General features: G+C 44.3%; 4 protein-coding genes, 1 long non-coding RNA gene and 1 pseudogene across 9 annotated transcripts in view; 3 read left to right on the top strand and 3 right to left on the bottom strand.

Annotated features, from left to right (window-relative positions):
- The window catches only part of PRDX4 (peroxiredoxin 4), a 19,962-nt gene extending 2,782 nt beyond the window's left edge, over nt 1-17,180 (top strand). The window contains exons 2-7 of one of the 2 annotated variants that reach the window (XM_007991293.3): nt 1,266-1,383; nt 4,994-5,110; nt 9,157-9,279; nt 12,067-12,197; nt 13,345-13,379; nt 17,068-17,180. In XM_007991293.3, the coding sequence (XP_007989484.1) occupies nt 1,266-1,383; nt 4,994-5,110; nt 9,157-9,279; nt 12,067-12,197; nt 13,345-13,379; nt 17,068-17,118 (575 nt within the window). In that variant the 3' untranslated portion in view covers nt 17,119-17,180. Of the gene's footprint in view, nt 1-1,265; nt 1,384-4,993; nt 5,111-9,156; nt 9,280-12,066; nt 12,198-13,344; nt 13,380-16,779; nt 16,846-17,067 lie in introns of those variants that run through there. The other variant, XM_073013839.1, reaches the window with a different exon arrangement.
- A 15,907-nt stretch (nt 17,181-33,087) lies between these two features.
- ACOT9 (acyl-CoA thioesterase 9) lies at nt 33,088-71,950 on the bottom strand. Of its 2 annotated transcripts, XM_007991298.3 has the most exons (16): nt 71,780-71,950; nt 65,430-65,527; nt 63,789-63,815; nt 62,615-62,660; nt 59,944-60,114; nt 59,655-59,692; nt 51,494-51,577; nt 50,706-50,809; nt 43,019-43,092; nt 37,314-37,381; nt 36,048-36,159; nt 35,220-35,310; nt 34,961-35,046; nt 34,447-34,534; nt 34,148-34,298; nt 33,088-33,770 (listed from the first exon to the last, which is right to left on the bottom strand). In XM_007991298.3, exons 1-16 carry the CDS (start codon nt 71,797-71,799, stop codon nt 33,658-33,660), a joined length of 1,371 nt encoding a protein of 456 aa, XP_007989489.1. In that variant the 5' UTR covers nt 71,800-71,950; the 3' UTR covers nt 33,088-33,657. The 2 variants fall into 2 exon arrangements, with proteins under 2 accessions (XP_007989489.1, XP_007989490.1); XM_007991299.3 differs by lacking the exon at nt 63,789-63,815 and having other exon boundaries at nt 71,780-71,939.
- Nucleotides 71,951-84,967: 13,017 nt separating this feature from the next.
- On the bottom strand, nt 84,968-111,093 carry LOC119619969 (uncharacterized). Of its 3 annotated transcripts, XR_012092060.1 has the most exons (6): nt 110,577-111,093; nt 107,168-107,265; nt 104,890-105,023; nt 97,215-97,410; nt 89,886-90,031; nt 84,968-86,061 (listed from the first exon to the last, which is right to left on the bottom strand). It is a non-coding gene; the product is annotated as an uncharacterized lncRNA (long non-coding RNA). The 3 variants fall into 3 exon arrangements; XR_012092059.1 differs by lacking the exons at nt 84,968-86,061; nt 89,886-90,031 and adding an exon at nt 92,844-94,193; XR_012092061.1 differs by lacking the exons at nt 84,968-86,061; nt 89,886-90,031; nt 107,168-107,265 and adding an exon at nt 92,844-94,193.
- Nucleotides 111,094-111,301: 208 nt separating this feature from the next.
- On the top strand, nt 111,302-111,718 carry LOC140710904 (uncharacterized). The gene is made up of 2 exons (XM_073013838.1): nt 111,302-111,441; nt 111,682-111,718. Exon 1 carries the CDS (start codon nt 111,302-111,304, stop codon nt 111,389-111,391), a length of 90 nt encoding a protein of 29 aa, XP_072869939.1. The 3' UTR covers nt 111,392-111,441; nt 111,682-111,718.
- On the top strand, nt 111,339-114,256 carry SAT1 (spermidine/spermine N1-acetyltransferase 1). Its single transcript, XM_007991301.3, has 6 exons — nt 111,339-111,441; nt 111,682-111,733; nt 111,824-111,907; nt 113,366-113,467; nt 113,560-113,600; nt 113,726-114,256. Exons 1-6 carry the CDS (start codon nt 111,376-111,378, stop codon nt 113,894-113,896), a joined length of 516 nt encoding a protein of 171 aa, XP_007989492.1. The 5' UTR covers nt 111,339-111,375; the 3' UTR covers nt 113,897-114,256.
- A 17,358-nt stretch (nt 114,257-131,614) lies between these two features.
- Nucleotides 131,615-132,627, bottom strand: LOC103231717 (small ribosomal subunit protein uS5 pseudogene; annotated as a pseudogene).
- Between the last annotated feature and the right edge of the window lie 10,714 nt (nt 132,628-143,341).

Raw genomic sequence — 143,341 nt, 5'->3', positions numbered from 1 at the left:
AGATCATGAAAATTATTATAACCTTTCACTTAAGTAGCATTTTAAGTAATTTATTTAAAGTATATATAATTGAATACCCTTCTGTCTATTTCTCCCTCCTGGCCTTTACCTAATCAGATCAGGATTATACATATGAGGTAGGATGCTGGCTCAAGATAAGTAATCATATGTTATATATTAATTTTTAAGAGAAATTCATGTTGTTTCTCTCTATTTCAGAGTGACATAAATGGTGGCTGTTACAGAAAAGTATAAGCCTTACTTTCTAGGAACCTTAGCCAACTTGGAAGCAAGTATTGCCCTCAGTGTTTGTAAGGGGTCTGAAAGTATAAGTGCTATCTGAATGTGTTAACAGAGCATGAAGTGCATTATTATCTAAGTGTGTTGGCTAAAATTACTGTATGTCCTTACAAGACAGCGGCATGAACTGTTCAGTTTCCATTGGGTCACTTGAAACCTGTTCAAGGGAGTCTTCTTTCAAAGCCCTCTAGGAAAATGATCCCATGGTTTGGGATTTTACACTTCTGGCCTGACATATTTGTACATTCCCTCCTCATTTTGTGTAGCCTCATCTGCAGCAGGTCCTCCATGTGTAGGTTAGAAGCTGGACGAACTAAATTAGCACATCTGGAAGCCTGCCATTAGAGAAAGGAGAATCTAATTATTTGAAATGTAGGAAGTTGACAACTTGAAGCGGGGCTATATTGAAGTATCCAGGAGGGTTTAGTGCAGGGTGGAATTTAAGGGGTCTGTGAGCATGAATAGGGGAAAAAAGTATTTATTTTCACTAACCCCCATCTGAAAGTTAGTGTTTCCTTCTATTATGAATGTCAGCAACAAACTACACTAGCTTCAGCAGTACTTGTACCTTTCACCAATAGAACCACAGTTATTTTCTTGCTACATTATGGTTATTGCAGGTATCCTGAAACACCATCTTCACTCATCGTTATCTTAGGTAGTTAAGTTGTCAGATCATGACTAGATCTTGCAGTTTTGAAGTGTTACAGAGCACGTGTTTTATGATATCACCATTTTAAAAAATATTTTGATAATTGCATTTAAATACAATTGGTTTCTTTTGTAATTCTATGTATTTTCCTTTTTGCATTCAATAACACTCTTTTAAGAAGTCTGTAAGCTTCACCAGACTGCCAAAGAGATCTAAAGGTAGCCCTGATTTTTAGTGATTTTCTAAAGATGTCCTTCTACCATTCCACCAACTTTCTAAGTGTTACAGAACATCATGTATTTTTCTTTCTTAGTTTCCAAGCCAGCGCCCTACTGGGAAGGAACAGCTGTGATCGATGGAGAATTTAAGGAGCTGAAGTTAACTGATTATCGTGGGAAATACTTGGTTTTTTTCTTCTACCCACTTGATTTGTAAGTAATACACGTAAATAGCAGCTAGTAAAATCTCAGTCTTTATCAATTGTTTTTTAGGAATATCAAACAGAAATTTTGTTCAGCTCTTGGTTTTTAAAAAGGCAAGCTGAAGTAAAGAAATGTATTTAAAAAGGTAACATCTACCATATATTTCAGAGTCATAACACATCGACCTCAATACTTATGTCTACATGATTATGTTATAATGGAATAATTAGAGGAAAGCTACAATATATTCATTAAGCTATACCTACTAAGGCAAGAAAATGGATTGATAATATTTTAGAAAGCTTTAATAGCAAGACTTATGCCATAATTCTTTTTAATGTATCCCTCTTAATTAGAAAAATAATTCTGTAATCCCAGCACTTTGGGAGGCCAAGGCCGGCGGATCACAAGGTCAAGAGATCAAGACCATCCTGGCCAACATGGTGAAACCCCATCTCTACTGAAAACACAAAAATTAGCTGGGTGTGGTGGTACACACCTGTAGTCCCAGCTACCCGGGAGGCTGAGGCAGGAGAATCACTTGAACCCTGGAGGCAGAGGTTGCAGTAAGCCAAGATTGCACCACTGCACTCCAGCCTGGCGACAGAGTGAGACTCTGTCTCAAAAAAAAAAAGAAAAAGAAAATTAAGCCATTTTCTCTGGTGATACCATGTAACTGTGGTTTTTCCATTTTTATTCTTTGCTGCATCTGTTGCTTTTCTGAGATTTGAACATTTTGCTGAAAATACTATATACTGCTTAAGGAATAAGGAATAACACCTGTGTATATGTTATGCTTATTGTGGGGTTTCTCGTCTTTCTTTAACTCTGTGACAGTGAGCATTTTTGTATATGGTCAGAAAGTTGACTAAAAGTAAATACTCCCACAGCTTTATTCACAATGAGGATTTAATTTTATTTTGCAAAACACTATTTTGAGTGTTTTTCAAAACTCATGAAAGTGAAAAGAGACCAAAAAGAGTTATGTCAATTTTTATCTTTTATTCTCTTGGAACTTACTTTTTGGTTAAAAAAAGTATCTTTGCCACTGTGCCTTTTTCCATTAGGACTAATCTAGAACCACATAGATCATATTTAAACTTGCAGGGAGGGTATACTTAAGCTCACTTCTATAGGTTGTTTCTAGGCCAGGGATTAACAAATTTTTTCTACTGGATTTGGCCTGTTGACCCGTTTGCCAGCCCCCGCTCTAAGCCAAATAGGAAGAATTCTCATGAAAATTATTACATTGAGACTAAAGTTATGAGTCTGCATAATAATCTTTTAAATTAGTAAGAACTTGCTTCTTTCTAATCAACTCATACTGTGACTTGATTTTTTTAAGTATAGCTTAATTTCTAATAGAAACCAGAAATAGAAATTTCAGTAAACATAAAAAATGACAGGCCTTCTAAATTCATGTTTATAAAACCAGAAAGTTAACATGTATGTTAAATATATACAACACCCTGAATTTGGAAATTAGTCTAATGTAGCAGAAAAATATGTTGTGTTTCTCCATTGTTATTCATAACTCCATAATGGGTAAGAGATAGTTAATTGGAGCATGTTGTTAGCAATGGTCTTCTGGGACAAGGAGCTAAGATAGCTTCTTCCTGTTTTCATGTAATGCTGGACTGTGCCTGGTTAGAGAAGGAAGAATTCTGGGGCATTTGCCAGTCTACAAGGAGGAAAGTTACAAACGTAACCCTTCAGTTTCCTGCCAAAACTTTTTCTGTCTTCACTAAGAAGTTGGTCAAATGTATCTCTAGGTAGCATTCCTTGAAATAAGAAGAAAGGCAGAGGCTGGGCGCAGTGGTTCACGCCTGTAATCCCAGCACTTTGGGAGGCCGAGATGGGCAGATCACCTGAGGTCAGTAGTTCTAGACCAGTCTGGCCAACATGGTGAAACCCCGTCTCTACTGAAAATACAAAAAAAAATTACCCGGGCGTGGTGGTGGGTGCTTGTAGTCCCAGTTACTCAGCAGGCTGAGGCAGGAGAATTGCTTGAACCCGGGAGGCAGAGGTTGCAGTGAGCTGAGATCACACCACTGCACTCCAGCCTGGGCGACAGAGTGAGACCCTACCACAAAAAAAAAAAAAAAAAAAAAAAAAAGGGAAAGCTGAGGCTGACCATTCCTACCCCTTAGAAAATATTTAAAATACATTTTATAGCCCAGGTTTCCAGGGACATCATCCTAGATTAGAACTGTCTACTTGGACATGACAGTGCTGTACCTGAACAGCTGAAACATGTTAAAATCCTGTATTGGTCTCTGATAGGAACTTGTGCCCGAAGTCTATGTTTTTCAAACTTTCTTGACCATGTCTCACAGTAGGAAATACATTTTTCATTGCCAGCCAGTACACAGGCACATATATATACAGCAACATTCCGTCTGGATGCACCAGCACAGCCATGCTCCTTAAAATGCTGAAAAACCCTCATATCATGTGGTAAATAGCCACTTCCCTTCCCTCCCCAAGTAGTTAGTCCTCCTGCCTGGTCCCTTTCAGAAACCTCCAGAACAAAAGCCAGCTTTGAGTTAAGATTGTTAAATATTTTGAATATCACTGTTGAAGACAAACATATATATGTATTTGTATATACAAACATATGTTTCATAATTTACCCTTACTATGTATGATATAGTCTCCTATTTTTTATTTGATTTCACTTTTTAAAAATGTTTAGAACTCAGTTGATTTAAGGAGTCCCTACCATGGTTTGAAAAAATGCCACCCTAGTAATATTCTCTAAACATGGCCTTCTGACAACATGAGGGTATTAAGGTATAAAACCCCTGGCTGCACAGGACTGGTAGACAAGGTGGAAGAGGACATTATCAAGAAAGGAGGGGTGGGGGTACTGGAAAACATTGCCTCCTCTCCAAAATACAGATAGATGCATCTAGTTCATAGGGTTGGTATAGGAATATAAAAAAAAATAGTGTCCAGGCGCGGTGGCTCACGTCTGTAATCCCAGCACTTTGGGAGGCCGAGGTGGGCGGATCACGAGGTCAGGAGATAGAGACCACCCTGGCTAACACGGTGAAACCTCGTCTCTACTAAAAATACAAAAAATTAGCTGGGTGTGGTGGCGGGCGCCTGTAGTCCCAGCTACTTGGGAGGCTGAGGCAGGAGAATGGCGTGAACCCGGGAGGCGGAGCTTGCAGTGAGCCGAGATCGCGCCACTGCACTCCAGCCTGGGCGATTGAGCTAGACTCCATCTCAAAAAAAAAAAAAAAAAATAGTGAAATGATGTAAAATGTTTATAGATCCTTTGAAAGCTGTAAAGTACTATATAAATAAAAGGTATTATTAAATAAAAGTAATAAAATGGGGGGTGGCTATTGCTATAAGGGAGAAGGGAACACTGGTTGACTACTGAACTATTAAGTTGTAATAAGAAAGTTTATTGAGATGTAGTTGAGAACTCTGTAATATGTTTCTTTATTAAATATTTGATCAAATGACAGTTTTGAAAAGGTTCAAATATAAAATTATTCTTAGTGTGCATTTTTATTATTAAAGGTATTTGTAAAAATTGTCATTTGAAAGTTTAGGTATATGCTTATTTGGAGAATACTGATTTTTGTTTGTTTGTTTTACCTTTCAGCACATTTGTGTGTCCAACTGAAATTATCGCTTTTGGTGATAGACTTGAAGAATTCAGATCTATAAATACTGAAGTGGTAGCATGCTCTGTTGATTCACAGTTTACCCATTTGGCCTGGTCAGTATCTTACACTTAACATTTGTAGAAAAAAAGAATGGATTTACTCTTAAAGCATGGGCAGATAAATCTTGATATGATACAATAAGAATATAGTCATTTATCAGGCAATTCAGGAATAGATTTATCTAAGAGTAATACATGCCTCTACACATTTTCCGGGTTAAAAAAAGAGAGAAGAGTAATATAATCAGCTGCAATAGTAAAAATGCTTAAGGATTTTATAGGACATTTCAAAATTAGGGGAAAAGTTAAATGCAGTAGATGTGATTTCTATAACGAAAACCACTGAATTATATGATTACTTTATTATGATAAAGTGGGTTACCATAATCTGAAGGAAAAAAAATCTTTAAAATATGCCATTTCTCTGTTACACAGTTATATAGTCAAACTCAGCTTTTACAATTTTCAATAAACAATAATTTTTTTAATTAATTAAAAACATTTTTTTTTAATTCATTAATCATAAAAAGATGTTCTACCTAAATTCGTTGTAAAGAATTGCAAAATAAAATGACAAGAGATGCCAATTTTCCCTGTCTGTTTGGCCAACATTTAAAAAGATTGAAAAAATTTATCCACTGTGGACAAAAATTGAAGAAATGGCACTCACACACAGCTACTTAGCATTTCTGGAGAGCCGTTGGGCAACATGTCTCAAAATTGGAAATTTACATGTTAATACGAGTTTTTAATAGTGTCCACAGTCTTGTGCAGAAAACTTTGTGCACAATAAAGACCATTCAGAATTAGGCCAGGCACAGTGGCTCACGCCTATAATCCCAGCACTTTGGGAGGCCAAGGCAGGCGGATCACCTGAGGTGGGGAGTTCGAGACCAGCCTGACCAACATGGAGAAACCCCATGTCTACTAAAAATACAAAATTAGCCAGGCATGGTAGCAGGTGCCTGTAATCCCAGATACCCAGGAGGCTGAGGCAGGAGAATCACTTGAACCCAGGAGGTGGAGGTTGCAGTGAGCTGAGGTTGCACCATTGCACTCCAGCCTGGGAAACAAGAGTGAAACACCATCTCAAAAACAAAACAAACAAAAGATTCAGAATTATTTTGGTTTTAAAACATAATATTCAATTTATTAAAGTTACAGATTTAAAACACGAGCTTTTTTTCATTTATAATCTGTGTGTGTGTATAACAAATTTTCATTGCTTGGGGAGCTACAATTTAATTAATTATATTTCCCTAAGAAATTAATTCCCATAAGTATTTTTAAATGCAGTTATATGTTTAATATATTTGAATTCCTTAAGTATCTCAATTTTTAGACAAACCTTCCCAAATACTTACGTAGTTCTAATGTGCCAAATTATCTTAAACATTATAAATAACTTAATATATAAATATGTACTGATTATTTCTTAATATAAAAATATTAAAATAGCCTGGCATGGTGGCTCACACCTATAATCCCAGCACTTTGGGAGGTCAAAGCAGGAGAATCACTTCAACCCAGGAGTTCAAGACCAGCCTGGGCAACATAGTGAGACCCTATCTATACAAAAAATTTAAAAAATTAGCCAGGTCTGGTGGCGTGTGCCTGTGGTCCCAGCTACTCGGGAGCCTGAGATGGAAGGATCACTTGAGCCTAGGTGGTCAAGGCTGTAGTGAGTCAAGATCATACCATTGCACTCCAGCCTGGACAACAGAGTGAGATCCTGTCTCAAAAAAAAAAAATAAAATATAGGCTTAATTTGCTTTATCATTTCCTTTTAAAAAAAAAGAAAGACAGGGTCTTACTGTGTTGCCCAGGCTGGAGTGCAGTGGCACAATCAGTCATAGCTCCCTGCAGCCTTGAACTCATGGGCTCCAACAGTCCTTCTACCTCCCCAGATAGTTGGGACTGCAAGCTTGCACCACCATGCCTATTTTAATTTTTATTTTTGTAGAGATGGAGTCTTGCCATGTTGCCTGGGCTGTGCTTCATCACTTCTGTAGTAATTCTAAATCTTCCGAGGATTAAAATGCATATCCACTAAGGAAAAAGTTATGTCATCCCAAATAATTTGGGATTGCTTTCCCAAGGAAATTTGGGGATACATTCTCAGCTGGATAGGTTTCACATCAACCAGAGATTTCTACTTGGGTGTCAGAACTGGGCTCCAGATACCTGGAGCAATGTCGTTTTGTTTTCTGTCTGCTGTGTCAGTACCCTCCTGTTACAGCATCAGCCCATGTCTCCTGGTTTCAAGTTACGGAATACTCATTGAGCATCCCTAATCTGAAATCCACAGTGTTCCAAAATTCAGAATTTTTTGAGTGCTGACATGATGCTCAAAGGAAATGCTCAGTGAAGCATTTCAGAGTTCAGATTAGGGATGTTCAACCAGTAAGTATGCAGATATATCAAAATCAGAAAAAAATCTCAATCCAAAACACTTCTTGTCCCAAGCACTTCTGATAAGGGATACACAACCTGTACTGAAGACTGATGCATCTGATATTATAACTAACTTCCTTCACTGTTTCAAGTGGACTTTGCATTTCTTTGTCTCTCAGAATGTTAAAATGTCATCATTTGTATCCTGTCTATCTCTTCAAGGCTTTGTCTTATGATCACACTACTGAGATCATGCTTATGATACTACATGTCTTTTGATCTATCAGTTTCACTTTCAGAAATCAATTAGACAAGTGTATAAAAGTAAGAATACAAGGATGTTTTCAGCAGTGTTTATAAAGCAAAAAAAGGTAAATGGTTTAAATCTCCATCATGGAGATTAGTAAAATATAGTAAAGATGGTCCTGACTTATGATGGTTCGACATATAATTTTTCAACTTTACAGTGGGTTTATGGGATAGTAAATACATTTTTAGCTAATGATATTTTTAACTTATGATGTGTTTATCAAGACATAACCCCAGCTGGGCACAGTGGCCTGTAATCCCAGCACTTTGGGAGGCTGAGGCAGGCAGATCACCTGAGGTCAAGAGTTCAAGACCAGCCTGGCCAACATGGTGAAACCCTGTCTCTATTAAAAATACAAAAATTTGTTGGGCGTGGTGGCGGGTGCCTGTAATCCCAGCTACTCGCAAGGCTGAGGCAGGAGAATCGCTTGAACCTGGGAGACGGAGGTTGCAGTAAGCCAAGATCGTGCCTTTGCACTCCAGCCTGGGCAACAGAGCAAGACTCCGTCTCAAAAAAAAAGACACAACCCCATCATAAGTCAAGGAATATCTGTGTATCCATACATTAAAAATGTGTTATAGGCCGGGCACAGTGGCTCATGTCTGTAATCCCAGCACTTTGGGAGGACAAGCCGGGTGGATCATCTGAGGTCAGGAGTTCAAGACCGGCCTGGTCAATATGGTGAAACCCCATCTCCACTAAAAATACAAAAATCAGCCAGTGTGGTGGCACACGCCTGTAATCCCAGCTACTTGGGAGGCTGAGGCAGAAGAATCACTTGAAGTTGGGAGGCAGAGGTTGCAGTGAGCCGAGATGACGCCACTGCACTCCAGCCTGGGCGACAGAGCAAGACTCTGTCTCAGAAAAAACAAAAATGTGTTGTAGGCTGAGCACAGTGGCTCATGGCTATAATCCCAGCACTTTGGGAGGCTGAAGCAGGAGGATTGCTTGAAGCCAGGAATTTGAGACCAGCCTGGGTAACAAAGCTACACCCCATCTCTACAAAAAAGTGTTTAAAACATTAGCCCAGTGAGATGGTGCACACCTGTAGTCCCAGCTTCTCAGGAGGCTGAGGCAGGAGGATCGCTTGAGCCTGGAAGTTCTAGGCTACACTGAGCTATGAGCACATCACTGCCCTGCAGCCTGGGAGACAGAGCAAGACCCCGTCTCAAAAACATAAGATAAATATGTGTTGTGTACATATTTTTTTAATGTTTAAAGGATATGAATATATTAAATGGGAAAAGCAAAATAGAAAGTATATTAGCCTGTTTTGTTAGTGAAAGAATGTGTGTATTTTGTTAATGTGTGTGCATGTGCATGTATAGAGAAAGAGTGCTGTTTTAATATATGCTGTTTACTTAGCTCTGAGAGGTAAGCATTCTGTTTGTTACAGGATTAATACCCCTCGAAGACAAGGAGGACTTGGGCCAATAAGGATTCCACTTCTTTCAGATTTGACCCATCAGATCTCAAAGGACTATGGTGTATACCTAGAGGACTCAGGCCACACTCTTAGGTACCTTTCAGTGGTTTTACATTATGACAAATCCAAGCATGTTTATAATCCTCCTTGAAATAGATGTTATTTATGAAATGGAAGAACAAATTTCGATCAAGAAATATTATTTTGAGATCAGGCACGGTAGCTCAGGCCTGTAATCCTGGCATTTTGGGAGGCCATGGTGGGCAGATTACTTGAGGTCAGGAGTTTGAGACCAGCCTGGCCAACATGGTGAAACCTTGTCTCTACCAAAAAATACAAAAATTACCCGGGCATGGTGGCGTGTGCCTATAGTCCCAGCTACTCGGCAGGTTGAGGTGGGAGAATTGCTTGAACCTGGGAGGCGGAGGTTTCAGTAAGCCCAGATCATGCCACTGCACTCCAGCCTGGGCGACAGAGTGACAAAAATAATAATAATAAAAAATAATTGGCCGGGCATGGTGGCTCACGCCTGTAATCCCAGCACTTTGGGAGACCAAGGCGGGCAGATCATGAGGTCAAGATATCGAGACCATCCTGGCCAACCAACATGGTAAAACCCCATCTCTACTAAAAAATACAAAAATTAGCTGGGTGTAGTGGCACGTGCCTGTAGTCCCAGCTACTCGGGAGGCTGAGGCAGGAGAACCGCTTGAACCCAGGAGGCAGAGGTTGCGGTGAGCCGAGATCGCACCACTGCACTCCAGCCCAGGTGACAGAGCAAGACTCTGTCTCAAAAAAAAAAAAAAAAAAAGAAAGAAATATTACTTTGTTCTATTAGTCTTTAAAATAAACTACTAAACTTAAACTATGTTACTTTATATTAGCCCTGATTAAACTATGTTAGCATCATAGACTGTTAGAGCTGGAAGATTATTTAGAGATCTTTCACCAACTCTGTCATCTTACAGATAAAAGAGACAGATTCATAGAGTTCCATGATCTTAGCCAAAGTTACATAATTATTTAATTGCAGAGCCCAGACTTAAATCCAGGTCCCCCAACTCCTTGTCCATTTCTTTTTCCTTTTTTCCAAACTGACTCCAGTAGTGTTTTTTTCTAAATACAAGTGTCATACTACTTAGCAAACCTGTGTCTTTGGAATAGGCAAAATTAAGGAAATATTTTACCCAGATGCTCTCACTGGGTTACTTGAGCTAACAAACATTAATAGAATTTATTGAAAAGGGGGCAGTTTTAGCGTGAAACAGTTGTAATTTGGTTGTATTGCTGATTTGCTTTGTTTTGCCAATAGTTTTTCTTAAATGTTTTATCTGAAAGTGTCAGTATTTTATAATCCTGTGTTTTTTATAACAACTTTATTGGAATATAGTTCACATATAATACAATACCCATTTAAAGAATACAATTCAGCTGGGCATGGTGGTACATGCCTGTAACCCCAGCACTTTGGGAGACCTAGGTGGGAGGATCCCTTGAGCCCAGGAGTTTGAGACTAGCCTGGGCAACATAACCAGACCCTTGTCTTCTACAAAAAAAAAAATAAATTTTTTTTGTTAAATTAGCCTGTTGTGGTGTCACATTCCTGCAGTCCCCCTACTCAAGAGGCTGAGATAAGAGGATCGCTAGAGCCTGGGAGTTCAAGGTTGCAATGATCTATGATCACACCACTGCACTCTAGCCTGGGTAACAAGAGTGAGACCCTGTCTCTAAAAAAATTAAAAATAAAGAATACATTTCAGTGGTTTTTGTGTATTCACAGAGTTGTGCAACCATCACCACAATTTTAGAATGTTTTCATACTCCAAAAAACCCCATACCCATTAGCAATCACTCCCTGTTTCCCCTAACCCACTTCCCCTGGCTTTAGGCAACCACAAATCTACTTTATGTCACTATAGTTGCCTATTCTGGACATTTCATATAAATGGGATCCTACAATATGTGCTTTTATGACTAGCCTCTTTTCATGCATAGTGTTCTCAAGGTTCATTGTATTGTATCATGTATTGCTACCAGCAATTTCCCCTCTTTTGTACTTGCTAAGTCTTTAATGTTTTCTGCTTTCATAAAGTCTGTTACTACTAAGTTAATTTCCAAGAGTAAATATGCCCCAAAAAAGACTGAGGCAGTTTTAAAATGTAGAATCATTTGAACATTAACCAAGTAAAATTATCTAATGTTAGCTATATTATTTGATTTGAGCCATTAGTTTCTTTTTAAAATTTTTTTTAAGGCCAGGCACGGTGGCTCACGCCTGTAATCCCAGCACTTTGGGAAGCCAAGGCAGGTAGATTGCTTGAGTCCAGCAGTTTGAGACTAGCCTGGGCAATATGACGAAACCCTGTTTCTACAAAAAATACAAAAATTAGCCGGGTGTGGTGGCACACACCTGTAGTCCCAGCTACTCAGGAGGCTGTGGCAAGAGGATCACTTGAGCCCAAGAGGTTGAGGCTGCAATGAGCCGAGGTCATGCCACTGCACTTCAGCCTGGGCAACAGAGTGAGATCCCGTTTGAAAACAATTTAAAAATTATTCTTTATTTTCAAAATAATATATGCACATATGTGTATAGTTTTTAAAAGCCAGATTATCTTCAACAACTGTAAATACTATGGTACATTTCTTAGCCAAAAACAAATTTTTAAAGCTGCAGTTTTACAGTGATAATTCCAAATTATACATTAGATTGAGGGAGGGATATGCGCGCGCGCGTGTGTGTGTGTGTGTGTGTGTGTGTGTACCATTGGAGTAGGTAGGTAGTGTGGTGTTTGTTCTGTATCGCATCCTTCTGTGTGGATGGTATAGGAATTCACAATACATAGAAGAAATGGCCTCACCTCTACCATTCTTCTCTTACAGAGGTCTCTTCATTATTGATGACAAAGGAATCCTAAGACAAATTACTCTGAATGATCTTCCTGTGGGTAGATCAGTGGATGAGACACTACGTTTGGTTCAAGCATTCCAGTACACTGACAAACATGGAGAAGGTACCTTTCCTTTCTAACCTTTTGATTTTTTTAGTTTGAAAGATAGCATAATTCGTTTGGTTTCTTATCATAAAAGTAATTTGGATATTTCCACAGTTTTCTGATTATTTACAAATTATTAGCAGATCTTTTTAACAGACCAAATTATAATTTAAAGTGCTTTAACAAAATATCAGGCCAGGCATGGTGGCTTATGCCTGAAATCCCAGCATTTTGGGAGGCCAAGGTGGGAAGATTGCTTGAGCTCAGGAATTCGAGACCAGCCTGGGCAACCCAGTGAAACCTCACCTCTACTAAAAATCAAATATATATGTGTATATATGTGTGTGTGTGTATGTATATAAAACTAGTGTATTCTGCTTACTAAATACGATGCAAAAATATTCACTATTTGCATAGTCCTTTTTGATAAAACTCAAAGAGAAAAGTTTCTGCTACTGCAATTTTTAAAATTATGTTTCTGCAAGCTTAGAATGTGTCAATCTGGCAATATTTAGTGATGTAGTTTTCATTTGCCTGTTTGTATTATTGAATTTAGCCTTTAAATAATCCTTGATCACTTTTCTGCCTTTCAGCTAAGATGAAGTATAATAATGTAATCTCTGGGCTTATTCAGTATCACATTTGTAATCTACAAGTTCATCATTTTGCTAAAATAGAACACATATATTCCTTTTAAAAATGTCACTGAGTCACTGAGTCAGGATGCATTCTAAAGTCTCTTTTGACAAATAGTGAATCATGTCATCAGTACAAAGTACTGCAGGAAACATGGCAAACAAGCTAACTGGAAGTTTATGTAAATTGGGAGGAATTTTTTGCCATGCCTAGGCCTTTCAGCTCCCCAGATTCCCAAACTTTCCAACTGTATTAGAGGGGCAATCAACTTGATTTCTTATATTTTTAATGTAACTAAACACAATTGCTAAAAATGAAAATAGATTAGCTGCCTGCTGATAAGCTCCATGACTAAAATTCCTTGGTGTGAACAGGAGGCTAATAGAAGTCATGTGCTCGGTGGTCTGGAAATGTTCTTATTAGTATATTCTGTTAACTTCAGTCTCATATAGAAACAGAAAAAGTCAGTTGCTGGAGGTAACTGAATTCTGTTTTTAAAATGTCTTCTGCCTCTTTTTGTTTCTTTTAGTCTGCCCTGCTGGCTGGAAACCTGGTAGTGAAACCGTAAGTATATATATATTTTTTATGTTGAGTTGATGGTTAGAGTCAAAAAAAAAAAATTGCTAACCTTAGAATAATCTTTCCTTGTTACTAGAACTGTCTTGATTTTGTAAATGAAGTAAACATTGCTAAGCAGAAATCAGAGTACAGACATTCTTTGGCCTGTAGGAATAGTAGCTGAAACTGGAGAAAGCAGAATATGGGGCGTGATGCTGTGAACTTCAAAGCCAAGTATACAGATAAATACACCATTCCAAACAAAAAAAGGGCAGAGGGGAGACTTGGTAGAATAATTCAGAAGTCTTATAGGTCATGTATCAAATTTCTTCCTGTATTCTGGACAAAGAAAACAGTCACAAACAAAACCTTTCTATGCATAGTAAGAAGTTTTGAGAAAATCTAGCTCAATTAATACTGAAGATAATGATTCTCTCCTTGTCATGAAGAAAGAAGAGATTGAAACAAATATATTATTTCATTTAGGAGGCTGTATAATTTTTTTTTTTTTTTTTTTTTTGAGACAGAGTGTTGCTCTGTCGCCCAGATTGGAGGGCAGTGGCATGATCTGGACTCAATGCAACCTCCGCCTCCAGGGTTCATACAATTCTCATGCCTCAGCCCCCCAAGTAGCTGGGACTACAAGCCTGCACCACCACACCCAGCTAATTTTTGTATTTTTTGGTAAAGACAGGGTTTCTCCATGTTGTCCAGGATGGCCTCAAACTCCTGGCCTCAAGTGATCCACCCTCCTCGGCCTCCCAAAGTGCTGGGATTACAGGCATGAGCCACTGCTACCAGCCAGGAGGCTGTATAATTTATAGACAGTCCCTGAAGTACTCTCCTGCCAAAATACAATTTAGAAACTTGCTTGAACCTTTTTAGGAAGAATATGTTTATCTTCTAAAAATTAAGAGTTTTACACAAGCTGCAGTTAGGAAATTGGGAGATACTAGAGCATTAGAAGAAGAAATCATTATCTTCGGGTAATAGAAAAATATAGACTCCTAAGACTTCCTTCCTTAGCAAACCAAAGAGAAGTACCATTAGCCATAGATAACCACTGGTAGAAATTTGCGCTCTAAACTCAGGTGTGCCCCTTTCTGGTCCTTGAACGTGCTAAGCTGATTCTTGCCTCAGGGCCTTTGCCCTTGCAGTTCTTTCTGTACTCCATCTGCATGACTAGTTCCCTCTCTTTGCTCACAGTTTTGCTCAAATATCATCTTAGAAGTCTTTCCTCACCACTTTATCCCCACCCTACACATCCTCCAACCAACTTTTTTTTTTTTTTTTGAGACGGAGTCTCAACTCTGTCACCCAGGCTGGAGTGCAGTGGCCTGATCTTGGCTCACTGCAACCTCCGCCTCCCAGGTTCAAGCGACTCTCCAGCCTCAGCCTCCCAAAGAACTGGGATTACAGGCGTGCACTACCACACCTGGCTAATTTTTGTATTTTTAGTAGAGACAGGGTTTCGCCATGTTGGCCAGGCTGGTCGCAAACTCCTGACCTCAAGTGATCCACCCACCTCAGCCTCCCAAAGTGCTGGGATTACAGGCATGAGGCACCACACCTGGCCCAACCAACCTATTTGTGAAAGCATTTATTACCGCAACCTAAAATTAGAATTAGGATGTAACTCCAAGGGCAGGGACTTCTGCTGTGTTGTTCACTAATAAATACTGCCTATCATAATACTTTGAATAGTTTCCATATAGCAAGTCTGTTGAAAGAATATCCAAACACATAAATATATACAACTATTATTTGTCGATCAAAAATAAAATTAAAAAGAATGACCACCACAGTATGTGATAACACGTATGCATTCTTCTGGAGGGAGAATCCATAGTTTTCATCAGATTCTCAGAGATTTGTGGCCCCCAAAAGTTAATCATGTAAATAGTCAACATGTTTTCTGAAATGTCTGGTACTCATCCTGTAATACCTTTCAGAGTTAAATTGTACTTCTTGGGAGCTCTCACCGATCTCTGGGAACTTGGACACCTAGCACATGCCTTTGATTGGAGATGTTATTCATCAGTCACAGATGGTTTTGCTGCACCTCCAGGGGGAAGTGCCCCCTACCTTGAAGATGTGTCTGAAATGCTTTTTAAGGCTTCTTAAGCTGCTGCTTAAGCCAGCAGCTTCTGATTCATATTTCTTTTTTTTTTTTTTTTTTTTTTGAGACGGAGTCTTGCTCTGTCGCCCGGGCTGGAGTGCAGTGGCCGGATCTCAGCTCACTGCAAGCTCCGCCTCCCGGGTTTACGCCATTCTCCTGCCTCAGCCTCCCGAGTAGCGGGGACTACAGGCGCCTGCCACCTCGCCCGGCTAGTTTTTTGTGTTTTTAGTAGAGACGGGGTTTCACTGTGTTAGCCAGGATGGTCTCGATCTCCTGACCTTGTGATCCGCCCGTCTCGGCCTCCCAAAGTGCTGGGATTACAGGCTTGAGCCACCGCGCCCGGCCATATTTCTTTCTATAAGCCTCATAATCAACAAATGTAAACTAACCTGACTGATTTATACTTTAAGGTACCTAGTGCTCAAAGTACCTTTAATGTATAATTTCAAATCCCCTTTGAGATCCATCAGATCAACATAGAGATGAGTAAGTTTGCTGTTGTAACATTAACTTTGACCTCAAAGGCAAACCTGTTGTGCAAACCCATCAGAAATTGATTCAGAGTCAGTCAATTACAAAAGTTACAATAAGTTGTTTATATATATATAAAGATAGATGTACTTTACCTATAACTAGCAAGTAACATAGTTAATGTGAGGTCAAAATGTATTGGAATTTTTTTTTTTTTTTTTTTTTTTTTTTTTTTTGAGGCAGAGCCTTGCTCTGTCGCCCAGGCCGGAGTGCAGTGGCAGGATCTCGGCTCACTGCAAACTCTGCCACCTCCCAGGTTCATGCCATTCTCCTGCCTCAGCCTCTCGAGTAGCTGGGACTACAGGCGCCCACCACCACACCCGGCTACTTTTTTGTATTTTTAGTAGAGACGGGCTTTCACCGTGTTAGCCAGGATGGTCTCGATCTCCTGACCTCGTGATCCACCCGCCTCGGCCTCCCAAAGTGCTGGGATTACAGGCGTGAGCCACCACACCCGGCCTGGAAATTTTTTTAAGTCTAACAGGTTTCTAAGGCTGTGATGCTCTTGGAGGGAACACAACAGTATTCATTAACTATTGACAGTAGTGCTTGATGTATTTGAGTTTGGGTTTTTTTTTTTTTTTTTTACTTTGCAGCTTGAGATTTAAAAGTTGTATTCTGGACTTTAGTAAGCCCATAGTGAACACCTGCCTCCTTTTCAGATAATTGTGGCATACCATCATTTTAGCAGCAGATGATTTTTAAAGTACATTAACATCTGTAGCCATGCTCTCTAAATGTGTTTGACTTAATTAGATCAAACCTGAAGATGCCATGAAAGCCTGGTGGCCAAGAGAAGAGCTGTAAGTAAGTTTTGGGGTGCTTGAGTACAGATGTTAATTTATTCACAAAAAATACATAAAAATATTTGTCTTTTGGAATAGCCGAAATTAGTAGGTAGGACAAATCTCATTTTTTTCTAAATATACAATCTGATATACAAAAATAATTTTTACTCAAGGCATGGGCAACTAATGTCAGACTACTCATTATGTACTTTGGCTTTAAAATGAATAATTTCCTTTTTTTGTTTTGTTTTAACAGATAATCCCAGATCCAGCTGGAAAGCTGAAGTATTTCGATAAACTGAATTGAGAAATACTTCTTCAAGTTATGATGCTTGAAAGTTCTCAATAAAGTTCACGGTTTCGTTACCACATTGTGTTGCAGTAGTAATTTCTTGGAGAATATAAAGATCCACGTCAGAGTCCAAAGATATTTAGCGTTAGCGTTAGACACTGATGTCAAAAGACAAGCAGTTATTTTCTGTCTTTCCAAAGGAAGAAATGGGAGATTGAATCAAACTGAGTAACAGCAATGATGACATTTATGGAGTATATGCCATGTGCCAGGCATTGTGTTAAGCAGGTTAGGGGCATTATTTAATCCTCACAGCAACTCATTGAGTTCTTTATTTTAGAGATGAGGAAACTGAAGTGGAGGTAAATTACTTACCCACAGTCACATAGCTAGCTAGCAAAGGCAAAAATCCGACCTTGCACCCAGACAGGCTAATTCTAGTTTCTGAGCTCTTAACACTCTACTGTGGCTCACCTCTCCATACCTTTGAGGGTAGCGGTAAAGAACACGTTGTGAGCACACTCACCTTCCACAGTAATAGGAATAGCTGGCCCCATGGCCCACTGCTCTGTAATAACATAAAGCCTTTTGCCCCCGCCCCCATCTCTAAATTTACATCTTCAGCTTGTACCAAATTTATAAATAACAAGTTAGATATTTATATTTAATTTAACAAAATTTGAATCCTTAAATACATATAACTAACTCTTAACAAATGACCATATACAAACCTGAACTCCAGTGCTACTTCATCACCCCATTTGCCACCCCAATATGGCAATTACTTTATTGTCATTATCTGTAAACATGCCACATAGTTAAGAGACCAGGTACCCAGGAAAATTAACTTCTTGCTATCTGTCTTCCATGCTAATCTGCTAATCTCTTTGTTTTGTTTTGTTTCTGAGACAGTGTGTCACTCTGTCACCCAGGCTGGAGTACATTGATATGGTCACAGCTTACTGCAGCCTCAACCTCCTGGGCTCAGGCAATCCTCCCACCTCAGCCCCCCAAGCAGCTGGGACTATAGGCATGCACCACCATGCCCGGCTAATTTTTATGTTTTTTGTAGAGACGGGGTTTCACCATGTGGCCCAGGCTGGTCTTGAACTCCTGAGCCTAAGCAATCCACCTGCCTCGGCCTCCCAAAGCGTGGGAAGATGCATGAGCCCCTGTGCCCAGCCATCCCCTCTCTTAATACAAAAAGCCCTTCTCCTGGGGAAAGGCCATCACTAGAAGTGGTGGGGGAATTACTGGGCTTCTGGCTGAAATAGAGTTCTGTCACAAATGGCGGGTGATTTGTAGATACATGGGAATCCAGCTGCCATTTATAACCTTTTTCTATAGCAGAGTATGTTCTAATGCTAATTTACAGTTTACATTTTATAAACCAATCTATTAGTAAAGTTGAAGACTGCTAGTACTTTGATATCTAAACAGGTTTGTGATAACCTTGTCAATAGGCCCAATACAATTGGAATTCTATATGCAGATTTCCTCCTTCCAATCTAAAAAGTACAAATGTTTTACTCATGAAATAAGCTGGTATCCCTTTTTTTAAGAGGGTCTCACTCTGACATCAATGTATTTATGTGTCTGTATATATTCATACACATACACTCCAGGCTGGAATGCAGTGGCATAATCATGGCTCACTGCAGCGTCAAATTCCTGGCCTCAAGCGATCCTCCTGCCTCAGCCTCCCAAGTCGCTGGGACTACAAGCATGCACCAGCATCTTCTTGATTAATAGTTTCCATTTTTTGGAGGTTTTCTAGCCTCCTGTTCATTTTAGTATGGTTTACAAGGAGAGCTATTTGTAGGTCCACTCAAAAAAAACAGTCATTAATGTTTTGTTTGTTTGTTGGTTTGAGACAGAGTCTCACTCTGTCACCCAAGCTGGAGTGCAGTGGCAGGATTTCAGCTCACTGCAACCTCTACCTCCCAGGTTCCAGCGATTCTCCTGCCTCAGCCTCCCAAGTATCTGGGATTACACACATGTGCCTCCACGCCTGGCCAATTTTTGTATTTTTAGTAGAGATGGGGTTTCACCATGTTGCTCAGGCTGGTGTCGAACTCCTGACCTCAAGTGATCTGCCCACCTCGGCATCCCAAAGTGCTGGGATTACAGGTGCGGGCCACAGCGCCTGGCCTCTCACCACTTTTCATATTAACTGGGTGATATAAATAGCCTCTGAATAAAATAGCACTAAATACACCCCTTTTGTCAGTGCCTTTTATAAACTATCCCTTCAAAGAGCTGACTTCTGAAAGTCCGTAAGTCCAAGCTTACATCTTAAAGATGGTCTCATGTGGCCATTTACAAGACTGGAAAAAGAGTTGAGAAAGGATAGTCCCCTGCCCTCCTGGAGAGGATGGACCCTGGGCCTAACCAGGATGCAGCTACTAGAGACCTAGTTCCAGAAGATACTGACCTACCAAATCTAAAGCAGTGCCTCTCAACGGGGAGGGATGGAGATTTTGCCACCAGGGTACATGGCAATATGTGGGATGTTCTTATTATCAAAACTGAAAACACCACTGGCATCTGGTGGGTAGAGGCCAGGGGTGCTGCTAAACATCCTACAATGCACAGGACAGTCCCACAACAAAGAATTATCTGCTCCAAGATGTTAATTGTGGCAATGCTGAGAAAACCCATTCTAGAGACTAAGGAAAGGAGGAGACCCATATCATTTAGTAGCTGCCTGTACAGCAGGAGGTCAGAACAATGCCACAACAGTAGGAGCTTACCCAAAATAATAGATCAAGAGATGACCTGCCCACAAACATTTAAAAAATAGTAAATAAGGCCGGATGCGGTAGCTCACGCCTATAATCCCAGCACTTTGGGAGGCTGAGCGGGCAGATCACCTGAGGTCAAGAGTTTGAGACCAGCCTGGCTAACATGGTGAAACCCTGTCTCTACTAAAAACACAAAAATTAGCTGGGCATAGTGGTGGATGCCTATAATCCCAACTACCGGGGAGGCTGAAGCAGGAGAATTGCTTGAACCCAGGAGGTGGAGGTTGCAGTGAGCCGAGATCACGCCACTGGACTCCAGTCTTGGCAACAGAGTGAGACTCTGTCTCAAAAAAAAATAATAATAATAGTAAATAAATAGGAGGCCATGTGCAGTGGCTCACGCCTATAATCCCAGCACTTTGGGAGGCCAAAGCGGGCAGATGACCTGAGGTCGGGAGTTTGAGACCAGTCTGACCAACATGGAGAAATCCTGTCTCTACTAAAAATACAAAAATTAGCTGGGTGTGGTGGCAGACACCTGTAATCGCAGCTACTCAGGAGACTGAGGCAGGAGAATCCATTGAACCTGGGAGGCAGAGGTTGCAGTGAGCCAAGATCATGCCATTGCACTCCAGCCTGGGTAACAAGACTGAAACTCCATCTCAAAAAAAAAAAAAATGTAAATAAATAGGTGACCGACTGGCCGCGGTGGCACACACCTGTAATCTCAGCACTATGGGAGGCCTAGGCAGGTGGATCACCTCAGATCAGGAGTTCAAGATCAGCCTGACTAACATGGTGAAACCCTGTATCTAGTAAGTACAAAAAATTAGCTTGGCTTGGTGGCAGGTGCCTGTAATCCCAGCTACTTGGGAGGCTGAGGCAGGAGAATCGCTTGAACCTGGGAGGCAGAGGTTGCAGTGAGCCAAGATCGTGCCATTGCACTCCATCCTGGGCAACAAGAGCAAGACTCTGTCTCAAAAAAAACAGAAGTGACCTGAAGTTTCTATGAAACACACCAGGCAATACCTTTCCAGTGCACTAATATATGAATGACATATATTATTCCCTGCTTCTCCCCATAATTTCTAGTCTTCTGTGAAATATTTCGCAGTTAAGCCTGGCCAGTGTTCTGAGGTTTCCAGTGATCATGGTGGACAGCTCTTTCAGGGATTTCTTAGTCCCTAGCATCTCACACAAGAGATCATTCCTCACGCCCTCGCCACCACAACCCCACTGTCTCTTCTCTGTCCAAGAGCTCATCTAACCCTACACCCTAAACTTCCCATCTGTCACTAGGTTTCCAGGTTGTATATTTTGTTCTCAAACACATTAACTACTATTTAATTATTTAATGATATTTTGGTATCCTAACCCCCCTATGAACTTTGTGACAACACTATGTCACTGAGAAATCTTTGAATACAAGGTTATTAATATATAAGATGTAACAAAATGTGTGTTTCAGGTAAATCATTTCATAGGCTGGGTGTGGTGGTTCACACCTGTAATCCCAGCACTTTGGGAGGCCGAGGTGGGTGAATCTTTTGAGGTCAGGAGCTCGAGATCAGCCTGGCCAACATGGTGAAACCACGTCTCTACTACAAATACAAAAATTAGCCACACGTGCTCGCTTAAACCCAGGAGGCGGAGGTTGCAGTGAGCCGAGATCGTGTCACTGCACTCCAACTTTGGTGACAGAATGAGACTCTCTCTCAAAAAAAAAGTTTCATAAAGGTCTCTGTGGTGGGGGTGAATATATATACACATATCTATGTATTTGTGTGTCTACATATACTCATACATATATAGAGGGTCAGAAAACTTTCACAGCTGGGTACAGTGGCTCATGCCTATAATCCCAGCACTTTGGGAGGCCGAGGCAGGAAGGTCACTTGAGCCCAGGAATTTGAGACCCGCCTGGACGATATGGTGAGACCTCACCTCTACAAAAAGTACAAAAATTAGCCATACGTGGTGTCCTGTACTTGTAGTCACAGCTGTTCCTGAATCTAAGGCAGGAGGATCACTTAAGCCCGAAAGGTCAAGCCCTCAGTGAGCTATGATTGCACCACTGCACTCCAGCCTGGGCGAGAGAGCAAGACCCTGTCTCAAGAAAAAAAAAAAAAAGAAAGAAAGAAAAACTGTTTTTCCTCTGTTCTCACACAACAGCAATCAATACAGAAGACTTCTGTGACCAAATGTGTAGGGATTTTCCCCACCAACAGGCAAGCAATCAGTTGTGCAGTGGATACCAGCCAGGAATCTTCTGATCCAATTCAAATCTGATGCTGTCCACCTGGATATAGCATCAGAGCCCACAGGTTGAGGGCTCCGTCCCACAAGACTGCCCCACTTCAGACACCAGCTCCCAAGTACAGGCCTCTGGAACTTCTGACCGACTGACTTCAAGTTGGGGTTCCCATGACCCCCTCTTTAGGCTCAATTCACTTGTTAGAGCAGCTCACAAAACTCAGGGAAATGCCTACTTACACTTACCAGTTTCTTATGAAGGATATTTTGAAGGATACGAATAAACAGCCAGATGAAGAGGCACATAGGGTGAGGTCTGGAAGGGTCCTGAGCACAGGAGCTTCCGTTCCCATGGAGTTGGCGTACACCATCACACCATCCCACAGGTGAATTCTTGTTCACCTTCCTGCAAGCCTTCACCAGTTCAGCTGTCCAGAAGCTCTGCGTACCTGGTCCTCTTGGGCCTTTTATGGAGACTTCATTGGATAGGGATGATTGAAGCATGGACAACCCTGTCAAAATGGGATTGGATCGCTTCTTGGCACTTTGGCTAAGATCAAGTGCAAAACATGATTGGACAAAAAGGGCATGGTCTAATGCTAATAGACTGAGTGAGGAATCCTAGTAAGGCCTGTCCAGATTCCTCTTGGCCTCTCTGTACAGCACTCCTTCCTCCTGGGTAGAGGGCAGAACCCTTTCTAAAATGAGGGTCTTATGACCTTCAGTCAGACAAGGTAGGTCAGAGAATTTCTTTATGTCCAGCTCCAAGATATAAAGGTGGGGGCAGATTATATTTTCAGTTTCTATGGCCTGCCTTGGAAAGACAAAGGAGCAGGTGAAAAAGGAGGGTATGAGAAGGTCAGAGGGAGAGACTGTTTTCCGAGCCCTGCTTCTGAGGCCTACAGCACCCGCACATTAAAACCAAAGACGGTCTTTTCCTTTGATCGCTCTGAAGCACTTCCAAAGTTGCTTCAGGAACCAAGGACTAAACGACAAACGCTTTAACAAAAGATATGCTTATTGTTTAATCACTTAGGAAATAACAAGGGCTATGGGAGTTATGAGCCAGGAACCATGGACAAAAAGCTATATATATATATAATGATATCATATATATATACACACACACACACACACACACACACAGAGCCACTTCTATAAATTCATTATATTTTTTACCTAGCTTTTAAAAAGAAAAGAAAATGTTTATCATAGTTACTATGTATTTAGTTTCAGATAGCAAAGCAATTTTTACCAATCCTATTACTAACATAACAATTTTAGCATAATATTGTACATTTATGTAAAATGCTAAAAATATATTTTATTTATTTATTTTGAGACCGGCTGGAATGCAGCGGCACGATCTCTGCTCACTGCAGCCTCTGCCTCCCAGGTTCAAGCAATTCTCCTGCCTCAGCCTCTCGAGTAGCTGGGATTACAGGCGGGCACCACCCCGTCTGGCTAATTTTTGTATTTTTAGTAGAGGCAGCGTTTCACCATGTTAGCCAGGCTGACCTCAAGTGAATGGCCTGCCTCAGTCACCCAAAGTGCTGGGATTACAGGTGTGAGCCACCGTTTCCAGCCCAAAAATATATTTTAAAAGAGCCTCCTTCCTGAGTCTTAAGCTTACAATTTTTTAAATTAACAAATTCAAAAACCAACTCAAACACACAAATTCACCTAAATTGTACATTTGTTTACACGAAATACATTTATTACCTAAATATATGCAAGGGACTTTGCTAGACAATAGGAATAAAAAGATCTGATACAATTCCTTCCCTCAAGAAGCCCACAGTCTCATGAATGAAATAAGCATGTAAGAAAAGGAATTATAGCCAGGCACAGAGGCTTACACCTGTAATACCAGCACTTTGGAAGGCTGAGGCGGGCGGATCACTTGAGCCCAGGAGTTCAAGATCAGCCTGGGCAACATAGCGAAACTCTGTCTCCACAAAAAATTTAAAAATTAGCCAGGTGTGGTGGTGCACGCCTGTAGTCCCAGCTACTCAGGAGGCTGAGGCAGGAGGCTCTCTGGAGCCCCGGGGTAGTTGAGGCTGCAGTGAGCCATGATCACACCACTGCACTCCAGCCTGGGTAACAGAGTAAGACCCTGTCTCAAATAAATAAATAAAAATTTAAAAAAGGAATTGCAATACAGTGGAATAAGTGCTAAAAACGCCAACTCCTGTGGGGGTTCCATGGTGAGCACAAACAACCACAAGAAAAATCAGGGACGGAATGAGGGAATGTTTCACAGGGAAGAGGAGGTCTACACCCATTTCCCATTTCTCCACTGAAGGCCATACCACCTGCAAGTCGCCCTTACAGAAGAAGACAGTACTTATCACCCAACATCAAGAGACCAAGCACTGACTGGTCTTCCTCTTTCATGATTATCTACCAGGAAATGGCACATACTTTAGAGTTGATTGGCTAGGGTTAGGGGTCTAATGTGGGGCTAAGGCCAGATGGAAATTTTAAGAATTGAATCAAGGCTGAGTGCAGGGGTTCATGTCTGTAATCCCAGCACTTTGGGAGACCAGGGCAGAAGAATCACTGGAGCCCAGGAGTCTGAGACCAGCCTGGGCAACAGAGTGAGACCCCAACTCTACAAAAAGTTGTTAAAAATAGCCAGGCCTGGTGGTGTGAGCCTGTGGTCCCAGCTATTTGGGAGGCTGAGGTGGGAAGATCACTTGAGCCCAGGAGGTCCAGGCTGCAGTGAGCCGTGATCGAGCCACTGCACTCCAGCCTGGGTGACAGAGCGAGACCCTGTCTCAAATAAAAAAAAAAAAAAAAAAAAAAGAATGGAATCTGTAGTCTTGATTTAATTCACTTCAAGCTCTGGTAATTTGGACAGTTCACTCTGGACATCAGAAACAGGATTTCCAAGTTGCGTTAAAGGGAATACACTACACTGTAACACAAAGGCCACAAGATGGCACCCAGCCCACAGAAATCAAACAGCCACTTGCAAAGCCAGCGCGGGGGCGGGGGGGCGTGGAAGGTGCCTTTCAGACTAAACTAAAAGAGCAACAACTGTCGAACGAATTTTTTTACAAATTTAATTTATTAAAAAACAGGAAAATAACTTAGAAATTCAGAACAATTTAAAACTAAGCACAACTTAAGTAGGTATGTTAACTTATACCAAGTATACTCCTTCCATCCATGATGGAAAGTCAAACTTTTTAACCATAACCCACATAGAAGTACATTTTACATTGTGACATAGTACTCACATAGATGTGTGTACCATGAGCATACATAACGTGTCACACAACACTTAACGTTACTATGCATGACGCATTCTGATGTTTTTTTATTTTTTTAAATATTCAAGCCCACTCATTTTTATGTCCCACTAATTTCAAGCCCATAGTTAGTCAAGTCCCACTAATTTCAAGCCCATATATATAGAAATATATATATATATAATACATATATTTTATATTTTTTTTTATGAGACAAAGTCTCTCTCTGTCACCCAGGCTGGAGTGCAGTGGTGCGATCTCGGTTCACTGCAACCTCCACCTCCCGAGTTCAAGCAATTCTCCTGCCTCAGCCTCCTGAGTAGCTGGGATTACAGGCAGGCGCCACCACACCCGGCTAATATGTATTTTTAGTAGAGACGAGGTTTCACCATGTTGGTCAGGCTGGTCTAGAACTCCTGGCCTCGTGATCCACCCACCTCGGCCTCCCAAAGTGCTGGGATTACAGGCGTGAGCCACCGTGCCCGGACAATATATATATATATTATTTTTTTGAGACACAGTCTCGCTCTGTCGCCCAGGCTGGAGTGCAGTGGCGCGATCTTGGCTCACTGCAGCCTTCGCCTCCCAGGTTAAAGCAATTATCCTGCCTCAGCCTTCCAAGTAGCTGGGACCACATGTGCATGTCACCATGCCTGGCTAGTTTTTTCATTTTTTGTGGAGATGGGGTTTTGCCATGTTGGCCAGGAGGTCTTGAACTCCTGGGCTCCAGAGATCTGCCCACCTCAGCCTCCCAAAGTGCTAGGATTACAGGCATGAGCCACCACGTCTGGCCCTAATCTCTTCGTTTAACTCCTCTTTTCTGTTTCCTATTTTATAGTAAATTCATAATTTGGTGCCAACAGAAGGGAAAGAAAACACAAGTCAGCTGGGCACGGTGGCTCACACCTGTAATCTCAGCACTTTGGGAGGCGAGGCAGAGGTCAGATTACCTGAGGTCAGGAGTTTGAGACTAGCCTGGCCAACATGGTGAAACCCCAGTCTCTACGAAAACTATAAAAATTAGTTGGGCGTGGTTGCGGGTGCCCACACTCCCAGCTACTCGGGAGGCTGAGGTAGAATTATTTGAACTCAGGAGGCGGAGGTTGCAGTGAGCTGAGATCATACCACTGCACTCCAGCCTGGGCAACAGAGTAAGACTCCATCTCAAAAAAAAAAAGGAAAACACAAGTACATTTAGAGAGTCGATCACAATTGTAGCAAAAGTTTTATTCTAAGAGGAAATAAACCAAATGCCCAGAATATTTCAGCCATCATTCATTCTTATGGTTGAGACTTGACTGCATTCTGATCCATATATATATATGGCATTAGTTAACCCTTTACTATAACAGCTGAGAAAATATGTCAGAAATGTGGCAAAGGACCAAAATTCTAGACCTAGTCTCGCCTCTCCCAGTTATATAGTTACAAGTTAGGCTTTAGGAAGTTACCTTCCCTAAGCCTGTTTCCTCATCTGTGAAATGTGGGTAATAATAGTATTGATCTCAAAGAATAACTGTAAAGATTAAATGAGAGTATACATTTTAATGTCACTAGTACAGTGCCTGACACATATGTGTTAGCCACATATAAAAATTATATGATTACATTTTTTTTTTTTTTAAGACGGGGTCTCCCTCTGTTGCCCAGGCTGGAGTGCAGTGGCACGATCTTGGCTCACTACAGCCTCTGCCTCTGGGTTCAAGCAATTCTCTCACCTCAGCCTCCCAAGTAGCTGAGACTACAGATGCACACCACCAGGCCCAGATAATTTTTCTATTTTTTTGTAGAGACAGGGTTTCACTGTGTTGCCCAGGCTGGTTTCAAACTCCTGGACTCAAGCAGTCCACCAACCTCAGCCTCTCCAAGGCTTCACCATGAGATTTCACCATGCTGGCCAGGCTGGTCTCGAACTCCTGACCTAAAGTTATCCACCCACCTTGGCCTCCCAAAGTGCTGGGATTACAGGCGTGAGCCACTGCGCCCGGCACTTACTATTTTTTTAGAGATAGGGTCTCACTCTGTTGTCTCACTCTGGAGTGCAGTGGTACTATCACAGCTCATTGCAGCCTCGAACTCCTGGGCTCAAACAATCATTCTGCCTCAGTCTTCCAAGTAGCTGGGACTACAGGCACGTGCCACCACAACCGGCTAATATTTTATTTTCTGTAGAGATAGGGTCTCACTATGTTGCCAGGCTGGTCTTGAACTCCTGGCCTCAAGCAATCCTCCTGCCTCAGCCTCCCTAAATGCTGGGATTACAGGTATGAGCTACTGTGCCTGGCTGAAACTGTTTCTTTTTAATAGGGACGTCTTAATCATCCAATCAGTGGCCTTTTCCCAGTACTCATCCTTACCACCTTCAGTGACGCCACTGATCCTGCCATGAAAATGGCTTTGAGAGGAAGGAGGGTGGTGTGGTTAAGACCTGGAAATCTGGCTGCTCTTAGAGTCCTGAAGTCACCATTTAAGAAATCCAAGGCTGAGTGGGCACAGTGGCTCATGCCTGTAATCCCAGCTACTTGGGAGGCTAAGGCAGGAGAATCACTTGAACCCGGCAGTTGGAGGCTACAGTGAGCTGAGATCGTGCCAATGCACTCCAGCCTGGGTGACAGAACAAGACTCTGTCTCAAAAAAGAAAAGAAAAGAAAAGAAATCCAACCAGCCTGGTAGCTAGCCACCTCAGCCACCCCAGCTGAGGCACCAGATGGCCCAGCCCCAGATGAACAGAGCTAAGTGACCTCAGCTAATGCCACATGGAAAAGAAGAACCTCCCAGTTGAGCCCAGCCATCCCACAGAATCAAGTACGTCTTTAGAAAGATAAACTGCACAAACTAAGTGAAAAGAAAAAGAAAAATGTTGAAATCCCAGGGGAGTTGGGTGAACGTTCAGTTCTCCAGGAGTCAAGTGCTTGGCTCTATTCAAAGAGGTGAAAGAAAGCAGATCGGATCAGAGCAAACACAGGCATCAAACGGAACATGTTGACAGAAGATTTGGGTTGCCACAGAATCACATGGACATACCCAACACAGTGCAAAGCATACTAGAATGAAGTAAACTCTTCTAAAGAAACCAGTGGTAAAGATACCATCCTCAAAGACTACACATTGAAGAAGTATGGAGGCGAAAACTAAGAACTTGGTAATAAATAAAGTAAAACTGGGATCTCAGCACAGACTATTTAATATAAAACAATGTCCAACTCACATGAGGAAGATGTATGGTAGAACTTAGCAGTGCTGGTACTGGTTAAAAATTCTCCTTTAACTTTTCAGACGCAGTCTCGCTCTGTCGCCCAGGCTGGAGTGCAATGGCGCAATGTCGGCTCACTGCAATCTCCGCCTCCCAGGTTCAAGCGATTCTCCTGCCTCAACCCCCTGAGTAGCTGGGATTACAGGCACCTGCCATCATGCCCAGCTAATTTTTGTATTTTTGTTAAAGACGGGGTTTCACCATGTTGGCCAGGCTGATCTTGAACTCCTGACTGCAGGTGATCCACCCACCTCGGCCTCCCAAAGTATTGGGATTACAGACGAAGCCACCGTCCTCGGCCAAAAATTCTCCTTTATTCTTTGAGAGGGACATAACACTAATAATCCAGAACCTAGTGTATATCCTTTAGTTTGCTTCATCTCATCTTCTTAAAGTCCTGTATTAAAAATAAAAACCTCTAGCTTTTATATCTGTATTGGTAGATGCCAGATTTGGGGTGAAGATTCTGGTATCCAAAATTACGTGAACAATTTAACAAAAAGACAAAAAAGACAATAAGCAATTTAATTTCAATCTCAGTAGAATTCAAAGAAAGGCAATTAACAAATGTCAGGGGGTTTTGTTTTTGCTTTGTTTGTTTGTTTTGAGACAGGGTTTCACTTGTTGCCCAGGCTGGAGTGCAGTGGCGTGATCTTGGCTTACTACAACCTCAAATTCCTGGACTCAAGCGATGCTCCCAGTTCAGCCTCCTGAGTAGCTGGGACTACAGGTGTGCACCATCACGCTGAGAGGAGTTAGTTAGCTTTCCTTAGGTAGACAGCAAGGGGAGGGTCCCCAAAGAGCCCCCAACCCACGGGTCAGTGCCTTATCCCCACATAACATAAAAAGCAGCCTGGGGATAAAAATCAAGCTGCAGGCACCGATAAGGGAACTAGCACAGGGTGGTGGTGTGCCTGGAGACAAGCCCGCGGCTGCACAGATCGGAGAACCTCCAGCCCACTCAGATAAAAACTTGCACAAACCTCCGGCTCACTCAGATAAGGGAACAAGACCTGACATAGAAATGTCTTTGTCTTTTGTATAATCATCTGGTTCCCAGGAAAAAGTTTCTTCTCCTTTTGTAGGCATGAACACTGTGGGCTCCGACGACTCCGGTGGGCCCTTTCGTTTTTCCAGTGTTGAGCCTGGCCTCTAAGAATTACTTCAGCACGATTGGTCCCGGGCCAAGCTTTCACTTCAGCTCCTGATAGGTCCCGGGCCAAGCTGAGTAGCCCCAATGAATCATCAATTTAGCTCCTGATTGGTCCCGGGCCAAGCTGAATTTCACTTTCTCCAAGACAGCTCGCAGACTAAGCAAATTCCTTCCCCTTCCCAGTCCGCAAAAACCCCCGACCCCAGCCTCATAGTGGGCAACCCATTCAGGCCCCCACTCTCCGCTGCGGAGAGCTTTCTTTCTTTTTATCTTTTTCTTTTTTTCTTTTTTTGAGATGGAGTTTTGCTCTTGTTGCCCAGGCTGGAGTGCATTGGCGCGATCTTGGCTCACCACAACCTCCGCCTCCCGGGTTCGAGCGATTCTCCTCAGCCTCCCGAGTAGGTGGGACTACAGGCGTGTGCCACCACGCCCAGTTAATTCTGTGTTTTTAATAAAGACACGATTTCTCCATGTTGGTCAGGCTGGTCTCGAACTCCGGACCTCAGGTGATCCACCAACCTCGACCTCCCAAAGTGCTGGGATTACAGGTGTGAGCCACCGCACCCAGCGGAGAGCTTTCTTATTTTGCTTCTTAAACTTTCACTCCAACCTCACCCTTGTGTTTGTGCTCCATGAGACAAAGAACTCTGGATACTATCTCAGACAACCAGAGATGGCTACATTTTGGTGCATTGGCGAGACTACAACACCTTGCTAATTTTTGTATATTTGTAGAAAGAGGTTTTCACCCTGTTGCCCAGGCTGGTCTTGAACTCCTGACCTCAAGCAATCTGCCTGCCTTGGCCTCCCAAAGTGCCACCACAAAATTATGAGCCACCACATCCAGCAGAATGTCATTTTTCACCTATCAAAATGGCAAAGATATTTTTAAAAGAAAAGATAAAAATTGGCAAAGTTCAGGGAAATTGCCAATGTGTCAGTGATTGTGTGAAACTGTTCTGAAGGGTCACATGAAATACATATTCAAAGCCTTCAACGTGTGCCTACTATTTGACCTAAATATCTCATTTAATATTTTTCCAAAGAAAACAATTTAAGGGTCAAATGTTTTAGAGTATTTAGGATATTTACTGCAACATTGTTTATAATAGCAAAAAGGAAATACTAGAAAAAGCTTCAGTGTACAGCAGCAAATGGTTAAATATATAATATATAATATATACAATAGCATGCAGTAGGTCTCTTAACTCCACTTAACACATTCACAAAACTCCTCAGGGTGCATCCCTCCCCATTAGCCACCCCCCCATCAAGTCATACGTAGATACGCAAAATGCTGTATTGAAGGGCCAGGTAAATCTCAGTCAGGATGGCATTCCAGCATGGAGAGACAAGTTATTACAGTACAGCATATACTTGATTCCATGAGTCAAACTGCATGCTTCCAAGAGATAGTTGTGTTTGCTCCTGTGACTATTTCATGCTGGAGGTGCTTGTTGACACTGTGATTTCAATAAACATTACATAAACTAATATAAAAAATTGTTTGAGACAGGGTCTTGCTCTGTCACTCAGGCTGGAGTGCAGTGGTATGATCATAGCTCACTGCAGATTCAAACTCCTGGACTCAAGCAATCCACTCACCTCAGCCTCCTAACTGGGACTACAGGTGCACACCACCATGCTCGGATAATTTTTTAACTTTTTGTAGAGACAGGGTCTCACTATGTTTCCCAGGCTGGTCTCAAGCAATCCTCCCACCTCAGTCTCCCAAAGTGCTGACATTACAGGCATGAGCCACCACTGTGCCTGGCCTAAAAATTTTTTGTTAAAAATGTTTTCCACTGGCCGGGTGCAGTGGCTCACGCCTGTAATCCCAGCACTTTGGGAGGCCAAGGTAGGTGGATCACCTGAGGTCAGGAATTCGAGACCAGCCTGGCCAACATGGTGAAACCTCGTCTCTACTAAAAATACAAAAATTAGCCAGGCGTGGGGGCGGACACCTGTAATCCCAGCTACTCAGGAGGCTGAGGCAGGAGAATTGCTTGAACCCAGGAGGCAGAGGTTGCATTGAGCTGAGATCGTGCCACTGCACTCCAGCCGGGGTGACAGAGTAAAACTCTGTCTCAAAAAAAAAAAAAAAAAGCTTTCCACCTAATTCTGAGGCAGAGCCAAGTTTGTGAACACTAATGTAGAACCCACAGTAAATATTGCTTCCTTCTTGGGAGCACTTTTCCCAGAGATTATTTTTTTTTCTAAGTTACCTTCCTGTTGAAAAAGAAGCGGTCTTGGCTGATTTTTTGGGGGTTTTGTTTTTTTTTGAGATGGAGTCTCGCTCTGTCACCCAGGCTGGAGTGCAGTGGTACAATCTTGGCTCACTGCAACCTCCGCCTCCCGGGTTCAAGCAATTCTCTGCCTCAGCCTCCCGAGTAGCTGGGATTAAAGGCACCCACCACCACGCTTGGTTAATTTTTGTATTTTTAGTAGAAACGGGGTTTCACCATCTTGGCCAGGCTGGTCTTGAACTCCTGACCTCATGATCCATCCACCTCGGCCTCCAAAGTGCTGGGATTACAGGTATGAGCTACCACGCCCTGCCACCTAGGAGGCAGATTAACGGGAATGCCTCCCTTGGGCTTCCTAGGTGACACTGTGATATTAGGTATGACCTCTCTTGCTCTATTCCTTGAAAGCAGTACAGGTACTGGTCAGAGTGCCCTGGACCCACATTGCCCGGTTTTGAATCCCAGCACCTCCACATGTTACACATCAGACCTCGAGCAAGTTACTTAAGCTCTCTTGTGCTTCAGTTTCCTGAATGGCCTAACCCTAAGAGGGGGTTACAGAACGTGCCTCATAGTGTTGATTGGAAGAAATAAAGGAGCTCAGACCTGCCAAGTGCTGAGGATGGTGCCTACCTAGCACATGGCAATGCTCCATAAACGTAAGCAGCTATTATTATTGTGGTTCCTATTTTTTAAATCAGATATATCCTGCCTAGCCACCAGCAGAATGTGCTAAATAGCTGTCTGGTGAATGAAAGAATGACCAAATGGTCCTGTGTTTTTCCTTATCTAGATCATCTCTACACACCTCCTCATGGTATGGTTTCAGACCCAAATCTTCCCACAAATCTTTACAGATGCAGTATCTTTTGTTAAATCCCTTCACCCCAACGTTTCATCTACCCTCTGACAACAAAAGTTGGGAAATAGAGGGAAGCAAAGGAATCATGTATGGCTGATGGGATTTAGACAGCACAGAGGAACTGGTTAGGTTTAAAGAATGTCATCCAAACACCCTGGCAGGAAACCTTGTATACTGACAGTTGCAACATGTGTAAGAAAAGAATGAATCCAATGGTATTCTCAATTAATTTATTTATTTTTGAGACAGAGTCTCATTCTGTCACCCAGGCTGGAGTGCAGTGGTGCGATCTCAGCTCAATGCAACCTCCACCTCCTGGGTTCAAGCAATTCTCCTGCCTCATCCTCCCAAGTAGCTGGGGCTACAGGCACACGCCACCACACCCGGCTAATTTTTTTGTATTTTTAGTAGAGATGGGGTTTCACCATGTTGGCCAGGATGGTCTTGATCTCCTGACCCTCATGATCCACCTGCCTCAGCCTCCCAAAGTGCTGGGATTATAGGAATGAGCCACCGCACCCAGTCTTTCAATTTTTTGTTTGTTTGTTTTTTTAGAAGATAGGAGGCAACATGGTAGGTTCATAATTAAAAAATTGTTTTGAAAGTATTTATTGTTTAATAATTCTTTCTCCCCTCAGCCCCATCTGGCCACTCTCTCTTTCTGCTTTTCTGATCATCCTAAAGGCTGAATACATCCTCCTCCTGTAATGGAGGATAAGATGCAACACTAAAACCAAAACACTCGATCAGGTCTTCATCAGATACCACGTCACTGTGGGTGGAGTGCTAGTTTTCAACAAATGTGGTGTTCCTAGGGTTCCAAAGGTAGTCCTTTCTTACGGTCGCTGGGCCACTCATGGAGTTGAAATGCCGCTGCCCATCTAAGTACAACATGGACTCTGAAACACAAGAGAGAACCCTGGAGAAACTTGTAACACCTTAGAAAACCACCATATAAACACAAGACTACTTGGGAACACTGGGACAGAACAAGATGCATTGTTGGGCCAGGGGTGTGCCACATTCCCAAAGGAGCAGGCCATGACTCCTGTCCCCTTCCTTTGGCTGGATCAGTTTTTGACTACCAGTGGCTGCTTGCCTGCCTGGGGGCCACAGGCATCTTTGGTCTTCAGGGCTGCCAAATCTCAAAACCAAAATCTCCTAAAGACATGCTCTTGTGCTGACAGGCATCAATACACTTCCTACAATTCAAAAGGAGAAAAATGTCCTTAGAAGTTCTTCCCTTTGTTAGGGACAAGCAATAATCACTACTTACCTCCATATGTTTTGGGGAAAACCAATGGCACTTCTTTTTCTGACATGAACGTGAAATGAAAGACATTGGTGGTTGTATGCTCCTTCTCCTGCAGGGACGCCACTTCACTGTGTACTCTGACTTGAATGTAATTATTCTGAGTAAAGCATACCTAACAGATTATAGACACTATAGTCAGTCAACTGCATTAGGAAGGGGAAAAAGACAGTCATAAGAGAAAACAGTGGCTTTTGGATATAGAAACTTCCAGGCTCAAATGAAAAAAAAAAGTTGTATGTCAACTCTCATCACACACCTACCTGCGAAGAAAGAAAGAGCAATGAGCCAACCTCAACAGGTTTCTGAAACATGATGTCATCTACTGCTACCACAAACGGCCGAGAACCACTATTGGGGGAAAAGACAGAATTTGGGGTATACTACAAAATTCAGATGATCTCAATTTTTTTCCCTAACAACTAGCTGAAGCAAAATAACAATGAATGAAGAATAAACTTAGACAAGGGGGAAAAGATCCTACCAGTGAGGAATGGTAAGAGATGCCATTGTGAGCAGATTAGGGCCAAAATAACTGTATCTTTTCCCTCCTACATATCATCACTGTATTTTCTCAGTGGTTTTTCAAATGTATGAACTTACAAAGTCAGAAACAACCTTCTAAAATGAAGATCAAACTCAGCTGGTATCAGTGTGGTATTCATTTAAAAACATAACATATTCCCACACACACCCAGACTGGTCTGAAATGTTTCATTTCAGTGGGGTGATATAAATTGCTTCTCAGAAGTTAAGACTGCCTTACATATAACTCACCCGAAGCTACAGGCAGTAGCCCACCCAAGTTCATATGCTTTCCTCATAAGGAAACCACCAAAGATCCGATTGAAAATGTTCCGCTCCTACAGGACATAAATAAATATCAATGAATACAAACTTACGGCCACCTTTGTATACAGAACAGAGGAATTAACAATGCCACAGGACAAAGGCCAGTTTAAAGGTGTGTCAAAATCTTGGACAAATATCATGAATGGAAGCTATCCTATTCAGATTTCTCACTAAATTATAATACCTGAGGGTGGCAAATTTCCAAACTCTTCAGTTTTGAATTCTCCATCCACACCGCATTAGGGGGCAAAACGCGACTCCGAAAACTTATAGTCCTATACAAATGAATATTTATTAAACCCTGTTAATGCCATGGTTCTCTTGTTGAAAAGTAAAAACATTTGCAAGTCACTCCCAATACACTCAGACAACTGTGGCTCTAAAGAAGGCCAAGGTTTAGGCCAGGCACGGTGGCTCATGCCTGTAATCCCAGCACTTTGGGAGGCCGAGGCTGGCAGATCACCTGAGGTCAGGAGCTTGAGACCAGCCCGGCCAACATGGTGAAACCCCCATCTCTACTAAAAATACAAAAAAAAAATTAGCTGGGCGTGGTGACAGGCACCCGTAATCCCACCTACTTGGGAGGCTGAGATGGGAGAATTACTTGAACCCGGGAGGCAGAGGTTGTAGTGAGCCAAGATCATGCCACTGCATTCCAGCCTGGGTGGCAGGGTAAGACTCCATCTCAAAAAAAAAAAGATCGGGTGTGGTGGCTCATGCCTGTAATCCCAGCAGTTTGGGAGGCCGAGGCAGGCAGCCTGACCAATGTGGAAAAACCCCATCTCTACTAAAAATACAAAATTAGCCAGGCGTGGAGGTCCATGCCTGTAATCCAAGCCACTCAGAGGCTGAGGCAGGAGAATTGCTTGAACCCAGGAGGCAGAGGTTGTGGTGAGCTGAGATCATGCCATTGCACTCTGGCCTGGGTAGCAAGAAAGAAACTGTGTCTCAAAAAAAAAAAAAAAGGCCAAGGTTTAAATGTTTTTCCAACATGGAATCTCACCATCCTTACTTTGGATCCAGTGTGCTGAGAAACATCTCATGTATGGTGGTCCTCTCCTCAGCACTGGGGGCCATTTTCAGTAACGACGTGGAACTGAAGGCAATTCTTCTCCCCTTGTTCACTGAAACATGGGAGAATAAGGAGCAATGATCAGGAGGGTCACACTACAGCACAGGGCGTTCTGACCTGGGGTGCCATTCAAAATCTCACTGAAAATTATACACATATCCAAGAGAAAACTGCAGAGGCCACATAAAACTCCCAGTGAGTCTTTGGTTCCACGTGGAAATTATATTGGTTCAGTGTGAGATCACTTGATATCATCCTGATCCAGAGCTCTGACCTGCAGTTATCCCATCAAGATGCATTTCTCACTTCATTAAAACGGAGAAAACAGGCCAGGTGCAGTGGCTCATGCCTGTAATCCCAACACTTTGGGAGGCTGAGGCAGGAGGATCGCTTGAGCCCAGGAGTTCAAGACCAGCCTGGGCAACATAGTGAGACCCCTGTCTCTAAAAAAAAAAAAAAATTTAATTAGCCAGGCACGGTGGCATGTGCCTATAGTCCTAGCTACTCGGGAGGCTGAGGTGGTGGATAGCTTGGGCCCAGGAGGTCGAGGCTACAATATAGTTCATTGCAGCCTCAAACTCCTGGACCCAAGCCCAACTCCAGCCTGGGCAATAGAGCAAAAACCCGTCTTTAAAAAAAAAAAACAAAAAACAACAACAACAACAAAAAAACCTGAGATAACAAATTACTTCACTTAATAAATATTGTCTGATCAATAAAATCATTCAAAGGACTCCAAAGAACAAAGAATAGCATATTTTTAATTTCAATAAATTATTGGTATGAATAAGACATTTGGGTCAGGCACAGTGACTCACGCTTGTAATCCCAACACTTTGGGAGGCCAAGGCAGGCAGATCACAAGGTCAGGAGATCGAGACCATCCTGGCCAACATGGGGAAACCCCATCTCTACTAAAAATACAAAAATTAGCTGGGTGTGGTGGCACACACCTGTAGTCCCAGCTACTCGGGAGGCTGAGGCAGAAGAATCGCTTGAACCCAGGAGGCAGAGGTTGCAGTGAGTTGAGATGGTACCACTGCACTCCAGCCTAGCGACACAGAGAGACTCCATCTCAAAAAAAAAAAAAACAAACAAAAGACATTTGACTGGTTCGAAGAACCCATATAAAATCTTAAATAATCTCTTCTTCAGTGTAATTAATGTGCTTTTCAAATTTATTTTATTATAAACAAATTAATGTACATTCTCCTTGTCTAAAGAGCTCCTCTTCCTCTGGGCTTTCAAGGATGAGTGGATTTACAAATGCCGGCCTAAAAAGAAGAAAAAAATATATATAATTTAAGATACGCCATTATCTAATAAAACTTGAAGATGAACTTACTAGTTCATCTAATCACCTACTAGTTTTACTAATCACCTACTAGTTTTAAAGAATCTGCTTTTCATTTTGGGTAGTGCTTACTGCTTGCCTTACACGTGAACGCTGGAACAATTAGGGAAGCCTTACGGTTACAGCCTTAATTGCACACTAGAAACTTCACATTATAAAAAGGATAATGGCAATTGCGAAATGTTTAACCTGATTCTAATCATGAGGAAATAGTCAAATATAGGTTGTAGAACATTCCACAAGAAAACTGGCTTTAGGCCAGGCATGGTGGCTGACGTCTGTAATCCCAGCACTTTGTGAGGCCAAGCTGGGCGGATCACCTGAGGTTGGGAGTTCCAGACCAGCCTGATCAACATGGAGAAACCTGGTTTCTACTAAAAACACAAAATTAAGCCGGGCGTGGTGGCACATGCCTATAATCCCAGTTACTCGGGAGGCTGAAGCAGGAGAATTGCTTGAACCTGGGAGGCGGAGGTTGTGGTGAGCCGAGATCGTGCTACTGCACTCCAGCCTGGGCAACAAGAGCGAAACTCTGTCTCAAAAAAAGAAAGAAAAAAAGGGAAAGGAAAACTGGCTTGGACTCTTTAAAAATATCAATTTTTGAAAGACAGCAAATGGCATAGAGACTATTCAAAAGAAACAGGATAACCAAATGCAATATACAATCCTTGATGGATTGGGTCCTGAATTAGGGAGATAGCTATAAAGGACATTTTAGGGACAACTGGTGAAATCTGAATACGGATCACATATTAAATAATTGTATCACTGTTAAATTTCTCAGATATAATAAAGGCATTGAGGTTATGTAGAAATACCTGGTTCTTAGGAAATAGATGCTGAACTCCTGAATGGGTGAAGCAGTCTCAAACTTACTTTCCAATGATTCATGGGAAAAAATACGTAAATATGTGTATTTATAGAGAGAGGTTAAGAGAATAATGCAAATGTAATACAATTTAGGTGAAAGGCATTTGTTTGTTGCATTATTCTTTCTACTTTTCTGTAAGCATCAAATTTCTTGAAATAAAAAATAAGGGAAAAGGGATAATACTTCACCGTGGTAGAATCCAAAGATTTGATGAAACAACAATGGAAACAAAATAATTGAAACAGGCCGGGGGCAGTGGCTCACACTTGTAATCCCAGCACTTCGGGAGGCCAAGGCAGGTGGATCACCTAAGGTCAGGAGTTCGAGACCAGCCTGGTCAACGCAGTGAAACCCCATGTCTACTAAAAATACAAAAATTAGCTGGGTGTGGTGGTGGGTGCCTGTAATCCCAGCTACTAGGGACGCTGAGGCAGGAGAATCACTTGAACCCAGGAGGCAGAGGTTGCGGTGAGCCAAGATTGCACCATTGCACTCCAGCCTGGGCAACAAGAGCCAACCTCTGTCTTGAAAACAAAAAAACAAAAGAATTGAAACAACAGCTTGGAAAAGTGACATGCATCAGCTGGGAGTGAAACTTGCAGCAATGGCGTCAGTGCTTGAATAGAAGCCCCAGGCCAGTCACTGGCCACAGAAGGTCAGCTGGGGCTGGCAGGAAGGGCCAGAGTAGACGGGTGTTATTCTTCCTTCAGATCACTAAGTGACCAACATATTTTTCTTTTTTTTTTTTTTTTTGAGACGGAGTCTCACTCTGTCGCCCAGGCTGGAGTGCAGTGGCCGGATCTCTGCTCACTGCAAGCTCCGCCTCCCAGGTTCACGCCATTCTCCTGCCTCAGCCTCCCGAGTAGCTGGGACTACAGGCGCCCGCCACCTCGCCCGGCTAGTTTTTTGTATTTTTTTAGTAGAGACGGGGTTTCACCGGGTTAGCCAGGATGGTCTCGATCTCCTGACCTCGTGATCCGCCCGTCTCGGCCTCCCAAAGTGCTGGGATTACAGGCTTGAGCCACCGCGCCCGGCCATGACCAACATATTTTTCTATCTTAATTTGACTTTCCAAGTCAGCTTTCCATGCAGCAGCAAAGATTTTTCACTGCAGACTCCTAAATCAAGTTTCTAATACAAACGAGATTTCCCATAGGCCACTGATCTCTGTCCCGTGCAAACAGCAATTCCTCCCACCCCAGCTCTACCCACACAATTAGTTTTTCTCAGTTTGGGTGTAACTGTTGTTAGAAACCAATAATTCAATTTAAGAGAAAAAAAGATGACGTAAAGTAAGTTGAAGTCTATATGGTTAAATCTGACTTGAAAATGACCATGAGGCTTTTTTTTGAGGCAGGGTCTTGCTCTGTCGCCCACGCTGGAGTGCAGTGGTACAGCCTTGGCTTACTACAACCTCTGCTTCCCGGGTTAAAGTGATCCTCCCACCTCAGCCTCCCACATCGTCTGGGACTACAGACACATGCTACCACACCTGGCTAATTTTTTGTACTTTTAGTACAGATGGGGATTCGCCATGTTGCCCAGGCTGGTCTCAAACTCCTGGGCTCAAGTGATCTGCCCACCTTGGCCTCCCAAAGTGCTGGGATTACAGGCATGAGCCACCACATCCAGCCTTCATGAGGCTTTTTGTTTGTTTAAAATATATCCTAGCTCTGTCCACTGAAAAGGCCTAGAAACAATAACAAACTAGTAACAATGTACTGTTCTAGTGCCCAGATTTTGAGGTCTAAATACCAGTTCCCACTAAAAGAAACCCCAGAACGACTTGGAGAAATGGATGACACCAGGCCTGAGGCAGGAAATATGTAAGATGAGCCCCAGCCATCTTGTGTCAGAGAGCAGGAAGGTATCAGGTGGAAAGAGACAGGTGGAAAGGAGCAAGCTTAGAGGACTCCCACTGCCCAAAGATGGTACACTTGGAGCATCAAGAGAAACGATGGCTGCAATTTATTGAAATACATAAAACATATTAAAACCATGAATTCATAATGATACTTTTCTGGCAGGACAGTGTCTCACGCCTGTAATCCCAGCACTTTGGGAGGCCGAGGCGAGAAGATCACTTGAGCTCAGGATTTTGAGATCAGTCTGGCCAACATGGCAAAACCCCATCTCTACAAAAAGTTTAAAAATTAGCTTGGCAGCTACTCAGGAGGCTGAAGCCAAAGAATCGCTTGGACCGGGAGGTGGAGGTTGCAGTGAGCCAAGATTGTGCCACTGCACTCCAGCCTGGGTAACAAGAATGAAACTCCATCTCAAAAAGAAAGAAAGAAAAAAAATTAGCTGCGCATAGTGGTATGCGCCTGTGGTCCCAGCTACTCAGGAGGCTGAGGCGGAAGGATTGCTTGAGCACAGGAGGCCCAGGCTGCAGTGAGCAGTGCTCATGACACTGTACTCCAGCCTGGACAGAAGAGCAAAACCTCATCTCAAAAAAAAAAAACTGGGGCTGGGCGTGATGGCTCACGCCTGTTATCTCAGCACTTTGGAATGCCTAGGTGGGCAGATCACTTGAGGTCAGGAGTTCGAGGCCAGCCCGGCCAACATGGTGAAACCCCATCTCTACTATAAATACAAAGCAAATCAGCCAAGCATAGTGGTGCATGCCTGCAGTGCCAGCTACTCGGGAGGCAGAGGCAGGCGAATCTCTTCAACCCAGGAGACAGGGGCTACAGTGAGCCGAGATCGCGCCACTGCACTCCAGCATGGGTGACCAAGCGAGACTCCATCTCAAAAACACATACACACAGAAAAACAAAACAAAAAAAAAAAAAAAAAAAAAGAAATTTAAAAACATGATACTTTTCTAAAAAACCAAAAAACTGGGAAAGGCATGTCATCACCAGCTAGTGAACCAACTCCTTATTCTGAAAACATGTAAATAAAAGAATGAAGCATTGATCCTAACTCTCCATTTCAAACCCAATTGCCCTAGTTGTTAAGGGAAAGCTCTTCTTTACAGAATTCCAGCTAATAAATGTAGAAGGAATGACAAAATTTGAGAATTACTCTAAACTGCCTCATGATAGTAATTAAAGCAATGATCAGCAGTGGACGTCGAAAGCACTGGAAAAAGACTGATGGGAAACTCAGCTATTTGCAGGATGACAAAGGAAACCCCTGTAGATTGTTGCTGATCAGAAGAGGAAAAACTGAACTTCACAAAGAAGAGATTAGGCTGTAACTGCTTGAACCCCCACACCAATCTTAGCATCACTGTGAGTGGGACAACTTGTACCTCCTGATATGATGCAACATGAGATATGAGATATACAACATCACCTATGTAGTACTCTCACCAAATATGCTCAACCGAAATCTAATACAAGGCTTTAGATCTAACTTCAGTTTAGAGAAATTACTAGGGATAGTAAAAAACAAACCAACCACCATGAGAAAGCAATAAGACAAATCCAGAAAGTGGGACACTATTTAGAACAAATGATCCAGCCTCTCAACGAGTGAATAAGAAACAATAGGGGAAGACACACCTGTTCTGGATTAAAAAAGATTTAAGAGATTGCACAACTCAGCTGGGCGCGGTGGCTCACGCCTGTAATCTCAACACTTTGGGAGGCTGAGGTGGGTGGATCACTTGAGGTCAGGAGTTCAAGACCAGCCTGGGCAACATGGTGAAACCCACATCTCTACTAAAAATTAGCCAGGCATAGTGGCACATGCCTGTAATCCCAGCTACTCAGGAGGCTGAGGCAGGAGAATCGCTCAAACCCGGGAGGCGGAGGTTGCAGTGAATCGAGATCCCCCCATTGCACTCCAGCCTGGGCAACAAGAGCAAAATTCCATCTAAAAAAAAAGGATAATATTCTCTTAAGTAACTACATTATTACTGTCATGCCTAACAAAAATAGTAAGCCCTTGATATATTCTAATATTAATTGATATCCAGTTTTCTCCAAATATATTTTGAATGATTTGTTCAAATCAGGATCCAAATATGGTCCACATATTACATTTGATTTTTATGCCTGTAAGTCTGTTTTTCATTTTCTTTTTTTTTGGTAACAGCTTTATTGAGGTATAATTTGCATACCACACAATTCACCCATTGAAAGTGTACAATTTAATGGTTTTTAGTGTATTCACAGAATTGTGCAACATCTCTTTTTGTTGTTGTTGTTTTGAGGTAGAGTCTCGTCTGTTGCCCAGGCTGGAGTGCAATGGTGCAATCTCGGCTCACTGCAACTTCCACCTCCCAGATTCAAATGATTCTCGTGCCTCAGCCTCCCCAGTAGCTGGGATCATAGGCGCGTGCCACCACGCCCAGCTGATTTTTGTGTTTTTAGTAGAGGTGGAGTTTCACCATGTTGGCCAGGCTGATCTCAAACTCCTGACCTCAAGTGATCCACCAGCCTTGGCCTCCCAAAGTGCTGGGATTACAGGCATGAGCTACCTCGCCTGGTCTGAGAATATTCTTATTTTTTAAAAGATGCCTAAAGTATTTAAGAGTGAAATGTCATTATGTCTGGGACTTGCCTTAAAATATAAATATTCTTTAAACAACAGATGAAACAAGAATGGCCAAAATATTGCAATTAAAACTGTAAAGTCCAAATGACAGGTATATGGACATTCATTATAGTCTTCTCTCTAGGCTTATGTATCTTTGAAATTCTTCAAAATAAAGAATTATGAAAAAATAGCAATTACCCTTTATTTTCAGAATCACGAGCCACCATTACAAATGTTGCATCCAAAACAGGACAAAATTCATCACCATGTAACTAAAGAACAAAGGAAAGAAAATGTACATATGAGAAATAGATTGATCGGGAAGACCTGTCACGACTCTAACAGACAATATGTATGTGGGCCGGACGCAGTCGCTCATGCCTATAATCCCAGCACTTTGGGAGGCCAAGGTGGGAGATCCCTTGAGGCCAGGAGTTTGAGACCAGCCTGGTCAATATGGCAAAACCCCATCTCTACTAAATAATACAGAAATTAGCAGGGTGTGGTGGCACATGCCTCTAATCCCAGCTACTCAGGAGACTGAGGCATGAGAACGGCTTGAACCCAGGAGACCAAGGTTGCAGTGAGCCAAGATTGCAGGCCTCCGTCTCAAAAAAAAAAAAAAAGAAAAAAAAAAAAAAAAAAAAAGAGAGAGGGAGAGAGAAAGCCTGAAACTGGAAAAAGAGGAGAAGCATGCTCATTAACCATCATCTGCTAAGGGCCTACCCTGAGCCAGGCACAGCACTAGGCTCTGGGAATGGCAGGATGACATAGGAGCCTGTGGCCTAGCAGAGGAGAAAAAAACCTCAAAGCCCAAACAGGGGGCTGGGCATGGTACCTCACGCCTATAATCCCAGCATTTTGAGAGGCCTAGATGGGAAGATCGCCTGAGACCAGGAGTGCAAGACCAACCTAGGCAACATAGCAAGACCTGGTCTCTAACTAAAAATAAAAATTAAAAATTAGCCAGGCATGGTGGTGCATGCCTGTAGTACCAGCTAGTTGGGAAGCTGAGGCAGGAGGATCCCTTGAGCCCAGGAGTTCGAGGATGCACTGAGCTATGATCACGCCCCTGCATTGTAGCCCGGGTGGCAGAAAACATCCCATCTCCAAAACAAAACAAACAAAATGCAAACAGTATACTGCGTGAGATGGGCTGCTGGCATGGAGTTTGGAACTGTGCAAGACTGGGACCCAAAGGCAAGGGTCACAGAGGGTATCATAAGCGTTTAATTTGCCTGCTTCCCTCAGAATCTGAGCTTCTTGCAGGGCGTACCTGTCTTCCTGATGGCACACCTACCCAAGTGGACCTCCCATCATGCTCACAAACACTAGTATGTTCCAGGGAACTGCGGTGTGCCAACCACTAGCACATGTTTATGCCTCCGTAGCTGGGCACAGGAGCTCCCAAAAAGAGGTAAAATCAAAGATGATTATGTGGGTTAAGTTAAATGCAGGTAGAGTATCTCTAATCCAAAAATAAAAAATACTCCAAAATCCAAAACTTTTCAAGCACTGACATGACACTCAAAGGAAATGCTCATTGGAGCATTTCAAGATTTTGAACTCTGGGATTAGGAATGCTCGACCAGTAAATACAAATATTCTGAAATCAGAAACACTTCTGGTCCCAGGCATTTCAGATAAGGAATACTCAACCTGTATTTACAATGCTACTCAACCTGTATTTACAATGCTACTCAACCGGTATTTACAATGCTACTCAACCTGTATTTACAATGCCCAGGCCTCTGAGGTTTTAAGATGTTTCTTCCCACCCCCCCCCCACCCCACCCCCAGGAAGAGGGTCTCACTCTGTTGCCCAGGTTGGAGTACAGCGGCATGATCGTGTCTCACTGCAGTCTTGACTTCATGGGCTCAAGTAATCCTCCCACCTCAGCCTCCTGAGTAGCTGACACTATAGGCGTGCACCACCACACCCAGCTAATTTTTGTAGAGATGGGGTTTTGCCATGTTACCCAGGTTGGTCTTGACCTCCTGAACTCAAGCAATCTGCCAGCCTCAGCCTCCCAAAATGCTGGGATTACAGGCATGAGCCACCATGCCTGGGCCTTAAGATGTTTCTTTATCCCCTAGAAGTCTGTACGCCCAGGAAAGTCATACCATAAAGTAATGACAGAAGCTATTTATAACCTCAGAGTATATTTGGTTCCCTCCTCAACAAATGATACAAGTCTCATCACTACTACCTACTCAGGCCCTTATCGCCTTCCCCCTCAATTGTAGGAACAGTCTCACCAATCTCATTATGCCTTTGCCCTATTCAAACCTTTCAATAGTTCCTCTTTTCTTCCACCAGCACCTGGGCTAATCCTGTTAACGTGGCATATAAAGCCCTCCACAACAGAGCCCAGGATTCTTCTCCAGTTGTTCACCAAATACTGTGCTCATACCTGCACCTTTTTCTCTAGCCATAGCTAACTAACAACTGAGAGGTCCTGGGATAGAGCAGGCTGTTGACTGCCTCCTGTCTATATCTTTACCTGATGCCTTCCTTAGCAGCCTCATTCTTCACGACACTCCTCCCCTCCCCCATCCCTATTCCCCAGATTTTCTTTCCCTCCTTCATTCAGCCCCCTTAATAGAAAGAGTCCCCTCTTGACAGTGGTTCTCAATGTAAGAGAAGTAGATATGACTCTAATAGGGGGGCATTTGAAGAATACAGAGTGGTTTTGGTTATCACATAACTTGGTGGGCATTACTGTGGAGAAGGGTAACCAGGGAGCTAAATCCTTCATAACGCAGGGGACAGGCCTACAGAACAATGAATGCTTCCACCAGAAATGCCAACAGTGTCCCTGTTGAAAAATAATGCATAACAATATACTGTATAATAATCATTTGTTTATGTGGCTGTCTCCCTACTGCACCGTGAGCTCCTGGAGGACAAAGACCATTTTCCTCCAGTTATACCCCTAGTATTTAGCACAAAGACTGGCAGATAGCAGATACCTGATCAGCATTTGCCAATGAATGAAGGAGGCAGGTTCTAGGCACTACTAGAATATCAACTCCAAGAGAATGGAACTTTATCTGTTTTGCTCACTGTCGTATGTCTAGCACAGGACAGGCACTCAATAAATGATTGCTAAATGAATGTGAAATGAATGGATGTCAGGAAGTGAGCTAGGTGACTCAAACCCAGGTCCTATCGTTGAGGAGTAGAGTCCACAGTGGAAGAGAAAAGACATGTTCATGCACAGCTCTGTAGGAGACTAGCAGGTGCCAGGAGAGTGAGTCAGAGAGATGGTATTGAGGAAGGAGGCCTGGGGAAGGAACAGGTGTTACATGATGGGAGAATAAGGAAAGGGATTGAGCATGAAGTTATCCTGGAGCACAGGGAGAATGTGGATACAAAGCCAGAGCACGAGAATTTCAGGCAAAGGAAAAAGCACCAGCAATGATACTCATTCACTCACTCCCAGCTGAGTATCCCTTATCCAAAATGCTTGGGACCAGAAGTGTTCTGTATTTCAGACTATTTTGGAGTTTTGGATTTGGAATGTTTGCATTCAATACTCACAGGTTGAACATTCCAAACCCAACGAGCATTTCCTTTGGGCATCATGTCAGTGCTCAAAAAGTCAGATTTTGGAGCATTTCAGATTTCAGAGCTGCAATGTTCAACCTATATGTAAATTATGGTTTACTATCATGAACACCCACTAGTGCCAACCAGTAGAATGCAAAGATGAATAACTCCCTATTCTTACGATGCTTGAAGGCCAGTGGTGAGCATTAAGAAGGCATATAAATGATAAGTCAAAGGGAATATAGTTGGAAACGTAGGCTGGGACTAGTTTATGAAGCCCCTTGGGTCCTAATTAATCAAAGGAGTTTTGTTTTTTGTTTGAGATGGGGTCTCACTCTGTCACCCAGGTTGGAGTACAGTGGCGCAATCTCAGCTCACTGCAACCTCCACCTCCCAGCCTCAAGTGATCCTCCCACCTTAGCCTCCCAAGTGGCTGGGATCACAGGCGCACACCACCACACTGGCTGATTTTTTGTACTTTTTTTTTTTTTTTTTTTGAGATGGAGTCTCACTCTGTTGCTGAGGCTGGAAGGCAGTGGCACGATCTCGGCTCACTGAAACCTCCGCCTCCCAGATTCAAGCGATTCTTCTGCCTCAGCCTCCCCAGTAGCTGGGACTACAGGCATGTGCCACCACCCCCAGCTGATTTTTGTATTTTTAATAGAGATGGGGTTTCACCATATTGGCCAGGCTGGTCTCAAACTCTTGACCTCATGATTCGCCTGTCTTGGTCTCCCAAAGTGTTGGAATTACAGGCATGAGCCACCATGCCCAGCCAATTTTTTGTACTTTTTGTAGAGACAGGATTTCACCATGTTGCTCAGGCTGGTCTTGAACTCCTGAGCTCAAGAGATCCACCTGCCTCGGCCTCCCAAAGTCCTGGGATTGGAGCCGTAAGCCACTGCACCTGGGCCAGTCAAAGGGGTTTAGACTTTAATCCACAGATAATGAACGGTCACTGAAGGTTTCTGAGAAGGGAAGTGACCTGATTCAAGATCAGCTTTGGAAGACTTATGCGGTAAAAATGCATGAAATTAACAGAGAGCGGTCAGGCTAGAGAAAGTCAGGTTAATTAAAAGACCGTTAAGGCACTCACACAAGAGGCAGTGAGGACTTGAATAAAACACAGGGCCAAAAGGATGTGGGGAGAAAGAATTCTGGTGAGTTGCTGTGGGTGATGAATTTGCAAGACCTGGCAAAAGGCTGCATGGGAAAGGGAAAAATTAAAGCTGTCACAAAGGTCTGGAGCTGGAGGAAATAGGAGGCTGGCAAAGGGGAGACTGGAGGAGGATGAGAATTGGAGCCATTCAGTTTGGAACGTACTGTTTATTGGAACTTGAGGTAGCAACAGCATGTCTAGGTGAAGAAATTAAGGAGCACTCAGAAAAGTGGGTATGAAGGTCAAGCCCAAAATAGAAATTTGAGGCCACCTCAACAGTATTTATAATAAATTAATATTATTGCCAGGCTGGGGGCGGTGGCCCACGCCTGTAATCCCAGCACTTTGGGAGGCCGAGGTGGGCAGATCACTCGAGGTCAGGAGTTCGAGACCAGCCTGGCCAACATGGTGAAACCCCGTCTCTATAAAAAATACAAAAACTAGCCAGGCATGGTGGTGTGCACTTGTAATCCCAGCTACTAGGGAGGCTGAGACAGAAGAATCGCTTGAACCCGGGAGGCAGAGGCTGCAGTGAGCCGAGATCATGCCACTGCACTCCAGCCTGGGTGACAGAACGAGACCCTGTCTCAAAAAAAAAAAAAAAAAAAAAAAATTTCCAACAGTGGTTACTGTGTAATCGGCACTATAGCAAGTACTTCACATGAATGGGTTTTTTGCAATTTCCCTTTCCACAACCATGTAATGTGGTGCTCTGTTACTAGTTTCATGTTACATTGGAGAACACAGAGGCTCAGAGAGGTGGTTTCCCCACAGCCACATGACTAGGAAGCAGCAGGAAGCAGCAGCGCTGGGATTAGAACTTAAATCTATGCAAACCAGAGGTAGAGTGCTTATCCCCACATCACTTCTCTGGAATAAAAAAGATCACTCGAGTCATAAGTGATTAGTCAAACAGCCAGTGAAGAATGCAAATTTAAAACAAAAGTGTTTACTTGTCTGACACTGATTTCCACTGGTTCTCTCTCAATAATTCCTATATCACTTTTTCAAACTATTTGTCCAAGATTCAAATTGTCAAGATTCCCTAAAAGGCAAGTCCTGTGCCAGGAATCTGCTGTGCATGGCACAGCACTGAGCAGACTAGGAATTAACCAAGAATTTTTTTTTTTTTTTTTTTTTTTTGAGACAGAGTCTTGCTCTGTCGCCCAGGCTGGAGTGCAGTGGCGTGATCTCAGCTCACTGCAAGCTCTGCCTCCCAGGTTCACGCCATCCTCCTGCCTCAGCCTCCCGAGTAGCAGGGACTACAGGCGCCCGCCACCACACCCAGCTAACTTTTTTGTATTTTTAATAGAGACAGGGTTTCACCATGTTAGCCAGGATGGTCTCGATCTCCTGACCTCGTGATCCGCCCACCTCGGCCTCCCAAAGTACTGGGAATACAGGCATGAGCCACCCTGCCTGGCCAGTCATTCTTAAATAAGTTTTCCACAACGAAATCTTGGACATACACTAAATCATTTTATTTCTGTGTTGTTATCCTCTTTAAGGTACTTTTTCTTGCCAAATTTCTTCATTTGTTTGTAATAGCTATTCTGAGTTTTACTCATCAGATGAGCTGTTCCTAACTACTGTAATAGCTCAAATGACTGTTAAGGGTCCAATTGTGTCCCCCAAAAAGACACGTGGAAATCCTAACCCCCGTAACTGTGAATGTGACTGTATTTGGAAATAGGGTCATTGTAGACATAATTAGGTAAAATGAGGTCATGCTGGAGTAGGGTGGGCCCTTAACCCAGTATGATTAATGGCATCCTGACAAGAGACACCAGAGAGACAGACACACGAGAGAACACCATGTGATGGCGGAGGCAGAGACTGAATGAAGTGCTACAGCTGGAAGTCAAGGAACACCAGGGATTGCCAGCAAACCACCAGAAGCAAGAAACAGACAAGGAAGGTTTCTCTCTTACAGGTTTTAGAGGGAGCATGACTCTGCTGACATCCTGATTTTGGATTAGTAGCCTCCAAACTGTGAGTCAATAAATTTTCTGGTTTTATGCCACCAGTTTATGGTACTTTGTGGTACCGCTGCCCCTTGGAATCCACACAGGATTGGTTCCAGAACTCCCCACCACCACCCGCCAATACCAAAATCCACAGATGCTCAACTCCCCTATATAAGATGGTGTCGTATTTACATAAGACCTATGCACCTCCTCCTGTATACTTTAAATCATCTCTGGATTACTTACAATACCTAATACAATATAAATGCCATATAGATAGCTGTTTGAAGGCCAGCCATGGTGGCTCATGCCTGTAATCCCAGCACTTTGGGAGGCTAAGGTGGGAGGATCACATGAGGCTGGAAGTTCAAGACCAGCCTGGGCAACATGGTGAAACTCCATCTCTATTTCTCTATTTTTAATTTTTTTTCTTTTTTTGAGATGAGTCTCACTCTGTCACCCAGGCTGGAGTGCAGTGGCGTAATCTCAGCTCACTACAACCTCCACCTCCTGGGTTCAAGCGGTTCTCGTCCCTCAGCCTCCTAAGTAGCTGGGATTACAGGCGTGCACCAACATGCCTGGCTGATTTTTGTATTTTTTAAAATAGAGACAGGGTTTCACCATGTTGGCCAGGCTGGTCTCAAACTCCTGGCCTCAAATGATCTGCCCACCTCAGCCTCCCAAAGTAGTGGGATTACAGGCATGAGCCACTGCACCCAGCCCCATCTCTATTTTTTTAAAAAAACGGTTGTTATACTGTATTGTGTTTTATTTATATTATTTTTCATTGTTTTTTTCCAAACATTTTCAATCCATGGTTGGTTGAATCTGTGGACGTGAAACCTACAGACACAGAGGGCCAACTGTACAGCAATCCTGGGAAATGAATACAGTAATCAATTCCATTCACTCCTACCATAACACAGACTTCTGTGAAACTCTCCTGGGCCGAACCAGAAATAAACACCTTAACGTGGAGCTGTATATGATTAGAAAGTAATAAATATTAAACATAAACACCAAATAGTACTTCAGGCTTTGTCCACAAGGAGGATATTAATAACCCACCATCCATATGACATGAGTTTTCAACTGTTTTTCTAGAAGCAGTAAGCGACATACCTGTACATAGGTTAATAAGCTTTTCCTGCATGGAGACTAGCTGGTTTTATGTAAACAGTGGACAATCTTCAGGCGCATATTTACCTGGAACATTTGCATCTTCACTTCCATGGATGTCTTCCCGACCCAGCTAACATGGCCACTGAACTTAATGTCCTGTTCTGGGCTCAAGCTCTTCTTACACATATCTGCAAAAGAGAAGTTAATCGGGGTCCAAATCATACCAAAAATGTTCTGTTCTGTAAATATGCACAATTAGAAATTATGGCTAATTCCACTACATTTCTTTTTTGTCTTCAAAACTAAAATAACTTTTTTGACACGCAGAAGAAATCTACATGTGTTTTTGAAAAACGTAGAAAAAGCAAAGAATATAAAAAACTGGAATCATGCAAAATCCACCTAATTATAACAAATATCTTGGTATATAGCATTCTAGACATTTTCATATGCATATGTACATTAAAATTCCCCATAAAGGGCCAGGTGCGGTGGCTCATGCCTGTAACCCCAGCACTTTGGGAAGCCAAGGCAGGTGGATCACCTGAGGTCAGGAGTTTGAGACCAGCCTGGCCGACATGGTGTAATCCCATCTCTACTAAAAATACAAAAATCAGCTGGGCGAGGTGGCACACGCCTGTAATCCCAGCTACTCGGGAGGCTGAGGCAGGAGAATTGCTTGAACCTGGGAGGCGAAGGTTGCAGTGAGCCAAGATCGTGCCCTTGCACTCCAGCCTGGGTGACAAGAACAAAACTCCATCTCAAAAAGAAAAAAAAAAAATTCCCATAAAAGGAGAGGACTTCCTGTAATCTCAATAATATCTTGCAATTACTAAGAATTCTAAGTATGCATAGAAAATGATATCACTTACCAATCTTATCCACCAGGGCTGTAACTATCGATAAAGGAGACATCTTGGCTGAATGGATTTTGTTGTGCATGTAACAAGTAAGAACTGCAGGAAAACAGGAGTGTACCAAATTTTTAAAAGGCAGAATTATTTCCCAACATTTCAAATTTACTCCCTGAAATCCATTAAAAGTCTTGTCTCCTTTTGAAGACCCAGCCCCCAATATTCCATTGATCATCTTATCCTAGGACCAAACACTTTTATAAATTGAAGGATTTGGGAGATCCTCCAATCTGACTGCCCCCTCAATTTTAAGATTTGGTGAAGAAATCAAAGCCCGAAGCAAGCCCAGACCCACCAGGCAGCTTGTTACTACTCCACAGAGACTCAGTGCCAAAATCAGAATAAGAACTCAGCACATGAGTCTGACAGTATCAAACATCTTCAGGAAAGAGAAACAAATCACAAGGACTTGGCTACCTGTTTTCTCCCTGGCTCTGTTCTAATTAATCATGAAACAATTATTTCACTCAGTTATCCCTCCTTCCCCATAACACCCTTGGCTCCTATGCCACCCTGTGGTTATCTCTATACTTCCCATATTTTAACAAGCATTTATATGTGCCAAGCATGGTTCATGCACCTTACAGATATCAACTCATTTAAAGTTGTATAATTATATGTTGGGCCGGGCGCGGTGGCTCAGCCTGTAATTCCAGCACTTTGGGAGGCGGAGGCAGGTGGATCACGAGGTCAAGAGATCGAGACCATCCTGGCCAACATGGTGAAACCCCGTCTCTACTAAAAATACAAAAATTAGCCGGGCGTGGTGGCGTCCCAGTTACTCAGGAGGCTGAGGCAGGAGAATCACTTGAACCCAGGAGGCAGAGGTTGCAGTGAGCCGAGATTGCACCACTGCACTCCAGCCTGGCAACAGAGTGAGACTGTCTCAAAATTTAAAAAAAAAAAAAAATTGTATAATTATATGTTGATTGGCTCCCTGCTTCCCCTATAATCCATTCAAATTTGTATCACAAACTCTCAGGACAAGATATGTGGCCCAATAAGTATTTGTTGAGAAACTGTAAATCCTTCCATCTATGCACCTACTAAAGGACGCACTGGGGGAATGACAGGCTAAAGGCAATAAACTCCATTTACAAGTCTTTGTCCAGCAAAGAAATCAGATGGCTCCAACCTATGGCAACAGGAGTAGAAATGAAAAGACTATGAGTTAAGAAGAAGGTAAACCTGACAAGACTTGAATCAATTCAGTTTCCTAGCTTGGATAGGTAAGCATGGTGTACTAGTCACTGAAAAAGAGAACACAGACTGGGTACAGTGGCTCATGCCTGTAATCCCAACACTTTGAGAGGCCAAGGCAGGAGGATCACTTGAGCCTAGGAGTTCAAGACCAGCCCAGGCAACACAGCAGAGACTCCATCTCTGCCAAGAACACAAAAGTTAGACAGGTGTGGTGGCACATGCCTGTAGTCCCAACTACTCAGGAGACAGGTGGGAGGATTGCCTGAGCCCAGAAGGTCAAGGCTGTAGTTAGCCATGATCATGCTGCTACACTCCAGCCTGAACAACAGAGTAAGGCTCTGTCTCAAAATAAAAAGAGAATATAGGAAGGAAAGAATGGGCCATTTTCAATGTGTTGAATTTGAAGAGCCTATGGCACATCCAAATGAAGGTATTGGGCAGGGCACAGTTGTTCACACCTGTAATCCTAGGGCTTTGGAAGGCCATAGCAGAAGGATCACGTGAGCCCAGAGTTTGAGACCAGCCTGGGCAACAGAGTGAGACCCCTGTCTCTACAAAAAACTTTACAAATTAAGCCAGGCATGGTGGCTCAAGCCTGTAATCCCAGCACTTTGGACGACAGAGGTAGATGGACCACCTGAGCCCAGAAGTTCCAGACCAGCCCAGGCAACATGGTGAGATCCCGTCTCTACAGTAAAATACAAAAATTAGCCAGGCATGGTGGCATGTGCCTGTGGTCCCAGCTACTTGAGAGGCTGAGATGGGAGGATGCTTGAGCCTGAGATGTGGAGGATACAGTGAGCTGTGATCGCACCACTGGACTCCACCCTGGGTGACAGAGTGAGACCCTATTCCAAAAAAAACCAAAATAAACTAGCCAGGCATGGTGCAGTGTACCTATAGTCCCAGTTACTCAGGAGGCTGAGGCAGAAGGAACACTTGAGCCTACAAGTTCAAGGTTGCAGTAGGCTATGATTTTACCACTGTACTACAGTCTGGGCAACAGAGCGAGACTGTCTCTAAAAAAGAAAAATAAATCTAGTAGCTAAGAGGAAAAACTGATTGAAACTCAGAAAAACAGGCCAGAAAATGTAGCTTCGTAAGTATTCAGCATACTGATAGCAACTGAAACACTGGGAGTAGATGAGTTTATAGAGAATCTGCAATGTCAACCCAAAAAAGGGCAGAAGGGAAGGGTAGAGAAGAGACGGAGGAAAACGTAATATAAATGTAGTTTTTACCACTGATCGATACACTTAAAAATGATAAAGATGGGCCAGGCGCGGTGGCTCACACCTGTAATCCCAGCACTTTGGGAGGCCAAGGTGGGGGGATCACCTGAGGTCACGAGTTTGAGACCAGCCTGGCCAACATGGCAAAACCCCATCTCTACTAAAAATACAAAAATTAGCCAGGCGTTGTGGCAGATGCCTGTAATCCCAGCTACTCGGAGGGCTGAGACAGGAGAATTGCTTGAACTCGAGAGGTGGAGGTTGCAGTGAGCCGAGATGGTGCCACTGCACTCCAGCCTGGGGGGTGACAGAGCGAGACTCTGTCTCAAAAAAATAAAATAAAAAATAAAGATGGTAAATTTTATATTTTAACCTCAACTTAAAAAATAGCGCTGGGCTCAGTGGCTCACGCCTGTAATCCCAACACTTTGGGAGGCCGAAGTGGGAAGATCCCCCTTGAGTCCAGGAGTTTGGGACCAGCCTGGGCAACATGGCAGACCTTGTCTCTACTAAAAATCAAAAAAATTAGCCAGGCATGGTGGTGTGCACCCATAGTCCCAGCCACTCAGGAGGCTAAGGCAGGAGGACTGCTGGAGCCAGGAGGTCGAGGCTACAGTGAGCTGCAGTCACACCACTGCACTCCAGCCTGGGTGACAAAGTGAAACTCTGTCTCAAAAACTAAATAAAAAATTTTAAAAGATTTAACTATTTTCATTGTTAAATTTTAAAATGCCTTAAAATTTAATTAATATGAACAAATTATAAAATTCAAAAGGCCAGGCACGGTGGCTCATGCCTGTAATCCCAGCACTTTGGGAGGCCAAGGCAAGAGGATCACCTGAGGTCAGGAGTTTGAGACCAGCCTGACCAACATGGCGAAACCCCATCTCTACCAAAGATACAAAAAATCAGCTAGGCGTGGTGGTGGATGCCTGTAATCCCAGTTACTTGGGAGGCTGAGGCAGGAGAATCACTTGAACCTGGGAGGTGGAGGATGCAGTGAGCTGAGATTGCGCCATTGCACTCCAGCCTGGGCAACAAGAGCGAAACTCCGGCTCAAAAAAAAATAAACAAAATAAAATAAAATGAATTCAAAAAATAATCATTTTTTGAAAGAGCAGAAGACAAAACCCTGGGGATAACTTACATTTAAGGGATCAACAGAAAAAGAGGAACCTACAAAGGGGACTACAAAAGAGCAGCCAGAGAAGCAGATGGAAATGTCACCAAAGCCCAAGGGTGGGCTGGACGATATAAGAAGCCACAAAGGGGTCAGGTCAACCCTGAAAAGCATCCATTCAATTGTGCAGTAAAGGAGCCAATGGCGAGCTTGGCAAGAGCAGTTTCAATGGCGTGGAGGAGCAGAAGCCAGAACACAGCAGACCGGCAAATATTTAATAACAGGAAGTTAGCATACAGAGGCAATGAGAGCAGGTGATTTTTCCCAGTTCTTTTCAGAAAGTGAGCTATGAAGTAAGGAAGAAAGTATGAGGTGTTATAAGAAAAGAGGATTTTTTACCTATCTTTTTTTTTTTTTTTTTTTTTTTTTTGAGACAGAGTCTCACTCTGTCACCCAGGCTGGAGTGCAGTGGTGCACTCAGTTCACTGCAGCCTCTACCTCCCGGGTTCAAGCCATTCTCCTGCCTCAACCTCCTGAGTAGCTGGGACTACAGGCACACGCCACTATACCCGGCTAATTTTTGTGTTTTTGAGACAGAGTCTTGCTCTCTTGTCCAGGCTGAAGTACAGTGGCACAATCTCAGCTCACTGCAACCTCCGCGTCCCCGGTTCAAGCAGTTCTCGTGCCTCAGCCTCCCGAGTAGCTGGGATTACAGGCATGCACCACCATGCCCGGCTACTTTTTGTAGTTTTAGTAGAGATGTGGTTTCACCATGTTGGCCAGGCTGGTCTCGAACTCCTGGCCTCAAGTGATCCACCCGCCTCGGCCTCCCAAAGTGCTGGGATTACAGGCGTGAGCCACCCTGACCGGCCTATTTTTCATTTTAAGATGGAAGAAGCTTGAATATGTTTATAACTTGAGGGAAAAGTGAAGTTGAGAAAAGGCTCAGGAAATGATGGAGGAAGCTAAGTGATAAGGCAGTTCCTTGAAGAAATAGAAGGAATAGAATCAAGTGAACAGGTTAAAGAAACTGGCCAGGCCGGGTGCAGTGGCTCACGCCTGCAATTCCAGCACTTTGGAAGGCCAAGGCGGGCGGATCACGAGGTCAGGAGATCGAGACCATGGTGAAACTCCGTCTCTACTAAAAATACAAAAAATTAGCTGGGGGCGGTGGCAGGCGCCTGTAGTCCCAGCTACTCAGGAGGCTGAGGCAGGAGAATGGCGTGAACCCGGGAGGCGGAGCTTGCAGTGAGCCACAATCGCGCCACTGCACTCCAGCCTGGGGGACAGAGCGAGACTCCGTCTCAAAAAAAAAAAAAAAAAGAGACTGGCCATCAATAGCAGTTAATGAGCAAGAAAGAGGGTAGTGGTGGCAGGGGAGTTTGTGTATATATGGACACCTAAGCAGACCAAAGTCAACCAGGATGTAGTGCAGTGGTGTCACCACAGCTCACTGCAGCCTCAACTTCCTGGGCTGAAGCAACCCTCCCGCCTCAGTCTCCTGAGTAGCTGGAACTACTAGTGCATGCCACCACACTCAGCTACTTTTTTGGTTTTTGTACAGATGGGGACTCACTGTTTCCCAGGCTGGTCTCAAAGTCTTGGCCTCAAGCGATCCTCCTGCCTCGATCTCCCAAAGTGCAAGGATTATAGGTGTGAGCCACTGTGCCCAGCCATGAATTTTTAACTGGGTTCATTTAATCTAGAGAAAAGTAGTTGCTAGGTGTAAGCTTAACAACAAGCTTATATCTATATTTTAAAAGTCAGAGCCGGGCGTGGCGGCTCACAGCTGCAATTCCAGCACTTTGGGAGGCTGAGGCGTGCGGATCACCTGAGGTCAGGAGTTCAAGACCAGACTGACCAACATGGTGAAACCCTGTCTCTACTAAAAATATAAAAATTAGCCAGATGTGATGGCGGGCACCTGTAATCCCAGCTATTCAGGAGGCTGAGGCAGGAGAATCACTTGAACCCAGGAGGCGGAGGTTGCAGTGAGCCAAGATTGGACCACTGCACTCCAGGCTGGGCAACAAGTGTGAGACTCTGTTTCAAAAAAAAAAAAAAAAAAGAAAAAGAAAAAAAAAAGGCCAGGCGCGGTGGCTCACACCTGTAATCCCAGAACTTTGGGAGGCTGAGGAAAGAGGATCTTTTGAACCCAGGAGTTCAAGAAAAACCTGGGCAACACAGGGAGACCCCATCTCTATTAAAAAAACAGTTTAATAGTTTTTTAAAAATATATTAGAACCTTTCTTCAGACCCTTTCCCAACCACTCAGCCCAAATATCATTAGGTGGGAGCAAGTAAGGTAGCCTAGAGTAGGGGGCTGGCATCTGAGCAGGGTGAGGAAGACATCCTTGCAGAGGGGCTGCAAGAGTGATGGCAGAGCGTGTCACAGCTTGAGCACAGTGAAGAGGGTGAGCCTGCAGAGGGGGACCCGGTGTGGAGTACCAGAGCCCAGGTGAGGTGAGGGGAGCATCCGTGATGCATGAGGGGTGGCAGCCATAGGAAACTGGTCACATACAGGGGAACTGATTAAATAAGTCAATATATGAAGGAGAATGGAGCCAGTTGGAGAAGGGAATACAAATATGGAAAGGAAGGAAATGAGAATGAACCCCGTGGTGGCTGAACTGGAATTGGAGCTATCAGTGCAATCCCATGGTTTTCGTACATACATCTGTACAAAGATTTAGAAATAACATATATGTATGTATATGCACATGTATTTCCCAGCTCCTCCGCTAAGAGGGTATGGGAGCAGTGATATCCAGGAGCAATGACCACTCCCAATGCACGTATCTCCATTTCAAAATATCATTCTCCATTTCAAAATATCATCCTCCACTTCAAAATATCATTCTCCATTTCAAAAAAAGGGCTCCTTGGAGATGTGGGTGATTCTAGGACTGGGGCAGTGAAAAGTACAAGATGAGCCTAGAATATCTTATTGTGCCAGAAAGTGAGAAAGTGCTCAAAGAATAATGGGGACGCATCAAAGAAAACCACGCAGAAGCTAGCCTGAAGGGACTGGGACACTCCTGGGACCATTTGAGCATCAAATAGATGATAGTAACATATTATAGTCCATTCAATAACATAGGAATTCCTGAGTCCATACTGATTTAAAACTAATGAATTGAAAGTCTGATGAAGGTCTCAAAGTTACCTGCCCCCTCCCCTACATAAGGTACTTATTAATTACGAAGGGGAAAAGAGTAACTTTACAATGAAGAAGAGTGGCAGACATCATCACCATCCAGTAAGCAAAGCTGATATCATCAGTAACGAGAAATCAAAACCATGTACCACTTGATAGGATGCAATAAGAACACAGAATCCCTTCTGTGACATTCCTGCCAGAGATGCATATCCCAAAGCTAATCATGAGGAAGCATCACACAGACCCAAATTGAGGGACAATACACAAAAGAACCATGTCAAAGTCACGAAAGTCAAAGAAAGATTAAGGAACTAGTCCTGACATGACAATTAAATCAACATATGATTCAGAACTGGATCCTTCTGCTATGAAGGACCACTGGCAAAAGTTGAATGGGACCTGAGGATTAGACAGTATGACACATCAGTGTTAATTTCCTGATTTTTTATGACTGTTTGTAGTCATGTAGAAGAATGTCCTTGTTTGTAGGAAAGACATATTCAAATATTTGGGGGTGATGTGGCATCATGTCAGAGACTTATTCTCACATAATTCAGGGACAAAGAAATTTTTTTTTTTTTTTTTGAGTCGGAGTCTCACTCTGTCGCCCAGGCTACAGTGCAGTGGCATGATCTCAGCTCACTGCAACCTCCACCTCCCAGGTTCAAGTGATTCTCCCGCCTCAGCCTCCTGAGTAGCTGGGACTACAGGCACATGCCACCACGCCCGGCTAATTTTTTGTATTTTTAGTACAGACAGGATTTCACCATGTTAGCCAGGATGGTCTCAATCTCCTGACCTCGTGATCTGCCCAACTTAGCCTCCCAAAGTGCTGGGATTACAGGCGTGAGCCACCGTGCCTGGCCACAGAAAAATTCTTTATACTGTATTTGCAACTTTTCTGTAAGTTTAAGACTTTTTTTTTAAGTTACTAGTAAGAAAGATTATTATTATTATACCTCCATTAAATAGGAATCTACATTTTTTTGGAGACGGAGTTTCACTCTTGTTACCCAGGCTGGAGTGCAATGGCACGATCTCGGCTCATCGCAACCTCTGCCTCCCAGGTTCAAGTGATTCTCTTGCCTCAGCCTCCCAAGTAGTTGGGATTATGGCACCCGCCACCACAACTGGCTAATTTTGTATTTTTAGTAGAGGTGGGGTTTATCCATGTTGGTCAGGCTGGTCTTGAACTCCCAACCTCAAGTGATCCGCCCGCCTCAGCCTCCCAAAGTGCTGGGATTACAGGCATGAACCACCACACCCGGCCGATGTCCTTCTTTTTTTGTGCACTTTAGAATATCACCATCTGTGCAGGTTAAAGAATAAAAGAGCCCTTTCCAGTCACAGAATTCAATGTATGTCTGTAGGTATCTATTAGAAAGACTAAAATAATACCAGTACCTCCCAAGCTGTCAAGATCCTCAAGAATCCTGCCAAATCTGTGAAATAAAGCAAATGGTGAATTAAATGCAAATCATGTTGGTCTCCTTTTAAAAATAAATAACACACTTCAGGGTGATGAAAATGTTCCAAAATCGATTATAGTGATGGATGCACAACTCTCTAAATGTATTCAAACCATAGAATTGTACACTTTAAATAAGTGAATTGTATGGTGTGTGAATTGTATTTCAACATTGTTATAAAACAAGGAAATAAAAACAAATACATAAAAATAGCACTGTGTTACCTTACGGTGTTTTGAACAGTCAAATATTTCTCTCGTAATTCAGGCTCACTGCCCAAAGGCAAGAGAACTTCAATGTAACTGTCCTTCATTCTCCTAGGAGGCAGTTCATCCTGTGATTTAGCCAAGAAACTATGAAGTAACTTCCTTTCTTCCATTGCCTTCACATGGTCTCTGAGAAGAAAGGATGCAAGATTCATAAAACAAGAGCAGTGCTAGCCCACAATTCCAGTGGTATATAGGCCAGTAAGATACCATCAAAGGAGGAAAAAGAAGGTCTGGGCCTACTTTCACCTTCTCTTCCTTTCCTCCCTTCCCACCCACCACTTGGTGAAATTGATCATTTCCGGTATCATTTCTCAAGCTTAAAAACATACTTAGGCCGGGCACGGTGGCTCACGCCTGTAATCCAGCACTTTGGGAGGCCAAGGCGGGCAGATCACGAGGTCAGGAGATCGAGACCATCCTGGCTAACACGGTGAAACCCCGTCTCTACTAAAAAATACAAAAAAATTAGCTGGGCGTGGTGGCGGGCACCTGTAGTCCCGGCTACTCGGGAGGCTGAGGCAGGAGAATGGCGTGAACCCGGGAGTCAGAGCTTGCAGTGAGCCGAGACTGCGCCACTGCACTCCAGCCTGGGTGACAGAGCAAGACTCTGTCTCAAAAAAAAAAAAAAAAAAAAAAAAATACTTAAGGCCAGGTGCAGTGGCTCATGCCTGTAATCCCAGCACTTTGGGAGGCCGAGAGAGGTGGATCACCTGAGGTCAGGGGTTCGAGACCAGCCCGGCCAACATGGCAAAACTCCATCTCTACTAAAAATACAAAAAATTAGCCAGGCATGGTGGTGGGCACCTGTAATCCCAGCTACTTGGGAGGCTGAGGCAGGAGAATTGCTTGAACGTGGGAGGCACAGGTTGCAGTGAGCCAAGATCACAACACTGCACTCCAGCCTGGGCAACAGAGCAAGACGGTCTCAAAAAAAAAAAACAAAAACAAACAAACAAACAAAAAACATAAAACAAAACTTAAAAGTGATATATACCCAAATGAGCCATATATTCACCCTTATCAAAAAGTTTACTCAAAGACTAGAATATTTGAAATTAAATTAAAAATTCAGAGAGATGGACACAATAGTATATATAAAAATATATACGCTAAAGAATGGGTTGGCCACTCTACTTTATATTCCCATTTCTCACCTGACAGTTCTCGGATTCTTTGAGCCCCAGTTCTCTCTCTCTCTCTGCCTTCAATTTCAGGAAAGAGAGACAGAGGAGGGAAAATGGACTATATCCAAAGGAAGTATGGAAGGCAGAACAAAAGGTAAAGAAGAACAGAACATGAAAAGGGACAGAAAGGGAAGAAAAAGAAGAGAAGATTAAGGTGGAAGAGAAAAGAGAGACAAGGGGATACGGAACGACAATGTTGATAAGAACATTAGCTAAGATGTCTTTCTAAGCTTAACTTATAAAGTATTATTTCCAGAAATGTTTACCCTTCAAAAAATACAGGAGATAGAGGAATGAGTTAAATGACACCAGTAAATCCAGAATGTGGAACATTCTCAAGACAAATGGCTTGGCCTCCTTAAAGTCAAGCTCATGGGGGAAGAATGGGGGAAGGATGACTGTCCATTACTCTAGATTAGGGGAGACTAATGAGTCATAACCACCAGATGCAATATGCAATCCTTTATTGGATCTTGATGTTTTTTAAACAGCTATAAAAACATTTTTGTTAAAAGGAGTAATCTATTTTTTAAAAAATGGTAACAGTTAAGGAAATGTGACTATGGATGAGTAATATACCAGCAAGGAATTGCTGTCAATTTGATTACATGAGAGAATGTCTTATTTGCTGGAGATAAGCAAAGGCTGGTTTATAAAATATTTACTGGAGATACACGCTGAAGTGTTGTGGTATCTATAATTTATTTAGAAATGGTTCAGGCATATGTGTATATTGGGAAATTTGGCAAAATGTTAATAAGTATCAAATCCAGGTGGTGGGTACACAGGTATTCATTCTTTCTACCTTTTAGTAAATTGAAATTTTTCATATAAAGAATTTAAAAATAAGTCATTAATTTCTATACCAACGATAGATTAGTATATATCTAGTGATCACTCGTGTTTTTTCTATCTCATTTTAGCCTCAAAATTCTGTAAACCAAGAGGGATATGATCCTGTTTTACAACAAGGAAATATTGTGAGAAAGATAAAGACAATATGGGAGGCCTAATTTTGAACTGACAAGAAGCAATAAAGGATTCAAGTTGCATGAAACAGAGAAACTAAGAGACTTGGGTTCAAGCCCCAAACCCTGATATTTAATCATTCAATCTCTGAGTTTCAGTTTTGTGTGTAAAAAAGGAACAGGAACATATGTCATCAGCACGTCACAAGTTTTGTTATGAGAATCAGTGAGGTAATATACCTAAATGCACTTTGAAAATGCAGAATATATGTAAATCACCTTCTTTCATGACAATGAGGTGTCATCTGATGAGCATGTTGAAATGTTGACCTTCTCCCCCAAGCAAAATACTTCTCAACCTATCTCTGAACACAGGGCTCCCCATCCCCACTGCGAGACCATCAACTGAGCCTACATACAGCCTAGTATAATACGTTGGGGATGAAAAGAACGAATGAAAACAAAGATGCATACCTCCAGTTTGTGGATGCTCCTACTATCTCCCGCAACTTATCTCGAACTGAAACAAAAATAAAGAGGTCATTCCATGAAACAAAGAAATATGAGAAACGGATTATGGCAATGAGCTCAAGAACTATGAAAAGCAATTCATGCACTCAAAAGATTTAAAGATCCATAGATTTCCATTTAATGCCACAACAAACAGCTCAGGGACAGGATCAAGCCTCTGCTCCCTAAAAACCTGAAAGAACTATACTGTCTCTTTAGTGCACAAATGAATACCTTTATGCCAATCACAGGGTTTATATAAACAAACAGAAAAGGATAATTTCAACTATTCATTTAATGGGGCTATATCAGTGTTAGCCAATAAGAACCATTATGATGGAGATATGAACAGGATTCCCACCTATCTTCTTTTTTGTTGTTTTTTTTTTTTTTTTTTTTTTTTTGAGACAGAGTCTCGCTCTGTCACTCAGGCTGGAGTTCAGTGGCATAATCTCGGCTCACTGCAACCTCCACCTCCCGGGTTCAGGCGAGTCTCCTGCCTCAGTCACCCCAGTAGCTGGGATTACAGGTGCTGTGCCACCACACCCAGCTAATTTTTGTAGTTTTGTTTTGTTTGAGACGGAGTTTCACTCTTGTTGCCCAGCCTGGAGTGCAATAGCATGATCTCAGCTCACTGCAACCTCTGCCTCCTGGGTTCAAGTGATTCTCCTGCCTCAGCCTCCCAATTAGCTGGGATTACAGGCAGGCACCACCATGCCCAGCTAATTTTGTATTTTTAGTAGAGACGGCGTTTCACTATGTTGGTCAGGCTGGTCTTGAACTCCTGACTTCAGGTGATCCACCTGCCTCGGCCTCCCAAAGTGCTGGGATTACAGGTGTGAGCCACCGTGCCTGGCCCCCATCTATCTTCTTATACGCAGTATTAGATCAAATTACTTAGTTCAGAGACTAATACTAATATCCAAATCTGAGTCTCATTATAATTAATTTCTCATATATTTACAGTCTCCTAGTTGTTAGAAAAGTTTAAGCCAGAAAAACGAAGCAAAGACTTACATCAAGCTAAGGCAAAGAATGCAATTTTAGTTAATGCCATTGCCCAAAAGTGCAAGCGTATATTAGTGCTTACAAAATTTAAGCTCTTAAAAGAAAAGCTGATACTAATTACCACACACACCATGATTCACATGTATAGGTGAACATGCTATATGAATAAAGGGAAAACCAATTAGAGAACCAGCAATAATTGGAAACTAAAAGATAAATCTATAGTATTTCAAATACTGTGTTGAGTTCATGTGTTTTTCCTAGCACTTCAAAATACATATTCCAGTTATAGGAAATTAACTATAGCAATCCTCAGTCCTTCAATAACTAAGTGATCAAAACCAAATATGATTAATATTAACATGCATTTTAACTTTCATGAAAAAATGGTTGATTTTTCTATCAAACAATTATGGATACACCATAAGTTTGGTGTACAATTACAATTAAATGTTACAGAACTGCAAACAACAACCATTAGTAATTTAGTCTTATTTCTGATTTTTTCCTCCTAAGTGCCTTGAATAAAATGATGGACAGGGCCGAAGCGGGTGAATCATGAGGTCAGGAGTTCAAGACCAGCCTGGCCAAGATGGTGAAACCCTGACTCTACTAAAAATACAAAAATTAGCCTGACGTGGTGGGCACCTGTAATCCCAGCTACTCGGGAGGCTAAGGCAGAGAACTGCTTGAACCTGGGAGGTGGAGGCTGCAGTGAGCCAAGATGACGCCACTGCACTCCAGCCTGGGCGACAGAGTGAGACTTCATCTCAAAAAAAAAAAAAAAAAAAAAAAAAAAAAAGAACAGGCCAGGCACGGTGGCTCACACCTGATATCCCAGTATCCCAGCACTTTGGGAAGCCAAGACAGGCAGATCACTTGAGGCCAGGAGTTTGAGACCAGCCTGGCCAACATGGCGAAATTCCGTCTCTCCTAAAAAATACAAAAATTAGTTGGGCGTGGTGTAGCATGCCTGTAATCCCAGCTACTCGGGAGGCTGAGGCAAGAGAATCGCTTGAATCTGGGAGACAGAGGTTGCAGTGAGCCGAGATCCTGCCACTGTACTCCAGCCTGGGTGACAGAGCAAGACTCCATCTCAAAAAAAAAAAAAAAAAAAAAAAAAGAATGGATAGAAAGTACTTCAAACAGGATATGGACTACTGATGCTCACTGACATAAAATAATTACTGCTAGCTTAGTCAGTGTAAGAAGAGAGGCAAGTACTGAGGGCCAAGAAGGAAAAAATTTAAAATTGTATTTACATATTTATTTATATGCACACATAATATAAATTTATTTGGACCCTTTAAAGAAGCCACAATTTTAATTATAATGAATACTCCTAGTTTAATAAAGACAATCCACAGTTTGCATATCATATTGGTAATTGAAATTAACTTTAATTAAGCATGGACTAACAGGATCCCTCGAACATAACTATGGACTAGGAGTGTTTACTCGGTACAACTAATGGGCCCATCTCTTTTTTCCCATGCCTTCAGAACCTATACACAGGAAGTGGAAATCGCTTAACTAAAAGAGCTCAGTCCTCAAGGCTCCCAGGAACAATAGTTTAAAATCTGAATGTGACTTCTACCTGAAGCTATTAATATTATGCAGCTATCCTGGTCATTTCGTCAATGAAATGTTTATGAAAGATCTACCTTTAATATGCCTCATTTGCTCTAAACTACATTTCTATATACCTTTCAAATAAAAGTAAAACAAGGTTTTTCACCACATAGACATAAAACATAGACACCATGCTTGCCTTCATGAATGTGGAAGATTCCCTGTTTCTTGGGGTTCTGGGGTCCTTGAGTCAGTCCTCTTCCAGGAGTAAGCTGCCCCTTGCCCAAGGCACAAAGCCTATAAAACAAGATAAAACACAGAGTAGGTTCCACGGCTTCTTCCCTGGCAACCTCAAAGACCTACCCTCCTCCCAGAGTATCTGGCCATACCACCCTTAGTATATATTGTCTTGCAGGAGTCTGTAGTTGTTTCACAAGTATATGTATGTTTTCATGAGGCTATTCCATAAATCATTTCTCCCACTAAACATTTCTTGAGAGCAGAGACCAATTAGGTAATTATCTACAAAATAAATAAAAGATGGCAACTAGGTTTAATGGATTTATTATTGGTCTATTTTATTAGTTTCAGAAGTCCATAATCGATTTGGTAAACAACTGAGCAAACTCATTATGAACAATTTATTCTGTTCTTTATTATCGCACCATATCTCCTCAATAAATAAGATAAACCCAATTATAAAGTAAACTTTGAACACTGAATTAGCCCTTTCCAGATGCAAAGAAAGTGTTTATTTAACTTATGCAGAAATTTTCTAGAGTCCCAACACAATAAAATAAAAGCTATCTACTGGCCACGGTGGCACAGGCCTGTAATCCCAGCACTTTGGGAGGCTGAGGCAGGTAGACAGGTTGAGCCCAGGAGTTCAAGACCAGCCTCGGCAACATGGCAAAACCCCATCTCTACAAAAAATACAAAAATTAGCCAGGTGTGGTGGCATGCACCTGTGGTCCCAGCTACTCAAGAGGCTCAGGTGGGAGGATCACTTGAACCCAGGAGGTTGCGGCTGCAGTGAGCCAAGATTGCACCACTGCACTCCAGCCTAGGCAACAAAGTGAGACCCTACTTCAAAAAAACAAAAAATAAAAGCTGTCTAACGAAATGTGCCTAACCTACTCTCCCAAAATAAGTTGATTTTGGTTCATTATTGCTAATCACACAATATTATGTCAGGGGTAGCACACAGGCAACATCACAGATTAATAAACGGATCTGTGAGAACACAGTTGAAGAGGGCAAGGCACTGAATAGGTCAAGAGCCCTGCAGGCCAGGCGTGGTAGCTCACGCCTGTAATCCCAGTACTTTGGGAGGCCAAGGTAGGCAGATCACTTGAGGTCAGGAGTTCGAGACCAGCCTGGCCAACATGGTGAAACCCTGTTTATACTAAAAATCCAAAAATTAGCTGGGCATGGTGGCAGGTACCTGTAATCCCAGCTACTTGTAAGGCTGAGGCAGGAGAATCGCTTGAACCCAGGAGACGGAGGTTGTAGTGAGCCGAGAACATGCCACTACACTCCAGCCTGGGCGACAGAGTGAGACCCTGTCTCAAAAAAAAAAAAAAAAAAAAAACCAGAACCCCAGATACTGTCACTCATTCTAGTTCAATTTACTAGTAAATTCTCACTACCTAATGTGGGAATAAGCAATGACTAACAACAAAAAAAGAGATACTTTTAATTTTCTTTAGAGACCAAGCTACTATAGATTTCTCTTCTGAATGACAGCATTCAGAGAAAGTCTCTCAGTACGTACAGTATTCTGTAAAATCTACATGCAGTTTTGACACTGTGCTGTTAGAAAAAAATCCTTATCCTTTCACCAAGTCAAATCATCTAATTGCACAGAACACAGAAATATGAGTACATGCTCCTTGGCTAACTGAACTTCTTAGTCACCCAGTTATCTTATTTGGCTGCAACACAATCCCTGCTGGTCCACGAAGACCAAAATTCTTGCTGGAGGATTTGGGATTTTGGATCTCTGTTTGTTCTTCAATCACACAGCTAACGAGCCTCTCTCGTATATATTTTAGCTTTACTTTTTCACGAAAAATATTCAATTCCTGTACTTTTGTATGCAGATAATAAATATATTTTTTTCCGACGGAGTCTCGCTCTGTCGCCCAACCTGGAGTGCAGTGGTGCGATCTCGGCTCACTGCAAGCTCTGCCTCCCGGGTTCACACCATCCCTGTAATCCTAACACTTTGGGAGGCCAAGGCGGATGGATCACCTGAGGTCAGAAGTCCGAGACCAGCCTGGCCAACATGGTGAAACCCCATCTCTACTAAAAACATAAGAGTTAGCCAGGCATGGTGGCGCACACCTGTAGTCCCAGCTACTCTGGAGGCTAAGGCAGAATCATTTGAACCCAGGAGGCGGAGGTTGCAGTGAGCTGAAATGGCATCATTGCACTCCAGCCTGAGCAACAGAGCAAGACTCCATCTCAAAAAAAGAAACTAGCATTTTACAACTGAAAATATCTGGTTGTAAAGAACACACTGGAAAAAGTTAATCCTTTCTATTGCTACGATTAGCTGAAAGAGCAAAAAAAAAAAAAAAAAATGACCCCCAACGCATTAATAGCAACTATAATAGATATGTTAAATGTATCCAATATAAGAAATGGGATCTGATTCTGAATGGCTAAATACCCTGAATACACACCACTAACAGGAGCTATATAACCAGTCTCACATATCTGAATAAATACACATATACACAGAAATTGTTTTGTTACACTAAGAAGCAGCATTTTCTGAAGAGGGATGAAAACCATTCCGTCCTGCTTGTGTGAGAGGCAATACAGTATAGGGGTTAAGAGCCCAAAGGCTGGGCACACTGGCTCACACCTATAATTCCAACACTTTGGGAGGCCAAGGCAGGCGTATCACTTAAGGTCAGGAGTTTGAAACCAACCTGGCCAACATGGTGAAACCCCATCTCTACTAAAAATATGAAAATTAGCTGGGCATGGTGGCGGGCACCTGCAGTACCAGCTACTCAGGAGTCTGAGGCAGGAGAATTGCTTCAACCCAGGAGGTGGAAGCTGCAGTGAGCCGAGATTTTGCCACTGCACAGCAAGACTCTGTCTCAAAAAAAAAAAAAAAAAAAAGAGCCTGATCATGCTGCTTATTAGCTGAGTGACCTTAGACAAGTTACCTAGCCGCCCTGATCCTCAGTTTCCTCATCTGTAAAATGGGGATAATACCACTACCTATCCCATAGGATTGTCAAAAGGATAAAGGAATTAACACATATTAAACCCTGAAGGGCATATCTAGAAGATCATCTCTAATATACTGACAAGTCCTCAAAAAACTCTAGCTATCATTATTCCAGAAAGTCATGCTTCTCCAAAGTCTCCCCTAAAGAGCAAAAAGAACCAGGCTAGGCACAATGGCTCACGCCTGTAATCCCAGCACTTTGAGAGGCCAACATGGGAGGATCACTTGAGACCAGCGTGGGCAACATAGGGAGATCCCGTCTCTACAAAAAAATTTTTAAATATTAGTCAGGCGCAGTGGTGCACACTTGTGGTCATAGCTACTCAGGAGGCTGAGGTGGGAGGATCACTTGAGCCCTGGGGAGATTCAAGGCTGCAGTGAGCCATGATCGCACCACTGCACTCTAGCCTGGGTAAAAGAGCAAGACTCTGTCTCCAAAAAAAAAAAAAAAAAGAAAGATTGCCTAAGCCAGGCACTCTCATGGACCATTGCCAAACACAGAATCAACTGAGGAGAGGAAAGAAGGGAGTTAATGAATACAGAGAAACACTTTGGTCAATTTATTTGGAAAATTGTGGTCCTAGAGCCCCATTGCTTTGCATGCTGCCTTAAGAAACTTGGAAATACATTCCTGTGACACAACAAAGGCATAATTGGAACACTTTCTGAAAAACATTGCTTACACCAATAGCATATTGGTAATAATAAATCTACATCATACTGTCAACATAGTATTCGGAAATATTCGGGTAATGGTAATTTTTTTTTTTTTAGACAGTCTCACTGTCACCCAGGCTGGAGTGCAGTGGCGACATCTTGGCCACCTCCACCTCCCGAGTTCAAGCAATTCTCATGCTTCAGCCTCCCGAGCAGCTGGGATTACAGTTGTGCACCACCATGCCCAGCTAGTTTTGTATTTTTAGTACAGACAGGGCTTCACCATGTTGAACAGGCTGGTTTTGAACTCCTAACCTCAAGTGATACGCCCGCCTTGGCCTCCCAAAGTGCAGGGATTACAGTCGTGAGCCACCACGCCTGGCATGTAATGGTGACTCTTCACTACATTTGGTATCCTATTTACTGATAATCTGATGGAAACTGTGGACCTTGAGCGGGTGTGGGAAGGGCTGGAATACATTTTTGCTCACACACAAAATGGTATATACTATTTCAGGAGGTGCACAGACCCTTTTTGATACCCCCATGTCTTCCTATATTTGAAGATTCTGATTCAAACCAACCTCCTTAAGAAACTGAGGCCCCAATTTCGGATGACTTTCCCCAGTGCCAGTCAACGGGCACACCGGCAGAGTCCGGATGAAGCCCAGTTCTTCCGATCTCCCCCAACACGCACACACACCGCACTGAGGTGGAGGAGGTGGGAGAATGGTTTTAATCAATACTTAACATGTCACTACCTCAGGGTTACTGGCTTATCTCCTGATAAGCCCTCAGGAGACTTACTTATAGCAAAACCTCTAGACCTTTACTGTGGAGAGGCCTTTGTGACGCTCAAGTCCAAGGACCTCATGACTGAACCTTTCCAATCAAAGGAAATCAAGGAACTCAAGGCCTCCACGGCCGGCCTAGGGAGTCACGTAAGTCACCCCGGAGGTGTGAATAGAAATGTCTTGGCTCAGCCCTGGGTCCCAAGCATACAGCAGTTGGCAAGGAAGAGTGTTCAGTGCAATAACAGGCAATGCTACTCACATGCCCTCCACTCTGAGGAAATAACCTCTATTTAGAGACTAAACAAAGTCAGGTGCCTCTTGCAAGTCTAAAAAAGAAAAGAAGCTACAAAGGTTGCGCACCAAAGAACCTAATCATCTCAGTTGATATTCATTTGTGAACTCCTCCTCTCACTAGACACTAAGAGATTATCTGCTTAATGTTCAATAGTTTTTTGTTTGTTTGTTTGAGAGACAGTCTCACTGTGTCACCCAGGTTGGAGTGCAGGGGCGCGATCTCAGCTCACTGCAAGCTCTGCCTCCCAGGTTCACACTATTCTCCTGCCTCAGCCTCCCGAGCAGCTGGGACTACAGACGTGCCCTACCAAGCCCGGCTAATTTTTGTATTTTTAATAGAGATGGGGTTTCCCCATGTTGGCCAGGCTGGTCTCAAACTCCTGGCCTCAAGTGATCCATCCACCTCGGCCTCCCAAAGTGCTGGGACTACAGACGTGCACCACCACGCCCGCCTCAATAGAATTTTCAAGAAAGGAACACAGGGTTATGAGAGAAAGCACTTGAACAGGACCATGGAGCTTTTGTAGAAGACCTTTCACATTGCAAGCTAAAGTCAACTGTGGCCCCTCTCATAATGACTTTCAGTTGTCTTCAAATAGTTTAACAAAGGTTTTTTGTTTGTTTTTAAGTACTATAAACAAGAGAGACAGAACCCTACAACTGATAACAAAGTCCCCAGGAACAGTGAGAGAGAGATCCAGGACCTCCAAGAGAACTGATGGGGTTAATGTGAGTCAAAAGCACCATGAGTCACATCAGGGGGACAGGCCCACTGGCAGCGAGATAACTTCAGAAACTGGAGTAGGTGTGAGCCTGGGAGCCAGCAGGCAGAAAACTCGGAAAGGCTGGCATGCTCAGGTGAAAGGGATTAGAGAGACCTGGATACGCTCGGAGTCTAAGGCCCTCAGGCCTTAACTGTGCCAGCTGGGAAGATTACATATACAAAAAGGCATCCTCCCTTACCCACGTGGTCCAGTCAAAGCACCCAGCCTCTTATAAGGGCTTTGCGGCTCATTAAAGGTAAAGTTCAAATAGGCACCAGGGCCCTAGACGCACAGTCCTTGGGTCCTGGGAGCCAAAAGTTACCCTGCAATCTCTGCCAATGTTACAACAAACTTAAGTCACAGCCTAAGTAGGTCAAGCATTTAATCCTAAAAATGTCCTCCAAAGGAGGATGGAGGGCTAGAGGTAACACAGAACTCAAAATACCATCTTTCTGACAAGGGGCTACCCCAACGCGGCTACCAACCACACCCCTGATGAGCAAGGAGAAAGGAATTTTAGGGAACACCCAACTTCCTCCCTTAAAAGTGTCGCTTTGCTTTTAATATCAAACTCAGTGCCAGAAGTCGCCAAAGTGGGAGCGAGGTTCTCCCAACCCAAGGTCGGCGGGCTCATGTCCAGCCGGAGTCACAGTGGGCGAGCGCCCCTTATCAGCGAGCCCAGATGCCCATACGTGGCCCACTTCTTCCGCCTGGGCCAGCCCGGAGCTCAGAGGGAAGGCGGGGGCGCCCCAGGCTACCGCCCTGCCAGCCCCTTCCACGCGCTGCCACCTACCGCAGTGCTGCCCGCCTCATTGCACTAGGCTGCCGTGAGCGCGATGGAGAACCGGGTCCCGCGCGCTAGTCGGCGGAGGGAAACTGAGGCGATCGAAGACGCATGAGCACCAGACCGCGCCCTAGCTGCGAGACAGCCCGGGGGCCGGACCGTGGTGTCCGGGGGTGGGGCTTCGCTGTGCCGGGGCGGGGCCGCGCTGTGCCGGGCGGACCCTACCAGTTCATTGACTGGAGGCTGGAGTCCGCCTCTGCGGAGCTTCCTACTCAATCAGCTGTGCAAGTCGTGTTGCTAGAGCGAGGACTGGCCTATTCTCGGTTAAGTAAACAAACCACGCAGCAACGCCAGAGCGTGATGTCGAGAAGAGGCGCGGCCCCGCCTGGTGCAACTTGTCTCCTTTATCCTTGATCCTCGCGTCTTGGCTTCGTCTGTTCTTACCCTGGGCTGCACATTGGAATCTCCTGGGCAGCTTTCCAAAATACTGATACTTGGCCGGGCGCGGTGGCTCACGCCTGTAATCCCAGCACTTTGGAAGGCCTAGGCGGGCAGATCACCTGAGGTCAGGAGGTCCAGACCAGTCTGGCCAACATGGCGAAACCCCGTCTCTACTAAAAATACAAAAATTAGCCGGGCATGGTGGCAGACGCCTGTAATCCCAGCTACTCGGTGGACAGACACTAGTATCGCTTGAACCCGGGAGGCGGAGGTTGCGGTGAGCGGAGATCGCACCACTACACTTCAGCTTGGGCGTCAGAAGGAGACTCTGTCTCAACAACAACAACAAAACCCTGATGCTTGAGACCCACTGGCTGGAGATTCTGGTTTAGTCCTGGGCGCGGTCTGGGCTTCGGGATGATGTCTAAGGGTGCCCCCAGGTGATGCTAATGTAACCAAAGGCTAAGAACCACTGACCTAAAGGGAAAAACATTGTTCGTCTTCTCTTCTCGGCCTGACCCCTAATGTTTGAAATCTTGGCCGAGCTAGAGAGATTCAAGGCCAGAGCGTTTAAGATTCTTTCACCCTACGACCTAATTCTCCATTTCTTTCAATGATTATTATTGACTTGCTTGCATTGTGCCAGGCACTATTGCAGAGATTGGGGTTGCAAAAAGAAAAAGAGGACAAAAATCCCCGCCCTTAAGGCGCTTGCCTGTTGATAAGGAAGGAAAACAAATCAACAAAGTTAGCAAATAACATGATTTCTTTCTTTTTTTTTTTCTTTTTTCTTTTTTTTTTTTTTGAGACGGAGTTTCGCTCTTTTTGCCCAGGCTGGAGTGCAATGGCGCGATCTCAGCTCACCGCAACCTCCGCCTCCCGGGTTCACGCCATTCTGCCTCAGCCTCCCGAGTAGCTGGGATTACAGGCATACACCACTATGCCTGGCTAATTTTTGTATTTTTAGTAGAGACAGGGTTTCGCCATGTTGGCCAGGCTGGTCTTGAACTCCCGACCTCAGGTGATCCACCCACCTCGGCCTCCCAAAGTGCTGGGATTACAGGCGTGAGCCACCGCGCCCGGCCAACATGATTTCAAATATGGTAAAGCAGTTTAAAGGAGAAATAAGGTAATGAGTGGGGATCTTTTGAGAATATAAGCAAGTCGTGCTTTGCCTCTAAAGATGGCAGTTTCCTAAAAGGCAAGGGCCATATGCTTTTTCACAATACCCCATGCTAAGTAAAAATGTATTGATTTGAATTAAGCTAGATTTCTGTTTTGAATCACTTCATGAGTTACACATGGAGCATGGTCTTCGGCTTTCTCTTTCTACCAAATTTTCCCTGCTTTTATCAATCTCACATCTGGAAGACACCCCTTTTAGCCTACAAGGATCTCTCCTTCATTTTTGTTCACATTGTCTGTACCTTTTCAGTGATTGTCTTGTTGGTTTTGTGTCAGCCATATTTCTTTATACTCTACCACACCTAACACAGAGGGCAATAAATATTGTATTGAATTATACTATTTTTGTTCTTCTTTTTACTTGAACTTTTCTTTGAAGCAATAGGAGGCTCAGGGAGAAAAAATAAGTATAAGAGAGAATTTTTTGTAAATGGTATAATAGGTAGGTACAGTTTATAGTTTTTCCTGCAATCAAGTCACCTTCCATCAATTTCCAAATTATAAAGGCACATTCTCATCAATATAATAAACACCATCGATGTTGGCTGGAACAGCCGAAACCAAGGACTTAATACCATGCAGATGCCTTCTCTCTATTGCTTATCTTTGCTTTCCTTTGCATACTGGCTTCATTCATTTTTCACTCTATGTAATGGCATTCTCCATATGGCAATAGAAGCTCCTGAACTTTACATCTTACAACAACAGCCACACACACACAGACTGACCCAAATTTCTACGGCCCAAGTACAAAAAAATTCTGAGAAGAGATTCATTGGTTCAATTTGGATCAAGTACATACTCCTGGACTAGCCAACTGTGGCATCGGGGTAAGGAACCCTTGCCCTGACTTACCAGGAACCGCCTCACCCAGACTCATGGCCAGGTACTGGGTCACAATCTACTAACATGGCTATTTCCATAAGTAACCGTACAGATGGGGATACAGAGCACCTTCTTAGAAAAGGAGTACGGAGGCCAGGTGCGGTGGCTCACGTCTGTAATCCCAGAACTTTGCGAGGTTGAGGCAACTGGATCACCTGACGTCAGGAGTTCAATACCGGGCTGGCCAACATGGTGAGACCCCTGTCTCTACTAAAAATACAAAAATTATCTGACTGTGGTGGTGGGCACCTGTAATCCCAGCTACTCGGGAGGCTGAGGCAGGAGAATCACTTGAACCTGGGAGGCGGAGGTTGCACTGAGCTGAGATCACGCCACTGCACTCCAGCCTGGGCAACAGAGACTCCATCTCAAAAAAGAAAAAAAAAAAAGAAAGAAAGAAAAGAAGAGGAGTACGGAGCAGCCAACCACATAGATGTCCACTACAGAGGTTAAAGAGGGAAAAAAATGATCACATCACTTAGCCCACCTACCTTAGTTCTAACTTCAGGGAACCCCTGCTAGACCCAGCCTGCCTAGCATTCATCCACGAGTCTCTAACTATCTCAATTGGCAGCATGCATAAAATTCTTAAAACAGCTTAGCAACTCTGATTTCTGTGTGTGTTGTTGTTGTCGTCGTTATTGTCAAGCATATATGCTATAACACATTTTGGATAGCAGGGAAGGAAGGGGAAATGGTCACAAAATCAGAACAGGAAACATACGATTGTATAGTGGTGAGAATCACTGTCCTTAAGTAACAGGTTCTCTACCCAACGTTTTTGTTTCCTGTTATGTTCTATTAGTTCTATTTTAATATGGTCTCAGGGTAACAGAGATGGTATCAATTGTGTAATTAAAAGTTACCTAATCATGCACTGACACATAAGATATTATTAACGTCATTATTACAAGTAAAACAATAAAATCAAATAACAAGGCTGGAAAGCAGTATCCCAGCACTTTGGGAGGCTGAGGTGGGAGGAGATCGCTTAAGAACAGGAGCTCAAGACCAGCCTGGTCAACATAGCAAGACCCCATGTCTTAAAAAAAAAAAAAAGTTGTTTAAATCAAACAACAAAACCTAACAAGGCATTGTCAGTTCTTTTTTTTTTTTTTTTTTTTTTTTTTTGAGACAGAGTCTCGCTGCGTTGCCAGGCTGGAGTGCAGTGGCACAGTCTCTGCAACCTCCACCTCCTGGGTTCAAGCGATTCTCCTGCCTCAGCCTCCTGAGTAGCTGGGATTACAGGCATACGCCACCACACCCAGCTAATTTTTGTGTTTTTAGTAGAGATGGGGTTTCACCATGTTAGCCAGGATGGTCTTGAATTCCTGACCTCATGATTCACCCGCCTCAGCCTCCCAAAGTTCTGGGATTACAGGCGTGAGCCACCACACCTGGCCAATGGCATTGTCAGTTCAAGCTAGTATTATGAGTGAAAAATATCCAGTTACCATCTTTCCTTGGGCTGCTGAACAATATATACTTTTGGATATCTGATTTAGGTAGAAAATGTTCCTGGAAAACTGTCATCAACTTTCAAACAAAGTGATTCAAACTACGATTTCAATAGGACAGAGAAACTTTTTAAAAACATATCTATTTCCTGAATTATTCAGATTATACAAAAGGATCCACAATAAGGTTAGGAGGGGAGGGCCAGGTACGGTGGCTCATGCCTGTAATCCCAGCACTTTGAAGCTTGAGGCAGGCAGATCATCTGAGGTCAGAAGTTCGAGACCCGCCTGGCCAACATGGCAAAACCCCATCTCTACTAAAAGTACAAAAAATGAGCAGGGCATGCTGTCATATGCCTGTACTCCCTGCTACTTGGGAGGCTGAGGCAGGAGAATTGCTTGAATCCGGGAGGCAGAGGTTGCAGTGAGCCAAAATCATGCCACTGCACTCAGAGCCGGAGCAACAGAGGGAGACTCCATCTCAAAATATAAATAATAATAGTAATAATAAAGTTAGGAGGGGAGAAGGAAACAATGTAAAAGTATTTTCCAGCTGGACACCGTGGCTCACCGCTGTAATCCCAGCACTTTGTGAGGCCGAGGCGGATGGATCACAAGGTCAGGAGTTCGAGACCAGCCTGGCCAATGTGATGAAACCCTGTCTCTACAAAAAATTCAAAATTAGCTGGGCATGGTGGCACACACATGTAGTACCAGCTGCTCAGGAGGCTGAGGCAGGAGAATCGCTCGAACCCAGGAAGCGGAGATTGCAGTGAGCCAAGATCATGCCACTGCACTCCAGCCTGGGTGACAGGGCGAGACTCCGTCCCCCAAAAAAAGTATTTTCCACCCTAATGTTAAAGAAAAAAACAGAAAGACTAGTGGGCTGTTACATGAATGTGCTTAGTTTTTTTGTTCGTTTGTTTGTTTGTTTGTTTGTTTGTTTTTTGAGACAGAGTCTCGCTCTTTTCGCCCAGGCTGGAGTGCAGTGGTCCAGTCTCGGCTCACTGCAACCTCCGCCTCCTGGGTTCAAGCGATTCTCCTGCCTCAGCCTCCTGAGTAGCTGGGACTACAAGTGCCTGCCACCATGCCCGGCTAATTTTTGTAATTTTGTGGCCCTCAGATCCACTTTTATGACTGCTTTTCAAATCCAAGTGTTGAAAGGTTCTCGTCCAGGAGGCTGAGGCAGGAGAATCACTTGAACCCAAGGAGGCAGAGGTTGCAGTAAGCCGAGATCGTGCCATTGCACTTCAGCCTGGGCAACAGAGCAAGACTCCATCTCAAAAAAAAAAAAAGAGAGAGAGAAAGTTTCTTGTCTTTAGAAATACTTTTCCCGGCTGGCGCAGTGGCTCACGCCTGTAATCCTAACATTTTGGGAGGCTGCAGCAGGTGGATCACTTAGGTCAGGAGTTCGAGACCAGCCTGACCAACATGGTGAAACCCTGTCTCTACTAAAAATACAAAAATTAGTTGGGCACGGTGGTGCACAACTGTAATCCCAGCTACTCAGGAGGCTGAGGCAGGAGAATTGCTTGAACCCCGGAGGCAGAGGTTGTAGTGAGCCGAGACCACGCCTTTGCACTCCAGCCTGAGTAACAAGAGCAAAATTCGATCTCAATAAACAAACAAAAAATGCTTTTCCCACTAACAATTTTCTCTTGCTTAAAAATGGCAAACATGGCCAGGCACGGTGGCTCACGCCTGTAATCCCAGCACTTTGGGAGGCCGAGGAGGGTAGATCACCTGAGGTCTGAAGTTCAAGACCAGCCTGGTCAACATGGTGAAACCCTGTCTCTGCTAAAAATACAAAAATTAGCCGGCCGTGGTGGCGCATGCCTGTAGTCCCAGCTGCTTGGGTGACTGAGGCAGGAGAATTGCTTGAACCTGGGAGGCAGAGGTTGCAGTGAGTCGAGATCGCGTCACTGCACTCCAACCTGGGCGATGAAGCAAAACTCCATCTCCAAAAAAAAAAAAAAAAAAAGGAAAGAAAGAAAAAGGCAAACATTTAAAACATGTAATACTATTATTAACATAGGATCAGAGGGTATTTGTAAGAACAGAACATCTGCATTTCAGGGTGTCACCTTCAATAAAGCTGTCTCTCTCAATAATATAGGGATACAGAGTCAGATGTACAAAAGGTTTATTGGGGGCAATGCCTATAAAACATAAAAGGGAGAGGGAACAGGACCAGACAGGGAACACCTTTAGTTCATGATGTTCTCAGGACTAAAACCTAAGAAAGGAGAGGGGCCAGGAAAGATATTTGGGTAGGAGGAGCCTTGGACTGCAGTGCAGCTCTGAGAAAGCCTAGGCCTGTGAAACAGAGAGTGCTGGTGCAAAGATTGCCCTCCCGAAGAGTCCCGTACTGGCCAGAAATGGTGAGCCCTTGTACCACGGCAGTGCCTGGCCTTTGCTTTGAGGCTGTCTGGGAAGCATGTAGCCTCAGCTTGAAAGCTGAGGCAGATCCTGATGGCTGTCTGCTAACTCTACCCCTTGTGGCAGGTTCTCTGCTGAAGGGAGATCTGAGTGGGACACCTCCACGGCTAGCACGGGTCACCCCCTGCACTGCACAGATCGATTTCTCCATACACATTCAGGGAACTCCTCCATGGTTCCCATGGGTCTCTGTTCCTGAAGGGTAACTCAGAAGAGGGAGGTTAGTAGGACTAACTACAGCCCCTGTCACTACAGTTGGTGTTGGAGTCACAGTTGGTTCTCATCTTGTCTCTCCTCTACCATGTATTTTAAATGCCCCTCACCTCTAGCTTTCCTGAAGGTGTAACCCAAACCCTCATTCCTGTGAGTCTGAGCCCCTGGTAATCATATCCATTTCACACCAGGGTTGCCGCACTTGTCCATTCGCAGTCACACCAGGCAAAGGAATACCAAGAAGTGCCCAACTAGATTGATCACCCAAGTTCCACACACATTCCTCTCTGCCTCATTGTACGACAGCAGCCTCTTCCTGCTGATTGAGAGCAAGTATCCCTGCCAAGGTGCTGACTCCTTGGCCACAAGAAGTCCAAAGGCCTGGCCACACCCACACTTGTGTCCACTGGCAAGAATGTGCCCCTTTGCAGAACAGAACCTTGAACCCTGCAGAGTCCACAGTTGCAAATTCAGGAAACATGAGTCCCCCTGTGGGCCATTAGAAATGATGGTAATTGGAGGCCAGGTGCAGTGGCTCAAGCCTGTAATCGCAGCACTTTGGGAGGCTGAGGTGGGCGGATCACTTGAGGCCAGGAGTTCAAGAGTAGCCTGGCCAAAGTGGCGAAACCCCATTTCTACTAAAAATACAAAACTTAGCCAGGCATGGTGGCACGCGCTTGTAGTCCCAGCTACTCGGGAGACTGAGGCATGAGAATCACTTGAACCCGGGAGGCGGAGGTTGCAGTGGGCAGAAATCGCACCACTGCACTCCAGACCGGGCGACAGGGTGAGACTCTGTCTCAAAAAAAAAAAAAAAAAAAGTATTCTCTTGCTGGCCTTGAAGAAGAAAGAAGTTATACAACTGCAAGAAAATGAATTCTGCCAACAACCAAATGAACTTAGAAGACAGACCCCAGCCCCAGCTGACACCTCGATTCCAGCCTTGGAGACCCTGAACAGAGGACTCGGCTAAGCTATGCCCAGACTCTTGACCCACAGAAACTCTAAGGTAATAAACATGTGTTGTTTATGCCACTAAATTTGTGTTCATTTGTTACCTAGCAATAGAACATGAATATAGTGCCTATATTTCATCCTGGAGGGTGGTACCCCATGCTTGCAGAGTCTTGTCTCCAAGCTGGCACTTCAGTTACACCTTCAGCAGATCATTCAAATGCTCTGTTAGGATGGCTACTTGTGGAGGCTGTGGTATATGATGTGAACGATGAATCCTATTGGTCAGGACCTGATCCCACTCCTCCTTCATGATGAAGCAGGTCTCCTCAGATGCCATCTGGTGTGAGAATCCAGGCCTGTGGATCAGGCATTCCAAAAACCCCAGGACAATCATGGTAAATGAGGGCCTACAGGTAGGAAAGGCAGTCATACTTAGAGAAAATACTGATTCCTGTGCCAGCAAATCTCTGGCTCTTCTCAGGTGCAGTGGCTCATGCCTGTAATCCCAGCACTTTGGGAGGCCAAGGCAGGTGGATCAGTTGAGGTCAGGAGTTCAAGACCAGCCTGGTCAACTGGTGAAACCCCACCTCTATAAAAGTACAAAAATTAGCCAGTCATGGTAGCATGTGCCTGTAATCCCAGCTACTCGGGAGGATAAGGCAGGAGAATCACTTGAACCCAGGAGGTGGAGGTTGCCGTGAAGCAAGATCGGGCCACTGTACTCCAGTCTGGGTGGTAGAGGAGATTCAGTCTCAATAAATAAATAAACAAATAAATATTTTTCTTAAATCGCTGGCCCTTCTAAAGTAATACGGTCCAATGTCATCAACTTGCCAATTAGCTTGTGAGTCTCCTTGAAGAAGAGTGCCATGTCAGGGGACTTGGCATTGGTCTCTGATGGCAGGTTGGACATTCAAAGGTGGCAGTAACCAGATGAAACTTCGTAAGTGGGAGTCCATGCTGTTGAGCCCAGGAGGCCTGAGAACCTGGGGAAGGCACTGGTGCAAGTCCCTGAAGCTATGAGTGTCCCTAAAGTCTAATTGCAAACACAGCAGGCATAATTGCACTCCCAGATATGATGAAGCCCTGTGCTTGGGGGCCAGTCGCCAAGTCAACATGCAGACTGCCAGTTCAGAAAAAGGACAGCAAATGAGCAATTAATGTAAATGTCTACTGGATTAAAAACCCAGTTAAAAACAATATTGCTGGCCGGGCGCAGTGGCTCACACCTGTAATCCCAACAGTTTGGGAGGCCAAGGCGAGCGGATCACCTGAGGTCGGGAGTTCGAAACCAGCCTGACCAACATGGAGAAACCCCATCTCTACTAAAAATACAAAATTAGCCGGGTGTGGTGTCACATGCCTGTAATCCCAGCTACTCGGGAGGCTGAAGCAGGAGAATCACTTAAACCCGGGAGGCGGAGGTTGCAGTGAGCCAAGATCGCACCATTGCACTCCAGCCTAGGCAACAAGAGCAAAACTTGGTCTCAAAAAAATAAAAAAATATTGCTCCATATACAGTTGTGCCTAGTAGCTCAGGAGACTACCATCAAGTCCATTTTTAAAATGTGGTTTTCTCGGGCAGGCGCAGTAGCTGATGCTTGTAATTCCAGAACTTTGGGAGGCCGAGGTGGATAGATCAGCTGAGGCCAGGCGATCAAGACCAGCCTGGCCAACATGGTGAAACCCCATCTCTACTGAAAATACAACAACAAAAAAAAATTAGCCAGGCGTGGTGGTGCACACCGGTAATCCCAGCTACTCGGGAGGCTGAGGCATGAAAACTGCTTGAACCTGGGAGGCGGAGGTTGCAGTGAGCCTCGATTGTGCCACTGCACTCCAGCCTGGGCAACAGAGTGAGACTCCTTCTCAAAAAAAAAAAAAAAAAAAGGTAAAAAAGCGGTTTTCTGAAATGTCATGTAACATTACCTGATTATCTGACCCCGTACCGTCTATCATCATTTGATTGGGGATGGAGGTGAGGAAAGAAGTGAGATCAAGACATGAAACAATTTTGCTGGACTCAGCTCAGCGATGATGCAAACTTCACATTTCAGAGCTCTAAGGGACCTGGAAAACTATCCTATTCCTTCTCTCCTCTCCTCATATACAAATGTTTTTGTAAATTTTTTTACAAATTTTTTAACAATGAGGCTGGGCATGGTGGCTCACACCTATAATCCCAACAATTTGGAAGGCCAAGGTGGGAGGATCACCTGAGCCCAGGAGTTCAAGACCAGCCTGGGCAACGTAATGAGACCTCGTCTCTACAAAAAATACAAAAATTAGCCAGGCATGGCAGCCCATGCCTGTGGTCCCAGCTACTTGAAAGGCTGAGACAGGAGGATCACTTGAGCCCAGGAGGTCCAAGCTGCAGTGAACTGTAATAGCATTCCAGCCTGGGTGATAAAGTGAGACTGCATCTCAAAAACCAAACAAACAATGTTTTTAACAAGGAAAATACGACTTAGTGAACTTAAAAGACTTGCCTAAGGCCATAATGGCAGAGCCAGAACTATAATCCAAGGCTCCTAAAAGCCAGCCAAGATATTTTTCAGCCCCCTACATCATCTCTCAAGAGCTATGAATATACACAACAGCAATTTGCATGGCTAAGCACATGTTCTGAGAAAAGAGAACATGTTTTCCAATTGGTAAATCAAGCTGCAACTTTTAGAAAAGAAAGACACAATACAAAAAGAAAGAAAAAGGAATCAAACTTTTTACAATAATCAGTTAAGCAAGTTTTTTTATGATTTGAGGCAGAGATGAATCAGAAAATTCCACACTGCTCTCCCCTCTGACTCTGAGGGCTATTTTTACGGAAGTGACCTAAGATGCTTATAGTAATATAATAAGAGTCAAACGTTTCCTGGCAGCCAATCTAGAAAAAAGAATAGAATATTGGAATTGGCAACAACCCTATAAGAACAGGTTCAGGCTGGGCGTGGTGGCTCACGCCTGTAATCCCAGCACTTTGGGAGGCCAAAGTGGGAGGATCACTGGATCTCAGGAGTTTGAGACCAGCCTGGGTAATATAGTGAGACCTTGTCTCTACAAAATAAAATAAAATAAAATAAAATAAAATAGCCGGGTGTGGTGGCGCATACCTGGGGTCCCAACTACTCAAAAGGCTGAGGTGGGAGGATCACTTGAGCCCAGAGGTTGAGGCTACAGTGATCTGTGATCATACTACTGCATTCCAGCCTGGGCAACAGAGTGAGACTGTGTCAAAAAAAAAAAAAAAAAAAAAAAACAGGTTCAGCAAACCTGCCCCCTAAAGTAGAAATGCCTTTTTGTAACCCTTTTTCCAGAAGCTCCCCATTCTTTAGGGCAGTTCTGTTGGGGTATTCTCGTTATTAAACATTTTTCTCTACATGGAGCTAATATCTGCTTCCTGGAACTGCCTCTGATACGACACAGAATAAGTCTAAGTCTAGTCCCACTGTCTTTTTTTTTTTTTTTTTTTTTTTTTTTGAGATGGAGTCTTGCTTTGTTGCCCAGGCTGGAGTGCAGTGGCGTGATCTCGGCTCACTGCAACCTCCGCCTCCCGGGTTCAAGCGATTCTCCTGCCTCAGCCTCCCGAGTAGCTAGGACTACAGGTGCATGCCACCATGCCCAGCTAATTTTTTGTATTTTCAGTAGAGATGGGGTTTCACCATGTTAGCCAAGATGGTCTCGATCTCCTGACCTTCTGATCCACCTGCCTCAGCCTCCCAAAGTGCTGGGATTACAGGCATGAGCCACCACGCCTGGCCTAGTCCCACTTTCTTGTACAAGCCTTCAAGTTTAAATCTTTGCCATGTTACTCCTTTCCTTTCATCTTCTTGAGTTCAGTTAAATATTGCCAGTTCCTTCAATGACACAGTGGTTTGCAGCCCTAAACCAGAGTAGTAGTCCTCCAAGGCTGTTTAAGGCACGTATTCTACAAACACAAATGCAGGATGCTGCTATATACCATTCCATGTGCCTGGGGGAGGATGTCCACCCCAACATTGTAATGAGAAAAAATAACTCTGCTTCTCAGTCCAGACATTGGGTAAATGTTAGTAGATGTACAGAACAGGTGGATATTATTCCATACCCTCCCACCCCAATCCTCTATTCCATGATCATCTCAACTCCTTGCCTCTCATGGCACTTGGGAGATTGAGGATTGATCAATCCCTGACTGTTACTGATGTCTGATGCCCAGCCTATAACTGATCTCACTACTTACTTCCCTTCACTTGTGACTAATTATAGAAGCAGTTATATCAAGCAGGGCCAGGGTCAGGACCAGGATGTGGCAAGTGAGGCATTTGCCTTGAATGCAAATTTGATTTTTCTAATATTCCATTGAAATATTATTTATCTTGATTATTGGGGGTTTTGCACCCCTTTAAATTCTGCACAGGTGAATGTCTCACTTGCCTCTTCCTAATCTCGGCCCTGATTCATGGTTGGATTGACCAGTGAGACCAAGAACCAAGAGCTTGGACTAACCAAGAGGTCAGAGTTCATTTTGAGTGATAGCCCTCCTATTCAGCTAGAAGACAGATTTATCTGATTTCCCTTACCCCTCCCACACACAGAGAAATTGTCAGATTTCATCAGAGCAGGGGCCATAGGTCCATATATCACCTCCCACCAGAGTGCCAGCCCCTGATGTACCTTTCTGTCCCATTCCAGGGCTTAGATATCTAACTCGTGAACCACTAGGCAAGAAGAAGTCAGAATACAAGAAAAATACTGACGGTTGAAGACACCAATATTGGAATCCTCCATTGCTGATGACCAGGTTAGTCCCAAGGCCTTTTGGTTAAAAGTAATGAATTTTTCAAGTGAAAGGTGATAGGCTGGTTACATTTGGGGTCAGCAAAGTCATAAAGAATATCACCAGAAGCAACTCTTACTAGTTGGTTTGTTTTGTTGTTGTCGTTGTTGTTTTGAGACAGACTTTCGCTCTTGTTGCCCAGGCTGCAGTGTGATGGCACAATCTCAGCTCACTGCAACCTCCGGCTCCTGAGTTCAAGTGATTCTCCTGCTTCAGCCTCCCAAGTAGCTGGGATTACAGGCACCCACCACCATGCCCGGCTAACTTTTATATTTTTAGTAGAGATGGGGTTTTACCATATTGGCCAAGCTGGTCTCGAACTGCAGACCTCAAGTGATTCACCTGCCTCAGCTTCCCAAAGTGCTGGGATTACAGGTATGAGCCACCGCGCATGCCCGGGCACTAGTTGGTATTTTTAAAAGAGGTTCCTATTGAATTTCTATATTGTTGTTTAACATAATTAGTAAAAATCTGCCAGGGTAAAAATTACAGGATTGGGCCAGGCACAGTGGCTTATTCCCGTAATCCCAGCACTTTAGGGGGCCGAGGCAGGTGGATCACTTGAGGTCAGGAGTTCGAGACCAGCCTGGCCAACAGGATGAAACCCCATCTCTACCAAAAATACAAAAATTAGTTGAGTGTGGTGGCACACGCCTGTAGTCTCAGCTACTTGGGAGGCTGAGACAGGAGAATTGCTTGAACCTGGGAGGCAGAGGTTGCAGTGAGCCAAGATTGTACCACTGCACTCCAGACTAGGTGACAGAGTAAGATACCGTCTAAAAAAAAAAAAAACTGACCAAATAATAGTATGGATAGTATTGTTTATTGAGCACTAACTCCTTAAATAAGCACTAATCTTATTTAATACAACAACTGTATGAGGTCAGTATTACCATTTTATAGATAAGGAAATTGTGGTTTAGAGACATTAAGTAACTCTCCAAAAAGTCAAATGGCCAGCAATTGATAGCTAGCACACATCTACCAAATATTAGGTTGGTGCAAAAATAATTGCAGTTTTTGCCACTGAAAGTAATGACCAAACAAAAAAAAGTAATGGCTATTATCAGATGTGTAATTAGTTGTATCCTTCTCCACCAGAGGGCGCAGTCCTGCACTCGAGACATGCCGTGAAAAACTGATAATGGGGTAGATTTGAAAGTAGGCTCACGACCCCAGTCATTGATAACAGCAATCAGTGGTGGAATCAGGGGATTCTGAAGTCAGAGGACTCAAACTTGGAAATGAGAAATCATCTAGAAACCTAGATGATCACGGGGCCTCAAATTGGAATATTCAAGTTCCCTTTCATGTACATATTCAGCATTCTCCAAGCCTTCAGACAATATTTCTCCCTTTTTGGTTTGTCGCCCCATGGGGACAAGTGTATTCTACATTTATTTTTACTCTGGTAAATTATAAAGTAATGAATGACAGATAGTTTTAACTTAATTGACAGGCTCCCCACCAACATTGCAAATAAAATGACTTGAAAATTGTCATCTCAGAACCCTATGTCTGCATTTAATTTTCGTAACCTAGGACTCTTTTCTATCTAAAGCCAGTAAATAAGGAAACTTTATTTCCACTTCTTTCCACTGTACTTTGGCAAAAATCGATTCTGGACTTCTTACTACTATTTCATTGTGTCCTTTCAGGTGGATGTGAGTCTGTCTCATTTATTGGTTACATCCTTACACATGTATCATTCTTACCCATCTCTTAGTACAGTCTACCATGGAAACAGTAGGTGATGACAGGACAGTAATAAGCATGAAATTCAAAACCAGAATGGTGAGCTGATGCTGGAGCTACAGGGTCATTATTGTCTGCAACTGGAGTGGACCATTCCTGCTGTCTTGTCCTTGGTATGGCACTGACATAAAGATACAGTAAGACTGAAAGTAAAGATTAGGAAAAAGGCTTATCAGGTAAATACTTACAAAAATAAAGGTGTATTGGCCGGGCACAGTGGCTCACACCTGTAATCCCAGCACTTTGGGAGGCTGAGGCAGGCGGATCATGAGGTCAGGAATTCAAGACCAGCCTGGCCAACATAGTGAAACCCCATCTCTATAAAAATACAAAAACTTAGCTGGGTGTGGTGACAGGAGCCTGTAATCCCAGCTACTCAGGAGGCTGAGGCAGGAGAATCGCTTGAACCTGGGAGGCTGACATTGCAGTGAGCTGGAATTGTGCCACTGTACTCCAGCTGGGTGACATAACATAAAAACTTTGAACTTGCTTGTACTCAATAACATAGTCTCAGTTTAAAACGCATTGATAAATTTGACTTTTTTTTTTTTTTTTTTTTTTTTTTTTGAGACAGGGTCTCACTCTTTTGCCCAGGTTGGAGTGCAGTGGCAGTATCACAGGTCACTGTATCCTCAACTTCCTGGACTCAAGGAATCCTCCCACCTCAGCCTGCTGAGTAGCTGGGACCACATGTGTGCACCACCATGCCCAACTAATTTTTTAAATTTTTAGTAGAGACAGGGTCTGCCATGTTGCCCAGGTTAGTCTCAAACTCCTGGACTCAAGAGATCCTCCACCTCGACCTCCCAAGTGCTGAGATTACAGGCATGAGCCACTGCACCTGGCCAAACTTGACTACTTTAAATTGAAAGACTTCCATATGACCAAAGACACTATTGACAAAAAAGTATCCTAGCCACAGATTCAGTACATGTCTGTAACAAAAATAACAAAAGGGGAGGGATTAGAATAATGAATTAAATAAAAGGGCTACTACAAATGAATAAGAAAAAGAAAAACAAGTCAATCAAAAATGGACAAAAGTCAGCCCAGCGTGGTGGCTCACATCTGTAATTCCAGCAGTTTGGGAGGCCAAAGTAGGCAGATCACCTAAGCTCAGGAGTTCAAGACAAGCTTGGTCAACACAGTGAAACCCCATCTCTACTAAAAATACCAAAAAATTAGCTGGGTGTGGTGGTGGGCACCTGTAATCCCAGCTACTCGGGAGGCTGAGGCAGGAGAATCACTTGAGAGGCAGGGAGAATCACCTGGGAGGCAGAGGTTGCGGGGAGCTGAGATCATGCCACTACACTCCAGCCTGGGTAACAGAGCGAGACTCTGTCTCAAAAAAAAAAAGGACAAAAGTCATAAGTTAGAATTTTACAGAAGAAGAAAAATATATGGCCAATAAACATATGAAAGGATCACTATCACATTAATCAAATTTAAACCATGATAAGATACCATTTCATACCCATCAGATAAGCAAAACCAAAACCAAAAGGTCTGAAAATATCAACTATTGGTGATAACAGAGAGCACCAAGAATTCTCATTCACTGCTAGTGCAGGCTGTAAACTGGTATGATCACCTTGGAAAACAAGTTAGCACAATTTCACAAAGTTGAACACGTGTATACCCTGTGACCCAGCATTCCAGTCTTAGGTAAATACCCCATAAATTCTTGCTCCTGTACACAAGGACATACACAAGAATGTTGTTTCAAACAACATTGTTTGAAATGGCCAAAGAAAAGGAAAACAAGGCCAGGCGCAGTGGCTCATGCCGGTAATCCCAGCCCTTTGGGAGGCCGAGGCGGGCGGATTGCCTGAACTCAGGAGTTCGAAACCAGCCTGGGCAATATGGTGAAACCCCATCTCTACTAAAAATACAAACATTTAGCCGGGCGTGGTGGCAGGTGCCTGTAATCCCAGTTACTTGGGAGGCTGAGGCAGGAGAATCAATTGAACGTGGGAGGTGGAGGTTACAGTAAGCTGAGATCACACCACTGCATTCCAGCCTGGGCAACAGAGTGAGACTCCATCAAGGAAGGAAGGAAGGAAGGAAGGAAGGAAGGAAGGAAGGAAGGAAGGAAGGGAGGGAGGGAGGGAGGGGGGGAGGGAGGGAAAAAGGAATAAAGGAAGAAAGGAAAGAAGGAAAGAGAAAGAAAGAAAAAGAAAGAGAGAGAGAAAGAAAGAAAGAAAGAAAGAGAAAGAAAAGAAATGAGGGAGGGAGGGAAGGAAAGAAAAGAAGAAAGAAGAAAGAGGGAGGGAGGGACGAAGGGAGGAAGGAAGGAAGGAAGGAAGGAAGGAAGGAAGGAAGGAAGGAAGGAAGGAAGGAAAGAAGGAAGGAAGGAAGGAAGGAAGGGAAAAGAAAGAAAAACAAATCTAAATGTCCATCAACAGGAATTTTTTTAACTTTGAATGCTCCAAGGAATGATTTTTAATCCAATTAATTCATAATGCATTACCAAATCAGTTTCAAGGTCAGTACTCCTTCCTTGGATAGATTTCAAACGGATAGATTCATATATGAATACATGTAAACACTCTAAATAAGGGACAGGCTACCCTGCGCGGTTGGTGTCATTAACTGGAAAAAGCTGTGTGGCTCTTTGTCTCCCACAGGGGCTCACAGGGTTGAAATGCTTGTTGAGTTTACCATGGTTCAGATACTGGCCCTCTGATATGCAAATCTGAAACTTGATTTGTCACTTCAGTAAAGGTAAATCTATGTGTCTAGGAGGACTCACATTAGTGAAGAGACTGATATATGAAATTAGAATATCAATTTCTTTCTTTTTTTTTTTGAGACAGGGTCTCTCAGTAGGTCAACGCAGGCTCAGGTGTAGTCACGGCTCACTGCAGCCTCAACCTCCCAAGCTCAATCCTCCTACTTTAGCCTCCCAAGTAGCTGGGACCACAGGAGCGCACCACCATGCCCAGCTAATTTTTTAAATGATTTTTGTAGAGATGAGGTTTCCCTATGTGATCCAGGCTGGTCTCGAACTCCTATGCTCAAGTGATCCTCACATCTTGGCCTCCTGGGATTACGGGACTGAGCCACCACACCTGGCCTCAATTTTTTTTTTTTTTTTTTTTTTGAGATGGAGTCTCTCTCTGTCACCCAGGCTAGAGTGCAATGGCGCAATCTCAGCTCACTGCAACCTCCACCTTCTGGGTTCAAGCGATTCTCCTGCCTCAGCCTCCTGAGTAGCTGGGGTTACAGGCACATGACACCATGTCCAGCTAATTTTTATATTTTTTAGTAGAGATGGGGTTTCACCATCTAGACCAGTTGGTCAGGCTGGTCTAGAAGTCCTGACCTTGTGATCCACCCACCTCGGCCTCCCAAAGTGCTGGGATTACAGGTGTGAGCCACCACGCCCAGACTTTTTTTTTTTTTTTTTTGAGACAGGGTCTCACTCTCTCGCCCAGACTGGAATGCAGAGGTGCAATCTCAGTTCACCAAAACTTCTGCTTCCTAGGCTCAAGCAATTCTCCTGCCTCCGCCTCCTAAGTAGCTGGGATTACAGGCACACACCACCACTGTCTGGCTAATTTTTGTATTTTTAGTAGAGATGGGGTTTCACCATGTTGGCCAGGCTGGTCTCAAACTCCTGACCTCAGGTGATTCACCTGCCTCAGCCTCCCAAAGTCCTGGGATTACAGGCGTGAGCCACCGCACCCTGGCTGCCCCACTAATGTTTTGTTTTGTTTTGTTTTGTTTTGTATTTTTAGTCTAGACGAGGTTTCACCATGTTGGCTAGGCTAATTTTGAACTCCTGACCTCAAGTGATCAGTTCGCCTCAGCCTCCCAAAGTGCTAGGATTACAGGTATGAGCCACTGTGCCTGGCCACTTCTACAAAAGTTATAAACCCCATAATACATGCCCATTACTTTCACCCTAGATAGTTAAATATCTTTTAAAGATGTTAAAAGCAAGAAAAATATATTTTCTATTTACCCACACATTTGCCATTTCTGGTGATCTTCATTCGTTTGTGTAAATTCAAGTGTCCATCCGGTATAATTTTCTGTCAGTCTGAACAACTTCCTTTAGCATTTCTCATAGTACAGTTTTAGTGATGAATTCTTTTGCCTTTAGCTTTCCTGAAATATGAATCCATTTTTAGGTTATGCCTTCGTTTTTGGAGAACATTTTCACTGCATATAAAAGTCTAGGCTGACAGTGTTTTTCTTTCAGCTCATTAAAGATGTCATTCCACCATCTCCGGTTTGCATTGTTTTTGATGAGAAACCAGTCGCCAGTCTCATCTTTAAAATTTTCTCTCAATCAGGCCAGGCATGGTGGCTCATGCCCGTAATCCCAACACTTTGGGAGGCTAGGGTGGGTGGATCACTTGAGGTCAGGAGTTCAAGACCAGCCTGGCCAGCATGGTGAAACCCTGACTCTACTAATAATACAAAAATTAGCCGGGGATGGTGGCGCATGCCTGTAATCCCAGCTCCTCAGGAGGCTGAGGCAGGAGAATTGCTTGAGCCTGGGAAGCAGAGGTAGCAGTGAGCCAAGATCGCGCCACTGCACTCCAGCCTGGGTGACAGAGCGAGACTGCATCTCAAAAAAAAAAAAAAAAAAAATCTCTAATCACTGGTTTTCAGAAATTTGATTCTAAAATGCATTGTGGTTTCCTTTGTGTTTATGCAGCTTGGCATTCACTGGGATTCTTAGATGTGTTAATTTATAGTCTTCAATATATTTGGCACATTCCAAATGTAGAATGAGAATTACAAAACTGAGAATTGTATTGCACTAATATATATTACAGAAAGTAAATAAAGAGTGCTTAACTACTATTCACAGGTACTTAACTATTTTTTGTTTTGTTTGTTTTGTTTTGTTTTGTCTTTTTGAGACAGAGTCTCGGTCTGTCGCCCAGGCTGGGGCACAGTGGTGCCATCTCAGCTCACTGCAAGCTCCGCCTCTGGGGTTCACGCCATTCTCCTGCCTCAGCCTCCTGAGTAGCAGGGACTACAGGTGCCTGCCACCACACCCGGCTAATTTTTTTTGTATTTTTTAGTAGAGACAGGGTTTCAACGTGTTAGCCAGGATGGTCTCGATCTCCTGACCTCGTGATCCACCCGCCTCGGCCTCCCAGAGTGCCATGATTACAGGCGTGAGCCACCGCACCCGGCCCTATTTTTGTTTTTAACCATGGCGTCAGAGACTAAGAATTGAAAGAAAGTTTGGGAAAATTTAGCAAGAAATAGGTTTCTGACATTTTAAAAGAAAAAGAAAAAAAATAGAAAGTCTGGGAAATGGTTATGTCTGCTGTCCTGTCCAGATTCTAAGCATTATAACTGCACAATTTCCCCCTATCTGGTATCTGTAAAATATCTATAAAAAGAACAAAGGGCCAGGTATGGTGGCTCACGCCTGTAATCTCAGCACTTTGGGAGGCCAAGGCAGGTGGATCACTTGAGGTCAGGAGTTTGAGACCAGCCTGTCCAACACAGTGAAACCCTGTCTCTACTGAAAATACAAAAATTAGCCAGGCGTAGTGGTGCACACCTGTAATCCTAGCTACTTGGGAGGTTGAGGCAGGAGAATTTCTTGAACCCAGGAGGCAGAGGTTACAGTGAGCCAAGATCGTGCCACTGCACTCCAGCCTGGGTGACAGAAAAATTGTGTGAATTGATATATTCTATATCATGGCCTTTTGAACATTTTCTCTTACTTTCATCTTTTCTGTAAGCTTGCTTCTTTAAAAAAAATCTGCAAGTGTAGATTATAGTTGAATGCTATTTAGGTCATGAATAAGGCCCACTTCTAAAGTGAGACAGACTTGTAAATAATTTACCCAGGTGATATGTTCTGGATTGAACCATGTTCACATGGTGTCTGGCCAGGCAGATAAAATGCTCCCAGGAAAGTGCAATGGGGTTTACAATACTGATTATCCATACTCTAATGATTCCTGATTCTATGACTATTGAGCCACACCTCATTGGTTGGCAAACAAGAATCATTACACATTTATTATTCGTGAGGAAGGTCAATGCTTCATGTCAAAGGTCAATGGATAAGAGAATGGTCCTGTGTAAGGGCAGGATAAAACAACTTTAGGGCCTCATTAGGCCATTTGCAGCTGTTCTTCCTAACCCCAAAGTAGTTGGAATCCTTATATCGCCAGGTAGCCAGAAAGGAACAAACATTTAGAGGGTGCCTATTATATTCTAGGCACTCTACAAAGGGCTTTACAACATCATTTAGTATTTACAACCCTAGGAGGAGGAAGCTATTATTATTCACTTCATTTTACACATAATCACACTCAAATTCAAGTACCTTGTCTAAAATCACACAGCTGGTAACTGGCAGCACTGAGATTTGCATCTAAATGTGCCTGGCCAAAAAACAACAACAACAACAACAACAACAAAAACCCTGCTTTTTCCACCACACAAGTACACTTAGCTCCACCTTCCTAAAAGGACTTACTGAGTCAACTACTCTTTGGCGTCATGCCAAGGGCTGGCATTCTCTAAGTCACTCGCATGGATGGGAGAACCCATAATCCCTGTCTGAGGATAAGTGTGTATTCTATCTCTGAGGGAAGAACATAAATGAAGAGATGTGGACCATTGTTTTTAAAGTGAAGGCAAGTTTAGTTTTTTAGTTTTTGTTTTTGTTTTGTTTTGTTTTTGAAACAGAGTCTCGCTCTGTCACCCAGGCTGGGGTACAGTGGCATAATCTCGGTTCACTGCAACCTCCACCTCCCGGGTTCAAGCCATTCTCCTGCCTCAGCCCCCTGAGTAGCTGGGATTACAGGCATCCACCACCACACCCAGCGAATTTTTGTATTTTTAGTAGAGATGGCAGTTCACCATGTTGACCAGGCTGGTCTTGAACTCCTGACCTCAAGTGATCTGCCCACCTCCACCTCCTAAAGTGTTGGGATTACAGGCATGAGTCACCACACCCAGCTGTGAAAGCAAGTTTATTAGGAAAGTGAAGGAATAAAGAATGGCTACTCCACAGGTAGAGCAGCCTGCAGACTATTTTCAAAGTATTGGGACAGCTCTCACCTCAGAAAGAAACGATGGTATTGTGATGCCTCAGCTTTACCAAGTAGATTCACCAACCGTGAGATCTACCTCAATGATCATAGAATCAGGAATCCTCTCAGAGTCATTCTGAGATGATTCATCATAGCATTGGGAATCATCTCAGAATCATTATCAGAGTCTCAGATCATCAGTATTATAATCCCTATTGCACTTTCCTTGAAGCATTTTAGCTTCCTGACCGGACACCATCTGTTCCTGTGAGCAGAAAAATCCTATGGTCTCTGCAATTCTCCTTCTGTGAAGAGGCCTGGATGGAGGCAGCTTCCTGTAGCCTCTCAGGGTAGCAGGGATCTCCTAGCATGTTGATTGTGTCACGGGATCCTTCTGGTGTTGCTTTTCCAGCTAGAAAGCTCTGTGACCAGTGGTGCCTTTGCCTGAGTTTTGATCAGGCTCGCTAGACTCGTTCCACCGACGTGGCCTGGCAAGCTGCGCTCAGCTCATGCTACCAGCCAGGATTCTACGCCTGTCAAGGGTGAGCCAGGCACAGAGCGGCGAGGGTTGTGTAGGCGAGCGAACGCAAGGTCTAGTCACTGCGCACAGCCAGACACACCAGCTGCTGCAGCTGGGCGGGCAGCTCCAGGCGCCGGCAAAGGTGCCAGTTCCATGCAAGTCTGCAGCTGGATCTGATGAACTACAAGCGGCTTCTGCTGTGGGCACCTGTGTCTGGACAAGGGGAATGCAGTGGTGCCCAGAAGTTTGAAGATACCAGAAACCGCAGAGCCCCAAAGAGGGTGTCACAGCCCTGGCTCAGGGAACCCCTCGGTCTGGGCTCCCTGAAGGGCCACAGCACTTCTCTCCTTCACATCACCCACAAGTCGGGGCAGGGGGGTGTTGGGGGAGGAGGGCGTGTTTCAGCCCTGTTTGTGTTACTGCTCTTTCAGTCCCGCCATTAAGTGGGTCCTGAGTTCTCGTCCCACATCCAGGAAGAATGAGGCACGCGGACAACTACAGGGTGAGCAAAGCGGAGAGGAGCCTTATTGAGTGACAGAACAGCTCTCGGGAAACTTGAAGTGGGTAGCTCCTTTCCGCAGGCAGGTTGTCCCAGTGAATGTCCAGCTCTCAGTGGAGAAGAGACCCAGAGTGGGTAGCTCCCTTCCTCAGGCAGGTCGTCTTGATGAGTCGAGGAGACCTGAATTGGGTAGCTCCTTCCCACAGCTGGTAGTCCCAGGGTCTGTGTGAGTGGCTAGGCGCAGAAGGGAGGAAGTGCATGCTGATTGGTCCATGGGTGGCCATGGGCTGACCCAGAAAAATCACCGTAAGTTCTCACTCTGGGCCACAGACTTCACCCGCGACTGACAGCCTAGTGCCCGGGCTTCACACCTCCCTGACTTGAAGGTGAGGCTTCAACCCACCCCTTTCCACCCAGGAGCCTGTCTGCCTCCTGCTACCATCAATCATGTCGTCCACAGCACCCAGGCTGTTTCTGCAGAGGAGTGCCGGCAGGCCTGCACCGAGCTGCCCTCAGAGTCCCCTGCCCCACGCCGCCAGCCTCCCTCCTGTGCTTGTCAGTGCCCAAAGTCTGGAGGGGGCCAAGGTGGCAGGGGGCTGGCATGTCAGTGGCGCCCCAGGCGCAGGCACACCCAGCTGGGTCTAGACAGCGCTTGGGCTCAGCCACAACTTTGCTGCGCCCCAGAGTGGGCTCCAGGAGCAAGGAGAAGCCAGGCAGCGGGAGCAGACACTTCCAAGCCTTGCGGGGCAGGGGGCTTCCTGGCCCCCGAGAGCACAGGGATGTCCAGGTCTGCAGCTGTGGCTGGGAGGCTGCAGCTGTGCGGCTGCAGCTGTGCCTGAAAGCACGGGGCTCCCACCCAGCCAACTCAGAAGGGGGTGGGGCTCCGGCCAGCCCCACGGAGCACGCAGCCCCCACTTTGCCTCCCCCACTACAGCTAGCATCTTTGCAGTAGCCGCTCCAGACAGGCCGCTGCTGCCATCAATTGTTACTTGTCTTAAACTGTAGGTGTTCCTAACCCGTATTGCAGAGCTCTACTTATCAGTCCTATTCTTGTGATTGGGGACAGGGATGCAAAGCAGAGGAGAAAGGCCTAGGAAGAGGAAAAGGTTGAGGAGACTGAAACTGTCAAGAGCACTCCCTGTTGTAATTAAAACAAGACGTGCACTAGTGAAACTTAATTTGTGAGACGTGGACTCAAGTGTTTTGATTGTTTACAGATTTTTGCCCAAGTTCCAGCCCTTGGAGAATATTTCATATAACATCTTTTTTTTAGAGAGGATTTTTTTTTTTTTTTTTTGAGACGGAGTCTCGCTCTGTCGTGCAGGCTGGAGTGCAATGGTGCGATCTCGGCTCACTGCAACCTCCACCTCCCAAGTTCAAGCGATTCTCCTGCCTCAGCCTCCCGAGTAGCTGGGACTACAGGCGCACGCTAAGACGCCAGCTAAATTTTTTTGTGTTTTTAGTAGAGGCGGGGTTTCACCATGTTGGCCATGATGGTCTCGAGCTCTTGACCTCGTGATCCACCCGCCTTGGCCTCTCAAAGTGCTAGGATTACAGGTGTGAGCCATCGCACCCGGCCACATCTGTTTTTTTATTTACCATTTCTGCCAGAAAATCTATGAGGGTCATAATTGCACAGTAGTACAGTAAAAGATTTCTTGACTTCAAAGTCAGTAAACTATCCAGGCGTGGTGTCTCACGCCTGTAGTCCCAACACTTTGGCAGGCAGAGACAAGGCAGATCACTTGAGGTCAGGAGTTTGGGAACAGCCTGGCCAACATGGCGAAACCCCGTCTCTACTAAACATACAAAAAATTAGCTGGGGATGGTGGCATGTGCCTGTAATCCCAGCTACTAAGGAGGCTGAGGCAGGAGAATGGCTTGAACCCGGGAGACAGAGGTTGCAGTGAGCTGAGATCGTGCCACCGCACTCCAGCCTGGCTGACAGAGCAAGACTCCATCTCAAAAAAAAAAAAAAAAAAAAAAAAAAAAAAAAAGTCGGTAAATCTCAGCTGTACTTCTGACTCTGTTTCTTTTTTAATGAGGTTTCTTTTCTCTTGCCGAGGCTGGAATGCAATGGCGCGATCTCAGCTCACCGCAACCTCCACCTCCCGAGTTCAAACAATTCTTCTACCTCAGCCTCCCAAGTAGCTGGGATTACAGGCATGTGCCAGCACGTCCAGCTAATTTTTTGTAATTTTAGTAGAGACAGGGTTTTTCCACGTTGGTCAGGCTGGTCTCAATCACTCAGGTGATCCATCCGCCTCGGCCTCCCAACATGCTGGGTTTACAGGCATGAGCCACCGCGCCTGGCCTTTTTAATGAGGTTTCTAGTCAACTATCTGTCACTTTCTAGCTGGGTGACCTGGGACAAGTACTTTACCTCCTCTGGGCTTCAGTTTTCTTAACTTTTAGATGAGGGATTTGGACTACAGAATTACTTTCTATGCTTCTAAGATGACAGAAATCTCAACAGCAGAGGATGTAGGGCTTTGAAGAAAACCTTTATACTTCCAGATCATATTTATCCAGACCAGTTTTATTTAAACGGCTGGTTTTATTCCCAATTTTCCCTGAAGCTCTAGAATGGAAATGTACAATTAATCTCTCCTTTTCAGAGTACAACAAATATTTTCTAATTTAATAGACTCCAGATGAGAAAGGAGGACATAATTTAAAAATAAGTAACAATACATGGTAATTAAGACTAAATGAGGCCGGGACCAGGCGCGGTGGCTCACACCTGTAATCCCAGCACTTTGGGATCCCGAGGCGGGAGGATCACTTGGGGTCAGCAGTTCATGACCATACTGGCCAACTTGGTGAAACCCTGTCCCTACTAAAAGTACAAAAATTAGCCAGGTGTGGTGGTGTGCGCCTGTAATCCTAGCCACTCAGGAAGCTGAGGCAGGAGAATCACTTGAACCCAGGAGGCAGAGGTTGCAGTGAGCCAAGATCGCGCCACTGCACCCTAGCCTGGGCGACAGAGCAAGACTCCAAAAAAAAAAAAAAAAACTAAATGAAATCACATTTGTAAAATGCCAAACAAGGAATACCACTCACAGTAGGCACAAAGAAATGGAAGAAATGCTGGTTGCATATTTTGTTTTCCCTCTGCTATAGTACCCCATATAATTAATCTTATGAGACCCTAAAATATACTACACTTCTCTCAGTCCTATGGTTCTGGGCCCCCTTTTGATCTTCTTGCACCCTTCCCCTACCTCCATCATCCTCCCAAAAGGAATGACTCACCCCAACATCCTCCACCTCCAGAATGAGTTTTCAGGTAATAACCTCTGTTGTTACCAGCAGACAGACTATGCCAAACATTCACTCGCAGCACGGCCAGAACATGGGTCTGTTGCTTGTTCCTCAGGCCAGAGGCTGCTTGGGTGCAGTGTACTCTCGCATTTCCTTCTTTGAAGCATCCTCTATTTTCCTGGATTCACTGTTAACATTTAATTGCCAGTTGACAAACGGTACAAAGGTTGGTAAGCTGAATTTTAAACTTTAAAATCTACCGCATGTACCCAGAGGCCACAGAGAAAAGAGAGGGTGCCTTATGCTTTGTGCACTAACAGGCAATTATTTACTATGATCTTCTTACTGAGTAACCTCTATACCTAGATTCAAAGAGCTGATACTTTTTTTTGTTTTTTTGAGAGGGAGTCTCACTCTGTCACCTAGGTTGGAATGCAGTGGCAAGATCTCGGCTCACTGCAACCTCCACCTCCTGGGTTCAAGCAATTCTCCTGCCTCAGCCTCCCAAGTAGCTAGGATTACAGGTGCCTGCTACCATGCTCAGCTAAATTTTGGTGTTTTGTTTTGTTTTGTTTTTTTGAGACGGAGTCTCACTCTGTCACCCAGGCTGGAGAGCCATGGCACAATCTCGGCTCACTGCAAGCTCTTCCTCCCAAGTTGAAGTGATTATCCTGCCTCAGCCTCCCTGGTAGCTGGGATTACAGGCGTGCACCACCACACCCAGCTAAATTTTGTGTTTATAGTAGATACGGGTTTCGCCATGTTGGCCAGGTTGGTCTCGAACTCACCTCAAGTGATCCACCCACCTGGGCCTCCCAAAGTGCTGGGATTACAGGCATGAGCCAAAGCGCCCACCCAAGAGCTGATACTTTAGGAGGCCTAAGGATGGTTGACTGCACTTTTCAGATACCCTAAGTGTTTATAAGGAGTTAAAGGCTTGATCTCTGAGGTGAGTGATAGGCAGTAGTCTTCCTTGTAGACACAGTCTCAGGAGGGGAGAGAGGAAGGGCTGCCCGGAGGAGGTAGTTCACACAGAATGGGTCACGAATCGTGTATCTACCCCTCAGTTCTAATTGTACCTGTCCTTTTTCTCCAGAAGGCTGGACCCTTTCCGACCAGAACCAGTACCTTAAGGGCTTGTAATATTGAATTGTGAGTCCCCAGAGGGCAGGTACTATGCCATATTTATTTTGACACTCCCCAAGCACAATGCTTGGCAGGAAACAGACCTTAATAAGTTTTGACTAGGCCAGGCGTAGTGGTTCATGCCTGTAATCCCAGCATTTTGGGGGGCCAAGGTGGGTGGATCACTTGAGGCCAGGAATTTGAGGAACATCCTGGCCAACACAGAGAAATCCTGTCTCGGCCGGGTGCGGTGACTCACGCCCGTAATCACAGCACTTTGGGAGGCCAAAGCGGGTGGATCACCTGAGGTCAGGAGTTTGTGACCAGCCTGGCCAACATGGTGAAACCCTGTCTCTACTAAAAATACAAAAAATTAGCCAGGCATGGTGGCGGGCACCTATAATCCCAGCTACTCGGGCAGCTGAGGCAGCAGAATCGCTTGAACCTGGGAGGTGGAGGTTGCAGTGAGCCAAGATCACGCCACTGCACTCCAGCCTGGGCAACAAGAGCGAAACTCCGTCTCAAAAACAAACAAAAAAAGAAATCCTGTCTCTACCAAAAAACACAAAAATTATCCAGGTGTGGTAGCACGTGCCTATAGTCCCAGTTACTCAGGAGGCTGAGGCAGGAGACCTGCTTGAACCCAGGAAGCAGAGGTTGCAGTAAGCCAAGATCTGCATCACTGCACTCCAGCCTGGGCGACAGAGTGAGAGCCCTGTCTCAAAAAGAAAAAAAGTATTGGTTAAAGGTTGAATAAAAAGTAGGCTTTTATTGCCCTTTAAATGTTTGGCATCAGTTCTGGGAGCCAGGATAGATAGATAGATAGATAGATAGATAGATAGATAGATAAATAAATAATGTGTGGCTGAGAGACTCCATGGTGGCCTTCATGATCCTGCCTCCTGGTGTTCATGCCTTTGTGTGATACCTTCTCCTCGAGTGGTGACAGGACCTGTGACTTGATTTTAACCAATATGGTATAAGTGATAGAATGTTACTCCCATGATTATGTTACATGATGTAAGATTCTCTCTTGGCCGGAAACAAAAGCAAAAAATAGACAAGTGGAACTACATCAAACTTAAAAACTTTTGTGCACCTGGGCACGGTGGCTCACACCTTTAGTAATCCCAGCATTTTGGGAGGCCGAGGTAGGTGGATCACCCAAGGTCAGGAGTTGCAGACCAACCTGCCAACATGGTGAAACCCTGTCTGTACTAAAAATACAAAAAGTTAGCCCGGGGGGCCCCTGTAATCCCAGCTACTCGGGAGGCTGAGGCAGGAGAATCGCTTGAACCTGGGAGTTGGAGGTTGCAGTGAGCCGAGATCGTGCCATTGCACTCCAGCCTGGGCAACAAGAGTGAAACTCTTGAAAATTCATGAAGGGAGGAAAATACTCAATGAAGGGAGTACAGCATAACCAGCCCAGAGAAAGAAACCAGAAAGTTCAGTGCCTTAGTTTCCTCATCTGTGAAATGTATCAAGGAGCCAGGCCTGAGCCCCTCCGGGACAGAGGCTATTATTTTCACTCTTACGGCTCCAGCATCTAGCAGAGTGTCTCTCACAGAGTCGCACTTGATAAAGCACTTTTTTGTTGTTGGTGTTGTTTGTTTTTGGCATAGGATCTCACTCTGTTGTCCAGGCTGGAGTGCAGTGGCGTGATCTCAACTCACTGCAACCTCCACCCCCTGGGTTCAAGTGATTCTCATGTCTCAGCCTTCTGAATACCTGGGACTACAGACACGCACCACCACACCCAGCTAATTTTTGTATTTTTAGTAGAGACAGGGTTTCGCCATGTTGGCCAGGCTGATCTTGAGCTCCTGACCTCCAGTGATCCACCCGCCTCAGCCTCCCAAAGTGCTGGGATTACAAGTGTGAGCCACCACGCCTGGCTGATAATGTGTATTTTGACCTGACCTTGGTGGCATATGGAGAAGATGATTTGGGACTTGTTTGTCCAGGAATAAAGTTCATGTTAGCAAGCAGTGAATCTCCCTCAGTGATTGGGGCTCAGCTTGGAACCATCCTGAGAGGCACATTATTTCTTGCAGAGTGCGCAATTGGGGTCCTCTGAAAATGAAACCGAAAGGGAATTCTTGCTTATGCCACCTGCTTCTGCTAGGGACACACAGCTCTAGTCGCCTCCAGCACAAGATTCGTGTGGGGTGGTGGTAATAGTGACACTGCCAGGTCACTTAGGGAAATCTCCCACCAGGAGATTGGCAACTGGGCCATTGATACAGTGGTACCCAGCCACATGAGTACCTGTAATTAAAATGACATTTTAATTAGGATTTAGATATATTATAAAGTGAAACAGAAAGACAAATAAACATGTTTTCCTTTAATTCTTTGGAAATTTTCTTAGCCCCTTATAAAGGGTTTAGTATGAAACTAAAAAATTCAATTTGGATAACTTAGTTTCTTTTTCTCTAATTTAGTTTCACTTCTCTTTACACAAATGTCACTTCCTCTCTGTAGCATTCCAGGCCACTATGCTGCCTCATCACCAAGACTTCTCTAGCACTCCATCCTGGCAGAATTAATTGTTTGCTGCTTCCTGTAGATCATGTGGTATGTTATTCACTGAAGCAGTTATCACAATGTATTTGATTACATTTCTGTTTTTTCTCTCTAGGTGGCAAATTCTCAGAAGTCAGGAACTCTCCGTGTTTGATCTTTGTGGTCTCAGGACCCAGCATGATACCTGACATATAGTAGGTGCTCAATAAATGAATTAAATGGAATTGAATTAGCATATTGGCGTTACTGATTATTTTGTTGTTTTAGTCCCCTCCCCTCTTTACTGATTATTTTCTCTTTTTTTTTTTTTTTTTTTTGAGACTGAGTCTCACTTGCTCCGTCACCCAGGCTGGAGTGCAGTGGGGTGATCTCAGCTCACTGCAACCTCCGCCTCCTGGCTTCAAGAGATTCTTGTGCCTCAGCCTCCCAAGTAGGTGAGATTACAGGCATGCGCCACCACGCCTGGCTAATTTTTGGTGGAGACGAGTTTTCACCATGTTGGCCAGGCTGGTCTCGAACCCCTGACCTTAAGTGATCTGCCCAACTCAGCCTCCCAAAGTGCTGGGATTACAGGCATGAGCCACTGCACCTGGCCTGATTATTTTCAAAGAATTGAAGATAGAGTGCATCAGAAAAATTTCTATATTCGTTACCTTTACTTTGTGTTGCTCAGACTGTATATCTTTACTTTCTGTTGCTCAGACTATATGAGCCTGTTGGCCAAATAAAAGCCATTTATGGAACTGGTTTGCAGATGATTCTGAAAAGAGGCTGAGAGGACAGGGATTAGGGAGGAAAAAAACTCCTTGTGGGGTAGGGTCAGAATTCAAAGAGAAAATGGAGAATTAAAGACAAATTCGACTGAATTCTAATAAGATCAGGTGGAGAATCATAAACCTGAGGACAATCTAGGTATACAAACTCAAGACGTGAAGCAGGCATGGTGGCCCACACCTGTAATCCCAGCACTTTGGGAGGCCAAGGTGGGAGGAACACTTGAGCCCAGAAATTTGAGACTAGCTTGGTCAACATAGTGAGACCTCATCTCTTCAAAAAGTAAAACATTAGCTGGGTATGGTGGCAGATACTTTTTTTTTTTTTTTTTTTTTTTTGGAACAAAGCCTCGCTGTGTCACCAGGCTAGAGTACAGTGGCATAGTCTCAGCTCACTGTAACCTCCATCTACCAGGTTCAAGCTATTCTCCTGCCTCAGCCTCCCAGGACAACAGGCGCACACCACCACACCTGGCTAATTTTTGTATTTTTAGTAGAGATGGGGTTTCACCATGTTGGCCAGGCTGGTCTCAATCTCTTGACCTCGTGATCTGCCCGCCTTGGCCTCCTAAAGTGCTGGGATTACAGGTGTGAGCCACCGCGCCCAGCCAGGTGGCACATACTTATAGTCTCAGCTACATGGGAGGCTGAGTGGAGAGGATTGTTTGAGTCCAGGAGTTTGAGGCTGCAGTGAGCTATGATCGCACCTCTGCACTCCAGCCTTGGAGACAGAGTGACACCTGACTCAAAAAAAAAAAGAAAAAAAAGAAAAAAAAGAAACGAATAAACCCAAGATGTGCAGGAGTGGCATTTCAGAAGCTAAGTTCTAGGAGTAGTGTGATCTTCCTACCTCAGCCTCCCAAGTAGCTGGGACTACAGGTATGTACCACAATGTCCAGCTAACTTTTGTATTTTTTGTAGAGGTGGGGTTTTGCCATGTTGCCCAGGCTGGTCTCAAACTCCGGGGCTCAAGCAATCCACCCGACTCGACCTCCCAAAGTGCTGGGATTATAGGCATGAGCCAAAGCGCCCACCCAAGAGCTGATACTTTAGGAGGCCTAAGGATGGTTGACTGCACTTTTCAGATATCCTAAGTGTTTATAAGGAGTTAAAGGCTTAATCTCTGAGGTGAGTGATAGGCAGTAGTCTTCCTTTTAGACACAGTCTCAGGAGGGGAGAGAGGAAGGGCTGCCCGGAGGAGGTAGTTCATACAGAATGGGTCACGAATCGTGTATCTGCCCCTCAGTTCTAATTGTACCTGTCCTTTTTCTCCAGAAGGCTGGATCCTTTCCAACCAGAACTAGTACCTTAAGGGCTTGTAATATTGAATTGTGAGTCCCCAGAGGGCAGGTACTATGCCATATTTATTTTGACGCTCCCCAAGCACGATGCTTGGTAGGAAATAGACCTTAAGTTTTGGCTAGGCCAGGCGCCGTGGCTCATTCCTGTAATCCCAGCACTTTGGGAGGCCAAGGTGGGCAGATCACCTGAGGTCAGGAGTTCAAGACCAGCCTGGCCAACATGGTGAAACCCCATCTCTACTAATATACAAAAACTAGCCAGGCACGGTGGCATGCGCCTGTAATCCCAGCTACTCATGAGGATGAGGCAGGAGAATTGCTTGAGCCTGGGAGGCAGAGGTTGCAGTGAGCTGAGATTGCACCACTGCACTCCAGCCTGGGCGACAGAGCTAGACTCCGTCTCCAAAAACAAAAAACAAAAAAACAAAAAAACAAAAACCCAAAACAACAAATAACACAATTTAAAAATGGATGAAGGAGGTTGGGCACAGTGGCTCATGACTATAATCCCAGCACTTTGGGAGGCCGAGGCAGGTGGATCACTTGAGGCCAGAAGTTTGAGACCAGCCTGGCCAACATAGCTAAACCCCCTTCTTTATTAAAAATACAAAAAATTAGCCAGGCATTGTGGCACGCACCTATAATTCCAGCTACTTTGGGAGGCTGAGGTAGGAGAATTGCTTGTACCTGGGAGGCAGAGGCTGCAGTGAGCCAAGATCGCACCACTGTACTCCAGACAGAGCAAGACCCCCCTGTCTCCAAAAAGAAAAAAAAAAAAATGGATGAAGGACTTAAATAGACATATCTCCAAAAAAATGTATAAATGGACAATAAGCATATAAAAAGACATTCAGCATCACTAATCATCAGAGAAATGCAAATTAAAACTACAATATCACCTCACATCTATTTTAACTGTCACTATTTTTTGAAAGGTGGCCAGGTGTGGTGGCTCAAGCCTGTAATCTCAGTATTTTGGGAGGCCTATGTAGGAGGATTACTTGAGCCTAGGAGTTCAAGACCAGCCTGGCCAAGATAGCAAGACCCCATCTTTACATAAAAATACTTTTACATTTTTTACAATTAAAGAAAGGCTAGGCTTGGTAGCTCACACCTGTAATTCCAGTGCTTTGGAAGGCTGAAGTGGGAGGATTGCTTGAGCCCTGGACTTCAGGGTTCAATGAGCTAGGATCATGCCACTGCACTCCATCCAGCCTGGATGACAAACAAAGATCTTGTCACTTTAAAAAATAATAATACAAAATAAAAATAAGCAGAAAACAAAATGACAACTGCTGGTGTAGATGTAGAGAAATTGGAAACTTTACACACTGTTGGGAATGTAAAACAGTGCGGCTGCTATGGAAAACAGTAGGGAGATTCCTCAAAAAGTTAAAAATTTAAGTAACATGATCTAGCAATCCCACTTCTGGGTATATATCCAAAAAAAAAAAAAAAAAAAAAACAAATGAAAATAGGGCCAGGCGCGGAGGCTCACGCCTATAATCCCAGCACTTTGGGAGGCCGAGGCGGGCAGATCACGTGAGGTCAGGAGTTGCAGACCATTCTGGCCAACGTGGTGAAACCCCATCTGTACTAAAAATACAAAAATTAGCCAGGCCTGGTGGCGGGTGCCTGTAATCCAGCTACTTGGGAGGCTGAGGCACGAGACTCGCTTGAACCTGGGAAGCGGAGGTTACAGTGAGCCAAGATCGCAGCACTGCACTCCAGCCTGTGCGACAGAATGAGACTGTGTCAAAAAAAAAAAAAAGAAAAAGAAATGTTCATGGTAGAATGGTAGAGAGCAGTGGCCCTTGGTCCAACAAAACCAGCCTTAAGTCATAAACATTCATAACTCTATCAATGTCCCAGCTTTAACAATTTTGTAACCCCTGTTGAGCCTCAGGTTTTGCCAACTGGAAAGATGGAGCTATTACTTACTTCACAAGATAGTTGTAAGGGCCAGGCATGGCAGCTCCCACCTGTCATCCCAGCACTTTGGGAGGCTGAGGCGGGAGGAGTGCTTGAAGCCAGGAGTTCGAGGCCAGCCTAGGCAACTTAGCAAGATCCTATCCCTACAAAAAAAAAAATGTTAAAGATTAGCCAGGCATGGTGGCATGTGCCTGTGGTCCTAGCCACTCGGGAGGTTGAGGTGGGAGGATTGCTTGAGTCCAGGAGTCATGGTTGCAGTGAACCATGATTACATTATTGTCCTCCAGCTTGGGCAACAGAGCAAGACCCTGTTTAATAAATATATATATATATATATATAGGGCCTGGTGTGGTGGCTCACACCTGTAATCCTAGCACTTTGGGAGGCCAAGGTGGGAGGATCCCCTGAGGTCAGGAGTTTGAGATCAGCCTAGCCAACAGGATGAAACCCCGTCTCTACTAAAAATTTAAAGAAAAAATAAATTAGCCAGGTAGAGTGGCTCACACCTGTAATCCCAGCACTTTGGGAGGCCGAGGCAGGTGGATCACCTGAGGTCAGGAGTTTGAGACCAGCCTGACCAACATGGAGAAAACCTATCTCTACTAAGAACACAAAATTAGTCGGGTGTGGTGGCACATGCCGGTAATCCCAGCTACTCGGGAGGCTGAGGCAGGAGAATCACTTGAATTTGGGAGGCCGAGGTTGCGGTGAACCAAGATCGTGCCATTGCACTCCAGCCTGGGCAATAAGAGCGAAACTCTGTCTCAAAAAAAAAAAATTTTTTTTGCTGGGTATGGTGGCACATGCCTGTAATCCCAGCTACTCAGGAGGGTGAGGCAGGAGAATCGCTTGAACCCAGGAGGTGGAGGTTGCAGTGAGCCAAGATGACACCACTGCACTTCAGCATGGGTGACAAAGCGACACTCCCTCTCAAAAACAAAACAACAACAAAAAAATTAAGCTGGGGACGGTTGTTTACGCCTGTAATCCTAGCACTTTGGCAGGCCAAGGCTGGTGGATCACTTGAGGTCAGGAGTTCAAGACCAGCTTGGCCAATATGGTGAAACCCCATCTCTACTAAAAATACAAAACTTAGCCAGGTGTGGTGGCTCGTTCCTGTAATCCCAGTTACTCGGGAGGCTGAGGCAGGAGAATCGCTTGAACCCAGGAGGCAGAGGTTGCAGTGAGCTGAGATCATGCCACTGCACTTCAGCCTGGGCAACAGAGCGAGACTCTGTCTCAAAAAAAAAAAAATAGTTGTAAGGATCAAATGAGACAATTAAGGCAAACCGCCTAAGACAATGCCTTGGCTGATTCCCTTCCCACTACTCTTCCTCTACTCAGTCCTCCTCAGTTACAGGGATTCTCTTTCTCACAAAGATTAAATTCTGCTGTAAAAACCACACACACATCTCTAAAAGTAACGTGTATACTCTGAGGTCTGGTTTCAAAACTTGGTCATCCTTTAAAACCTCCAAGTACCTAGCATAAGACTCAGTAAAGACATGTTCATCTGCTGACTCACTAACCAAATGAAAGTTTTCCAAATGTTAGACAATTAATCCCTTTTTTCACGCCATTTTTCCCCCTGCTGTCCAGGAGCTGTATATGTCATTTTAAATATAAATTCCACACTGGGCATGAGATTTCTCATGCCTGTAATCCAGCACTTTGGGAGGCTAAGCCAGGAGAATCCCTTGAGGCCAGGAGTTCAAGACCGGTCTGGGCAACATAGAAAGACTCCCATCTCATTAGCTGGGTGTTGTGGTGCACGCCTATAATCCTAGCTACTCGGGAGGCTGAGGTGGGTGAATCGCTTGACGCTGGGAGGCAGAGTTTGCCTGGGTGACAGAGGAAGACTCTGTCTCAAAAAAAAAAAAAAGAAAAAGAAAAGAAAAGAAAAGAAAGGAAAGGAAAGGAAGAAAATAAAGACTCCCATCTCTACAAAAGATTGTAAAGATTAGCTGGGTATGGTGGCATATACCTGTGGTCCCAGTTACTCAGGAGGTTGAGGTGGGAGGATCGCCAAAACCCAGGAGTTCAAGGCTGCAGTGAGCTATCATCATGCCACTGTACTCCTGTCTGGGTGACAGAGCAAGACCCTGTCTCTTAAAAAAAAAAAAAAAAATAGGCCAGGTGCAGTGGTTCACACCTGTAATCCCAGCACTTTGGGAGGCCGAGGCGGGCAGATCACCTGAGGTCAGGAGTTTGAGACCAGCCTGACCAACATGGAGAAACCCCACCTCCACTAAAAATACAAAATTAGTGGGGCATGGAGGCACATACCTGTAATACCAGCTACTCAGGAAGCTAAGGCAGGAGAATCGCTTGAACCTGGGAGGTGGAGGCTGCAGTGAGCCGAGACCACACCATTGCACTCCAGCCTGGGCAACAAGAGCAAAACTCTGTCTCAATAAATAAATAAATATATATTTATATATATATATTTATATATATATGTATGTGTGTGTGTATGTGTGTATATATATGTATGTATATATATGTGTGTGTGTATATATATGTATGTGTGTGTATATATATGTGTGTGTGTGTATGTGTGTGTATATATATGTATATATGTATATATATATGTGTGTGTGTGTATGTGTGTGTATATATATATACGGCTGGACGTGGTGGCTCACACCTGTAATCCCAGCACTTCGGGAGGCCAAGGCAGGTGGATCACCTGAGGTCAGGAGTTTGGGACCAGCCTGGCCAACATGGTGAAACCCCATCTCTACTAAAAATACAAAATTAGCTGAGCATGGTGGCAGGTGGGAGGCTGAGGCAGAAGAATCACTTGAACCCAGGAGGCGGAGGTTACGGTGAGCCGAGATTGTGCCATTGCACTCCAGCCTGGGCAATAGAGTGAGACTCTGTTTCAAAAAATAATAATAATAATAATAAATATATATATGTAATGCTGGTTGCATCTATCCATTCATGATAATGGAAAAGTATAATGTGATTCACTGCCACGAAAAACATTCAAATTTCTTAGGGTTCTAGGCTTCTTCATGTCCACAAACACAGTCACAGTGGGCTTTTTTAGCCATCTGTTTTCTTTTGGTTTTTTTGAGAGAGGGTCTCGCTCTGTCACCCAGGCTGGAGTGCAGTGGCATGATCATGGTTCACTGCAGCGTCTACCTCCTGGGCTCAAGCGATCCTCCCTCCTCAGCCTCCCAAGCTGGGAGGCTAATAGCTCTAACAGCCGGGATACAGGCACACGCCACCACACCCAGCTAATTTTTGTATTTTTGGTACAGACAGGGTTTCCCTATGTTGCCATGGTGGTCTCAAACTCCTGGGCTCAAGCGATCCATCCACCTCAGCCTCCCAAAGTGCTGGGTTTACAGGCATGAGTCACCACTCCCGGCCACCATCTGTTTTTCAGAATAGGTTCTTCTTGTCATAAGGACAAGGCAAAGCAAAAGATCATGAAACTAGGCTGGGCGCAGTGGCTCACGCCTGTAATCCCAGCAATTTGGAAGGCCGAGGTAGGTGGATCACCTGAAGTCAGGGGTTTGAGACTAGCCTGACCAACATGGTGAAACCCTGTCTCTACTAAAAATACAAAAATTAGCCAGGCGTGGTGGCGTGTGCCTGTAGTCCCAGCTACTCAGGAGGCTGAGACAGGAGAATGGCTTGAACCCGGGAGGCGGAGGTTGCAGTGAGTGGAGATCACGCCACTGCACTCCAGCCTGGGTGACAGAGTGAGACTTCATCAAAAAAAAAGAAAGAAAGAGAGAGAGAGAGAGAGAGAGAGAGAGAAAGAAGAAACTTAAACCAGAAAAACAAAATAAACAGAAAAAATTATAATGTATTTTAATGAAACAATCACTATTCTTCTTTTTTTTTTTTTTTTTTAGACGGAGCCTCGCCCTGTTGCCCAGGCTGGAGTGCAATGGTGTGATCTTGGCTCACTGCAACCTCCACCTCCCGGGTTCAAACGATTCTCCTGCCTCAGCCTCCTGAGTAGCTGGGATTACAAGCACATGCCACCATGCCCAATTTTTAAAAATTATTTTTAGTAGAGACGGGGTTTTACCATGTTGGCCAGGTTGGTCTCGAACTCCTGACCTTCTGACTTCGTGATCTGCCTGCCTTGGCCTCCCAAAGTGCTGGGATTACAGGCGTGAGCCACCACGCCTGGCCAAAACAATCCTATTCTATTAAATTAAGCAACCCAAACAGAAGATGGCTTCGGTTTTGCTTTAGTTACGCAGCTATCACTAGTGCTTAGTCATAGCGGTCTAATTTACTGTTACCGGTATACATTACTGAAATGTATAACAAGCTCTCCTAAGTCCTGACATTTTAGACAGAAGCAGAGGAGGAAAAAGCCGTCTGGTCATCCATAAGGTCTAGCCAACACTGTCAGGAAAGACTAGTAGCTGTAACTTAGGCAGTTTAGAATCAAAGTGATTTTTAAAGATCTTTGAGAAAGACGTTTGAGTTTCATAAACTCCCAGGGTGACTCACTAACCATGGAATCCCCCTAGGGCAGGAAGGGTAACAGAGAATCTACTTCTGTTTTCTTTTCTACATACAGGATATTGCTAGCAAAGGCAGAGAATCACTTGTTGAATGTTACGGGTGGTTTTTTGGTGGTAGTCTGATCCCTCCTTCTACAGACTGCAGACACTGCAGGCCCCTTTTATGCTTTTCATCACTGTGAAAATCATCCTCTGACTCATTTCTGAACCCAGGCAGGGCTGTCGAAGTAAGGCCGTCAGCAGGGTCTGTCTGGGAAAGTGAGTTGTAAAAGAAAAGTCATTTCATTCCACAAAGACTTGAATACTTGGGCCAGGAGGTACAATACAGGAGTAGCTATACTCGAATCCAAATGTTCCCAAACACTCTGGTTTCAGAACATTTAAAACTTGTCAAGGAATCCAGCCAGTTGCGGTGGCTCACACCTGTAATCCCAGCACTTTGGGAGGCCGAGGTGGGAGGAGCACTTGAGCCCAGGAGTTCGAGACCAACCTGAGCAAGATGGTGAGGACCCTGTCTCTACCAAAAAAAAAAAAAAATACTTATCAAGGAATCCAAAGATCTTACCTTCGAAAATTGTAAAAAACATAGGAACACACAAGCACATATTTTTTTCCTCACCAGAGCAATGACATCATCACATATTCTGTAAATGTATAATTATTTCAAAAAAATGTTAAAGGAAATGAAGCATAGAGGATGGAGCAAGTAGGGATTCCAACAACTTTCAACAGCAACCGAAGTCAGAAGACAGATAACATCAATGTGCTGAAAGAGGAAAACTTCTGAACCTCAAAATCTATAAACAGTGCAATAAACCCTTCAAGAATTGTAAGATGGGCTGGTCCAAAGGTAGTGAGTTATCTCAGTTGATTGTTCACAGTCAGTTACAGATCAAACTCCTTATTTTACTCTCACTACTGCACTTGACTAGTCTGAAAAAACGAATTATAAGATGAATTAAAGACACATTCAGATAAGCAAAACTGAGAAAGTTTAGTAAAAGCAAATCTTTACTAAAGCAAATTATGAAGAATGTACCTCGGCAGAAGGAAAGGTGTCAAGATCAAGTGTCGAGGAAGATCAGAGATTTAAGAAGGTATAAGAAGGTTAGAAAAGTGAGAAAAAAATATGCTGTCGACTCTAGAAACAACAAGTATAAAGAAAAAAAGATAATTGGGAAATCTAAATAACCTACCTTAGGAAATTCTAAAAACCGCAAGAATATACGAGCTCACATTCCTTTGGTCATAAGAGCAGTGTCATCGTTAGACATCAGGTCGCCTCTGGAAAATTCCATTGTGAGTTTAAAAGGCAAATGACGTCTATTATTCATTCTAAAACTAGTTCTGCCACCGAAACTCTACAAAGAATCTTGGGATCTGCAGGGTCTCCCGGATCACACTTTGAGAACTGCCGCTTTAATCTTCCTCCCATCTCCTAAGTCCAGGGTTCCTGAGTTTGCTTCCCTGACTGGCCAAGGAGAAAAGAGAAAGGTCACTTGTCGGGGGGCCGCAGAGGGAATTCCCCTCTTCCATTTGCAAAGGTTACTGGGGGACACACCGGCTCCCAGTAGGGTTTCTGCCAAGGCTCCGCGAAGTGCCACTAGAGGGCGCCGCTAGCGAATCCCACAGCGCGCCCCCGCATCCCCAACTTTTGTCCTCCGGGTTCACACGGGCGCCCGGAAGAGAGGGTGGTGCCTGGGAGAGGAAACGATGCGCCCCGGGGCCGCGGCCTCATTGGATGAGAGGCCCCCACCTCACGGCCCGAGGCGGGGCTTCTTTGCGCTTAAAAGCCGAGCCGGGCCAATGTTCAAGTGCGCAGCTCTTAGTCGCAAGTCGACTAAGGTTTATCAGTCATTCGCCGAGGTTCCCTGGGTCATGGTGCCAGCCTGACTGAAAAGAGGGCGCTCCCGGGAGACGAATGAGGAACCACCTCCTCCTACTATTCAAGTACAGGGGCCTGGTCCGCAAAGGGAAGAAAAGCAAAAGACGAAAATGGCTAAATTCGTGATCCGCCCAGCCACTGCCGCCGACTGCAGTGACATACTGCGGCTGATCAAGGTAGCGGAGAGCCCGAGCTCCTCCCGTGGCGTAGGGTGGAGGTGGTTCCGTTTCCCGGGGTGGGGTGATTCGCGTCTCGAGGTCTGGGCCGGTGGGAGAGCCCAGCCGGTTCCCCTTTCTGCGCCCATCCCAGGCCCGGCCGCTACCCCGCCCCGCCCGCCCCATTCCCTTCCACTGAGCTGGCCGGCCGGAGCCTCATTTTGTTTTCTGCTTTTCTCTCTCCTATGTGCATTCCCCCAGGAGCTGGCTAAATATGAATACATGGAAGAACAAGTAATCTTAACTGAAAAAGGTAATTCAACAGTGGCGGGGCGGGGGACAAGCGTTCAGTGCCTGTCACCTTCGCCGAGGCCATTACCGTCCCTGTTCCCCCTTCTTGCAGATCTGCTAGAAGATGGTTTTGGAGAGCACCCCTTTTACCACTGCCTGGTTGCAGAAGTGCCCAAAGAGCACTGGACTCCGGAAGGTAACCCCTCTCCCTTTACAGAAGCCAGAGAGACCGAGTGTTATGTAAGAAGTAGTGTCGGCTGTGTAGAACCACTGACTACACAGGCCGAAGTTACTGAGAACTTGGACAGAAAAAATAGCCAGCAAGTGTTCAAACTACTGAGGAAAAAAAAAATTAGATACGCTGCACTTGAGAATACTAGGGCAGGTTAAAAGAGCTGTTTAAGTAAGTATCAGAGTGCTGTGGAGACTCTGAAGAGTTTAAGCTGCTTAAGTAAGTACAAGTGCTGTGGCGACCCGGAAGAGTTAGGTATAATGTCATTTGTTGTAATTCAGTTTCATAAAATGGTTCTTGTTTGACCCTAACGTAACAGTTTTTGTAATTGTGTTAAATCACATTTTTTTCTTTAATTTGTCCCAATCTTCAGGTTACAGTCTCTAGCTTCGCCATGTACATGGCCCTTCCGTGTACATGGATGGGCGGGGAGGTAACTAAAAGATCCTTTACACAATAAAGTAGATGATCATGATAAATGAGGTAAGGTCCTATTATCACACACTTCAAACACGGTAGATCAGAAACCCACTATGATACTCGCTTCCTGTCTGTTTGCTAAGGAATATAAAATGGCTAGAAAGTTTAATTTGAAACCTTTGCCTCCATTTGGAATAGTAGACACCTGTTAAGAGGGTGTCAGATGCCCCTTTTTTTTTTTTTTTTTTTTTTTTTTTTTTTGGCTGATCCCAGTTGATTGGGCAGAAGACAGCTCAGCTAAAAGGGGAAGTTGTTTGGGTGATTGCTTTTTTTCTGACGTCTGTTCCTCAGGCTAGAAGAAATGAGCAGAAAACACGAGATGAGTACTTTTTAAAGTAATGTGCATGTTATGTAATACCTGTTTCTGGGCAGTGCTGCCTCTTCTGACTCAACAAATGGGGAGAGCAAATTGAAAATGCGTAAATTGGAAGGCAAGTTCTGAAATTAAACGTTGTACTTTGGCCTGATGTTCTGACCTTTAAGGAAGCAAGAGTTTGTAAACTTCCAAATATTTACTATTCTGAACTGCCGTGTAAACCTGACTTGTTCCCAAGTCAACATACCAGTATACCAGTAGGATGTGAATAATGTGTGTGTTGAGTTTAAAACCATAGCAGTTTTGCTCTGGCAAGTAATGAAAGTGTTCTCGCTTCCTGAGTGTGAGCTTCCAGCAGACTGCAGTGTGGCCAGTCCACAGTTGTAGCCTGACTTCAGTGAGTTCTGATGTGTGCTTTTTGCAAATACATGTTTTCAGAACAGTGAGATCATCCAGCAGTGGCCTGGACTGCACTCACATAAAAATCATGAGACAGTCGTGGCTATTTGTTTCTGTAATACATGCATGTATGTTTTTTTAAACCTATGATAGGCCTCTGATTCTGCAGCTGCAACTTTTATGAAATGTTTTCCTTCTCCACATCTCATGTGATACTCTTATTACAGGACACAGCATTGTTGGTTTTGCCATGTACTATTTTACCTATGACCCGTGGATTGGCAAGTTACTGTATCTTGAAGACTTCTTCGTGATGAGTGATTATAGAGGTATGATTGAGTTCGGAGCAGAGGGTCTGAAGAGAGTTCAGGGTTATATAAATCCTTACAATGACTTTTTAAATTGTACTTTTTCTTTTTAGGCTTTGGCATAGGATCAGAAATTCTGAAGAATCTAAGCCGGGTATGTCTTAGTTTTTGGTTTCCAAATTTGTAAGTTTACTGGATTATTTTAATGATGGAATAAAAATTGGGTCTTGAAAGCAGGCTGAAACGTCACTGAGTTTGTGTTTTACTCTCTCATAATAGGTTGCGATGAAGTGTCGCTGCAGCAGCATGCACTTCTTGGTAGCAGAATGGAATGAACCATCCATCAACTTCTACAAAAGAAGAGGTGCTTCTGATCTGTCCAGTGAAGAGGGTTGGAGACTGTTCAAGATCGACAAGCAGTACTTGCTAAAAATGGCAACAGAGGAGTGAGGAGTGCTGGTGTAGATGATGACAACCTCCATTCTATTTTAGAATAAATTCCCAACTTATCTTGCTTTCTATGCTGTTTGTAGTGAAATAATAGAATGAGCACCCATTCCAAAGCTTTATTACCAGTGGCGTTGTTGCATGTTTGAAATGAGGTCTGTTTTAAAGTGGCAATCTCAGATGCAGTTTGGAGAGTCAGATATTTCTCCTTGAATATCTTTCGATAAACAACAAGGTGGTGTGATCTTAATATATTTGAAAAAAAACTTCATTCTTGTGAGTCATTTAAATGTGTACAATGTACACACTGGTACTTAGAGTTTCTGTTTTGATTCTTTTTTAATAAACTACTCTTTGATTTAATTGTTTGGTGTAAGCATTTTTACTAATTCTTTATTTCTTACACATTTTTCTTGCTGTTGAAGACAAAAATGACCCACAAACGCCATTGGATAAATAGAATTGCTCAAAATAGTTTTTAACCCAATTTAAAGTTTTTATGGTCATGTGTTATTCCAGTATTAACAGAGTCTGGATAGAAGCCAGTTGACCAGTTGACTATCAAGGTTTTATACCTAGCAACATGTAAAACATGACTTTTTTTTTTTGAGACAGTCTCACTGTTGCTCAGATTGGAGTACAGTAGAGTGATCTCAGCTCACTGCAACCTCTGCCTCCTGGGTTCAAGCAATTCTCATGCCTTAGCCTCCTGAATAGCTGCGACTATAGGCGTGTGCCATCGTACCCAGCTAATTTTTGTATTTTTAGTAGAGACAGGGCTTCGCCATGTTGGCCACTCTGGTCTTGAACTGCCAACCTCAAGTGATCCACCCGCCTCAGCCTCCCAAAGTGCTGGGATTACAAGGGTCAGCCACAGTGCCTGGCAAAACATGGCTTTTTACATTGATGACACTATACACTGCATCTGACGGAATTTTCAAGAGCTGAAAACCAAGTTAGAAACTAAGGCCCACAATGAATAAACCCATCATTACACAAGTAAAATGTGGAGATGAGATTATGAAACATTGAAAATCAAGAAAAAATATCTTGTCCCTAAAAACCCTCATGCTACGTAAGACTTTTTTTTTCTTTTTTAATAGAGCCAAGGTCTCACTCAATGAATAAACTCATCATTACACAAGTAAAATGTGGAGGTGGGATTATGAAACATTGAAAATCAAGAAAAAACATCTTGTCCCCCAAAACCTCATGCAACACAAGCCTTTTTTTTTTTTTTTTTTTTTTTTTTTTTTTTTTTTTTTTTAATAGAGCCAAGGTCTCACTCTTTCGCCCAGGCTGCAGTGCAGTGGTGTGATCACAGCTCACTGCAGCCTTATCTTCCTGGGTTCAAGCGATTTCCCCACCTCAGCCTCCCAAAAGTAGTTGGGACTACAGGTGCATGCCACTATGCCCGGTTAATTTTTTTGATTTTTAATAGAGACAGGGTCTCGGTAAGTTGCCGAGTCTGGTCTCAAATCCTCCTACCTCGGTCTCCCAAAGTGTTGGGATTACAGGTGTGAGCCGTAGCACCTGACCAAGATAATTTTGAAGGTAAAGTGGATCACTGAAATTAGTGTCTTATGTGTACTGAAAAAGTACACATTTTTACAAGAAACTTGCAAACAAAAGCTCCAGTTGGACACAAGTATAAATCAGATAAATTAACATCTTATTTGGAGGGTGAATTTGTAGTCCTGTGTTAATACAATGGATTTTTAGAGCAGAGAAACAACAGCCCTTAAAACTGCCAGGGGGTAAAGAAGTAAACAAATGCTTTCTTAAGGACTGAAATGAAAAAGACAAGACCGTTTCCCCTTAGATATGTGAACTCCTTTCACTATTCATTGCATTGGCCCAAATTCCTAAACTGACTAATTTCCACAATAATGAAAATGGTAGTTGATAAGAACCACTGTAGACTAATGTCCAAGATAAATGTTTTCCAAAAGAAGTCAGATACCTGAAAACAATGCTCTGTATCTCTCGGAGTTCTCCAGGAAATCCATACTGAGCTCCTCAGGCGAAGGGAAGGTTGTCCTGCAATCCTTTGTATCAGTGTCTGTTACAGCTTCCTAGATTAGAAGGTAGCCATTTATAAAGATGTAGCCCTGTATTATATTTAATACAGGAGGGCTTTGGGATTTATTGGTGACTCAGAGAGCGTGCCATGAAAACGGGCTTACAGAGTCAATTATCAACCAGGGGCCTATTAGGCAGGCGAGTAGCTACATAAGAGAAACTCTGGCAAAAATAAAAGGGTAACCAAACACAAAGAGCCTTGTGGAGAAGTAAGATATTTTGCAAACTGTGTTTTGGAAAGTGAGCCTCTTAGAGGAAAACAACTACATGCTGACTGTGGTTAAATATATGAATGAATTAAATTAACCACCAAGTTACAATATAAGTCTTTGTTTTCTCTTCTTTCTTAGAACTTAGCCTTAAAGGCCCAGTGTTGTGAAGACGAAGGCTTTTATGAAGCTTTTGTATCCACTTTAGAGAAGTCCCTTAAGTGTAAAATTTATTTATTTAAATTTTTATTTTAATTTTATTTTACTTTTTCTTGAGACAGGTTCTCACTCCATTGCCCAGGCTGCAGTGCAATGGTACGATCACAACTTACTGCAGCCTTGACCTTCTGGGCTCAAGCAATCCTCCTGCCTCAGCATCCCAAGTAGCTAGACCACAGGAACACACCGCCACGCACAGCTTTTCCTTTTTTAAAACTTTTTTTTCGAAGAGATGAGGTCTCGCTACATTGCCCAGGCTGGTCTCCAACTCCTGGCCTCAAGTGATCCTCCCACCTTGGCCTCCCAAAGAGCTGGGATTACAGGCATAAGCCTGCACCCAGGCAGCTTTAAAATTTAGAAGCTGAAACACCGACTGGGAGCAGTGGCTCATGCCTGTAATCCCAGCACTTTGGGAGGCCGAGGCAGGCAGATCATGAGGTCAGGAGTTCGAGACCAGCATGGCCAACATAGTGAAACCCCGTCTCTACTAAAAATACAAAAAATTAGCCAGGCGTGGTGGCAGGCTCGTGTAATCCCAGCTACTCAGGAGGCTGAGGCAGGAGAATCACCTGAACCCGGGAGGCGGAGGTTGCAGTTAGCAGAGATTGCACCATTGCCCTCCAGCCCAGGCGACAGTGTGAGACTCTGTCTCAAAAAAAAAAAAAAAAAAAAAAAAAGAAGCTGAAACACCACAGCATTAGCCCACTACTAGCTGAACTCAATTACAAAGACACCTTTTTAAAAACTGAACTATAAAGCAAATCTATAAAGTTTGAAGTCACCAGGCAAGTAAGAAAACATGTTACAGGGAAATTATCTGAAAAGAAACAGCAAACAATGATAAACATGGAAAACCAGAGTCCAAGATCATCAACTGCTTACATTCCACAGAGTAGTCTTTCTAGGGAAAGAAAGTAGAGTCGGCCGGGCGCGGTGGCTCAAGCCTGTAATCCCAGCACTTTGGGAGGCCGAGACGGGCGGATCACGAGGTCAGGAGATCAAGACCATCCTGGCTAACCCGGTGAAACCCCGTCTCTACTAAAAAATACAAAAATCTAGCCGGGCGAGGTGGCGGGCGCCTGTAGTCCCAGCTACTCGGGAGGCTGAGGCAGGAGAATGGCGTGAACCTGGGAGGCGGAGCTTGCAGTGAGCTGAGATCCGGCCACTGCACTCCAGCCTGGGCGACAGAGTGAAACTCCGCCTCAAAAAAAAAAAAAAAAAGAAAGTAGAGTCTTTTTTTTTTACAGAAATGCTGAAGAAACAATTCAGAAGAAATCTAATGATTTATTAATGCCTTTGACCCACTCTACCCCTTCCTGTGAGTCTCCTTTCCATTGGGGACCCAGGAGGACCTAGAATGGATGTTGCTTATCACGGTTTATTGAAGCAAGTGGCTGCTCACCAGCAACTGATGGAACTGCCATGCCCTGGGAAACCAGCCACTTCTGCTAGGAGTGAAGCAACTTCCTCCCTGACTGTGACAGCCAAGGCCTTCCTCTGAGTCTGCAGGTGACCATGTCTGCTCCTAGAATTCTGTTTCCTTGACTGGTGCCATCTTTGTTTTGTTTGTTTTGAGACAGAGTTTCGCTTTTCTTGCTCAGGCTGGAGTGCAGTGGCGCGAACTCGGCTCACATGAACCCGGGAGGCAGAGGTTGCAGTGAGCCGCGATCACGCCACTGCATTCCAGCCTGGGCGACAGGGCAAGATTACATCTCAAAAAAAAAAAAAAAAAAGGAAAAGAAAAAAACTAGTGTTAAGAGCTAAGAGCTAACATGTATTAAGCACTAATCAGGAACCAGGCTTTCAGTTTAGCACTTTGTATACATTATTATCTCATCTAATTCTCACAACCACTGTATGAGATCGGCACAATTATGAGTTTCTTTTTACAATGAGAAGCTAAACCTAAGAGAAGTTAAGTTGCCCACGGTCACACAACTAGACCTGGGAATCAAGCTCCAAACCAATTTCTCAAACCCCTGGGGCTTCCTGCCATAGTCTCACATGACCTCACAGTCTATAAGAATGATTGAATATGGTGTTTCTGTGTGATTCTACTCCAACGAATAATCAGTATAAGCATTTTCTGGATAATCAAAAGCAGTGGTTCTCAGTATGGGCTACACATTAGAATGGCCTAGAAAGCACTGTAAAAATACTAATGCCCCACTCTGAGAGAGATTTCTAATTTACTTATATTTTTATGCACATACCAAAGTGATGCCAGGGGCCTGGTGCAGTGGCTCACGCCTGTCATCCCTGCACTTTGGGAGGCCGAGACGGATGGATCACTTGAGGTTGGGAGTTCGAGACCAGCCTGGCCAACGTGGTGAAATCCTGCCTGTACTAAAAATACAAGAATTAGCCAGGCGTGGTGGTATGCACCTGCAAACCCAGTGACTTGAGAGGCTGAGACACGAGAATTGCTTGAACCTGGGAAGTGGAATTTACAGTGAGCCGAGATCACACCACTGCACTCTAGCCTGGGCAACAGAGCAAGATTCTGTCTCAAAAAAAAAAAGTGATGCCAGGGTTGAGACCCACTGATCTGGAAAAGCAGTTTGCAGTTTATAACTGAATCTTAGTCACAATTGTTAGTACAACCATTTCAGTTTGTGTTTATGCTGTTCACCTTGGCTCTTGCCAAGCGAAACCAAGTGAAGTCATATCATAGTGCCTAAAGAAGAACCTTTTCGAAAGTTTTTAGAAAACAAGGCAGAATTGTCATCTCACTCCATACAGTGCTGAAATCAAAGAATATCCGCCCAAGCAGTCAGTACGATGTTCCTTTGCAAGCAGCAACTCATTACAGAAAAACATCTTCCATCACATTAAGTCAGCATTGTTCATTTGAATGTTATTAGTTTGGTAATTTTGTTTGTATTTGATTTATAAATGGACACTGGTTTTACAGTTATAGAGGAGCAGTAAACACAAAATATTCACATCTAGTGTATAATTATAGTAATGTAATAAAAATAATTTCAAGCACCACTGAGGGTCTGTGAGAATTTTTTTTTTTTTTTTTTTTTTTGAGACAGAGTCTCGCTCTATCACCCAGGCTGGAGTGCAGTGGTGCGATCTCGGCTCACTGCAACCTCCATCTCCCCGGTTCAAGCAATTCCCCTGCCTCAGCCTCCCGAGTAGCTGGGATTACAGGCACACGCCACCACACCTGGCTAATTTTTTTTGTATTTTTAGTAGAGATGGGGTTTCACCATTTTGGCTAGACTAGTCTTGAACAGGCAACCTCAGCCTCCCAAAGTGCTGGGATTACAGGCGTGAGCCACCGCGCCAGGCCCTATATCTTTTTCTTTTAAAAGGAGTCTGTGTTGCTCAAGTTTGAAAAATCCTGCTGTAACCAGTATACAATACTGCCTGCTTTTGTTTGGTTAAAAAAAATAGTGCCAAAGTCATCAGAGATAAGACTTGATCAGATTCAGGTTTGAGTTTTGGGCAAGAATATTTCATAGGTGATGTTTTTCCCCTCAAGAAGCAAATAATGCCTGGTCATCTCTGTGCTGCTAGCAGCTGTTAATACCAATACTTAGGTCTGCTGATTCATTAGGAGTTGCAAAACGGTGAAATTCTATCATTCCTTCTTTATTTATGACCTAGAATACTTCTATAAAGAGAACTTCCACCCGGGCGCCGTGGCTCACACCTGTAATCCTAGCCCTTTGGGAGGCCGAGGTGGGAGGGTCATTTGAGCCCAGGAGTTCAAGACCAACCTGAGCAACATAGTGAGACCCCGTCTCTATAAAAAGTTGTTGTTATTATTATTAAAATAAGAGAACTGTCCCCCATCTTATATTTTGTTACCCTGAGGTACACAGTTCACCCAGAAGAGGCAGAATAAATGCTTAATTACTCCCTTTTATTTACTAGTTTTCAAAAGAATGAATTTAGTGCCCCCCAGCATCTTCCAATGAGGCTTTTTTCCTTTCAAGTAGCACTATTATTTTTCTAAATAATATACAGACGGGGTTTCACCAAGTTGCCTACGCTGGTCTTGGACTCCTGAACTCAAGCAATCCTCTCGCCTCAGCCTCCCAAAGTGCTGGGATTCCAGGCATAAGCCACCGTGCCCGGCCTGAAGTATCATTATTAACTCAAGAACTCTTAGCATTTCCTGTATCTTAATTACTTGCCATTATTTTTCTTATTGAAGCTCAGATTTCCCTAATTGTCCAGTGAAAGCTTCTTCAAGTTGGCTCCAGAGTTGAGTCCTTTGGACGCGACCCCAGAAGCCTTTGTTAACTTCTTCCCTTTTAAGTTGTCCCAGGCTCATCTAGTACATTTCCTCCCCCAGACCTGACATCAATGGCTAGGTAATTCTGAGCTTCAGCAGTTCCCAGGGGAAACAACATTTGTTGGGAGCAGGTGGTGTTCACAGTTCTCTGTTTTGATAATAACACAGGCACAGCAGGGAGATCCTTTTAAAGTGGGGCTTGAGAGTGGCGGCATTCACTCCAGGCTTCCCTGAGGAAGTGTTCCACCAGCTGTGGGCCAACACTATCTTCTTCCACCTCAGTGTTTATACTGCTTTCTTTTATCCAGCAAATCAATAACAACAACGACAATAAAAATGGTTTCAAAACAGCTAAATCCACAACAACAAATCTCTCTGTTTGCAGAGACGTGGTCCAGAGGGAGTTTGGGTCTGATGAACTCTTGACTTGGAGTCAAAGGAAATTGAATTAGATTCTGGCTTTTCTTCATTTATGAGAGTAAAAACAAACTTCATTTATTTTTAATTTTTATGTATTTTTTTTTAACATTTTGAGACTCCATCTGGCTCTGTCACCCAGGCTGGAGTACAGTGGTGCAATCTTGGCTCACTGCAAGCTCCGCCTCCCGGGTTCACGCCATTCTCCTGCCTCAGCCTCCTGAGTAGCTGGGACTACAGGCGCCCCCCATCATCATCATGCCTGGCTAATTTTTTGTATTTTTAGTAGAGACGGGGTTTCACTGTGTTAGCCAGGATGGTCTCGATCTCCTGACCTTGTGATCTGCCCGCCTCGGCCTCCCAAAGTGCTGGCTTTTTTTTTTTTTTTTTTTTTTGAGACGGAGTCTCACTCTCACCCAGGATGGAGTGCAATGGCGCGATCTTGGCTCACTGTAACCTCCGCCTCCCGGGTTCAGGCGATTCTCCTGTCTCAGCCTCCTGAGTAGCTGAGAGTACAGACATGTGCCACCATGCCTGACTACTTCGTTTGTAATTTTAGTAAAGACAGGGTTTCACCATGTTGGCCAGGCTGATCTCAAACTCCTGACCTCAGGTGATCCACTCACCTTGGCCTCCCAAAGTGCTGGGATTACAGGCATGAGCCACCGTGCCTGGCAGATATACATTATTCATATATTCTATGTGATATATTTGTAGTAACCCTACATTGAGCATCTGCTATGTGCCAGACATTGTGATTTTATTTCATGAATGACCATAACAATATTGTAGGGTATTCCAGTGGTATGCTAGTAAGTCAGCTGGAGGTGGGGTATCCTTGATTTATAGAATTGGCTGATTTCCATGGTGTAAATACTTCCACCAATGGTGTACCAATGGTTTTAGCAACTGGCTGACAAAATTCCTGAATATTTAACAATAGGTTCTCCCAAGCCAGTAAGAGCAGGTTGCAGCACACCACTGGATCAGGCCCATCTTATTTTATTGTATTTTATTTTATTGAGACAGGGTCTCGTTCTGTCACCCAGACTGCAATGCAATGATGTGACTGCAGCTCACTGCAGCCTCAACCTCCCAGGCTCAATTGATCTTCTCACCTTAGTCTCCTGAGTAGCTGAAACCACAGGTGCATGCCACCAAACTCTTGGCTAATTTTTGTATTTTTTTGGCAAGACGGGGTCTTGCCATGTTGCCCAAGCTGGTCTTAAACTCCTGAGCTAAAGTGATCTGCCGCCCTTGGCCTCCCAAAGTGCTGGGATTACAGGTGTGAGCCACCGCACCTGGCCCAGGCCCATTTTAAAGAAGAGGAAATGGAGGCTCAGAGAGGTTAAGCAACTTGGATTCATTACAGGGGGTGCAGGTCTGGGCTGTCAACCAGGTTTGTGCCTTCACAACTGTGTGCTTTTTCTACCACACTCCTGCCACTTTTCTTTTCTTTTTTTTTTTTTTTTTTGAGATGGAGTCTCACCCTGTCACCCAGGTTGGAGTGCAGTGGTGTGATCTTGGCTCACTGCAACCTCCGGCCCCTGGGTTCAAGCAATTCTCCTGCCTCAGCCTCTTGAGTAACTGGGATTACAGGCTCCTGCCACCATGCCTGGCTAATTTTTCTATTTTTAGTAGAGACGGGGCTTCACCATGTTGGCCAGGCTGGTCTTGAACTCGTGACCTCATGATCCACCAGCCTCGGCCTCCCAAAGTGCTGAGATTACAGGCATGAGCCACCACATCTGGCCTCCTGCCACTTTTCTAAGCTGTTGAGCAACACCAGCAGTCCCCAAACTTTTTGGCACCAGGGACCAATTTCATGGAAGACAATTTTTCCACAGATGGGGGGATGGTTTTGAGATGAAACTGTTCCACCTCAGATCATCAGGCCTTAGATTCTGATAAGGAGTGTGCAACCTAGATCCCTCCAATGTGCAGTTCACAATAGGCTTCACTCTCCTGTGAGAATCTAATGCCGCCACTGATCTGACAGGAGGCTGAGCTCAGGCACTAATGCTCACTGGTCCACTGCTCACCTCCTGCTGTGTGGCCTGGCTCCTAACAGGCCACACACAGGTGCTGGTCTATGGCCTGGGGACTGGGGACCACTGAACTACACTATTTGACCTCTGACTTATTTATTTATGCTTTTGGCATAACAGTGTGCACAAAAATGTTTACTTCTCTTGACTGTAAACATCCTGGGGACAGGGGCTCTGCCTCATAATTTCTGTATCCTCAGGGGCTCATTCCATGCATGGCACATAGTAAGCACTTCATGAACATTCATTAAATGAATGGAATCAACCAGTCTCCTTTTTAGGGGGAAACTGAGATAGAAATAAATTCTAATGTCATTCTTTACTTATAACAGACACCCATTTTGAGAATCACAGTTTAATTGAAAAAAAGAAAGCTAATAATTATAGGACACTTTCTACATCCCACATATTATACATGGATTATGTCATTTAATCCTTAAAGTAAAGTCATCGTTTTGTGTATGAGGAAGGTAGGGTGTGGAAAGCAAATTTATTTATTTATTTATTTATTTGAGACGGAGTTGCGCTCTCGTTGCCCCGGCTGGAATGCATTGGCGCAGTCTCGGCTTACCCCAACCTCCGCCTCCCAGGTTCAAGCGATTTTCCTGCCTCAGCCTCCCGAGTAACTGGGATTATAGGCTCCTGCCACCACACCCGGCTAATTTTTTGTATTTTTAGTAGAGACGGGGTTTCTCCATGTTGGTCAGGCTGGTCTCAAACTCCCGACCTCAGGTGATCTGCCCGCCTCAGCCTCCCAAAGTGCTGGGATCATGGGTGTGAGCCACTATGCCTGGTGCCAATCAATTTATTTTATGTCATACAACCAGGAGGCAATAGGATTGAGATCTGAACTGGGTAGCTGGGTTCCACGTATACCTCACGAACTGCAACTCATGGTATAGACTCACTAACCATTCATGGTAGTGTTTCCTCATTAAACACTGCTGGCGCGTTAGGGCTAAGACTGTTTCTTTGAAACCTGGAAAAGGTCTTGCCTGTGCTGACATTCGGCATCGAGGAACAGGGAGAATGCGGGCTTCCTATCCACTGTTCCCTGTCTCAACATGTCTCTGCCAGCTCTGCAAGAAAATTCGACACTTCCACAAAAGACCAGTGAAGGAAACCAAGATGTTTCACCCCAAAACATACTTCTTTGATGTATTTCAAGATGGCTATTCAGAAGGGCTGGAAATACAAGAATAGCTGCAAAGCTGCCTTTTGTGGAGCTTTGTATGTGTAGAGAAAATCCGCATTGATGTAGTCCTGCTTTCTCGGAGGCCCTCCCTTGTCCGGATCTAGGAAAGATTAACTGAGAGTCTGGCCTGAAAAAGGGCTGCCACTTGTGAGGTTTGATCTATATAACAAGACCCCCTTTGCTAGCCAGGCCTCCTCTTCTCTCCCTAAACAGGTTAGAAGAGGCCTTCTCTTCCAACCTGTTTTGCCAGGATCCAAGCCCCATTCTTTTATTTTTATTTACTAATTTTTTTTTTTTTTTTTTTTTTTTTTTTTTTTTTTTTTTTTTTGAGACCGAGTCTAGCTCTGTCACCAGGCTGGAGTGCAGTGGCGTGATCTCGGCTCGCTGCAGCCTCCACCTCCCAGGTTCAAGCGATTCTCCTGCCTCAGTCTCCGGAGTAGCTGGGATTACAGGCGCCTGCCACCACGCCCAGCCGTCAAGCCCCATTCTTTCTGTAACCTCAAGATGGTATATAAACTTCTGTACCCCCTGGGAGGTGGGTTGCAGTAATCACTCTGTGATTTCCCTCCACGAACATTAATAAGCTTGTATGCCATTTCTCTTACTAATCAGCCTTTTGTCAGTTGATTTTCCAGTGAACTGTCAGAAGGTGAAGGGAAAGATTTCCTTTGGCCTCTATAGCAGCTTTGAGGCAAGGCAAGCGGCTCAGCAATCATCCAGCTTTGTTTACTCTTCCTTGAATTACTTACGAGTTTGTTTTTTTTTTTTTTTTTGAGACGGAGTTTCGCTCTTGTTGCCCAGGCTGGAGTGCAATGGCGCGATCTCAGCTCATGGCAACCTCCGCCTCCCGAGTTCAAGCCATTCATTCTCCTGCCTCAGCCTCCCGAGTAGCTGGGATTGCAGGCATGCGCCACCACACGCGGCTAATTTTGTATTTTTAGTAGAGACGGGGTTTCTCCATGTTGGTCAGGCTGGTCTCAAACTCCCAACCTCAGGTGATCCGCCCACTTTGGCCTCCCAAAGTGCTGGGATTACAGGCGTAAGCCACTGTGCCTGGCCGTTTGTTTTGTTTTTGAGACGGGGTCTCACTCTGTCGCCCAGGCTGGAGTACAGTGGTGCAATCTCAGCTCACTGCAACCTCTGCCTCCCGGTTTCAAGCTATTCTCCTGCCTCAGCCTCCCCAAGTAGCTGGGATTACAGGCGCCTGCCCCGACACCCAGCTAATTTTTGTGTTTTTAGTAGAGAAGGGGTTTTACCGTGTTGCCCAGGCTGGTCTCGAACTCCTGGCCTCAAGTGACCCACCTGCCTCGGCCTCCCAAAGTGCTGGGATTACAGGCATGAGCCACCATGCCCAGCCAAATTATGTATGAGTTCTGTTGCTAGAAACAAAAATTTGCTCTTCTGAATTTTCCACACAGGCCTCCAAGGAGTTAAAAGACAAAAATCATTTTCCAGTTTCTTTGGCTTCAAGCCTGATTCCCAGACGGGATCCAACACTAATCGCCATCCAAATGCCTGTCAGCAAGATAGTCATGATGTACTCTGGCATATAGTACTGAGGCACTCTTGGGCAATGTTGTTATAGAATTATGTTATAATTATACTCGGCCTTGTTTCCTGTACATCTCACAGATGCTTATCCACCAACAGAGTGTTAGCTGACAATCATTCTGAACAAGCCCAGACAAAAGGAATAATAGCGGTAACCTGAGGAACTTCTGAAGAAATACAGAGCTAAGATCTGAGAATGTTCGGCCAGTTCAATAGCCTCTTATGGGCGAGTCCAATGTCAGGCGGCATTTCTGCCTTCTCTTGTTCTTTCTTTGACCTCTTCGCGCTCTCTTGTCCTGTCCAGAACAATGTCACTTAACAATGTCACTTAAAAAAATACTCTGTATTTTTTTTTCTTTTTTTGAGACAGGATCTTGTTCTGTCACCCAGGCTAGAGTGCAGTGGCACAATCACAGGTTACTGCAGCCTTGAGCTCCCAGGCTCAAGTGATCCTCCCACCTCAGCCTCTGGAGTAGCTGGGATTACAGGCACATGCTACCACGCCTGACTAATTTTTGTAAAGACGAAGTCTCACCATGTTGGCCAGGCTGGTCTTGAACTCCTGGCCTCAAGTGATCCATCTGCCTCGGCCTCCCAAGGTGCTGGGATTACAGGTATGAGCCACTGTGCCTGGTCAAAAACATGTAACACTGGGGGAAATTCTTACAATCCTCCATTCCCCCCAACCCCCACTCCAATACCACCGCACTTTCCAAAAGGGCTCAAAGGCTTAAGGAGCTGAATGTGGGGGTGCTGTTAGAACTGTGAAGGAGGGGCCTGTCTATCCACTGTCCTCTTGCTTCTCCCCTGAGATGGGAGAAAAAGGCTTGTGTTATGGTCAGGGGCACCATGGTCTCAGCTAGACCAGATGGAATTCTGGGGAAATGTTCCCACCAAAATCCAGGGAAGTGGAAAGGAGAAAGCTCCTGAGGGAAGAATCTAGGTGGTGCTGTGTGTGTGGTTTACATTACAATCTGTATTTTAAGAGGTTTCCAAGCCGATTTTAATTAACCTCCAGCTGAAACTTGCTAAACAAGTTTTGCAGCCCAGGTTATTGTGTTAGTTTTTTTTTGGGGTATATTGTCCTAGTTTTGAATTTCATGATGTTTATTATTCTTTCTAACTACAACTCAGTGGGGAAAAGCCCAGTGTACCTTTTAAGACCTAAGTATTTCCTGGTAATGACTTGTAGGAAAGAATGACATTTCCATAACATCTGGACCAAGAGAAGAAGTGAGAATTTAAAGTTGACATTTGCAAGTGATAAAAGCCAAAACCAAAAGTATTATTTTAAAGAATAATGCCTTTCTTCTAACGAAATGCACACAAGTCTTGATTCAGATGATAACTTTTTTAGATTTACCTTTTAAAATAAACCCTTAGGTTTCTTATGCTCCAACCCCTAGGGGACAGATTCAGAACAGCTTGTTTCTTTCAAGTCTACTCCATCAAGGCCTGCCTTCGAGAGACCTTTTTTTTTTTTTTTTTTTTGAGATGGCATTTTGCTCTTGTTGCCCAGGCTGGAGTGCAATGGCACAATCTCGGCTCACTGCAACCTCCGCCTGCCAGGTTCAAGTGATTCTCCTGCCTCAGCCTCCCAAGTAGCTGGGATTACAGGCATATGCCACCACTCCTGGCTGATCTCTATTTTTAGTAGAGACGGGGGTTTCTCCATGTTGGTCAGGCTGGTCTCGAACCCCCAACCTGAAGTGATCCACCCACCTCGGTCTCCCAAAGTGCTGGGATTACAGGTGTGAGCCACTGCGCCCGGTCTCTAAAGACTATTTTTAATGGGCACCATATGATCTCTCTGGAACTGAGAAAGACGGACTTTGGGGAAATTAGAAAAGATGTAGTAGGATGCTGCCCCAAGGGCCTTCAGAATAATCACTTGACATCATGTCTGATAAATTACTCTCTAGGTCATTTATATAAGCCTTTGCCCCAAGCATATAGGAGACATCTAGTTTAGGGCCATCAAACTGGGAAACATTTGTTGCTTGAGGTATATAAGAGCATTCCAGGGTATTGAGTTTTAAGGAACTTGGGTTCCAAACCTCAACTTCTCTTTCAGGAAATGATCTGCCTGAAAATGCTCCTGAGGTTAAGAGGTCACACTTGGGCTGGGCGCGGTGGCTTATACCTGTAATTCCAGCACTTGGGGAGGCCAAGGCAGGAGGATCCCTTGAGCCCAGGAGTTTGAGACCAGCCTGGGCAATATAGTGAGAGCTTATCTCTAAAAAAGAAAAAAAATTAAAATAATAATAATAAGAGGTCACACTTGGCTCCTCTTGCCTCTTTCCTCTTTCATAAATGCCCTTCCTGGCCAGATGGGGTGGTTCACAGCGGCACTCTTTTTATTTATTTATTTTTGAGACAGAGTCCCGCTCTGTTGCCCAGCCTGGAGTGCAGTGGCGCAATCTCGATTCACTACAACCTCCGCCTCCCAGGTTCAAGTGATTCTCCTGCCTCAGCCTCCTGAGTAGCTGGGAGTACAGGCGCCCACCACCACGCCTGGCTAATTTTTGTATTTTCGGTACAGATGGGGTTTCACCATGTTGGCCAGGCTGGTCTTGAACTCCTGACCTCAGGTGATCCACCTGCCTTGGCCTCCCAAAGTACTGGGATTATAGGGGTGAGCCACCGTGCCCAGCCTTGGCTGCACTCTTAACACTTTGGGAGGTGGAGGTGGGTGGATTGCTTGAGCCCAGAAGTTCGAGACCAGCCTGGGCACACAGTGAAACCCCTGTCTCTAAAATAAATAAATAAATGTCCTTCTCCCACCTTACTAAAGAAAGGTGTACCCCTAACCCACCCTGAATCTTAGCAGAGGGTGCTACCCCCAAGGTGTAAAAACCTCTGGGCACCAAACCAAAGAAAAATTCAGGAATGTATAGCTCTCAAGGGAAGAGTTCCCAGAGAGGTGAGACCACTTCTCAGATTGCTTAGGTAGGAGCATGTACTGGGGTTTTATTTCAAGTTCCACAAAGAAAGAAGCTCCTGAGCAAGTCAATTCGAAGACTTCTTTCTTGGTAGAAATAAAAGTGATACAATGAACTATTGGTTATAGAGAGTCTCAGCAGCCAGGCAGCTGGGTGGAAACCATAACTTTGCAGAAAAAGACTACTCAAGCATTATATCAGGATTGTTGATTACGTCCCGGAACAGACTGTAAATTACCTCAGCCCTAAAAGTGCTCTTCCAGATTAAGTTTGGGACAATTTTCTTCCTCAAGACCTGAAAAAAGAGAGCTTTGGTTAAAAAAAAAAAAAAAGAAGAAGAAGGAAAGAGAAAAGAAAGAAAATGGCAACTCTGTAATCCAGGTGACAAACTGCTTTTTTTTTTTTTTTTTTTTTGAGACAGGGTCTCACTCTGTCACTCAGGCTGGAGTGCAGTGGCGAGATCATGGCTCACTACAGCCTCAACCTTCCTGGCTCATGTGATCCTCCACTTTAGTCTCCCAAGTAGCTGGGACTACAGGTACACGCCACCATGCCTGGCTAATTTTTTATTCTAATTTTTGTGTTTGTTTTGTTTTGTTTTTGTAGAGACGGAGTTTCTCCATGTTGCCATGGTTGGTCTTGAACTCCTGGCCTCAAGCTATCTGCCCACCTAGCCTCCCAAAGTGCTAGGATTACAGGTATGACCCACCATGCCTGGTCTGCACAATCGTTTACAAGTTCATCTGATTTGGCTGATTGGTTTGATAGTAAGGACTGGCTTTGTCATTAGGTTATAGAACAGGCACTTTCCATTAACAGAACAAGCTAAATGAGCTGTGCTAAGATTCTGAAGCAATACAAATAGATTTAAATTACCAGGGCGTGGTTGGTGGGCACCTGTAATCCCAGTTACTCGGGAAGCTGAGGCAGGAGAATCGCTTGAACCTGGGAGGCAGAAGTTGCAGTGAGTCGAGATCATGCCACTGCACTCTAGCCTGGGCGACAGAGCAAGACTCTGTCTCAAAAAAAGAAAAAAAGAGATGTAAGCCATGTGTATAATGTGTGGTACACCAGAAATCACATTCTTTGCACCTTTTTTTTTTTTTTTTTTTTTTGAGACGGAGTTTCATTCTGTCACCCAGGCTGGAGTGCAGCAGTGTGATCTCGGCTCACTCCAACCTCCGCTTCCCAGGTTCAAGCAATTCTCCTGCCTCAGCCTCCCGAGTAGCTGGGATTACAGGCCCGCACCACCACGCTCGGTTTTTTTGTTTGTTTGTTTGTTTGTTTGTTTTTTGTAGTTTTAGTAGAGACGGGGGTTTCACCTTGTTAGCCAGGCTGGTCTTGAACTGCTGACCTCAAGTGATCCGCCCTCCTTGGCTTCTCCAAGTGTTGGAATTACAGGTGTGAGCCACTGCACCTGGCCCTTTGCAAATTTTAAAACTATGATTTTACAAATATAAGACATCTGTTTGAAACAGATGAAGGAACATTTTACAATGAAAAATTTAAAAGACAAAATAAAATAGGTGAGGGGATATATAGCTATTCAAAATTCTTTTAGGGCATATGTGAGCAAAAATGTTTGAATAAAACTGAAATACTACAATCACTGCATTGACAACAGGACTACCATTTCTATTGGTCCCAGGTGGGCGTCACTCAGCATCTGCTTGAATACATTCAATGATGGTGAAATTACTACCTACATGGTAGCTCAAAGCACTGTTTGAAAGTTCTATTTGTCAAAATCTTCAACTAGCATGGTTGAAAGCTGCCTCTGTTGTTTGCATTCACCCATTTGTGGCCTTAATTCTGCCCTGCTGAAGCAGGAGCCGTCTCATCCACTGAGCAGGCTTTTGATGATTTGAAGATAAAGTCAGATATCCAGTCCTTCAATCATTCTTTATTAAATGTAATTTCTTGGCAGGGCACTATTCTTTGAAGACCTCTGATCGCCTACATCTAATTAACTCCTACCTATTCTTCCTCAACACTCAACTTTTTTTTTTTTTTTTTGAGACGGAGTCTTGCTCTGTTGCCAAGGTTGGAGTGCAGTAGCGTGACGTCAGCTCACTGCAGCCTCTGCCTCCTGGGTTCAAGCGATTTTTCTGCCTCAGCCTCCCAAGTAGCTGGTACCACAGGTTTGCGCCTCACCCAGCTAATTTTTTTTTTTTTTTTTGAGGCGGAGTCTCGCACTGTTGCCCAGGCTAGAGTGCAGTGGTGGGATCTCGGCTCACTACAGCCTCCACCTCTCGGGTTCAAGTGATTCTCCCGCCTCAACCTCCCAAATAGCTGGGATTATAGGCACCTGCCACCACACCCAGCTAATTTTTTGTATTTTTAGTAGAGACTGGGGTTTCACCATGTTGGCCAGGCTGGTCTCGAACTCCTAACCTTGTGATTTGCCTGCCTCAGCCTTCCAAAGTGCTGGATTACAGGCATGAGCCACCCTGCCCGGCCTTTTAAAAATTTTATTTATTTATTTATTTATTTATTTATTTATTTATTTATTGTTATTTTTAGTAGAGACAGGGGTTTCACCATGTTGGCCAAGCTGGTTTCGAACTCTAGACCTCAGGTCATCCTCCAGCCTCTGCCTCCCAAAGTGCTGGGATTACAGGTGTGAACCACTGTGCCCGACCCCTCAGCTCTCAACTTAATGTCACTTCCTGCAATGTGTCCATTCTACCCAAGGAAATGGGGGAAGGCAGCGCGTAAAAAAATCACAACCTTTCCTCATACTGCTTGGCCTTTTTTTTTTTTTTTCTTCAGGCTTAATTCACTTTGTTTTTCTTGTGTAAAAACCCTATGTTGTAGCCACAGCTGGAGCCTGGGTCCGCTGCACGGAGACTCTGGTGTGGGTCTTGACGAGGTGGTCAGTGAATTCCTGATAGGGAGACTTGGTAAATAGTCTCCTTCCGGAAGCTGGGGGTCAGGTAGCGGTAGGTCTTAGAGATGGCATCAAAGGTGGCCTTGGCGAAGTTGCCCAGGGTGGCAGTGCAGCCCCGGGCTGAGGTGTAGCAGTCATCAGTACCAGCCATCATGAGCAGCTTCTTGGGCACAGGCGCTGAGACGATGCCAGTGCCCCTGGGTGCAGGGATGAGGCGCACCAGCACAGAGCCGCAGCGGCCTGTCACCTTGCAAGGGACGGTGTGGGGCTTGCCGATCTTGTTCCCCCAGTAGCCTCTGCGCAGGAGGACAGTGGAGAGCTTGGCCAGGATCATGGCCCCACGGATGGCGGTGGCCACCTCCTTGGAGCACTTAACACCCACACCGACGTGGCCATTGTAGTCCCCCATGGCAACAAACGCCTTGAACCTGGTGCACTGGCCAGCACGGGTCTACTTCTGCACCGGCATAATCTTCAAAACCTCCTCCTTGAGAGAGGCCCCCAGGAAAAAGTCAATGAGCTCAGATTCCTTAATGGGCAGGGAGAAAAGATAGATTTTCTCCAGGGATTTGATCTTCATGTCCTTGACCAGGCGGCCCAGCTTGGTGACGGGAATCCACTCCTTATCCTCGGCCTTGCCTCCGCTAGCTCCGCGGCCTCGGCCCCGGTCCAGTCCACCGCCGCGACCCCGGCCCCGGATGCCACTGCCGAAACCTCCACGGAAGCCACCGCGGTTCCCCATCCCAGGGCTACCAGGGCCTCCGGGCCCCCCTGCTGCACCGGCGTCATCCGCCATTTGGTGTTTTTTCAGAGAAGAAGCCCTTTTTTGGTTTTTAATTCTGAAGAAAGCCATCGCCAAGCACTTCCACCTACATTTCATTGGCCGAAATGTGTCACCTGACGACCCTTAGCTGTAAGGGAGTCTGGGAATTCTAGTATTTTGCTTTCTCGTTTCTCTAATAGAAAAAGTCATGTGTGTAAAGTGAGCAAAGTGATAAAGCATATATTTTAAAAAGTAATTTGGGGCTGGGTGCAGCGGCTCATCCCTGTAATCCCAGCACTTTGGGAGGTCAAGGTGAGAGGATTGCTAGAGGCCAAGAATTTGAGATCAGCCTGGGCAACATAGTAAGACTCTGTCTCTACAAAAAATTAAGAAAATAGCTGGGCATGGTGGCACATGCCTGTAGTCCTAGCTACTTGGGAGGCTGAGGCAGTAAGATTCCTTGCGCCCAGGAGTTTGAGGCTACTATTGTTGTACCACTGCACTCCAACCTGGGTGACAGAGCAAGACCCTGTCTTTAAAAAACTAACTAAATAAATAAATGAAAATAAAAATAAAAAGTAGGCCAGGCACAGCAGCTCATGCCTGTAATCCCAAGCACTTTGGGTGGCCAAGGTGGGAGGATTGCTTGAGCCCAGTTCCAGACCAGCTGTGGCAACACGGCAAGACCCCGTCTCAATTTAAAATTTAAAAAACCAATAAAAGTAAAAAGTAATTTGGAAGACTGTGAGGTAAACCAAATAATCAACTAACAAAGTAGTTACTTAAAAAACAAAACAAGCCAGGCATGGTGGCTCATGCCTGTAATCCCAGCACTTTGGGAGGCCGAGGCAGGCAGATCACAAGGTCAGGAGTTCGGGATCAGCCTGGCCAATATGATGAAGCCTCGTCTCTACCAAAAATACAAAAATTAGCTGGGCGTGGTGGTACGTACGTGTAGTCCCAGCTACTTGGGAGACTGAGGCAGAAGAATTGCTTGAACCCAGGAGGTGGAGGTTGCAGTGAGCCGAGATCGTGCCACTGCACTCCAGCCTGGGCGACATAGTGAGATACCGTCTCAAATAAAATAAAATAAGCAAAAATAAAAAACAAGGCTAGGCTCAGTGGCTTACACCTGTAATTCCAGCACTTTGGGTGGCCAAAGCAGGAGGATTTCTTGAGACCAGGAGTTCAAGAACAGCCTGCACAACACAGTGGGACACTGTCTCTACAAAAAAAAAGAAAAAAATTAATTAAAAATAAATATAAATAAAAATAAAAACAAGCCCCCCAAAAACCTTTGACAGTGTGTAAAGTCATGCAATTTTCTTTTTTTTTTTTTTGTTGAGACGGAGTCTTGCTCTGTATCCCGGGCTGGACTGCAGTGGCCAGATCTCAGCTCACTGCAAGCTCCGCCTCCCGGGTTTACGCCATTCTCCTGCCTCAGCCTCCCGAGTAGCTGGGACTACAGGCGTCCGCCACCTCGCCCGGCTAGTTTTTTGTATTTTTAGTAGAGACGGGGTTTCACCGTGTTAGCCAGGATGGTCTTGATCTCCTGACCTCGTGATCCGCCCGTCTCGGCCTCCCAAAGTGCTGGGATTACAGGCTTGAGCCACCGCGCCCGGCCAAGTCATGCAATTTTCTAATCGGGTTAAAGTAAAAGTAGTTCACAAAAAATTCAGACTATAAAGAAATAAAAAGTAGTATATATGGCCTAACATTACTTTGTTCTTAAAATTTTCCAGTAACATGGCCAGGTATGGTGGCTCACACTTGTAATCCCAGCACTTTGGGAGGCTGAGGCAGGCAGATCACGAGGTCAGCAGATCCAGACCATCCTGGCTAACAGGGTGAAACCCCGTCTCTACTAAACTACAAAAACAAATTAGTTGGGCGAGGTGGTGGGCACCTGTAGTCCCAGCTACTTGGGAGGCTGAGGCAGGAGAATGGTGTGAACCTGGGAGGCGGAGCTTCCACGGAGCTAAGATCGTGCCACTGCGCTCCAGCCTGGGCGACAGAGCAAGACTCCATCTCAAAAAAAAAAAAAAAAAAAAAGAAAAAGAAATATTTCCAGTGACTTTTCTTCCCACTTTCAACTCCAACTGCCCTATTCCAAAATGTCAAATGATTGTGACTTGCAGGTTTTCTAATCAGCATGTAAGTCGGAAATTCTAAAAATACATTTGAAATTGTGGATCACACCATTACATGACTGTCTATAGAGCCATTTAATTTTGAAGGCAAGTTAATTTTAAAAATACTTACACACAAATGTTCAGTTGATTACGCTTAAGACAGTTTTCTTCTGGTGATTCAGCATGATTTTTTTCAACAAATTAGGTACTTTGTCTGCTTTGTGGAACGTTGGCAGTTTCATTTCCTGTTAAGGAAGCTATCATCAGAACTCAGATAAACCTTTGACTTTACTATTTGAGTACTGAAAATAAAGAATATGAAACACACATATAGGCTGGGTGTGGTGGCTCACACGTGTAATCCCAGTACTTTGGGAGGCCAAGGCGGGCAGATCACTTGAGGCCAGGAGTTCGAGGCCAACCTGGCCAACATGATAAAACCCCATCTCTACTAAAAATACAAAAAGTAGCCAGGCGTGGTGGCACATACTTGTAATCCCACTTACTTGGGAGGCTAAGGCAGAGGAATCGCTTGAGCCCAGGAGGCAGAAGTTGCAGTGAGCTGAGATCATGCCACTACACTCCAGCCTGGGCGACAGAGCGAGAGTTCGTCTCAAAAAATAAAATAAAATAAAAAATAAAACACACATATATACTTGGGGACAGAAACATCAAATGTGTTTTCTGGATGATTTAAAGGTTTAGAAGGGGATTATTCTAACTGAAAAAAAAACTTTTAATATGAATTATTTATATGGAAGACTTCTTTTTGAAGCTGTTGTGGCTGATGCTGTTGGATTCGTGTCTAACTTCTTTCATTTTATAAAACAGAATCATATCATCGTTACAATCTATACACTCCCACCTATACTCTTAGGGGGCAGTCTGGGGTGGTTCCTGGGGTAACAGGCCCAATTATCCCAGTATACATTGCATACAGTACCCTAACAACTTTTAGGAAAGGTTTGCATTATTAGTGCTTTGTTTTAGAAAAAGTCCAAAACAAGACACAGTGAAGAGTACAAAGGATAAGGAAAATGAAGAGAAAGAGACAGCACTGAAAAATAGAATCACATGATTTGTAAGCAGGACAAAGGAAGCGAGCAGGAAAAAAAAAAAACAAAGGAGTTGTCAGAACCTGTGGGGAAAACGTGCTGAACAGCAGGGGCTGAGAAATGAGCGATATATTAAAACTTTTTTTTTTTTTGAAATGGAGTCTCACTCCTGTTGCCCAGGCTGGAGTGCAGTGCCGATATCTTGGCTTAGTGCAACCTCCATCTCCTGGGTTCAAGTGAATCTCCTGCCTCAGCCTCCTGAGTAGCTGGGATTAAAGGCACCCGCCACCATACCCAGCTAATTTTTTTGTATTTTTCGTAGAGACAGGGTTTCATCATGTTGGTCAGGAACTCCTGATGTCAGGTGATCCACCCGCCTCGGCCTCCCAAAGTGCCCCCATTTTCTTTCATTCGCTTGAAGAACTCCTCTACTGCTTGCATGGTTTCCTGGTACAATGATCAGTCATGATGCCCTGCCCCTCTCCAAGACCCTCCCAAGGAGTTGGCTCAGGGCTGGGTGAACTGGGCCAAGCCAGGATTTCATGGCTACCACTATTTCACAATAGTTCGTAAGCTGGAGGCTGTAGCCTGGGGCTGTTGGCTGTCATCTCCCTTGCCTTGAGGGTGCTCCTGCTACAACATGCAGCTGAAGGGTGGCAGAATACTCTATGCCAAAATATGCCACCATGACGTAAGGATTACTTCAAGCTAAAGGCACTTGAAAAACAGCAGATACAAGAAGGGCATTCTAATCTCCCCTTTGCTTCCTGCAAACAGGAGAGAGAAACTCCCACGTGACCATGCCCTCCCTGTACCAGGAAAAAAGTAACATTCTTCCACGGGGAGTCACAGCTCTGAGAATCCTGTACAAACATACTTTGTGAAACTAATTCTTACCTTCCTTTAACAAACTCTCCACCTAATTTAGTTTTCCACAATTGCCTCTCTTTGTTCAACCTAATACAAAAGCCTGTTGGTTTTGTCACTTCTTTGGGTCTTCATTTCCTTCCCAGGGCTCCTGAGTCACATAAAACTTACATTAAATTTGTACACTTTTCTCCTGTTAATATGCTTTATGTCAATGTAATTCTCAGGCCCAGCCACGACACTAAGAGAAGAGAGTTTTGACTCTCCTACACATCCAAGACCTGTGGGAATCAGAGTCAAGCACTGACATAACAGCACAGCAGTTTATGATCTCTCTCTTCCTTTCTGTTTTCCTTTCCCCTTTCCCTTCCCCTTTCCCTTCCCCTTCCTTCCTTTCCCTTCCCCTTCCTCTTTCTTTTCTCTTTCTTTCTTTCTCTCTCTCTCTCTCTTTCTTTCTTTTTTTTTTGATACAGAGTTTCGCTCTTGTCACCCAGGCTGGAGTACAATGGCGCAATCTCGGCTCACTGAAACCTCCACCTCCCGGGTTCAAGCGATTCTCCTGCCTCAGCCTCCTGAGTAGCTGGGATTACAGGTGCCTGCCACCATGCCCAACTAATTTTTGTATTTTTAGTACAGACAGGGTCTCACAATGTTGGCCAGGCTGGTCTTGAACTCCTGAACTCGTGTGATCCACCTGCCTCGGCCTCCCAAAATGCTGGCATTACAGGTGTGAGCCACTGTGCCCAGCCTAAATTTGATTCTTTTTTTATTTTTGAGACAGAATCTCGCTCTGTTGCCCAGGCTGGAGTGCAGTGGCACGATCTCAGCTCACTGCAAGCTCCACCTCCCAGGTTCATGCCATTCTCCTGCCTCAGCCTCCCGAGTAGCTGGGACTACAGGCGCCCGCCACCACGCCCGGCTAATTTTTTGTATTTTTAGTAGAGACGGGGTTTCACCGTGTTAGCCAGGATGGTCTCGATCTCCTGACCTCGTGATCCGTCCACTTTGGCCTCCCAAAGTGCTGGGGTTACAGGCGTGAGCCACCAAGCCCGGCCAATTTGATTCTTTTCTTATGATAGAAACTGTAATACAGTTTCTCTTTTTCTTTTTTTTTTTTTTCTTTTTTTGTTTTTTGAGATGGAGTCTTGCTCTGTCACCAGTCTGGAGTGCAGTGACAAGATCTCAGCTCACTGCAACTTCTGCCTCCAGGGGTCAAGTGATTCTCCTGCCTCAGCCTCCCGAGTATTGGGGATTACAGCTACGTGGCACTTGTCACCACATTTTTAGTAGAGACGGTTTTCACCATGTTGGCCAGGATGGCCTCGATCTCGTGACCTCGTGATCCACCCGCCTCGGGCTCCCAGAGTGCTGGGATTACAGGAGTGAGCCACCGCGTCCGGTCGAGAATGTTTTTCTAATATGTGATTAAATAGGCAGCTACTCGAGGAACGTTTATTGCATATAACTTACATTATCTTGTTTAATCTGTGCAGGCAATTTATGAGGTAGATGTGTAAGTTTATGACCTTGGAATGTTGAACCGGTTGTAAACAGATGAAAACAAATACCTCTGACTCCTAATTCTGTGTAAGAAAAGGACTGCCCATGGCCAGGCATGGTGGCTCATGCCTGTATTCCCAGCACTTTGGGAGGCCGAGGTGGGTGGATCACCTGAGGTCAGGAGTTTGAGACCAGCCTGGCCAACATGGCAAAACCCCGTCTCTACTGAAAATACAAACATTAGCTAAGCGTGGTGGCGCATACCTGTAATCCCAGCTATTTGGAAGGCTAAAGCAGGAGAATCGCTTGAACCCGGGAGACGGAGCTTGCAGTGAGCCGAGATCGCGCCATTGCATTCCAGCCTGGGCGGCAGAGCAAGACTGTCCCCCACAAAAAAAAAAAAAAGAAAAGAAAACAACCGCCCATAAAGACTCCTCTTCACCCCCTTCCACCAGCTAATAAGCAAACTTGTACCACCATATCATTATATCCAGAATCTAAGGGGTAAAGGGCATTCAAGGACAAGGCCTTACATGCTAAACAAACTGACAAATTCTCCACTTGAGTCTTGTCAAATACACTTCCTTAACAGCAAGATATGTGACTCAGTGTAGGAAAAACTAATCACTGGTGCAGAACACACATTTGCTTAGAGAGCCTTAGGCCAACCTTAATTACCCTGCCTACGAAAGAGAGGCCTCCACTGGGCGGCGGGGAGGAGGGAAAACAAGCTAGTTGTTGGACTGGAAGCTTCCAGAACCACAGCTGCAGCCCTTAATAGGATAGCTGACCTGCGTCTTTCATTTGCTTTGACTTCATGTATGAGTTTAATTCCAAAGTTGCAAATAACAGGAAATGAACCACAGTGTTAGCCAGTTAACATCAAAGGTAGAAGGAGACTGGCAGGCGGACTGTTAAAAGAATTAAAAGAGTAAACATTCCGGTGAGTCATTAGCTTTCAGTATTCACTAGAACCACTAGAAGCAAAATTGCGTGGGAACCTACAAGTGGACACTCCACGTAAGAGCCTACCTGGAGGCCGGGCGCGGTGGCTCACTGCTGTAATCCCAGCACTTTGGGAAGCCTGAGGCAAGCGGATCACGAGGTCAGGAGTTCCAGACTCAGCCTGGCCAACATAGCGAAACCCCCATCTCTACTAAAAATACTAAAATTAGCTAGGCGTGGTGGCGCATGCCCCCAGCTACTTGGGAGGCTGAGGCAGGAGGATTGCTTGCACCTGGGTGGCAGAGGTTGTAGTGAGCCAAGATCGCACCACTTGTACTCCAGCCTGGGTAACAGAGCTAGACTCTGTCTCAAAAAAAAATACTTGGAGCTCTTTGAAATGTGTAAAGTTCTGGCCGGGCGCAGTGGCTTACGCCTGTCATCCTGTCATCCCAGCACTTTGAGAGGCCGAGGCACTGCTTGAGGCCAGGAGTTCGAGACCAGCCTGGCCAATGTGGTGAAACCTCCTCTCTACTAAAAATACAAAAATTAGCCGGGCCTGGTGGCGTACGCTTGTAATCCCAGGTACTGGGAGGCTGAGACAGGAGAATCACCTTGAACATAAGGCCTGGGGTTGCAGTGAGCCAAGATAACACCACTGCACTCCAGCCTGGGTGACAGAGTGAGTCTGTGTCTCAAAAAACAAAACAGAAAAAGAGATTGGACTCTGTGTGTGTGTGTGTGTGTGTGTGTGTGTGTGTGTATTTTGAGACGGAGTCTCGCTCTGTCACCAGGCTGGAGTGCAGTGGTATGATCTCGGCTCACTGCAACCTCTGCCTACCAGGTTCAAGCAATTCTGCCTCAGCCTCCTGAGTAGCTGAGACAACAGGCGTCCACCACAATGCCCGGCTAATTTTTGTATTTTTAGTACAGACGGGGTTTCACCATGTTGGCCAGGGTGGTCTTGATCTCTTGACCTTGTGATCTGCCCACCTTGGCCTCCCAAAGTGCTGGGATCACAGGTATGAGCCACCACACCCGGCCATGTGTGTGTGTATTTTAACAAACAATCAAAGTACTTTGGTGTAAAGGTATAGCACAGCAGAGCTCGATCAAGAGTGTCCTTTTTTTTTTTTTTTTTTTTTTTTGAGTCAGAGTCTCGCTCTGTCACCCAGGCTGGAGTGCAATGGTACAATGTTGGCTCACTACAACCTCTGCCTCCCCGGTTCAAGCAATTCTCCTGCCTCAGCCTCCTGAGTAGCTGGGATTACAGGTTCCCATCACCACACCTAGCTAATTTTTGTATTTTTAGTAGAGACGGGGTTTTACCATCTTGGCCAGGCTGGTCTCTTGGCCAGGCTGGTCTTGAACTCCTGACCTCGTGATCCGCCTGCTTCGGCCTCCCAAAGTGCTGGGATTACAGGTGTGAGCCACTGCGCCCAGCTAGAAGTTTCTTCTTAATAGCACTATCTGTCTGAACAAAAGTATACATAATATTAGTCATAAAAATATTTATTTAATGGTGAGCGTGTAGTAGCTTTGTTTTTTGTCTAGTTTTATTTCACCTGTCTAATAATTAAAAGAGCTCCAAAGGAGAAGAAAGTAGATTTCTAACTCCTCTTTATCTCTGAGAATTCATTCTAGTAGAGGAAATAAAGTTTGATGAGAAGGGACCAAAAACAGTATAAAGAAGTGAAAAATCATAGATTGAAAACGAAGCTAAATTTTGAAGAGTCCGATATCAAAATGAAAGGCTCACTACTGGAAGTTTGCTATAATTTCATTTTGTAATTTCAATTTGATATAAATTCTGCTCCACCCATTTTTTCTCATTGTGTGACAAAATATTGGTGTTTCCTTGATGTATGATGTACACTTCTTTTCCTTTTTCTTTTTTTTAGACAGTTTCACTCTGTCTCCCAGGCTGGAGTGCAGTTGCATGATCTTTGCTCACTGAAACCTCGGCCTCCCACGTTCACGCCATTCTCCTGTCTCAGCCTCCTGAGTAGCTGGGACTACAGGCACGTGCCACCACGCCCGGCTAATTTTTGTATTTTTAGTAGAGACGGGGTTTCACCATGTTGGTCAGGCTGGTCTCAGACTCCTGACCTCAGGTGATCCACGTGCCTCGGCCTCCCAAAATGCTGGGATTACAGGCGTGACCCACTGTGCCCGGCCTGACCTACACTTCTTAATCAGCAAACAGATTAAAATTTACATATCTGAATTAAAAACCAAAAGATGAAAACGGTATAGTGGTTCCTCAAAAATTTAAAAATAGAACTACCTGCTGGGTGTGGTGGCTCCCACCTGTAATTCCAACACCTTGGAAGTCCAAAGTGGGAGGATTGCTTGAGGTCAGGGATTCAAGACCAGCCTAGGCAACATAGTGGGACTCCATCTTCATAAAAAATTAAACAATTAGCCAGGTGTGGGGGTGCACAACGGTGGTCCCAGCTACTCAGGAGGCTAAGGTGGGAGGATCACTTGAGCCCAGGAGTTCAATGCTACAGTGATCCGAGATTGCATCACTGAACTCCAGCCTGGGTAACAGAGTGAGACCCTGTGTCAAAATAATAAAATAGAATTACCATCTGATCCAGCAATCCCACTTCTGGGTATATAGCCAAAAGAACTCGGCTGGGCGCGGTTTCTGTAATCCCAGCACTTTTTGAGGCTGAAGCAGGCAGATCACAAGGTCAGGAGATCGAGACCATCCTGGCTAACACAGTGAAACTCTGTCTCTACTAAAAATACAAAAAAATTAGCTGGGTGTGGTGGCGGGCGCCTGTAGTCCCAGCTACTTGGGAGGCTGAGGCAGGAGAATGGCGTGAACCCGGGAGGTGGAGCTTGCAGTGGGCCGAAATTGGACCACTGCACTCCAGCCTGGGGGACAGAGCGAGACTCCATCTCAAAAAAAACAAAAAACAAACAAACAGAAAAACTGAAAGCAGGATCTCAAAGAGATATTTGCACACCTATGTTCATGGCAGCATTATTCACAACAGCCAAGAGGTAGAACCAACCCAAATGTCCACTGATGGATGAATGGATAAACAAAATGTGGTATTGTCCATACAATGGAATGTTATTCTGCCTTAAAAAGGAAATCCTGGCTAGGCATGGCGGCTCACGCCTATAATCCCAACACTTTGGGAGGCCAAGGTGGGAGGATTGCTTGAGCCCAGGAGTTCAAGACTAGCCTGAGCAACATGGCGAGACCCCATGTCTACAAAAAGTCAAAAAATAAAAAAGGAAATCCTGTCACATGCTACAACATGGATGAACCTTAAGGACATTATGCTAAGTGAAATAAGCCAGTCACAAAAAGACAAATGCTGTCTTATTCCACTTATATGAGGTGTCTAGAGTAGACAAATTTGTAGAGACAGGGTTTAGAATAGTGGTTGCCAGGAGTTGGAGGGAGGGAGAAATGGGGAGTTATTTAATAGATACAGAGTTTCAGTTTTGCGAGATGAAAAAGTTCTTTAGAGCTGTCTCACAATTTGCATATAGTTAACCCTACTGAAATATATACCTTAAAATGGTTAAGATGGTACATTTTATGTGTTTTTTACCACAATAAAAAAAAAAAATCCTGGTTTCAAACATCAGAAACAGAATCTAGGTAACTCGAGGGAAGAAAATTTTGGAAGCCTATCTGACCACTCACAGAATCTCTGGGAAAACTGAAGATCCAAACTCTGCCCACGAGAACAAGAAAGGCTGGGGATCAAGAAATGGGATGTTCCCTTGAAGTCTGAGAGATGTGCATGTTCCCTTGACTGGGAAGCAGCTAGTCATATATCTCAGGTTTGCAAATATGGTGAGAAAAAATTTAGAAAAGAGGAAGCTTGAGCTAAAGAAAGTCAAAGGGTTTAAGCAGCAGGTGCACCCCGCTCTAAACTAGGGACGGGAAGAGATGTGCAATCGCAGATTATGAAACAATGAAAGGCAGAGGACGCAATCGTACTCCTAAAAGATCTTCCATTGTGACATAAGTATTTTGATCTAAGTCTGAGTGTGTTCTCATTGTATTAAAAAAAAAAAGTCTCTCTTTGGCAGGGGCTAAAAACAAAATCTGATTCATATTGAATTTCTTCCCAAAAGTTACACAAAGGGAAGTAATAATGCCGACTGTGAGAATTGAAGTGAAAATCAGATCTCAGCCCAACCAGAACAACCAATGGGAACAATAGACAATAACTGTGACTCTAATGAAATTCATTTCTCAGCTGAAGGCACTGAGCCGATGTTTCTCTTGCTCTATTCTTAGTACTAAATCGAACTTTTTCCCCTCCAGGGAAACAGCTCCCTTCAGATTTAAACAATAGATATTCACACTGCATTCCATATTTGATGGGTTCTCAGTGTTGGCTAAAAT

This window comes from Chlorocebus sabaeus, chromosome X, assembly GCF_047675955.1.
Source record: "Chlorocebus sabaeus isolate Y175 chromosome X, mChlSab1.0.hap1, whole genome shotgun sequence".
In the NCBI taxonomy this organism is placed as follows: Eukaryota; Metazoa; Chordata; class Mammalia; order Primates; family Cercopithecidae; genus Chlorocebus; species Chlorocebus sabaeus.
Note: the sequence above shows the minus strand (reverse complement) of the source record. Positions and strands in the feature narration are given on the sequence as shown.

Coding starts and splice junctions, on each gene's coding strand:
- ACOT9 (XM_007991298.3), bottom strand. CDS start 71,799: ATGAGGCGGGCAGCACTGCG. Junction 35,311..36,047: donor CTCAGCACACTGGATCCAAA/GTAAGGATGGTG, acceptor TCATTTGTATAG/GACTATAAGTTTTCGGAGTC. Junction 34,299..34,446: donor TGCTCTTTCTTTCTTCGCAG/GTAGGTGTGTGA, acceptor ATAATCTGTTAG/GTATGCTTTACTCAGAATAA.
- SAT1 (XM_007991301.3), top strand. CDS start 111,376: ATGGCTAAATTCGTGATCCGCCCAGCCACTGCCGCCGACTGCAGTGAC. Junction 111,908..113,365: donor AGAGCACTGGACTCCGGAAG/GTAACCCCTCTC, acceptor CTCTTATTACAG/GACACAGCATTGTTGGTTTT. Junction 113,601..113,725: donor TTCTGAAGAATCTAAGCCGG/GTATGTCTTAGT, acceptor CTCTCATAATAG/GTTGCGATGAAGTGTCGCTG.
- LOC140710904 (XM_073013838.1), top strand. CDS start 111,302: ATGAGGAACCACCTCCTCCTACTATTCAAGTACAGGGGCCTGGTCCGC.